The 136177-nt window shown below is 36.5% G+C and overlaps 2 protein-coding genes across 5 annotated transcripts in view; one reads left to right on the top strand and one right to left on the bottom strand.

Moving 5' to 3' along the window:
* The first annotated feature begins 17266 nt into the window (after positions 1-17266).
* LOC121387807 (epidermal growth factor receptor-like) lies at positions 17267-94997 on the top strand. Its single transcript, XM_041519019.1, is given in 27 exon segments — positions 17267-17619; positions 19009-19146; positions 30493-30576; positions 33544-33665; positions 34775-34916; positions 37301-37405; positions 38063-38174; positions 39134-39295; positions 40224-40423; positions 41814-42022; positions 42978-43120; positions 43255-43429; positions 45365-45616; positions 47628-47764; positions 48908-49073; positions 49494-49607; positions 51892-52173; positions 53784-53847; positions 54700-54791; positions 66293-66401; positions 68307-68435; positions 70553-70650; positions 78300-78386; positions 85439-85603; positions 87509-87710; positions 90388-90582; positions 93981-94997. Coding segments are annotated over 27 exon segments (4290 nt in total). The 5' UTR covers positions 17267-17330; the 3' UTR covers positions 94298-94997.
* A 16525-nt stretch (positions 94998-111522) lies between these two features.
* LOC121387770 (probable serine/threonine-protein kinase kinX) overlaps positions 111523-136177 on the bottom strand; it is a 33586-nt gene continuing 8931 nt past the window's right edge. The window contains exons 5-18 of one of the 4 annotated variants that reach the window (XR_005959876.1): positions 134863-134909; positions 133528-133624; positions 131198-131296; positions 130498-130544; positions 129485-129581; positions 127198-127296; positions 125924-125970; positions 125495-125591; positions 122851-122897; positions 121175-121265; positions 118517-118638; positions 117242-117346; positions 113429-113500; positions 111523-113344 (exon numbers count right to left, since the gene is read on the bottom strand). Coding sequence is in view for 3 of the 4 variants with exons in the window: in XM_041518973.1 (XP_041374907.1) it covers positions 113497-113500; positions 117242-117346; positions 118517-118638; positions 121175-121265; positions 122851-122897; positions 125495-125591; positions 125924-125970; positions 127198-127296; positions 129485-129581; positions 130498-130544; positions 131198-131296; positions 133528-133624; positions 134863-134909 (999 nt within the window). In the remaining variant the exon portion in view is untranslated. Of the gene's footprint in view, positions 113501-117241; positions 117347-118516; positions 118639-121174; positions 121266-122850; positions 122898-125494; positions 125592-125923; positions 125971-127197; positions 127297-129484; positions 129582-130497; positions 130545-131197; positions 131297-133527; positions 133625-134862; positions 134910-136177 lie in introns of all 4 variants that reach the window. The other 3 variants (XM_041518973.1, XM_041518975.1, XM_041518974.1) reach the window with 3 other exon arrangements.

Here is a 136177-nt window from a genome sequence, read left to right as displayed (position 1 = left end):
CATCCCAGTACTATAATTTTATATTGGAGGAACGTTTTCAAAACAAACTAGAATCCCCAACTAACTACCAACCCCATCCCATCCTATCACTGATATATAGTGACCTTGACCTTCAACTGGTACTTGTTTACCCGACTGGTTCTTCTTTCTTTTTTCTTTTTTCCACTGTCGAACTCTCCGCGGTGATCTTCAAACGTGCGTATCGTAGCGGGGTTTGGTTCCGATGTATTCCCAACATCCTACGAGAGCACCGTAGGTAAACATGGAGTCGACAAAAACGTCTGTCTGTAATTCGCAGCATTTGTATCATTTGAATATTAATAAAAGATCATAACGCACGTTGGTGTCACTTGCAAAGGTCAGCGGAATTCCGATCACTGCAAATCGACGAGAGGTCGCACCCGAGGTCACCACGTGGCATTTCAAGTAGCAGAGCACTCCACGTCTTCAGTGTGCCAAGGTGCGTCGTATACTGAATAGGAAAAGTTAAGCAACCGCTATGTCTGTCTGAATGTGTCAAGGTGCATCGTATACTGAATAGGAAAAGTTAAGCAACTGCTATGTCTGTCTGAATGTGTCAAGGTGCATCGTATACTGAATAGGAAAAGTTAAGCAACCGCTATGTTTGTCTGAATGTGTCATGGTGCATCGTATACTGAATAGGAAAAGTTAAGCAACTGCTATGTCTGAATGTGCTGAGGTGCATTGTATACTGAATGCCAAAAGTTAATCAACAGCTATGTCTTGTCTGAATGTGCCATGGTGCATCGTATACTGAATGCCATAAGTTAAGCAACCGTTATGTCTGTCTGAATGTGCCAAGGTGCGTCGTATACTGAACACCAAAAGTTAAGTAACATTTATGTCTGAATGTGTCTAGGTGTGTTGTATACTGAATAGGAAAAGTTAATAAACTGCTATGTCTGTTTCAATGTGCCAAGGTGTGTTGTATACTGAACACCAAAAGTTAACCAACAGCTATGTCTGTCTGAATGTGACGCTATAAATTAATTAACCGTTATGTCTGTTTCAATGTGCCAAAGTGCGTTGTATACTGAATGCCAAAAGTTAAGCAACATCTAAGTCTGAATGTGCCAAGATGTGTCATATACTGAATGCCAAAAGTTAAGCAACAGCTAAGTCTGAATGTGCCAAGGTGCGTCTTATACTGAATGCGCCAAAGTATATCATTAACCAAAAGTTAAGCAACTGTGTGTTTGAATCTTCTAAAAAATTTGGTATACTCAATGGCAAAAGTCAAGCAACAACTGTATCTATTTGAAGTTACTAAGCATACATGTAGTATACTGAGTGGTAAAAGTTAAACAACCGCCATATCCATGTCCATAGGTATTTCTTAACCATATATTATATCTGACAGGACAGCACATACCATGGCCTGTGAGTTGTGGGGATAAAACAACCTGAGGGGAATCAATCATGATCAAAACACTTGAGGTTAAAATTTAAAGTTTGTTTTGTTTAACAACACCACTAGAGCACATTGATTTATTAATCATTGGCTATTGGATGTCGGACATTTGTTGATTTTTTTTTTTTTACACAGTCTTAGAGAGGAAACCCGCTACATTTTCCCATTAAGTGCACGCCTGTTGTGGACGCAGGTGTCTGTCTAAGCCGGCTCCTCTATGCAGGACAGGAAAAGGATTGGGATGGGTGGGATGAGGGACAACTAGCAGCAAAAGATCTTTTATATGCACTTTACCGCAGACCGGACAGCACATACCACAGCCTTTGATATACCAGTTGTGGTGCACTGGTTGGGACAGAAAATAAAACTTTTTCTTTTTAAGTGTATTGAAAGATTTGAGGCAGGACGTAGCCCAGTGGTAAAATGTTCACCTGATGCACGGTCAGTATAGGATCGATCCCCGTCAGTAGCCCCATTGGGTATTTCTCGTTCCAGCCAGTGCACCACAACTGGTATTAAAGGCTGCCATATGTGCTATTCTGTCTGTGGGATGGTGCATTTAAAAGATCCCTTCCTACTAATTGAAAAATGTAGTGGGTTTCCTCTCTAAGACTATATGTCTGAATTACCAAATGTTTAACATTCAATAGCCGATGATTAATTAATAATGTGCTGTAATGGTGTCGATAAAAAGAAAAAAAAAATATATTAAAGTGTATTAAAAGATGTTTTAGTGTTTTTGTCAATAAGAATATGAAAAACCTATTTTCACATTAGAATTTAAAAAGCTTTGTAAATATGATTTTATTCTAAGAATATCATTTTATCATTTTAAAACAAGTTTTATCATCAAAACACTTTTACACAAACACAAGCCTGAATGATTTCCTTCTGAGCATCAATCAAAGAACTCGTTAAAAAAAACCTTTACACTCAAACTAGTCACAGTTTTATCATTAAAACACTTTTATAAATGTACGTGAGCCTCAGTGATTACCTTTGAGAACCAGTCAACAAACCCATCAAAAAACTTTCCACGAAACCTCGTCTGACAGGTGGGTATTTCCGGGATAACTTTTGATGTCTGTTTTGCAAGCAGAAGCAGTTTTTTAGAAGCTAGTACTAAGTTATTATCGGAGTTTATTTGGACCGACATCAGTAGCTGTAAAAAGAAAGCAGGAATTCCTGACAGCTCAGTCAGTGCATGTCTGTCAGCACCTTCAGGTCATTATAATAATTTATGCAGCACTTCCAGGTCATTATAATAATTTATGCGGCACTTCCAGGTCATTATTATAATTTATTCAGGCTGAGTTATTGGAAATACATGTAGCCGTAGTGTACATGTGTGTGTGTCTTAAGAGTATATGAGAATGCCAGACAAGTAAAATGAATGTTATTTGTGTCTGGACAACCCATCCATATTCATCCTTCCATTCATCTTCTAATATTTCCATCTATTCTACCCATTCACCCATCCATCCATCCATCCATCCATTTACATCTCCATCATCCAGCCTATCCATCTGTCTAATTATCCATCTGTCCATCCGTCCGTCCGACCATCCATCCATCCATCCATCCATCCATCCATCTCATCTATTCATCCATCCATCCATCCATCTCATCTATTCATTCATCCATCCATCCTGTTTCATTCATCCAAATTGTTTTTTGTGGTAGCGTTAAAGAAAAGAAACTTTTTTCTTCTTTTTTTTCTACCCATCCATCCATCTCTCTCTCTCTCTCTCTCTCTCTCTCTCTCTCTCTCTCTCTCTCTCTCTCTCTCTCTCTCTCTCTCTCTCTCTCTCTCTCTCTCTCTCTCTCTCTCTCTCACTCCTCTTCTGTCTCACTCACTTTCTCCAACACATGAAACACATTCTTCTGTACAGTTTTTATCTACTGAGGCCATGAGTGAAATTATCTCAAGACTGGCACAGTTTAATTCTTTACAACAGTCTTTTTTTTTCTCTCTCTCTTTTTTTTTTCTTTACTGTTCTTACTTTAACTTTGACATAATTACCTCAATTTCTCAGGTTTGCCTTGATAGCGGTTCTGAGTTACACTTTCGAATTGACTTCTAAATTGGTTCTATTTTTTTTTTGTTGTTATCACCTGTTGTGTTTAGTTTGTGTTTGTGCACAGTTTCTCTCAGTGTTCTGTTTTAACAAGGGTCTTCATGCTACATTTATCAGTTTTAACACTAGATAGTGTGGCATGCCACGGTTGACATTGTAGGTTAATGGGTTGATTCAAGGCAATTACCGTATATCTTCGCCTGTAAGTCGATCTCGGCTATAAGTCGAGTCCCTAATTTCAAGCCCTGAAAACGTATTTTTTTATTGACCCGTTTATAAGTCGACCCATGAAAAACAAGTTATAAATATTGAAGTATTTCTTACTTTCAGCACATGAGAACAATAATGTACAATAACTGAACAAAAGAAAATTATTTTACAAACTTCGTTTTTCACGTTTTAGACGTTTTGTACGTCGCAACATGCCAATCAAACTACATAGCACCAAAACGAAATATTCCCTTAGTAGAGAGTGAAAGCTGTTTGACCGTCACTGTATGGCACTGTACAGCATGGTTTTGTGCACAGACAACAACTTTATTTATCAACACTGACAACAGATCACTACGATAAAACTGAAAGTACATGTTTTGCCGCCATATTAATACATTTAAGGAGGATAACTCTGGAAAGTACACTGGTTTTTGTACCAAATGATGTGTGTCCCTATTGCTCTAGTGAACTGCAGTCTATTTTAAGGGAAAGCTCGGCAATGTTCATGAAGTTAATCACCGACAAAACATTGTTTGAACAACCATTAATGCCAGTGACCAGATTTCAAAATAAACTCAGGCAACTGGTAGTTAGTATTGTTTACATTTTTGCTATTAGTGATGACTGTTATTTTAACTAAGTGGACTGTTGTCTTGGTATGTGAGTGAGATCACATGCCTTTTCGCATAACCAAAACCGTTATAATGCCAAAAAAAAAAGGTTATAAAAAATAAATGTGCCAAATTAAGATATTTGAGTATAAATACAGGGCATACTTCAACAATAAAACTTGTAAAATAATCCCCAAAACGGTAATATTTTTGGGTGAATTTTTTTTACCCTCTTATAAGTCGACCCCCCAAGTTATAAAATAATGTTTGGGTGAAAAAAATTCGACTTATAGGCGAAGATATACGGTAGTTTGATCAAGGCTCACACTGAAAACCGGTTTATTTCAGCCAAATCTTCAGAAAGAAAGAAATGTCTTATTAACGACGCACTCAACACATTTTATTTACGGTTATATGGTGTCAGACATATGGTTAAGGACAACACAGATATTGAGAGGAAATAACCTGATGTTGCCACTTCATGCGCTACTCTTTTCGATTAGCAGCAAGGGATCTTTTATATGCACCATACCACAGACAGGATAGTACATACCACAGCCTTTGTTACACCAGTTATGGAACACTGGCTGGAATGAGAAATAGCCCAATGGCACCACCGACGAGGATCGATCCCACGGCGACCACGCATCGAGCGAGCGTCTTGCCACTTCAAATCTTTAGATACTTTAATAATTTCCTTAAACATTTACTAAGAAGCAAGTAATATAAAGAAAATGTTTGTATTAAATACTGGATGTTGTAGCCTCTTTATATAAACATTGGGGGCAGGATGTATAGCTCCGTGTAAAGAAAGAAAGAAATGTTTTTATTTAACGATGCACTCAACACATTTTATTTATTGTTATATGGCATCAGACATATGATTAAGGACCACACAGATATTGAGAGAGGAAAGCTGCTGTCTCCACTTCATGGGCTATTCTTTCCGATTAGCAGCAAGGGATCTTTTATTTGCGCTTCCCACAGGCAGGATAGCACAAACCATCGCCTTTGTTGATCCAGTTATGGATAACTGGTCGGTGCAAGTGGTTTACACCTATCCATCGAGCCTTGCGGAGCACTCACTCCGGGTTTGGAGTCGGTATCTGGATTAAAAATCCCATGCCTTAACTGGGATCTGAAACCAGTACCTACCAGCCTGTAGACCGATGGCCTAACCACTACGCCACTGAGGCCGGTTAGCTCAGTGTAAAGTGCTCGCTTGAGGCACGGTCAGCCTGAGATCGATCTTTGTTGGGCTACTTCTCCTTCCAGCCAGTGCATCACGACTGGTATATCAAAGACCATGGTATGTGCTATCCTGTCTGGAATGGTGCATATAAAAGATCCCTTGCTACTAATAGAAAAATGTTGGGGGGGTTCTCTCTAAGACATTATGTGAAAATAACCAAATTTTTGACATAGCTGATGATTAATAAATCAATATGCTCTAGTGGTGTTGTTAAACAAAACAAACTTTTACTTTCTAATATACACAAGATGGGGACGTAGCCCAGTGGTAAAGCGTTTGCTTGGTGCACAGTCGGTTTAGGATCTATCCCCATCGGTGGACCCATTGGACTGTTTCTTATTCTAGCCAGTGCACCACGACTGGTATATTAAAGGATGTGGCATGTGCTATCCTGTCTGTGGAATGGTGCACTTACAAAATCCCTTGCTACTAATGGAAAAATGTAGCAGTTTTTCTCTAAGACTATATGTCACAATTACCAAATGTTTGATTAATAAATTAATCTGCTCTAGTGGTGTCATTAAACAAAACAAACGTTAACTTTCGTATATACGCATGTCACAAACATGTACCGGCATGGTCGTAGGAAGGTGCCAGAAAGTGGGGAGGGCACACACATATATATATAAATACATGTATAAATATATAAAGAACATCGCTGCTCTCACAAAGTGGGGGAGGGCACATGACCCCCTTGCACACCCTCCCACTTCCTACACCAGTGACTGGTAGGTTTCTATTGCCGGTCACCAAGTACTTGGTTACACAAATATTTGAGTAGCTGACTGTTCCAGGAACAGAGTGGCTTCGGTTTTCCCAGTTTGAGGAGCTAATTTTGAACATGACCGTCTGGATTTGTTTACAAAATCTCCAAACTACTGGGGTCGGTGTAACCAGCTTCTGTCATGATGTGGAGTTAATATTACCTTAATTCAGGGGTCACACTGATTTTTAGTTCCAAGTGTTGTTTTTGTTGGTGTTTTTTCCTTTCTTTATGAAGTTTATGAAGTACATATGTACCGTATGTAGAGAAAATTCCCACCATTTTGACCTTCGCTCCCCATCCCCATCACCGCAACACAGAAGATTAAATAATCAAATTAAAATTCCATATTTGTTTCATGTTCATGAAAAACACTTTGTTTTGTTTAACGACACCACTAGAGCACATTCATTTATTAATCATTGGCTATTGGAAGTCAGACATTTGGTAATTTTGACATATAGTCTTAGAGAGGAAACCCGCTACATTTTTCCATTAGTAGCAAGGGATGTTTTATATGCATCATCCCACAGGCATGATAGCACATACATGTACCACGGCCTTTGTTTTTTCGGTCATGGTGCACTGGATGGAACGAGAAATAGCCCAATGGGTCACCTAATGGGGATTGTCTTCATGTAGTCTGATATGTATTGAATGAAAATGTTCACTTTTAACCAACTGCCTCATCTCCTATGCAGATCACTCCAATAAAAAAAAAATTAAATTTAAAAAATAAAAATTCAACATTGTTTTGTTTTGTTTAAGAAATCATATATCTATATTCAGTGAACATTTTCACTTTTGTAACCAAACACTCCTCCTCCCCCCCCCCATATGCACATGAACCCAACCTGAAAAATTAAAAATTAAATTAAAATTAAAAAACCTATTTTGTTCATGATGTCGGATACCTATATGAGTGAACTTTTTCAACATTTTTACACAAGAAACAAAAAAAACAACACAGAAAGCCATACCCCTCCCCGAAATCCAAAAACACATCAAACACAAATAAATAAAAAGAAAATGATAGTGAATAATATAATTAATAGTAGATTTGATCACAGGTAATCAACATTTAATCCGATCCGATAATACTTTAACATGCTTATGTACCTCGAAGATTTCGAGCATATCCGCCCCAGGGTTCGGGTTCTGGAGGTCAGGGGCACTCGACATTTAAAAGCCATTTAACAGTTACCAGTAAGTACTACAAAATCGTGCCAACTTTGAACTAATAACGTTCTGAGTTGTTGCCTGCGACGTAGTAACGTAAATTAAGCCTCCATATTAAAAAAGAATGAAACATGATAATTAGATTCCATCAAACTGAACCTTTGTTTCGGGGAGAGCCCTAAAATTGTAACTTTTTGTATTTTTTTCTAAAGAAGAGCTTTAAATTTATCATAATTTGTCTCCCTTTAATGATTATTTTTTGCACTACGCAGATATCTCTGCTTGGACGTCTGGTGTCGATTTAATTACTAGTCGTATAATACAATGCAGTATTGTGCATGCATTGTGCAGACGTTACCAGGTCTGGACGAACAATTTCAATTAAACTCGAAGTTTCTGGCAGATTAATTTTATTCGGCTCCATGAAAATTCCTCGCAAAAGTGTTGCTGGCATGTTGCGTTCCCCGACAATTTAAGCCATTGAGTATTTTTATCGCGTTCATTTTCTCGTGTTATTTACGTCAGGATTGGTTTTTTGGTAACATTTTTATTTTTTTTATTTTTTTTTATTCCACATATGTGTATGTAAAGGTTATTGCTATAGTGTAAGACACAGAGGATGGGTGCATGTACGCTATAGTGTAAGACACAAAGGATGGGTACATATACGCTATAGTGTAAGACACAAAAGGTGGGTACATGTACGCTATAGTGTAAGACACAAAGGGTGGGTACATGTACGCTATAGTGTAAGACACAAAGGATGGGTGCATGTATGCTATAGTGTAAGACACAAAGAATGGGTACATGTATGCTACAGTGTAAGACACAAAGGATGGGTGAATGTACGCTATAGTGTAAGACACAAAGGATAGGTACATGTATGCTACAGTGTAAGACATGAAGAGTGGGTACATGTACGCTATAGCGTAAGACACAAAGGATAGGTACATGTATGTTACAGTGTAAGACATGAAGAGTGGGTACATGTTTACCAGAAGTTTGTGTTTTTTAACTGAAATTTATATTGTAAGACAAAGAATTTGTAATCCAAAATCTGATGGATTTCAAACTGAATATTACATTGTAAGACACTTAAAATGGGTATGTTAAAATGCCATGGTTTTTAAACTGAATGTTATATGTTGTAAGACACTATGGTTGGGTATGTCAAAACTTAATTTTATATAGCAAGACTGTAAGAATGGGTATTCCAAAATGTCATAGTTTTCAAACTGAATGTTAAATTGTTGTTACACTTTTGTTTGTTTTTATATTGTAAGACACTACAATGGGTATGCCAAAATATCATAGTTTTTGAACTGAATGTTAAATTGTTGTTACACTTTGTTTGTTTTTATATTGTAAGACACTACAATGGGTATGCCAAAATGTCAGTTTTTGAACTGAATGTTAAATTGTTGTTACACTTTTGTTTGTTTTTATATTGTAAGACACTACAATGGGTATTCCAAAATGTCATAGTTTTTTAACTGAATGTTAATTGGTAACTAGTAATGAGTTTATTGGTAACTAGTATTTAGTTAATACATGCACCTGGTCAGTTCATTGATAAGTCTATGTCACTCTGACCTCCCATATTAATGGTGTATAGACATGTACACATGACAGCCATCATCCTTGATTCCAGCTCTCTAGTGCTGGAGGGCCAATAATTAATGCTTGAGTTTGTGAAAATACTTTGGTGAGTGCTGTAACTGAACTGTCCATGGTGGCACAGTGCTTTGTTGGTGAGCCCGGAGTGATGTAGCATCACTTATATTATTATTATTCCTCACTTGTAATTACTGGCCTGTTTTCACTGTAAATACACAGCTTTCATCAATATGTTTCTACAAACACAAGACATGACCTCTGACCTCTGGCAGTCAGAGGTCCTGCTATCATTGAAAATAAATACTGTGCTTATAAAACAAGGGTTGTTCCAAAATTGATTTGGGGAGGTGGGGGTGTTTGGCAGGTTTTTTGTGTGTGTTTGTGTGCACCAACCACTCACATACAGTAAGTCTGTTCCTTTTTACTAATGGGAAAATGTTTATAAAATAATGGTTTTAAAATTGAATTGGGGGGGGGGGGGGGGGGGGGGGGGTGGAGTTTGTTTTTTTTTTTTTTGTACACAAAGTTTAAAATTTGTTTTGTTTAACAACACCACTAGATCACATTCATTTATTAATCATCGGCTATTTGGATGTCAAACAATTGTTAATTTTGGCGTACATGTATAGTATTAGAGAGGAAACCTGCTACATTTTTCCATTAGAAGCAAGCATCTTTTATACAGGATAGCACATACATGTACCACAGCCTTTGATATACCAGTAATGTTTACATAGTTATGGCCCTTGAACGTGAGAGATATGAAAAATTTTTGGGCCCAGTAGGGAAGAATTCTCAGTTGTTTAATTAGAGCATGGTTGAACATGGACACAAACTGTCAGACAAATTATTTCAAAACTGCTTATAATTGTTCTTCTTGTTTCTAATTTAGTAGTAACTAATCATAGTTTTTCAGCGCCCTCAATAGTTTAAGAAGTAGCAGGCTACAACAGTGATGATAGCAGGGGGCAAAGCGGGGGGTCTGGGGGCCCTCCCCGAGAAACATTTGAAAAATCAAATTTCGATGTGAACTAATCGCGTTTCAAGACAAATAAACAACTATTTTGGCACCTTGTTTGGATCCCTTTTGTAGGAGACTTTATTAAAGAAGAGAAAGCACTTCTTTTTTTTACCATCAACGAAAAGTAAGTGGCGGCAAAAGCTGTTTCAGGCGGCGATTTGCCGCCGGAGACCGGGTACTTTTGAGGGCTCTGGTTTTTAATCTGTGTCTGTTTCCCATATGGGTCAGTGATATAAAAACTATTACCCTTGTTTTTATGCAGTTAATTTATTGAACTATAATATGAAAATAAACAAGAATATAAATCTGCACTAAGGAGCTGAATTAGATAAACCTGTAAAGGTCGGTGGCTGATACGACATGAAGTGTGGGACTATTACGTATTGTCACCTAATCCTGCTGTGTATTACACAACAACTGTTCTTTTCTAGTCTCATGACTCGAAAACATCTCAGATATTTAACTGACTTTCTGTATACTCACAAGGAAAGAAGGAAATGTTTTATTTAACGACACACTCAACATATTTTAATTATGGAAAGAAAGAAAGGTTTTATTTAACGACACACTCAACACATTTTATTTACGGTTATATGGCGTCAGACATATGGTTAAGGACCACACAGATAAAGAGAGAGGAAACCCGCTGTCGCCACTTCATGGGCTACTCTTTTCGATTAGCAGCAAGGTGGCTTTTATATGCACCATCCCACAGACAGGATAACACATACCATGGCCTTTGATATACCAGTCGTGGTGCACTGGCTGGATCAACAAATAGCCCAATGGGCCCACTGACGGGGATCAATCCTAGACCGACCGCGCATCAAGCGAGTGCTTTACCACTAGGCTACGTCCCACCCCGAAGCTAGTCGGGAGTAGTGGCTTTATACTGGCCTCGGTGGTGTCGTGGTTAAGCCATCGGATATAAGGCTGGAGTGAGAAATAGCCCAATGGGTCCACCGACGGGGATCGATCCTAGACCGACCGTGCATCAAGCGAACGCTTTACCACTGGGTTACATCCTGTCCCAACAAGGAGAGAAGAAGAATGTTTGTTTACTGACAGCCCAGGACACTGGCTGCATGTATCTGTAATTAGCAGTTATTACCTGCAGATGTGTTGAAAGAAAGTTTGTTTTATTTAACGACGCCGCTAGAGCACATTGATTTTTTATCTTATCATCGGCTATTGGACGTCAAACATATGGTCATTCTGACACTGTTTTTAGAGGAAACCCGCTGTCGCCACATAGGCTACTCTTTTTACGACAGGCAGCAAGGGATCTTTTATTTGCGCTTCCCACAGGCAGGATAGCACAAACCAAGGCCTTTGTTGAACCAGTTATGGATCACTGGTCGGTGCAAGTGGTTTACACCTACCCATTGAGCCTTGCGGAGCACTCACTCAGGGTTTGGAGTCGGTATCTCGATTAAAAATCCCATGCCTCGACTGGGATCCGAACCCAGTACCTACCAGCCTGTAGACCGATGGCCTGCCACGACGCCACCGAGGCCGGTTTGCAGATGTGTTGAGTGCATCGTTAAATAAAACATTTCCTTCCTTATTACATGCAGACATTGGAGGTTGCCCTATGACCTGACCTGACCTGACAGTTAGTTTTGGATCGATAACCTGTCGGTGGGCCCATTAATTGGGCTATTTCTCGTTCCAGCCAGTGCACTACGAATCTGGTATATCAGCGGTTGTGGTATGTGTTATCCTGTCTGTGAGATGGTGCATAATAAAGATCTCGTGTTACTAATGGAACAAAAATGTGGCGGGTTTCATCTCTAAGACTATAGACCGGCCTCGGTGGCGTCGCGGTTAGGCCATCGGTCTACAGGCTGGTAGGTACTGGGTTCGGTTCCCAGTCGAGGCATGGGATTTTTAATCCAGATACAGACTCCAAACCTTGAGTGAGTGCTCCGCAAGGCTCAATTGGTAGGTGTAAACCACTTGCACTGACCAGTGATCCATAACTGGTTCAACAAAGGCCATGGTTTGTGCTATCCTGCCTGTGGGAAGCGCAAATAAAAGATCCCTTTCTGCCTGTCGTAAAAGAGTAGCCTGTGTGGTGACAGCGGGTTTCCTCTAAAAAAAATCTGTGTGGTCCTTAACCATATGTCTGATGCCATATAACCGTAAATAAAATGTGTTGAGTGCATCATTAAATAAAACACTTCTTTCTTTCTCTAAGACTATATGTCAGAATTACCAAGTATTTAACATCCAATAATTGACAGAACAGCATATACCACAGTCGTTGATATACCAGTTGTACTGGTTGGGGTAAAAGGGGACAAAAAAAAAATCCTATCGAAGGTCCACCAAGGGGATTTGATCCTTTAACCCAACCAACTCAGTTGAGCAGTCTGTTCACTAAGTTAAATCTCACTTTCCGTCTAAGCTACATTCTGCTTCTTAATACATGAGTAACTGTCAGACAATTTAGGTACCCCTTCACCCCTTCACCCCTTCACCCCTCCCGGCACTTCTTATCTGGCTTTTGTCACATGTGGAAATTAGTTCCAGCACACTATAGAATTAAGTGGGATGAAAGGCTATTGCAACCTCTTGATACAATGCAGAAAAGATTTCTCAAAGGCAAAATGTCTGTTCATCCATTTGTTAAATTCAAAATGGCTCATAAGTGAATTTTTATTAAAATGTGTCCTGTCTGCAATAACATCACTGGATATAAAGGAGAAAAAAAAGTCTTTGAAAGCAACACTTCTGTTTTAATACTATTAATGTTAATAATGTGAAAAGAAAAAACAAAAAGCTAAAAGAAATTATCGTATAATTCGAGAGAAAAAAACGACCCACTTCATGTTTTTGCTAATCTTGTTGTATTCAAATCAATGATCATTGAGGATTTTGTTATAATTAATTAAAATTAATTTCGCTTCTTGGCTGTATTTTAATTAATTAATATAGTAAGTAGTTAATTAATTAATACATGTAGTCATGCAATATAATGGTATGCATTTCTTATCCCTTTTTTTTTGTGTGCCCTGTATTCATAAGATGAAATGATGGACAACTTTAGGCCAGGCATAATAATATATGATAATTAAAAGACAACTTTCAGACTTAAAAGACAAGTTTCAGACTTAAAAGACAAGTTTCAGTCTTAAAAGACAAGTTTCAGACTTAAAAGACAAGTTTCAGACTTAAAAGACAAGTTTCAGACTTAAAGGGACATTCCCGAGTTTGCTGCAATTTTTCAGATGTTATCGACTAACAGAGACTTTTTAACGATTGTAATTACATATCAAATATAGTTTTCTGCATAATATATTAGTGCCTGTATATTAAACGTGTTTCTGATCGTTCTAATATTTGTACTAGGTTAAATTTCATTTTATTTCATAAAATATTATTTTTTCGTGTGTACGGAATTATTTGAAGACAAAATCCAGTTTGGGCTTCTTACAAATATTAAGATGACCAGGAACATATTGAATATACAGACACTGATATTCTAAACAAGCAAAATATATGTAATATGTAAATTTAATCGTAGAAATATTTTATTAGTCGGGAACATCTTACAATGCAGCAAACTCAGGAATGTCCCTTTAAAGGTTGACAAGGTAAGATGTGAAACACTTAATAATTCTTTCATACATGGCAAACCCACTACATTTTCCAATTAGCAGTACAGCACATACCACAATCTTTGATATATCAGTTGTGGTGGGACATAGCCCAGTGGTAAAGCATTCGCTTGATGCACAGTCAGTCTAGGATCAATCCCCATCAGTGGACCCATTGAGCTGTTTATCGTTCCAGCCAGTGCACCACAACTGGTATATCAAAGGTCGTGGTATGTGCTATCCTGTCTGTGGGAAGGTGCATATAAAAGATACCTTGCTAATAATGGAAACTAGCGGGTTTCCTCTCTAAGACTATATGTAAAAATTACCATATGTTTGACATCCAATAGCTAATAATTAATAAATCATTGTGCTCTAGTGGTGTTGTTAAACAAAACAAACTAACTTTTATTGAGATAGGAAAAAACGCAGTACTGTCCACCAAGTAGTTTTATCCTACAACCTAAGCAAACCAGGCAAGTGTTCTACCGATCAATGTCCCACAAAGGCTGTGGTATGTGTTGTCCTGTCTGTGATGAAGTATACATAAAACATCCCTTGCTGCCATTGGAAAAAAAATGTAGCAGTAGTTTTACACTACAAGATTATGTGTCAAAAATTACCAAATGTTTGATATCCAACAGCCAATGATTAATAAATCAATATGCTCTAGTGGTGTCATTAAACAAAACAGAACTTTAACTTTTAATTTTTATGTACATACACATTCTTTTCATTTTCAGCAGCTCATGTAGTGATGGCAGCGGGTTTCCTCTCTAATTTATTATTATCTCATATAGTCCTAAACCATATGTCCGGCACCCTATAACCGTAATTACAATGTGTTTGAGTACATTGTTAAATAAAACATTCCTTCCTTTCACTTTAATTTTTAGGTGCTAGTTTCCTTTCCACTTTATTAAAAATGAATTGCATCACCTGAATCCGTAAATGAGTTTCCTTCTAATTCTCTAGACATTTCTCTTAATTCTCTAGACATTTGTCTAATTCTCTAGACATTTCTCTATCCAAAACAATAATTAATTTCATTTGGCGTCATCCTAGCTTGATGCCAACTCTCGGACCCACTGGTAGCAGTGGTGCTCCTTTAAGAGGAGGAAAATCAATAGGAATATATCTCTAGTTTCCTCCATGTCTGGCCAGTTTATAACCATTTTCCTGTTTGTCTTCCAACACTTGCCACTGCCTGGCAAGCTGTGAGGCTCCAGTATTTATTGATAGAGTTTATGGGGAGGGCAAAACACCCAACTAATAATGGACTGTTACTAGGTCTGGACTTTTTTTTTTTTTTGAGGGGTTTTACACCACCATTATGGGGCCTTGTTTAGGTGTCTGTGTTAATTCTTGCTGGGGTGTGTTACCTGTAACCTTCATTATTGAGAGGACCCTATTTAAGTGTCTGTGTTAATTCTTGCTTTGGGGGGGGGGGGGGGGGGGGGACAGGGACCTGTTTGGGAATATGCCTATTTTTTTGTGTTACAACTATCATTATGCGGGGCCCTGTTTATAACTGAAATAATTTAAATGTTCTAAATTAGTATTATTGGAGGTGGGGTGTACCACCATCATTATGAGGCCTTGTTTAGGTTATTAATATTTTGTATGTTACCTTCATAATTATGGGGCCTTGTTTGGGTATCCTGAAATTAGTTTGCTGATTGCTGATAAAGGTCATTGCTAATCTAAAAAAAAAAGCCTCTGGTCAAACAAAAAATAATATGAAGTGTAAACGACGACCACGGACATATGGTTAAGGACCACACAGATATAGAGAGAGGAAACCCGCTGTCGCCACTTCATAGGCTATTCTTTTCGATTAGCAGCAAGGGATGTTTTATATGCACCATCCCACAGACAGGATAACACATACCACGGCCTTTGATATACCAGTCATGGTGCACTGGCTGGAATGGGAAATATAAACTAATCAAGAGTACAGTATATGTAGGGGTCAGGATGTAGCCCAGTGATAAAAGACTCGTCTGATGCGTGGTCAGTCTAGGATCAACCCCTGTCGGTGGGCCCATTGGTCTAAATCTCGTTCCAGCCAGTGCACCACAACTGGTGTACCAAAGACCGTGATATGTGCTATCCTGTTTGTGGGATGGTGCATATAAGAGATCCCTTGCTACTGATGAAAAAATGTAGCGGGTTTTTGTGTTTGGCTTTATCATGTACTGTTACTGATCAAGTTTTAATTTCATGGCGATTTACCCATTTTTGACAGAGTTATAATTAGGAGCATCTTCATAAATCAAGGCTTATATTCATTCCTCGTATTCAGCCTTGATACATGTTGTCAAGAAATCATGCCACAAAATGCTTAAATTTCATTGGATGCAATGAGATCTGATTGCAACGAATCGCAACGCTCCTTATAGATTCCCTTATTATTGTAAACAAAGATGGCAGCATCAGCGTCCGTGGAAACGTGTCGTGTTTGTCACGATATGTTAAAAAAAAGGTTTCGGTGGTTAATTTTTGATATTGCTTTCAAGATTGTCACATGTTACTGATGCTGTGATTGGTCAGCGATGTCATCGTGTAAGGGACATAATCGGTGTTACAAATTGTCTTCCAATAGAGGGCGCTAGTAGTGGATATCAGTAATCTTGACGACATGTATCAAGGCTGAATACGAGGAACGAATATTAGCCTTGATTTATGAAGATGAGTTAGGAGATAACCATTTCAAGTTTTTAGATTTGTGAGTGTTATTGTCTAGTTGATCCCGCAAATGTCATTTTCGACCGAAGGCATTAGCCTGAGGTCAAAAATGAAAACTTTTCTGGCATCAAATAGACAATAACACTCACAAATCTAAAAACTCAATATGGTTATGTCCATTGTAAACTGGATCGTTTTTCAACGGAACTAACTGTATATTTGGTATTTCTTGAAAAAAATACCTGGCTATAATCTAACTGTAGACCCTTGAATCGTCAACTTTGCCTGTTCCAGTTGCTAATGACGTCACTTTCTAATGACGTCATTAGCTTTCCGGGTGTTATTGTCTATTTGATCCTGGAAAAAGAATGTAATTAACCAATCACAATACAGAACACACTCGCCATCAGTTTACAATGGCCCTTAAACTTAGGAGATACAAAAAATTACTTTACGGATGTTTTTTTTAACAATGCCTTGAGATATTGAACTGCCATTTTGTGTATAGCTTTATCATGTACTGTTGCAGATTAAGTGATTTACTAATTTTTCACAGAATTATAGCCCTTGATTTTAGGTTTTAGAGATATGAAAATTTGTTGGGCCCGTCAGGGGACATGTATTGCTTTAGCAGTACTCTCAGAATGCTTGTTATAACACATTAATAATAATTTTTAATACTGTTTTATTTTTATCGTCATGTTGATTATTGTTACAATTATTATTATAATGTTGTTATTGTTATTGTTGTTGTTGGTTATTTGTTGTTGTCATTGTTATGATTATTATTATTATTATTATTTCAGTTTGTACGGGGACATCACAAGGGCTGGTTGCCAGGGGAAACCCACGTTTTCGCTACAACACGTACAGGATGACGTATACGAACTGCACCTACGTGGCAGGAAATCTGGAAATTGTTTTCCTCGACATGGAAAAGGACCACGACTTTCGGTTTTTGGAAAATATCCAGGAAGTGACAGGATACGTGCTGATTGTGGGAGTTTACGCGCAGTATATTCCTTTAACGAACTTGAGAATAATTCGCGGAAAGACTCTGTACGACCACCAGGGAGTCGGGTACAGCCTGTTTGTAGCGTTAAATCATTTAATCAACTCGACGGATGTCGGATTACGCGAACTCAGATTTAAAAATCTACAAGGTAAGTTTTGAAAAGGAAAAAGATACACCCCCAACCCCCCCCCCCCCCCCTCCACTGGCCTTTTAATAATATGTTATTGAACTATGAACTCCTGCTGGTTTAAAAATCTACATGGTAAGTTTTGAATTATATATGCACACCCCATAAACCCACTCCCCACCCTCCACTCCCCACTATCCACTGCTCTTTTAGCAATATGTTACTGAATTGTTAACATTACTGTGGATTTCTATGAACTCTGGTTTAAAAATCTACATGCTAAGTTTTGAATTATATATGCACACCCCCATACACCCACTCCCCACCCTCCACTCCCCACTATCCACTGCTCTTTTAGCAATATGTTACTGAATTGTTAACATTACTGTGGATTTCTATGAACTCTGGTTTAAAAATCTACATGGTAAGTTTTGAATTATATATGCACACCCCCATACACCCACTCCCCACCCTCCACTCCCCACCCTCCACTCCCCACTATCCACTGCTCTTTTAGCAATATGTTACTGAATTGTTAACATTACTGTGGATTTCTATGAACTCTGGTTTAAAAATCTACATGCTAAGTTTTGAAAAAAGATACACCCACAACCCCCCCCCCCCCCCCCACACACACACACACACTGCCCTTTTAACAATATGTTATTGAATTGTTAATATTACAATATTAGGTTTAAAAATCAACATGGTAAGTTTTGAAAAAAGATACACACACACACACTCCCTCCCTTTAAAAATATATCAATATTTATTATCCACATAGTTCAAGATATACAGGGAAATATAACCAATATGACAGACGTGTAGCATAATGATTCTGCATGCACAACGAATGACATAATTTTGTGAAGCGACGTCATAATTTTAAGGCGTCTTCCCCAGTGTATATAAACGCTTATAAAAATGACGTCATTTTGTCTTTACATTGTCTCTTGTTAGTTACATTTCAAACATTTTGACATGGTCCTAGCTTGTTATTCGTAAAAATAATATTTTGGATAATGTGGATAATAAAGAAATTATTACAGTCGCGTGTGAATCATACTGATTTTACGAAACTTGCTCGTGTAATACAATAATCGTGACACTCGTTTTGTAAAATCAGTATGACACACAAGCTTGTGTAATACTCTCTATGTGCATCCATTTATTGAATTGTAAACATTTAAATGATGAGGGATTTGTTAAATAAAACATTTCTTTCCTTCATTTTTCTTTCTTTCTCTCTTTCTTTCTTTCTTTTTTATTTTCTTTCTTTCGTTTTGACTTTCTTTCTTTCTTGATGAAATGCTCTTAGTAACTCCTACTATTTAAGATTGCAAAATTTTCCAATTTTTGTTTTTAATTCTATGTATAATTTTCACCTTGTAAATTTGTTTTGCTTTCTAGAAATCCTTCGTGGAAAAGTTTATTTTCACAATAACAACCTTCTGTGTTATGAAAACACCATAGACTGGACGGACATCAATCCTGGACTGGTTCCGCCCGTTATCTTCAAACATGACAACAACGACCACAAGCGACAATGTGAGTACCAGTCTACTGTACGGGGTGGGACGTAGCCCTGTGGTAAAATGCACACCTGATGCGTGGTCGGTCTAGGATCAATCCTCGTTGGTGGACTCATTGGACTATGTCTCGTTCCAGCCAGTGCACCACAACTGGTATATCAAAGACTGTGGGATGTGCTATCCTGTCTGTGGGATGGTGCATATAAAAGACCCCTTGCTACTAATGGGAAAATGTAGCAGGTTTCCTCTCTAAGACTGTATGTAAAAATTACTAAATGTTAGCTCACTAGAGATGGGAAGTAGCCCATTGGTAAAGTGTTCACTTGATGCACGGTCAGTCTGGGATCGATACCCATCAGGTCTGACTGTATTTCCATTACTTTCTAGCTGACCTGAAGTAGCCACACTATACAGATGGATTTTTTTATAAATTAGAGAGCAGACATTTGAATTTCTTGAATTTCATTTGGGTGTCCAATTTACAGACGTTTCACTGTATTTTCCATTACCATTTGGCTGTACCCAGTCACTAGGTCACTGCGACCTAAAGCAGCCACACTGTATAGATAAATCTTTTGTAAATCAGGAAGTGTTTGTTGAATTTTACTTGGTGCTGTGGGTGTCCTGTTTAGAGCAGTTTCACTGTATTTTCATTACTATTTGTCTGTACCCAGTCACTAGGTCACCGCAACCTCAAGTAACAGCGCTGTATAGATGGATTTTTTTGTAAATCGGGGAGCGGAAATTTGCATTTCCTGAATTGTCCTCGTCTGCTCCTGACGTTTGTGTTTTGTCTTTATGAAACGCTCGCGTGGATCTACCGACACGAAAACGCTTTTGTCTACTTAGCAACGCACGCTGCCGGCTTCCGACAGTTTACGTCAGGGAGTTTGCAAAAAATCATTGGGGGTGGGCAGTGGTGGTGGGGATCGAGGCAACATCCGTGTTCCCTGTGGCATTTCATGTTAGGGCTTATAGATACAATTGTTTGAGGGTGGGGTGGAAAGTAAAATTAAATTTAATCTTTATATAAGACATGTAAATGCTCCATACTTTATGGGTTCCCGGTCTGTGGCCCCATTGGGCTATTTCTCGTTCCAACCAGTGCTCCACAACTGGTGTAACAAAGGCTGCAGTATGTACTATCCTGTCTGTGGGATGATGCATATAAAAGATCCCTTGCGTTGGTGTGATGACATTTTTCATGGGTATATTTGATATCTTGTCATAGCAGGTGTTTACATAGAATGGGATGGACGGTTACCGGGCTAGATGTACATGTCAACTTAACTCGGCCTTTTATCTAGGGGCAGTTCTAGAATTTACTACATTGTGGAGAGGGGGGGGGGGGATATAGCCCAGTCATAAAGCACTTAGCTAATGTGTGGTCGGTCTAGGATCAATCCCTGTCAGTGGACCCATTGGGCTATTTCTTATTCCAGCCAGTGCACCATGCTTATATCAAAGGCTGTGGTATGTGCTATCCTGTCTGTGGGATGGTGCATATAAAAGATCCCTTGCTGCTGATTGAAAAATGTTGCGGGTTTCCTCTCTTAAGACTAAATATAGAAAATACCAAATGTTTGACATCCAGTGGCTCCAATAGTGAAATTATTTGTAGCATTTAAACACTATGGTCATTCACTGGTTAATAATAATAATCTTTATTTAAAGAAGTGGACACTTTCAGTACAATTAAAGACTCACAAATGGCCTTCTCTAAGCTAATTATCAAACAATTAAAGGGACATTTGCTACGATTAAACTTACATATTAAATATATTTTCTTTTTTAGAATATCAGTGTCTGTATATTCAGTGTGTTTCTGGTCATCTTAATATTTGTAAAAAGTCCAAACTGGATTTTGTCTCAAATAATTTCGTACGTACGAAAAAACTATATTTTAAGAAATAAAATGAAATTGAACCTAGTACAAATATTAGAACGATCAGAAACACGTTTAATATACAGCCAGTAATATTTTATGTAGAAAAATATATTTGATATGTAATTACAATTGTTAAAAAGTCTCTGTTGGTCGATAACATCTTAAAAATTGCAGCAAACTGAGGAATATCCCTTTAATACACATTCATAAACAAAAGGGGCGGGGCGTAGCCCAGTGGTAAAGCGCTTACTTGATGTGCAATCCCCATTTTAATTTTTTAATTTTTTTTTTAATTTCTTGGATCAAATCAAAGGAAGAAAGACACATAGACACGTAGATTGATGTGCAGCTAAAGGTGGTTTTAAACACAATTATTTTTTTCCCCCGTTACTTCGCATGCAGTCGACACAAATATTCCCAACAGACTAAGCCAGCTATTTCCGATAGATAATACAATATTGTTATCTAATTATTGCGTCCCTTTGTTTTCCTACTCTGTTGCTAAGAGACATTAACTCAAGTGTAAACTGGTGATTTAAAGGAGCGGTGTTGTCAGGTTCAGCTTAGCTTCTTTTATTGATGTATAACATGGAAAAAGGGTGTATACCACCAAATCAAATCTCATAGATGACAATAGTAACATATGTGACTAAAGCTCGATTGAGTGCTTGCGTTGCAGGATCGAACCACCTCAGTGGATCCATTCAACTGATTGAGTTTTTTCTCGTTCCAACCAGTGCACCACAACTGGTCAGAGGCCATGGTATGTGCTTGCCTGTCTGTGTGAAAGTGCATATAAAAGATATCTTGCTGCATTTGGAAAAATGTAGCGTTTTTCCTCTGTTGACTACGAGTCAAGAGTTACCAAATGTTTGATATCTAATAACCAATGGTTAATTAATCAATGTGCTCTAGTGGTATTGTTAAACAAAACAAGCACGGATATAAATACTACCACCCTTCACCCTTAAAGTGAATCAGAAAAAGTCGGGTGTGAAGCTGCTTATTTCAGAGATAACGGAAAGTGTCTATGACTACCCTTGTACCACACCACACCACACCACACTTTGCTAAAAGGGGGTTCACACACAGGTATCTATGCACACATGCATATACACAAACACAGCACACCACACCACACACCACACCACACCACACCAACAACACCACACCACACCACACCACACCTCACCACACCAACAACACCACACCACACCACACCACACCACACCACATACACACCAAATATCCTGAATCGATTACGCATGCACACATATAGTTATTTTCCTTTAAGTTAAAATGTAGCGGGTTTCCTCTAAAACTATATGTCAGAATTACCAAATGTTTGACATACATTAGACAATTGTGAAGAAATCATTGTGCTCTAGTAGTGTTGTTAAAAAAACAACCCCTCTTAATTTAGTCCTTTAAGCCATTAACTTGAAATAGTTTTGATAGAGTTGTTTCTCTTTAGGCAATTCACTTGATAAAAGTGTTTTGAAACAGGTGTTATTTATCAGTTGCAGCATATGTTGTTGTTGTTGTGAGAGTGTAGATCTTTTCTCATACTACACAAAACTGAATTATTAATTGCCCTTTAATGCATTAAATTCTTCATAAATATCCATAATTCTGTAAACATCTGGTGTCTTGTTTATTAAAGCACCTGTTGACGTTGTTGTAGGTGTGTATTTCCACGATAAATCATGTTTTATTTGTCAGGTGTTCGTATCTTTAAGAAATGATTCAAAAGAATACACAGTGAAAGGCTAAGCTGCTGTTAAATTGGACCACCAATATTTGTGCCCTTCCTACATCTGACCCATAAAACATTCTGTCATGGTTTTCTGTCCAGTACATGTACTTATAATAATTACTGTGTTCAGTTGAATGTGCAGTAATGAATAAATAATTAAAGGAAAAAAGGAAGGAAGTAACAGTTAAATGATATCAAAGAACAAATAAATAACATTGGTGACAAATAATATCATCATAAAATACATGGGAGAATTGTAATCGGGTTTGAATAAATCATGAAGAGGTCTTAATTGGGTATATCGTATGTCAAAATCGTAACTTCGGTTTTTTGTAATCGGTATTGCATAAATGATGAAGAGATCGTAATTGGGTATATCGTATGTCAAAATCGTAACTTCGGTTTATTGTAATCGGTATTAAGTAAATGATGAAGAGGTCCTAATTGGGTATATCGTATGTCAAAATCGTAACCGGTTTATTGTAATTCGGTTTGCATGAATCATGAAGAGGTCCTAATTGGGTATATCGTATGTTGAAATTGTAACTTCGGTTTATTGTAATCCGGATTGCATGAATCATGAAGAGGTCCTAATTGGGTATATCGTATGTTGAAATTGTAACTTCGGTTTATTGTATATGTCGCTATATATTTGACTGTATATACACTTTAAAAAATGGATGAATTAATGCATAAATGAAACAATCAATTGTTAAATTATATCCAAAGTCAAATGAAAATTATTCTGGCAAAACGATGGTATAAAGCCAAACCAACGTGACAATCCCTTTTTTTAAGTGCATATATACATTATTCCTCCATATAAATGTAAATTTACAAACACTGCATTTGTTATACATGGGTTTTCTAAACGGCTATTACAATGCTGTTACTGATGTCTCAAAATATACCTAACCTGAATCTGCATCTCATTAATGTACCTAATGAATATTCATCAGGTAATATGTGCATGACATCACATTTCTCATGCACTAATAGTGACTGTTATCTATCTGTGTATAAATGCGTGGATGTCAAGTTCCGGAATTGAATATTCATGTGAAAAAAAGGGAGTGGGGAGCACCCTCCACCAAAATAAAAAAATAAAATAATAAAAAATATAAATAATAATAATAAATAAAATAATAATAATAACCAATAATAAGTAAGTAATAAGTAAGCAAGTAAGTAAGTAAGTAATTATTTAAATAATAAAAATAATAATAATAAAAAAATTATATAAATAATAATAATAAATAAAATAATAATAATAACCAATAATAAGTAAGTAAGTAAGCAAGTAAGTAAGTAATTATTTAAATAAAAAATAAAATAAAAATAAAAAATAATAATAAATAAAATAATAATAACCAATAATAAGTAAGTAAGTAAGTAAATAAATAAAATAAAATAAAATAAAAGGCTGTGGTATGTACTACCCTGTCTGTGGGATGGTACATATAAAAGAACCCTTGCTGCTAATCGAAAAGAGTAGCCCATGAAGTGGCGACAGCGTTTTCTTCTCTCTATATCTGTGTGGTCTTTAACCATATGTCTGACGCAGGGGTGGGGAAAAGCCCTTTTTTCCCGGTCTGGGACCGATTCTCGATCTCTGAGACCGAAATTATTTTTTTAAAACGCGCGTTTGCCGGTCCCACTTTTGCCTTCTTGTCGGTCCAAAGCACCTGTCCATTTCTATTATGGAACAAATTCCTATCGGTCAAACGGACCGGCCAGCCCAGACATCGGTATCTCGTGCATGATTTAAAATAATAAATAAATAGTGGTCTGGTGTTTCAGACGTTTGTGATTTTAAAGTCTGCCTAAGTATATCGCCAGTCACTGAAGTCGGACCTACAGTAGTGTCAATCGACTGCCACTAGGCTAGACATTTGTCAAAGTCGCTGAGTCGGTCAAGAGATTACACAGACATTAACGATAGCACCATTCTTGGTTTAGAGAGCCATCAATGTATTACACTCCAATTAAAACAAAGGACCCAGAATTTGCAACTGGTTACAATCAACATCTGTCAACACCTGTGTACGGAGCTCTGTCAGGTCGAGTGTCCTAGTCCGAAGCAAGAGGCTTTTGTGCAATACAAACTGATTAAAATAGCATAAAATAAAATGAAATAATCTATAAATGTATTTATTGTTGACTGTTCAATGTAGTGTATCCAATAATTATAAAAGATTTTAAAATTAACAAAAGGTTTCCACCTTTTTTTTAACAAGTGGGAGTAAGCAGAACAGTCACATGTACTGTTATTTCAAGAGCCAGTAGAGGTCAAATTTCATCCAATCAGTGATGACGTTATTACTCTCTTTGTCTAAACATGTGCTAGCTCAGGCTGTCAAACGCTTCAACGGTGCCATCTTTTATTAATTTTCAAGATACAGTACTGAATACTCGTACTTTTTATACATACTTTTATTCCTTTTTTATATTATTTATTCTATTATATAAAATAAATACAATTTGTGGGGGGTTTTCACTGATCATGTGATTAATTTTTTTTTTTTTTTTTTTTTTTCATGTTAATTGTTTTGCGTTCATGATTCAAGATAAAAGTAAACAAATATCACTATGATTTTTAAAAAAAACTATTTGGCAAATATCTTTCTTTTTTTTTTCTTTTTTTTTGATGATATGCTTTGTTTATTTTATACAAGTTTTAGAATTAAAAAAACCCCAACATTTTGTTGAAATGAAACAGACTCGGTGATTCATTACAGGGGATTATTCCTTTAACACTTCCAGTACCTGTAAATGTCATACTACAGAGCTAGACATCCTTTTCTTTTGGTAAAAACATTAAAAATATTAAACTTGGCACAGTGCCAATCTTGTGACCAGTGTTCATTCACTTATCTACCTCCAGCATTTAAGAGTTCAAAAAAAATCCAAGACAGTTCTGATGAGGCAAGAAATTCATATCACCTGTTAGTATAAAAAAACCCAGCATCCGTTTTATTAACCATCTGTTTGCACTAGAAGCTTGGAAGAACATGATAATATATTCATGTGTTAACTGTCATAAGTACGCAGTAATTATTTTCATGCATTAAAGGTCATCAGTACACAGTAATTATATTCATGTGTTAAAGGTTGTCAGTACACCAATTATAGGGTTCAAATTTCACCACTGTACTGACGGCAATTGCTGTCGGTGCCCTCCCTATTTGCCATTATGCCCGTAAAATCTTAGTGTCAACGGCAAGAAAACTGCCGGGCTGCCTTACCTGGTTTGCCACTGTGCCCTTCAGAATATTTTTCTTTCTTAAAACCCAGCATTTTATTATTTAGAAATGACACAAAATGTAACATGAAAAATCACAAAATGTAACATGAAAAATCACATCTAGCGAGGTCAGACATGAAGTGACAAGTCAGTTATGCCAGGATGTAAAACAAAATATGCTAAAATGCCCATAACAATAACGTTATTTACAGCAGTTTAAGTTGATGACATTTATAAATATATTCTTTGTGACATACATATTAGTGATTTTAAATATCATATTAACCAATATATCTTTTCGACTGGGAAAGGTGATTGGGACTTGGCGGTCATGAACAAACTTCATTCTGTCTAGCCAGTCCTGGAAATGGCAGTCCTACAGGTGGTGCAGGAAGGATGAAGTAGTCTTGTGCTGTGCCCAGATATTTGACGCATTCATTTATTTTAACCCTCTGGTGCCCAAGGAGAACGAAACGACCGAGGGCAAATCTGGATAAGGGCGAAACGACATAATACCAGTGTACAGTTGACACTCCTGTGTTAATTTTTGAATTTTCATAAATTTGTATATACTTTTAATAATGTAGCACATTGAGCATTTAAGGAAAATGTAACATATATGCTATATGTTATTACTATTGTAAAATACATTATTATGACAATTATATCTGTATCAGAAATAAACATTAGAGTCCAAGACCATAAGGTGAAATAACATTTGTCTCAGAAACTTGATAGAAAATAAGTTGCCTTTGTGCCTCTCTTTTGAAGGAAAAGTTTGCCTACATGCCCCACCAACTTGCCTTGGTGCCCTAATTTTTGTTATTAAACCAAAGGCAACACTTGCCATGACCCCCCAAAATTGAAATTCGACCCCTGCAATTATATTCATGAGTTAAACAGTCCTTGGCTTTTGAAAAACCACGTTGAGTGAAAAACCATGGCGAGTGAAAAACCATGGCGAGTGAAAAATGGCACACCTCAAAAGGCTTAGTTGAGTAAAAAATTATACTCACCAAAATGCTACGGCAAGTGAAAACCGAGCATTATTAATTTATGGAGTAATTGGTACATGTAAATGTAGAGAGACATGTTGCAAAAAATAACCAACTAATTTTGGTTCATTAGTGTAATCTTGACCTTTTTTCCCCTTTCAGGAATGGAGTTATTAAAAAATGTTACGAGCCGTGCTATAGAAATATAATTATAACGTACACTGATGCAGACATAATTTGATACACACAATTATAGATACTTTTTGAGAGTCAGATGGTTTGATGAATGTGCAGCTAAACATGTAGGAATCGACTTATCTTGAATTTCATTATTGTGTACATCGAACATGATTAAGACAGCTGGGATGGAAAAAACCCACTGGTTCTGAGGAGGCGTTCAATTAGAACTATACGACCCAAGCATCTCAGGTGTGCACTACTGACTGAATTAGATCCCTCATATTATTAAAAAAAAAAAGTTTAATACCTCATTAAACATAGGGCTACAATTAGTTCAATTTTTAGTGTTGGTTGGGGCATTGACATTCACGTGGCATTTTTAATTCAACAATTACGCAACCAGTCTCCCTACTTCATCATTTTGTAACACGTCATTTGACCTACCAGTACCAGTTACGAACGGCTACGGCATATATGTCGTCACCGTTACGTTATTGATCTAGGACGGTCCCAATGTTATTGATAAAAAAAAATACACAAACTCTGAAAAAATCTGTCTTTACAAAGGATTTATTCTAAAGATGGGATGCTATAATAAAAATAATCTAAAAACAATAATAATTTTAGACACCATCAAAAATGCATAACAAGTTGTCAAGTAGACTAGTGGCGTGTTTGTGCAGCCAGAGTTCCAAGAGTAAAAATAATCTGACCCCGATCGCTCTGATTGGTCAATATGCCATAGAGTATACTACTCATCAAATCATGTTCTAGTCACATGGCTGTGACTTTCTAACAAATGTATGGAAATTTTACAAACAAAAATTAAATAGTCAGCTATGATCATTGATTACTGTTACTATATTTTGTACATTTATAAATATATAAATAACAGATGTACATTCATTAACCTCTGGTTGAAATAGAAATTTTTAAATGAAGTTTGATTTGATTTTTTTTTTTAAAGATATAAAAAGAAAAATAATAGACGTAAAAGCAATAAAAACTATTTGTAAATGAGACCTAGGTCTATTCCTACGTACCTGTTATCATTTATTTTCCTTCTTTTTATTATTCTGTCTACTTTTAAATTGTCTTTGTCAATATTTCATTTCTTTTTTAAAGAAACTAGAATGTTACATGCTTGCCATTTTTGGGACCTCAAGAAAGCTTTGTATGCTAACAGTTATAAACTAATCAAGACAAATTTACCCAGTTCGCTGATTTCTGTAACAAGTTCATTTGTGTAGGCTACAGAAGCCACTATTTAATTCAATTCCTTTTTTTTTCATAACTATATGAACAGTATAAATGAGTTAGCCTTATCAGACGTTGTGATCTATTACCTTACAAAAGTGGACTGTTTTGAATTAATAATAAATTAAATAGGCAAAGGAGTTTTGATCGGATTGGTACGTCTTCAAAGATGTCTATTAAACTAGTGTTTTCCAATTTTGCATAGCAAAGATAAGTACCAGTCATATATTAAAAGCTTGCATGGACGCTACTGTTCACGTCACACTTTTTTTCTGGTATTGTTAAACAAGTCTTTCATAAAGTAAATAGTAGCAGTCACTAGGCATACACAATTATTTTACTTGTGCTGTACGAGTGCGATCACACTCACGCACCTTAAAAGACAACATCTGGTTAAAGGTCACCAGTACACTAATTATATTCATGTTTTAAAAGGTCGACAATACACAGTAATTATATTCATGTGTTAAAAGGTCATCAGTACACAGTAATTATATTAATGTGTTAAAAGGTCACCAGTACACAGTAATTATATTCGTGTGTTAAAGGTCAGTATACACAGTAATTATATTCATGTGTTAAAAGGTTGTCAGTACACTAATTATATTCATGAGTTAAAGGTCACCAATACACAATAATTATATTAATATAATAAACATAATAAAACATTCATGAGTTAAATCTCATCAGGTCACTATAATAAATGAATATTTTAAAGGTCATCAGGTACGTAACTGTATTCATGTAATAAAGATCACCTGGTATGTATTCTAGCTGTTTTTCAATACTGTATAAGTTACATTGTGAAACCTGTCAAAATTGGACCTCCAGTAAACTGGAATTCTCTCAAAACCAGACGTTTCAATGGCCTTTTAAGAAAATTAATATATCAGTACAGAACACAGACTGTATAAAAAAGATTCCCTTAAAACCAAAGCTTTTACCATGGTTATCCAATTTAGAAGAGTTTCACTGTATATCCGTGATGCTAATTTTTATTGATCAGGATACACACCATCAAATCAGTTCCCATAGACGACAAAGCTAACATATTTCAATGTTTTCTTGACTTCACTTGATTTCCATTCGCGCTCGCTTGATGCACGGTCGGTCTAGGATTGATCCCCATCGGTGGGCCCAATGGGCTATTTCTCATTTCAGCCAGTGCACCATGGCTGGTATAGCAAATTCCGTGGTATGTGCTGTCCAATTTGTGGGATGGTGCATATAAACAGGTGCCTTGTTACTTATGGAAAAGACTATATGTCGGAATTACCAAATGTTTGACATCCAATATCCGATAATTAATATATCAGTATGCTCTAGTGGTGTTAACCAAAACAAAGGTTTTTTTAATTTCCATTGTTATATCCAGTTAGGGTTCAAGCACGCTGTCCTTGGCACACACCTCAGCTATCTGGACTGTGGGTTTCTTGACTCATATGTATGTGTGTGTGTGTGTTTTTGTCACAACCAGGGGTCGGGATGTAGCCCAGTGGTACATGGTCAGTCTGGGATCAATCCCTGTCCATGGGCCCATTGGGCTATTTCTCGTTCCAGCCAGTGCACCACGACTGGTATATCAAAGGCCGTGGTATGTACTACCCTGTCTGTGGGATGGTGCATATAAAAGATCCCTTGCTGCTAATCGAAAAGAGTAGCCCATGAAGTGGCGACAGCGGGTTTCCTCTCTCAATCTGTGTGGTCCTTAATCATATGTCTGATGCCACATAACTGTAAATAAAATGTGTTGAGTCCGTCATTAAATAAAACATTTCTTTCTTTGTTACTAATGGAAAAGACTACCCGGTATATGTTGGAATTACCAAATGTTTGACATCCTACAGTGTGCTCCAGTGGTGTTGTTAACCAAAACAAAGCTTTTTTTAATTTCCATTCTTATATCCAGTTAGGGTTCAACCACGTTGTCCTTGGCACACACCTCAGCTATCTGGACTGTGTGGGGTTTTTTTACTCGTGTGTGTGGGGTTTTTTTTGTCACTACCAGTATTCATTTTTTAATTATTATTTTCGTTTTACAGGTGGTGAGTGTGACCCAGCCTGCTATCAGCCGACGACCAACTCTCGACATTGTTGGGGGGCCGGGCCAGACATGTGTCAGAAACGTAAGTTACCGTATCATGCCTCGAAATTATAGCCTGCAAAATTAAAGCAGGACATACATTGTAGTGTTCGAGATTAAAAATTTTGGGCAGTATCCCAGCAGGATACTAACATTTCAAAATCTGGTGTCCCACCTGAGAATTTAGTATCCTACTTAAATAAAATTCATAAATAACATTGTAACAAACTTAAACGACACTGTTACAAACTTAAATTGTAACACACTGTGTTACTTAACTTCATCAGTCATTGTAACAAACTTAAACGTTACTTACTTCATCAGCCATTGTAACAAAAATAAACGACTGTAACTTCATCAGCCATTGTAACAAACTTAAACGACACTGTTACTTAACTTCATCAGCCATTGTAACAAACTTAAACGACACTGTTACTTAACTTCATCAGCCATTGTAACAAACTTAAACGACACTGTTACTTAACTTCATCAGCCATTGTAACAAACTTAAACGACACTGTTACTTAACTTCATCAGTCATTGTAACAAACTTAAACGACACTGTTACTTAACTTCATCAGTCATTGTAACAAACTTAAACGACACTGTTACTTAACTTCATCGGTAAATGATGACTTTCCTTGTTTCAGCAAAAAATAAAAACGCAGGATTAAAAAAATCAACAACATTATATAGTATCCCGGTGGGATACTCTGTTATTGAAGTCTGGTATCCAAAATTAAATTCTGGTATTCCTGGGTATATTAGGATACCATTAATCTCGAACACTGCATTGTATGTCAGAAATGTAAGTTACTGTAAATATTGAGTGGTGCCCCTTAAAACAGTAGTCCTATTGAATATGGAATTGTATAAACAGTATGCATGGGGATTAGTTTTTAAAATATGGTATGTGCTGTCCTGTCTGTGCAAAGAGCATATAGATATCCCTAGCTGCTAATGATAAAATGTGGCTGGTTTAATTCCTCTGAAGACTATGTGTCTGACATCCAACTGCCAGTGGTAAAAGGATCGAACCCCGTCGGTGGACCCATTGGGCTGTTTTTCGTTCCAGCCAGTGCACCACGACTGGTATATCAAAGACCGTCGTATGTACTACCCTGTCTGTGGGATGGTGCATATAAAAGATCCCTTGCTGCTAATTGAAAAGAGTAGCCCATGAAGTGGTGACAGCGGATTTCCTCTCTCAATATCAGTGTGGTCCTTAACCATATGTCTGACGCCATATAACCGTAAATAAAATGTGTTGAGTGTGTCATTAAATCAAACATTTCTTTCTTTCCAAATGCTAATGATTGATAAATCAATGTCCAGAAAATGTTAAAAAGTTCTGAAGTTTGGAACATGGATTTTCTGGAGTAGTCTACATAAATTAATATCGAGAGATCTATATTGTCTTTTAAATGCTGAGTTGTTATATTAAGTTTAGTTTCATCTCGTATGCATTAAACAAAAGAAGTAGTTCTAGAAATCCAGCAAGGGATCTTTTATATGCCCTATCCCACAGACAGGAAAGCACAGACCACAGCCTTTGTCCAGTTGTGGTACACTGGTTGGAACGCGGAAAAACCCAATCAACTGAATGGATCCACCGAGGTGGTTCAATCCTATGATGCAAGCACCCCAAGCGAGCTCTCAACCGACTGAGCTAAATCCTGCATATAAAAGATTCCTTGCTACTAATAGAAAAATATAGCGGGTTTCCTTTAAGACTATATGTCAAAATTACCAAATGTTTGACATCCACTACCTACTGATTAATAAATCAATGTGCTCTAGTGGTGTCATTAAACAAAATAAACTTTTAACTCTTTCTATTATGTAGAGTAAATTGTTTTAATATCTGCAAAAGGTGTCTTTAAATTGTTCTAACATGCCAATGATCTAAGGGGAATAACTCCATTTTCACTACGAGCACTATTCTGGGAGAGTTATAGCTCATTGCTCCACTTTTGACGGGTCTTACAATGTACATACATTAAAACAAATGGAAAATACATGCATGGCATTTATAAAACATTTATACAAGCGATATCATCTTAATAAATTCTGATGATTGATGAATCAATGTGCTCAAGTGGTGTCATTAAACAAAACATACACTTTCTTTCTTTCTTTGAAATTATTTTTCGTGCTTATATTCAATTCAGGTTCAAGCACACTGTCCTGAGCACACAACTTGGCTATCTAGGCTGTGTGTCCAGGACAGTGGGTTAGTTGTTAGTGGTTAGTGTGAGAGAAGAGGGTGTAATGGCCTTATACACCTACCCATTGAGTCGTTAAAACTCGCTCTGGGTGGGAGCCGGTACTGGGTTGAGAACCCTGTACCTACCAGCCTGTAGTCCGATGGTTTAACGTTCACGTTCAGATCAGTTTATCACAAACTTCATGTATAGGTAGTACTAAACCAAATAACTTCTGGCTGGGTCAAAGTTCGAGGTGCACCCAACTTTTGATAGAGAAGTGAACACCACAAGTCCTGTGATTGGTTATAAATGTGAGTTTGTTGGTTGTAAAAAATAATAGTTTCATCTGAGTAAAAATAAATTTGCAATTTTATTTCATCTAGTACCAATGTGTCAAGTAGCCATGTGCTTGAAACATGTATGGGGTACCTGCAAAAAAAAAGTACTCAAATTTTGTGTGGAACTAGGGTACTCACAGACGCTACCCATTATCTCAGAAACGAGCAGCTTGACCCCCAATTTTTTCTGATTCACTTTAAGTGTGAGGGGTGGTAGTATTTATATCCGTGGCGTGTATGTCGATTGATACGCTGCAGGTAGGAGTTTTAGCCACATATGTTACTATTGTCATCTATGGGATTTGATTTGGTAGTATACACCCTATAAGCCCTAGGTCATTGAAACTTGGTTCGTAGTTGCACCTGTGGACGTTCATCACAGTGCTCTGAAAATGCTTTATGGTAGGCAGGACATTTAATTCTACAGAATTCTTCTTTTTAATATTATCTCTTTTATTTTGGCAGTAAGCCAAGGCGAAGAGTGTGCAGGGTCATGTGACGGCCGTTGCTATGGGAAACTGCCAAATCAGTGCTGCCATGCTGAATGTGCGGGTGGTTGCAGTGGACCAAAGAAAACCGACTGTTTAGTAAGTTCACATAGGTCCCACCTCATACCACTGGAAGAAAACCGACAGTTTGGTGAGTTCACATAGCTCCACCTCATACCACCAAAGAAAACCAACTGTTTGGTCAGTTCACATAGTTGAGGCTCAAAGACTGGTGGTTATGGGATTCATGCCATACCACTATGATGTAATTTGATAAATATTATTGGGTTCCCTGTTTCTAAGTTTTATTTGTTTCTTGGCAGATGTTGACGTTTAAGGTGAGTTATCACTCTCGCTCACCATCACTCACCTCAGACTAGATCAAGGAGAGTGATTTTTAGCTCGCCTTAGCATGTGAATTTATATGGTATTTATATGTAAATCTTTTTAATGGCTCACTATTATCTAAATTATTATTGTTGTTGTTGTTATTGTTATTATTGTTATAATTAGTAAGAAGGCCTCATGGGAAAATAGTCTAGAACAAATTGAGATATCTTCTATAAATAAAGATTTTATTATTATTATTATTATTATTATTATTATTATTATTATTATTATTATTATTATTATTATTATTATTATTATTATTACTACTACTAATAGTAGTAGTATTATTATTACTATTATTATTATTAATATATATATTTTTTTAGTATTACAATTACTATTATTATTTATTATTATTATTATTATTATTACTACTACTACTATTACAATACTATTACTATTACTTTTTTATTATTATTATTTTTTTTTTAATTTATTATCATACCACTCCAGTCAATGTTTTTCATGGAGAGATCAGTCTATTGTATTAATAAATAAATACTTGATTTAAAAAACCAGAAAAAACATGTACTAGAAAAGTTGGTCATGGCTGCATGCTTGTATTTAATATTAAATTAAAATGACAGATAGTTTTGAAAACATTGCATACAGATAATTCTTGAGGAACACTCCCCTTTCCCTTTCCTCCTCCCCCTCTCCTTCCCCCTCCCGGGTATTTAAGTTTGTAGAGCATTAGGCCTACATATTTGTTGACTGATCATTTGTGGTTAATCTCAAAGTTGGCAAAATCAACATCATTAAATCATTTACCTGTTCATTTATAATTTATATATATATATATATTTTTTTTTTTTCAGGCATGCCGAAATTTCATGAATGACAGAGCATGTGTGCCGTACTGCCCCCAACAGTACAAATATGACCTTGACCTCGACAAGATGGTGCCCAATCCAGACGCCAAGTATACTATTGGTTCTCTCTGTGTGAAAAAATGTCCAGGTAAAAACAATTTTTGTTGTTGTTGTTGTTGTTGTTTGTGTAGGGTCTTTTAATAGGTAGACAGAGGTTTGTTTACAAGGTGTGATGTGGTTGATTTTGTAGATCTTTATTTGGGAAAGACGCGAGATGTAGCCCAGTGGTAAAGCACTCGCTTGATGTGCGTTCAGTTTGGGATCGATCCCCTTCAGTGGGCCCATTGGGTTAATTTTCGCTCCAGCCAGTGCACCACGACTAGTACATCAAAGGCCGTGGTATGTGCTATCCTGTCTATGGGATGGTGCATATAAAAGATCCCTTGCTGCTAATCAAAAAGAGTAGCCCATGAAGTGGCGACAGCGGGTTTCCTCTCTCAATATCTCTGTGGTCCTTAACCATATGTCTGACGCCATATAACCATAAATAAAATGTGTTGAGTGCGTCGTTAAATAAAACATTTCCTTCCTTCCTTCTTATTTGAGAAATAATATAAAGACTAGAATTCTCAAAAGCGATTTCTCTTATTTTTAACTGTTTATGAATCAATGCAGTTTTTCAGTGTTTGACAGATGTTTCAGAAAGTCACTAGTCACACACACTGACATTTTCAACAAGAACATGTATTTACTGTGCAATGTTAAGGTCAATGACAGTCACTTTTCGCACCCTTGTTTTGGTTTCGTACACAATACATATAGCATATCTTGCTGTAATTTCATGTGAAATCCATATTTCGTAAAAGGTACACTTTTTTAATCACAACCGGCCTAGGTGGCGTCGTGGCAGGCCATCGGTCTACAGGCTGGTAGGTACTGGGTTCGGATTCCAGTCGAGGCATGGGATTTTTAATCGAGATACCGACTCCAAACCCTGAGTGAGTGCTCCGCAAGGCTCAATGGGTAGGTGTAAACCTCTTGCACCGACCAGTGATCCATAACTGGTTCAACAAAGGCCATGGTTTGTGCTATCCTGCCTGTGGGAAACGCAAATAAAAGATCCTTTGCTGCCTGTCGTAAAAAAGAGTAGCCTATGTGGCGACAGCGGGTTTCCTCTAAAAACAGTGTCAGAATGACCATATGTTTGACGTCCAATAGCCGGTGATAAGATTAAAAAAATCAATGTGCTCTAGCGGCGTCGTTAAATAAAACAAACTTTACTTTACTGTTTTTTTTAATCACAAGATTTTTTTCAAACACATTCAGGTGCATTAGTAATGGTCAAACAAAAAAAATTCAATAGGAATTTTGCATTAGAATGTTTTCATAATTCCTAAAACGGAAACGTCATGTACTCAATTTATGGTTATTGTAAGGAGATGCAAAGTGATGTCATTGATATACTGGCGTCATTCAAATTCAGAAGTAGCTATATTATTACAATGCCTTCGCCACATTAAAATAAAAACTGGTCGAATAACCTATAACAAGCAGACAACGCTGTTTACAGGTCGGTATTATTATTTTTTCATAATTCTAGACAAAATATTAAGTTTAAATTTTAAAAGATGAAAGAAATAAAAAGTACCTGTTGTCAAATATATCGTATCAAAAAATTACTATTGGATATGCTATATTTATTGTGTACGAAGCCAAAACAAGGGTGTGAAAAGTGACTGCCCAGGGCCCCCGTTCCACGAAGTGATCTTAGCCCTACTATTGTCGTAAATACATACCATCGAGACCTTAAATGTTTTCTACGATCGTCAGCCCATTCAACGACGCAGCGTAGCTTACTATCGTAAATTACTGTGAAAATTTACAATTGGTACGAAACAGTTGTAAGCCACTAACGTAGCTGTCAAATGGCAGTTAGATGATTATTTGATAATTTTATAAGAAGGATACTAACTCTTTGTGTAAAAATGGATCTAATATATACCAAATACCTTTTATGAAACTCTGTGATCGATGAAAAACAGTCTAGGCCTAACTACCTTCACACAAAAATAAGGGAGATAACTCTCATGTCTTATGCATTCGGCAATTATCGCTTACCGAATAAATTGACAAAGTTACTTCATGGTTGTCCCATACCAATGAATACATCCAACATGTCCCGAAAAGTCGGTAAACAATTTATTATTTAACTAATTCGCACTTCTTTGCAAAGAATCTATTAATAATTAAAGGGGCACTTACGACTACCGTAAGGTTGCTTTGTGGAACAGCTGTAAAGTTTACGGTGCCAGTTGTAAAACTCACATTAAATCACTACAAATTCGTTCATGGAATGGGGCCCTGGGACCTTAGATGAAAACTGTTAAAATGTTGCACCGAGTTTGCTGCCACTGTAAAACTAAATGTAACACTGTTACCATGGTAGCAATCTGAGGATTTCCTTTCATCAGTTTAGGGTAGCCAAGACATTGATTAATTCAAATGTCGAATATTCCTGTTTGGTGTTTTTAGATCATCTGCTGTTGGACCGTGGCGCCTGTGTCAGGTCATGTCCGGAAGGAAAGACACAGTCGGCCAATAACACGTGTGAGCCGTGTGTAGGAGCCTGCCCGCGAGGTAAGCCTTGTTTGCAAAGACCACCTGTCTTAAGCAAACACTTGTGTTAGAAGACCACCTGTCCTAATTATTGTAATATAATATGAATGAAGAAAATACACAATTGGCTAACAACAAATATCAGCTCTCCCTCCCTTCTTCAATCTCTCTTGTCTTCCCTCCTTCCCTCCAACCTTCTGTCTTCCTCTTACCTCTGCTTCTCTCTCTCCCTCTCACTTGCTCTCTCTCTCTCTCTCTATCTCTCTCTCTCTCTCTCTCTCTCTCTCTCTCTCTCTCTCTCTCTCTCTCTCTCTCTCTCTCTCTCTCTCTCTCTCTCTCTCTCTCTCTCTGTCTGTCTGTCTGTCTGTCTCTGTCTGTCTCTCTCTGTCTCCTCTTTCTCTGTTTCTTTGTCTCTCTCTCTCTCTCTCTCTCTCTCTCTCTCTGTCTGTCTGTCTGTCTGTCTGTCTGTCTGTCTCTCTCTCTCTCTCTCTCTCTCTCTCTCTCTCTCTCTCTCTCTCTCTCTCTCTCTCTCTCTCTCTCTCTCTCTCTCTCTCTCGCTCTCTTTTTCCATCATTTCACATGTAATACTATACAAGTAGCCATAATCTACAATGGGCTGGGCTATCTTTAAACAAACATTCCTTTCTTTGACTGTGTTGTTGTTGTTGTTTATTTCAGCATGTCGGGGTTTGAGCGATGACGACTTCATCAATGCTCACAACATCAACAACTTCTCTGAGTGCACGTCTGTCGATGGCAACATCAGAATTCTCAGAACTACGTTTCGCGGGTAAACAAAACATATTGACAGACTGATGGTTAAAGCGGTTAAAGTTTTTAAACACTTAAGGCATATTTTTCACTGTTAGATTATCCATTACCGTACAACCGAAGTGTTTCTGATCATCCTAGTGTTTTTTAATACCACAAAATGCATTTTCATATTTTAAAAAATGCACATGTGTCTGAGAAGTAACAGTTATTCCTTTCTCTTCTTTTCCTTTGTTATTAAAATATCACCAAATATAACTATATTTCAAAACACTCAGGTGTCATTAAACCAACATTCCTGTCTCTTCTTTTCCTTTGTTATTAAAATATCACCAAATATAACTATATTTCAAAACACTCAGGTGTCATTAAACCAACATTCCTGTCCTTTCTTTTCCTTTGTTATTAAAATATCACCAAATATAACTATATTTCAAAACACTCGGGTGTCATTAAACCAACATTCCTGTCCTTTCTTTTCCTTTGTTATTAAAATATCACCAAATATAACTATATTTCAAAACACTCGGGTGTCATTAAACCAACATTCCTGTCCTTTCTTTTCCTTTGTTATTAAAATATCACCAAATATAACTATATTTCAAAACACTCGGGTGTCATTAAACCAACATTCCTGTCCTTTCTTTTCCTTTGTTATTAAAATATCACCAAATATAACTATATTTCAAAACACTGAGGTGTCATTAAACCAACATTCCTGTCCTTTCTTTTCCTTTGTTATTAAAATATCACCAAATATAACTATATTTCAAAACACTCGGGTGTCGTTAAACCAACATTCCTGTCCTTTCTTTTCCTTTGTTATTAAAATATCACCAAATATAACTATATTTCAAATCACTCGGGTGTCATTAAACCAACATTCCTGTCCTTTTTTTTCCTTTGTTATTAAAATATCACCAAATATAACATGCTGAGGTGTTCTTTAAACACACATTTCATTGTTTTGTTTTCCAGAGATGAGCACCGCAACATCCCTCCGCTTCACCCGAGTAACCTTACTGCACTGAAGGATATCCGCGAGATATCGGAGTATCTTGTCATCCAATCAGAAACCGATGATTTCACCGACTTGTCCTTTCTGTCCAATCTGGAAATCATCCACGGTCGAGCTTTATCGTAAGTATATTTCAGTCTCAGGATATCAGTGGGTTTCCATCAAACAATAATATAAATAGTTCAGTCTCAGGATATCGATGGGTTTCCATCAAACAATAATATAAATAGTTCAGTCTCAGGATATCGATGGGTTTCCATCGGAGAATAATATAAATAGTTCAGTCTCAGGATATCGATGGCTTTCCATCGGACCAGCCTCGGTGGCGTCGTGACAGGCCATCGGTCTACAAGCTGGTAGGTACTGGGTTCGGATCCCAGTCGAGGCATGGGATTTTTAATCCAGATACCGACTCCAAACCCTGAGTGAGTGCTCCGCAAGGCTCAATGGGTAGGTGTAAACCACTTGCACCGACCAGTTTTCCATAACTGGTTCAACAAAGGCCATGGTTTGTGCTATCCTGCCTGTGGTAAGCGCAAATAAAAGATCCCTTGCTGCTAATCGGAAGAGTAGCCCATGTAGTGGTGACAGCGGGTTTCCTCTCAAAATCTGTGTGGTCCTTAACCATATGTCTGACGCCATATAACCATAAATAAAATGTGTTGAGTGCGTCGTTAAATAAAACATTTCTTTCTTTCTTTGCTTTCCATCGGAGAATAATATAAATAGTTCAGTCTCAGGATATCGACGGGTTTCCATCAGAGAATAATATAGTTTAGTCTCAGGATATCGACGGGTTTCCATCAGAGAATAATATAAATAGTTTAGTCTCAGGATATCGATGGGTTTCCATTGGAGAATAAAATAAATAGTTCAGTCTCAGGATATCGACAGGTTTCTATCAGCAAATAGGGGCGGGACGTAGCCCAGTGGTAAAGTGCTCGCCTGATGTGCGGTTGGTAGGAGATTTGTGGGGCCAGGTAAGGGACATGTATTGCTTTAGCAGTACCCTCAGAATGCTTGTTTAACTTTTAGACCTTTTATTTCCAGTTATGGAAACGCACTGAGTATTATGATGACGTCACTGGAGCGACTAGAGTTGACCACGCTGCGAATCGTTAAGTATGGCGACATCACGATCGCAGCCAATCGCAAGCTGTGTCTGGTAGACAGAGTGAACTGGAGTAAAATCCTCTACAGTCCGAAACAGAAAGTGAACATCAAAGGCAACAGAAACCAGACGGAGTGTGGTCAGTGAAATAAATAAATTAATTAATTAAATAAATAATTACAATTAATTAATTAGTTAATAAACTGAAAGTGAACATCCGAGACAACAGAAACCAAACTAAAGTGTGGTGAGTCATTATATAAATAAATAAATTATAAATTAAATAAGCAAGCAAGCAAATAAAATATTTAGAACAAGCAAGCAAGCTAATAAAATATTTAACATCCAAGACAACAGAATGCAAACTGAATGTGGTGAGTGAACATAAAAGAAATGTAAATAGACAAAATTGATTTTGATAAATGAATTAACCTGTAGTTGTGTTTGCATTTTGCATTAGTATTTTAAAACTGATCTAATAATATGGAGAAATGAGATTGTGAATTTATTCCAACTACATGTATAGTAACTGTTGTGTTTCTATTTTACACTAGTAACTAATGAGGTCAGATTGTATCTTTAATGACGGCCGAGACTATAGTAACTGTATTTTGCACTAGTAACTAATGCAGTCAGATTGTATCTTTAATGACGGCCGTGACTATAGTAACTGTATTTTGCACTAGTAGCTAATGAGGTCATATTGTATCGTTAATGACGGCCGTGACTATAGTAACTGTATTTTGCACTAGTAGCTAATGCAGTCAGATTGTATCGTTAATGACGGCCGTGACTATAGTAACTGTATTTTGCACTAGTAGCTAATGCAGTCAGATTGTATCGTTAATGACGGCCGTGACTATAGTAACTGTATTTTGCACTAGTAGCTAATGCGGTCAGATTGTAACTTTAATGATGGCCATGACTATAGTAACTGTATTTTGCACTAGTAGCTAATGCGGTCAGATTGTATCTTTAATGACGGCCGTGACTATAGTAACTGTATTTTGCACTAGTAGCTAATGCGGTCAAATTGTATCTTTAATGACGGCCGTGACTATAGTAACTGTATTTTGCACTAGTAACTAATCAGTGTTTGAGATTAAAAATTTTGGGCAGTATCCCAGTTGGATACTAACATTTCAAAATCTGGTATCCCACTTGAAAATTTAGTATCCCACTTAAATGAAATTCATAAATAACATAACAAACTTGGACGACATTGTTCTCGTTCCCAGTCTATTGCTATGTTGCTATTGCTCCAGTGTAGCATTAGACTGGGTGCGAGCATGAAAATATTGCTACTCAACTTTACCAGTAAATGATGATTTTCACTGTTTCAGCGAAAAATAAAAACGCAGGATTAAAAAAACCCAACATTATATGGTATCCCAGTGGGATACTGGGTTATTGAAGTCTGGTATCCAAAATTACATTCTGGTATCCCCAGGATATCGGGATACTGTTAATCTCGAACACTGCTAATGCGGTCAGATAGTATCTTTAATGACGACCGTGTCTGTTTTTAGTGAAGGAGAACATTGTGTGCGATGCGGAGTGCAAGGACGGATGCTGGGGGCTAGGGCCCGACATGTGCGTTAACTGTAAACACCTGCAGCTAGCCGGAGAGAGGAAATACTGTGTGGCGTCGTGTTCGGACGTCTCCGGATATTACCAGGACAACTTCAGCATGTGTCAGATGTGTAACGTGCAGTGCAATGGAAGCTGTCGCGGTCCAGTGAGTTTATTGTTAAAGGGGCAGTATCAGAGTTGTATAATGACAAAAATACGGTTTCACAATTTTGGGGTCTCCTGTTTACGAAGTAAAAAGGCAATGTGCATGTATTACTTTTCTGACTTGGGGCAGGGACATATCCCAGTGGTAAAGCGCTCACCTGATATGCGTTTAGTCTTGGTTTGATCTCCATCAGTGACTTATAGTGCCCTACGCCTGGTATATCAAAGGTTGTGGTATATGTTATCCTACCTTATTACCCCAGCGGTCACTCATAACAGGGAAAATATTTTTCATATTTTCTCAGTGAGAAATATTCTGCATTGGTCTAACGAACAATACTATTGGACAATTTGACACTCACAAACCAATGACCGTGTCGGTACTAAATATGACGTCATCACGATTTGGCAAACACAAAATGACGTCATGTAGTTTAAAGAGTTTGCGTTTACGGCTCTCTATTTTTGGTGTTAAATTTATAACAAAATGTCATTTTAATGCAATTCCTTATAAATTTTGTAGCAGAATAAAGAACACTTGGTTTTTTAGAATATTTTTATGAACGTGATTAAATTACAAAGTTATAGCAATTCTCAGAAAAGTGCACAAAGTGGTTTACATCGTTTCTATACAGGTTGGCCTTTTGTGCATGTGCATCGAAAATAAAGGGTTCTGGAGAAAAAGTAGCTGAGGTAATAAATAGAATAACAAACTCGGTACCAGTCAGTATCAAATTTATGTCCCTTGTGAAATAATTTTCATTTGTCACTCACTAAAGCTCGTGACAACTGAAAATTATTTCACTCGGGACATAAATTTGATAATAACTGGTAACTCGTTTACTATCCTCTATATATGTCTGACGTCATATAACCGTAAATAAAATGTGTTGAGTGCGTCGTTAAATAAAACATTTCCTTGTATTCTCAGTTATGTTTTTTGTTTTGTTTTCTAGGACAGTTCCGATTGCTTTTCATGTCGTAATGTGACGATGATTCGACCGGGCAAGAGTAACGCATGTCTTGCCGTTTGTCCGGACATGTTCTTCCCCGACGACGATAAAATCTGTCGGTCATGTTACAACGGGTGTGCAGAAGGGTAAGTTGTTTATTATTTAATACGTATTTTAGGAAGGAAGGATAAATTATTTAACGTGCACATTCAGAGCAAGCTGTTGTAGCGAAGGCCTACAAGTACTTGTATATTACTCTCTATTTCTCCGTTATTTTCAGATGTACGGGCCCCGACACGGAGGTGGCGAAGGGTGGCTGTAACTCGTGTTCTATCGGGATCCGTAAACCAGACAACCACATCTACTGTCTACAGCACGACACGGACTCGTGTGAGGACGGATACTACCTACAGTCCATGTCATTCACAGACATCGGACCAATGGCCGGCAAAAAGGTTGGTGGGAGTTTACGAAGACGTATCCAGATCAAGGGCATGCTGTCATCAAGGGCATGGTGGGTGGGGGGTGGAGGGAAGTGTCACGTGAATGCCACCTCCAGTTGAAGCTAAAACATTTTTTTTTACAGTGCAGTATTATGTTATTCGTATTGGTGTCCAGGCAAAATGTAGCCAAAAAGGTCTACTATAGTCCATCCCATCCTCTTACAAAAATGATTTTTGTAAATATTTTCATTTTCGATTGACAAGAAGAAAAGTAAAATTGTTTTGGAAATAGCACAACAATACTATTTTTGTGTTCAATTTAGAAAACAGTCTGCTCATAAATAAATAAATTGTAGTAAATTTCATAGTATGAAAAGAGGCATTCCCCGTGGGAGGACTATAGGTTCACTTTCGAACTCCCCCTCCAGTCCAGACCACACTAAGCCCCTGTAGGACTGTGAAGGAATTTTATAGCAATAATAATTAGAATTGTAAAAGTCTGTTTTTAGTGCTGACTTTCAAATGGGTTACCACACACGGTGCATATTTTGATGCCTGTAAATTGTTTAATTTTTAAATCGATCAAACATCGGAACTATGTGAACATAAGGTGCACTTATAATTAACCTGATTTTAAGGTTAATGTAATCCAAATAGTTTTATTTTGTGATCGGTGAACCTTATCATAAGATCAGTCTAATTTTTAAATCCATGTTAATTTCATGAAACATTCAAATTGGGTAGTTTTGGTTTTTTATCTTTGAACAATAGGTGTTGCATATGTAACGGTCCAGAGTTCACTACTGCATATTGTTCTATTTTCAGATCTGTGAACGATGTCACAAGTTGTGAAATAACAGCCCCAGTGTTCACTACTGCATATTATTCTATTTTTAGATCTGTGAACTGTGGCCCCGGTATTCACTACTGCATATTGTTCTATTTTTAGATATGTGAACTGTGGCCCTGGTATTCACTACTGCATATTGTTCTATTTTTAGATCTGTGAACAGTGACACAAGTTATGTCATAACAGCCCCAGTGTTCACTACTACATATTGTTCTATTTTTAGATCTGTGAACTATGGCCGCGGTGTTCACTACTGCATATTGTTCTATTTTTAGATCTGTGAACTATGGCCCCGGTGTTCACTACTGCATATTGTTCTATTTTTAGATCTGTGAACTATGCCCCCCGCCCCCCCCCCCCCCGGTGTTCACTACTGCATATTGTTCTATTTTTAGATATGTGAACTGTGGCCCTGGTATTCACTACTGCATATTGTTCTATTTTTAGATCTGTGAACTATGACCTCGGTGTTCACTACTGCATATTGTTCTATTTTTAGATCTGTGAACTATGGCCCCGGTGTTCACTACTGCATATTGTTCTATTTTTAGATCTGTAAACCATGTCACAAGTTAAGTCGCACCTGTAACGGCCCCAGTGTTCACTACTGCATATTGTTCTATTTTTAGATCTGTAAACCGTGTCACAAGTTAAGTCGCACCTGTAACGGCCCCAGTGTTCACTACTGCATATTGTTCTATTTCTAGATCTGTGAACCGTGTCACAAGTTAAGTCGCACCTGTAACGGCCCCGGTGTTCACTACTGCATATTGTTCTATTTCTAGATCTGTGAACCGTGTCACAAGTTAAGTCGCACCTGTAATGGCCCCAGTGTTCACTACTGCATATTGTTCTATTTCTAGATCTGTGAACCGTGTCACAAGTTAAGTCGCACCTGTAACGGCCCCAGTGTTCACTACTGCATATTGTTCTAGTTCTAGATCTGTGAACCGTGTCACAAGTTATGTCGCACCTGTAACGGCCCCAGTGTTCACTACTACATATTGTTCTATCTTTAGATCTGTGAACCGTGTCACAAGTTATGTCGCACCTGTAACGGCCCCAGTGTTCACTACTGCATATTGTTCTATCTTTAGATCTGTGAACCGTGTCACAAGTTGTGTCACACCTGTAATGGCCCCAGTGTTCACTACTGCAACGAGTGCGTGAAATTCAGTGACGGTGGAATCTGCGTGGCGGAGTGCCAGGGTTTCAAGTACCCGAACAACGAGACCAAGCAGTGCATGCAGTGTCACCAGGAGTGTCGTAGTAGTTGTGATGGGCCCGGCAGTACTCACTGCTTCGCGTGCACCAACATGAAGGTTTACCTTAACCCAGACGGAATCAGGGTAAGTAGAGAATCAAGGAAAGTGATAAGGGCAGACCTAGTATTAATCAATGGGGTAGGGTGGGTGTGTTTGTTACAGATATATAACTTAGTGTGATGGGCCCGGCAGTACTCACTGCTTCGCGTGCACCAACATGAAGGTTTACCTTAACCTAGACGGAATCAGGGTAAGTAGAGAATCAAGGAAAGTGATAAGGGCAGACCTAGTATCAGTTGGGGTGGGGGGGGGGGGGGTATTTGTTACAGATATATAACTTAGTGTGATGGGCCCGGCAGTACTCACTGCTTCACGTGCACCAACATGAAGGTTTACCTTAACCCAGACGGAATCAGGGTAAGTAGAGAATCAAGGAAAGTGATAAGGGCAGACCTAGTATTAATCAATGGGGTAGGGTGGGTGTGTTTGTTACAGATATATAACTTAGTGTGATGGGCCTCGCAGTACTCACTGCTTCGCGTGCACCAACATGAAGGTTTACCTTAACCCAGACGGAATCAGGGTAAGTAGAGAATCAAGGAAAGTGATAAGGGCAGACCTAGTATTAATCAATGGGGTGTGTGTTTGTTACAGATATGTAACTTAGTGTGATGGGCCTCGCAGTACTCACTGCTTCGCGTGCACCAACATGAAGGTTTACCGTAACCCAGACGGAATCAGGGTAAGTAGAGAATCAAGGAAAGTGATAAGGGCAGACCTAGTATTAATCAATGGGGTAGGATGGGTGTGTTTGTTACAGATATATAACTTAGTGTGATGGGCCCGGCAGTACTCACTGCTTCGCGTGCACCAACATGAAGGTTTACCGTGACCTAGACGGAATCAGGGTAAGTAGAGAATCAAGGAAAGTGATAAGGGCAGACCTAGTATTAATCAATGGGGGGTGTGTTTGTTACAGATATGTAACTTAGTGTGATTGGCCTCGCAGTACTCACTGCTTCGCGTGCACCAACATGAAGGTTTACCTTAACCCAGACGGAATCAGGGTAAGTAGAGAATCAAGGAAAGTGATAAGGACAGACCTAGTATTAATCAATGGGGTAGGGTGGGTGTGTTTGTTACAGATATATAACTTAGTGTGATGGGCCCGGCAGTACTCACTGCTTCGCATGCACCAACATGAAGGTTTACCTTAACCCAGACGGAATCAGGGTAAGTAGAGAATCAAGGAAAGTGATAAGGGCAGACCTAGTATTAATCAATGGGGTAGGGTGGGTGTGTTTGTTACAGATATATAACTTAGTGTGATGGGCCCGGCAGTACTCACTGCTTCGCGTGCACCAACATGAAGGTTTACCTTGACCTAGACGGAATCAGAGTAAGTAGAGAATCAAGGAAAGTGATAAGGGCAGACCTAGAATTAATCAACGGGGTGGGGTGTTACAGATATATAGCTTAGTGTGGTGGTGGGTGCGATGGACCTCGCAGTACTCACTGTTTCTCATGCACTAACATAAAGGTTTACCTCAACCCTGACGGAATTGGGGTAAGTAGATAAACGTAGCAGGGGTGGGTTTAGGGGTGGCTGAGTTTGTATAGGGATTGTGAGATGGGCTTGTTTCACACAGGTGTATCTTGATCCAGATGCAAACAGGGCAAGTAAAGAAATCGAGCATGACCAGGAAACAGATCTGCCATTGACCAATGTGGGAAACTTCTAGAGGCTGATTAGGGCCAGATCCAGAATTTATCAATGGGGGTGGGGGGGGGGGGTAATCAAGAGAGTTACTGGGATCAGATGGGGGTGGGAGGGGAGGTGGGATGGATGAGAAAGGACATGCCATATTTATTTAGATGCAGAAACAAACATGGTTAGTCAAGATGATGTTGAGGGGCAGATCTAACATTGACTACCGGTGGGGGAGCTGAGGCCATGGGGACATGCTGGGTTTACTAAGATGCACACAGACACAGCTACGGTAAATAGAGAATGGTAGCAGGCATGAATTAACAAATAAATCAGTGTGCTCTAGTGGTGTTGTTAAACAAAACAAATTCTCTTTTTTTTCTTCAGTTTAACTGCACTCCGGAATGCCCTGAATCTCTGCCCTACCAGGTGAGTGACTCCAACATCGACGGCACAACAACACACACTGTCTGCGCCGACGCCAAACATCCTGAGGTTGTCGCCAAACTGAGGAAGAATGCAGAGTAAGTGTTTTCCCATTCCAACCAGTTGTCTGGGATTGGTATTTGTGCTGTATTAACAGTCATCTGTTTTAGATTAGACTAATCTGTGGTATTCCTAGTAGTGGTCCAAGACGGGTATATAAAAGTGCGTGGTATGTGCTGTATTAACAGTCATCTGTCTTAGAGTAGACTAATCTGTGGTATTCCTAGTAGTGGTCCAAGACGGGTATATAAAAGTGTGTGGTATGTGCTGTATTAACAGTCATCTGTCTTAGAGTAGACTAATCTGTGGTATTCCTAGTAGTGGTCCAAGACGGGTATATAAAAGTGTGTGGTATGTGCTGTATTGATAATCATCCTTTCTAGATTAGACTAATTTGAGGTATTCCATTTCAAGTAGTGGTTCTAGATGGGTGTATAAAAGTGTGTGGTATGTACTGACATGTAACTCATCTATCTATAATGGCCCTATATCCAGTTAATGTGTCAGATTTTGTGGATTTTGTTGATTTCAGAAGATTTGTTACAGTGTAATATGACTGTAATCTAGCTGTACAGAACAAGACTTAATGGCTTATAAGCCAGTGCACCACAACTGGTATATGAAAGGCTGTGGTATGTGCTATCCTGTTTGTGGGATGGTGCATATTAAAGATCCCTTTCTACTAATGGACAAATTTGACGAGTTTTCTCTCTAAGACAGTATGTCAGAATTCCCAAATGTTTGACATCCAAATCAATGTGCTCTAGTGGTGTCGTTAAACAAAACAAACTCTAACATGGCTTATAAGCACATTGCAATTTTGATATTCCTGAGTTATTTATGCAAAGATTATGCATAGGATCAATTAATGTATAGTCATTTATAACAAATAAATATAAAAAATAGTGAAATATCGAACATGTATGATATACATGTAAGTATCTTTAATTTTGTTACCTTTTGTATAGCTAACTGAAACTTGAATTTCAGTTTTGTTCAGTATTGTGTCGCGATTCGCTATGCATGTTACAGAGGTAGCTACACAATTTTCAAACATTAAACAGTAGTTGCTAATCAATTTTTAATTGTCTAGAAATATCACAGATCAATATTTTTATAACAAAATGTTCCCGTCATTTTGGGGCCCAGCTTATTCACTGCTCCATAATTCTTTTTACTAGGGAAGAAAAGAAGAAAATAGGAATAATCTCTGGTGCTGTTATTGGTGGTCTCTTCCTGGTTGGTATTGTCGTTGTCGCGTTCGCGTACCACTGGCACAAGAGAGCTAAGGCCCAGGAGAAGACGGTCGCTCTAACTGCCAAACTGTCTGGTTACGAGGAAACCGAGGTATTTTCATGTCCGTGAATGCTAAGTAACAGAGTAGTTAATATTAATATTATTTAGACACTGGCACCTACATGTGTGTGTGTATTCCATGTCAATTATTTATATTTTAGCCACTGACACCTACCTGATGAATATTTATAATTACATTTACACCTACCTGATGAATATTTATAATATAATTATACATACATGTACCTCATGAATATCAGTAATATATATTTCCTTCTACCTTATGAATATTTATAATATATTTTATATCTACCTCATGAATATTTATATATTTCTTCCTATCTCATGAATATGTATGATGTATTTTTTGCACCTACCTCATGAATATTTATAATAAAATTACACCTACCTCATGAATATTCAAAATATATTTGCACCTACCTCATGAATATTTGTAATTGTTTTTTTTAGCCACTTACTCCGACGACGGCCAAACCTGATCTTGCACGGCTTCGACTGATTAAGGAGTCCGAATTACGTCGCGGTGGAATCATCGGGTCCGGAGCGTTTGGGACTGTGTACAAGGTTAGTTGACAACCAAGCAAATAGCATCTTACTGGGTGAAAGTTCAAAGTGCACCCAACGTTGAATGTTGCATTAAATAGGAGCCTGCCTGCCAGTTGTGAAACATGATGTACAGGACTAGTTTCAATGTATCAGCTACTATTGTGGTTGAAACATTCACGGAAAAATTAGTTTTGTGTGGAATTTTGAATAGTGAAAGATGCTTCCTGTTGTGTCTGTTTCTACCTGTCTGTCTGTCTGTCTGTGTCTGTCCTCAGTGGTAAAACGCTCACTTGATGCGTGGTCTGTCTAGGATCGACCTCCATCGGTGGGCCCATTGGTCTATTTCTCGTTCCAGCCAGTGCACCACAACTGGTATATCAAAGGACATGGTATGTGCTATCCTGTCTATGGGATGGTGCATATAAAACATCCCTTGCTGCAAATAGAAAATAGGAGCCCATGAAGTGGCGATAGTGGGTTTCCTCTCTCAATATCTGTGTGGTCTTTAACCATATGTCTCATGCCGTAAATAAAATGTGTTGAGTGCGTTGTTAAATAAAGCATTTCCTCCCTCCCTCCCTCCCTCCCTCTCTCTCTCTCTCTCTCTCTCTCTCTCTCTCTCTCTCTCTCTCTCTCTCTCTCTCTCTCCAACCTCTCCCTCCCTCCCTCTCCTCTCCCTCTCAATCAAATTACACATTAGATGCCAAATAACCATAGTTTTAAAATACCGATATTCAGAGTTTTTTAAACAAATATCCTTTCCTTCCCTTTCACGAAACTAGTATGAAAGTAATTCCACTTTAAACACCAAATAGCCATTATTTAAACTATACTGACGAGTTGTTCATTACTATTTATTTTTATCCCCTACCAGTCCAATCAAAGAGGACTATACATGTAGGTTTCGTATCCTTTCTGCAGTCTGTCCGACTTTGTCCGTCGGTCCATCTGTCTGTCCCACACATAGATTTCGGGACTTTTTTTTGCTTGCAATATATGCCTCAAGATATTGAGCTAAAATTTGGTTTATACCTTTATCATATGTTCCATTACATATCGAGTGACTTTCATGGCAATTTACCCATTTTTCACACAGAATTATGGCCCTTGGAACTTAGGAGATAAGAAAATTTGTTGGGCCTGATGTGAGACACATACAGTATTGCATCAGGTTTTCCTGCAGGAAATACACGAGTGGAATACAGAAATCAGAAAACCACATATATGTAGTTTTGTCTATGTATTACACACCACATCGGTGTTAGATATTGCTCATGTGATAACAATCACTGAATATCTAACTACAGTAGTGTAATATTGGCGTGATGTAGAAAAATAACATGTAGTAGGGTCTTGACATCTGCTTAATTCTTACGTTGCAGCTTGTTTGCAGTTGGTTTGTAGTAAATAAAATACTAAACTGATAAACTTGTGAACAGTGTTGGTACTAAAACTGTTGGCTCATTTCATAAAAATGGTTTGACAGACAAGCCTCAGTGGCGTAGGAAGGTGCCAAAAAGTGTGGTGGGGGGGGGGCACACTTTTATATTTACACACTTTTACACTAATATAAAGCAAAATATCTGAAAAGTGGGGGGGGGGGCACACTTATATTTATACACTTTTACACTGTTATAAAGCAAATACAAAGCAAAATATCTGAAGTGGGGGGGGGGGCACACTTATATTTACACACTTTTACACTATTATAAAGCAAATACAAAGCAAAATATCTGAAAAGGGGGGGGGGGCACACTTTTATATTTACACACTTACACTAATATAAAGCAAAATATCTGAAGTGGGGGGGGGGGCACACTTATATTTACACACTTTTACACTATTATAAAGCAAATACAAAGCAAAATATATGAAAAGTGTGGGGGGGGGCACACTTATATTTACACACTTACACTAATATAAAGCAAAATATCTGAAAAGTGGGGGGGGGCACACTTATATTTACACACTTTTACACTATTATAAAGCAAATACAAAGCAAAATATCTGAAAAGTGGGGGGGGGGCACACTTTTATATTTACACACTTTTACACTATTATAAAGCAAATATAAAGCAAAATATCTAAAAAGTATGGGGGGGGGGAACCACACTTTTATATTTACACACTTTTACACTATTATAAAGCAAAATATCTGAAAAGTGTGGGGCACATGCGCGCCCCCCCCCCCCCCCCCCCCCCCCCCCCCCCCCCCCCCCCCCCCCCTTCCCACGCCAGTGCTCCTTTAGTATTCTATTTAGCAGTACTCTCAAAATGCTTTATAAATTTATTTTTTTGTCAGGGTTATTGGATACCGGAAGGTGAAAACGTCAAAATTCCGGTGGCCATAAAGGTATTGCAGGAGGGGACTCCGAACCAGAACAAAGAGTTGTTGGAGGAGGCGCGCGTGATGACGTCAGTCGAGTTTCCGTGCTGCGTCCGAATTCTCGCCGTCTGCATGACGGCGCAGATGATGCTGATCACCCAGCTGATGCCGCTTGGCTGTCTCCTTGACTACGTACGGAAAAACAAAGACCACATCGGATCAAAAGTCTTGTTGAATTGGTGTACCCAGATTGCACGAGTGAGTTAAAATTGACATTGTTTCTTTTAATTCTATAAACTGACCTTTCTCCGTATGTAATTTCTCCACCCCCAAAATGGCAGCAGATTTCCTCTCTGATTATCTCCGAGGTTCTTAACCATATGTCCAATGTCACATAACTGTAAATTCAGAATGTATGGAAAAACAATGACCGCATCGGATCAAAAGTCTTGTTGAATTGGTGTACCCAGATTGCACGAGTGAGTTGTAGTTACCATGGTTTCTTTTCATTCTGTGATCTGACATCATTCTACTCGGGGCGGGATTTAGTTCAGTCGGTTGAGTGCTCGCTTAAGTTATAGTTAAGATTATTTTTTCTAATAATAGTAATTGGAATTAAGATGGTGGTCTCTAAGACTAACTATGGAAAAACAAAGACCACATCGGATCAAAAGTCTTGTTAAATTGGTGTACCCAGATTGCACGAGTGAGTTAAAGTTACTATGGTTTCTTTTCATTCTATAAACTGACCTTTCTCCGTATGCAATTCCCCCCATATTAAGTTACAGTTACGATTGCTTTCTCTAATGATATTAATTGGAAATAATGAATGTTTATTGACATTGTTTCTTTTTGTTTCATTCTGTAATCTGACCTCACTCCATATGCAATTCCTCCAACCCTAAATTAAGTTATAGGTAAGATTTCTTTTCTCTAATGATGATGGAAATTAAAATGGCGGTCTCATAGACCAAGTATGGAAAAACAAAGACCACGTTGAATCAAAAGTCTTGTGAAACTGGTGTACCCAGATTGTATGAGTGAGTTATAATTCTTTCTTTTTTTAACTTATTTACGTCCTTATATCCAATTAAGGTTCAAGCACGCTGTCCTGGGTACACACCTCAGCTATATAGTCTGTCTGTCCAGGACAGTGGGTTAGTTGTTAGTTGGTTATTGAGAGAGAAGAGGGTGTAGTGGCTTTACACCTACCCATAGAGTCGTTAAGAACTCTCTCTGGTTTGGAACCGGTACCGTGCTGCGAACCCAGTACCTACCAGCCTGTAAGCTGATGGCTTAACCACTGTGCCACCGAGGCCAGTAGTTATGGTTAACAGTGTTTCTTTTCATTCTATAAACTGACCTTTTTTCCATATGCAATTTCTCCACCCGCCAAATAGCAGCAGGTTTCTTCTCTAATTGTCTCTGTAGTCCTTAACCATATGTCTAAGGTCACATAACTGTAAATTCAAAATGTGCTGAATGTCGTAAAATTTAAACTTTTCTTTCTTTTCTTTCAAAAACATTTTTACCCTTTAATTCATTACAACTTATTTTCGTGCTTATATCCAATTAAGATTCAAGCACGCTCTCCTGGGCACACACCGTAGCTATCTGGGTTGTCTGTCCAGGACAGTGGGTTAATTGTTAATTGTTAGTGGTTAGTGAGAGAGAAGAGGGTGTAGTGGCCTTACACCTACCCATCGAGTCGTTAAAACTTGCTCTGGGTGGGAGCTGGTACCGGGCTGCGAACCCTGTACCTACCAGCCTTATGTCCAATGGCTTAACCACGATGTCACTGAGGCCATAATGCACAACCCCAAGAATACATGCACTATTTGATGAATATTTAAACTGTTTGTTTTCAGGGAATGATTTACCTGGAAGAAAGGGGTATTGTTCATCGTGACCTCGCCGCAAGAAATGTGCTGGGTAAGATTAATTGTTTCAGTGAATTCTATTCTTTAGCTGTGGTCGGCCTAAGATCAATCCCTGTCGGTGGGCCCATTGGGCTATTTCTTGTTCCAGCCAGTGCATCATGACTGGTGTATCAAAGGCCATGGTATGTGCTATCTTGTCTGTGGGATGGTGCATATAAAAGATCCCTTGTTACTAATTGAAAAATGTAGCAGGTTTCCTCTCTAAGACTGTCGAAATGACCATATGTTTGACATCCAGTCGCCGATGATTAATAAATCAGTGTGCTCTAGTGGTGTCGTTAAACAAAACAACCTTCTTCTTTTTCTGTTATTTAGCCTCACTGGGTCATTAAAAAAAGTTTTTTTTTTTTTTTCTTTTTTCTCTGCAACTGGTGTAACAATGGTCGTGGTATGTACTATCCTGTCTGTGGGATGGTGCATATAAGAAATCCCTTGCTGCTAATTGAAAAGAGTAACTATATCTGTGTGGTCATTAACCATGTCCGACGCCATATACCGTAACCATAAATATAATGTGTTGAGTGCATCATTAAATAAAACATTTCCTTCCTCCCATACAAATGTATATCGGATGCCATATAACCGTAATTAAAATGTGTTGAGTGCGTCATTAAATAAAACCCTTCCTTCCTTCTAGAATGTATGATGCAGCACATTGTCCTACATGGAATAACCATGGTGGTCACTTTCATTCTTTCTCTGGTACATCAAAATCCTATTTCAAGCCACTTTTTTTTTTTTTGGATTCTGCCCTCCAGACAATAACAGCTGTAAATGAATGTCATCATATATATAAAAAAATGTGTGTTATCTACTGAGTAATTGTTTTTTATTGTTCAAACAGTCCAGACTCCCAAGCAGGTGAAGATAACAGATTTTGGACTGGCCAAACTTCTCGATTACAATGAAGACGAATACAGAGCAGCTGGTGGAAAGGTTAAAAACAAATTTTAAATAATAATACTTTGTTTTTCTTTCTTTCTTTTTTCTTTTTTTTTTCTTTTTTTAAATTTATTATTATTTTTTTTTTATTTTTATTTTTTTTTTTTTTTTTTTTTTTTTTTATTTTTTTCAATTTTTTTCAATTATTTATTTTTTTTCAATAAATTTTTTTTTTTTTTTTTTTTTTTAAATTAAAAAGCTTTTTTTTTTATTTATTTTTTTTATTATTATTATTATTTTTAATTATTATTATTATTATTATTTTAATTTTATTTTTTTTAAACCAGTATTCTCACAATTCATTATATAAAGATTACCACATGGGCGTGTCGTACTGATTTTATGAAACGAGTATCAGGATTTGTGTATTGTCCGACCGAGAGAGAGAGAGGGTAATACAAGAATCCTGACATGAGCTTCGTAAAATTAGTCTCACACATGAGTTTAATAGTTGTTTTTATTGTTCATGTTAGTGTTGTTATTTTTTATTGAATAACAAGGATGTCTCAAAATGTTTCAGCCATAACTAGAAGACAATGAAATGATATTGTAAATTTTCACATGCACAGTCTGAGCTAGGACTGGGGAAACTATGTCATGTGATGACAACGCTTCCCAAAATTATGTCATTACACTTGTTATTATACATGCCCATTGGGCTATTTCTCATTCCAGCCAGTGCACCATGACTGGTATATCAAAGGCTGTGGTATGTACTACCCTGTTTGTGGGATGGTACATATAAAAGATCCCTTGCTGCTAATCGAAAAGAGTAGCCCATGAGGTGGCAACAGTGGGTTTCCTCTGTCAATATCTATGTGGTCCTTAACCATATGTCTGACGCCATTTAACCATAAATAAAATGAGTTGAGTGCGTTGTTAAATAAAACATGTCTAGATTATGACTTTTGACGTCACATGCATTTACTAGCTACATGACAAAATCGCTCATTTGATCTCCAGGTTGATAAAGCTGATATCTACGTTATTAACAAGTTATTCTCAATGTACCTCGAACATGTTGCTGTTTCAGATGATATTATGACCAATTAAAGCAAAGTCATACAGGTATACCAGCAGATTATGACTTTTGACATCACACACACACATCTAGGTCGATAAAGCCGATATTTACGTTATTAACAAGTTATTCTCAATGTACCTCGAACATGTTGCTGTTTCAGATGATATTATGACCAATTAAAGCAAAGTCATACAGGTATACCAGCAGATTATGACTTTTGACATCACACACACACATCTAGGTCGATAAAGCCGATATTTACGTTATTAACAAGTTATTCTCAATGTACCTCGAACATGTTGCTGTTTCAGATGATATTATGACCAATTAAAGCAAAGTCATACAGGTATACCAGCAGATTATGACTTTTGACATCACACACACACATCTAGGTCGATAAAGCCGATATTTACGTTATTAACAAGTTATTCTCAATGTACCTCGAACATGTTGCTGTTTCAGATGATATTATGACCAATTAAAGCAAAGTCATACAGGTATATACCAGCAGATTATGACTTTTGACATCACACACACACATCTAGGTCGATAAAGCCGATATTTACGTTATTAACAAGTTATTCTCAATGTACCTCGAACATGTTGCTGTTTCAGATGATATTATGACCAATTAAAGCAAAGTCATACAGGTATACCAGCAGATTATGACTTTTGACATCACACACACACATCTAGGTCGATAAAGCCGATATTTACGTTATTAACAAGTTATTCTCAATGTACCTCGAACATGTTGCTGTTTCAGATGATATTATGACCAATTAAAGCAAAGTCATACAGGTATACCAGCAGATTATGACTTTTGACATCACACACACACATCTAGGTCGATAAAGCCGATATTTACGTTATTAACAAGTTATTCTCAATGTACCTCGAACATGTTGCTGTTTCAGATGATATTATGACCAATTAAAGCAAAGTCATACAGGTATACCAGCAGATTATGACTTTTGACATCACACACACACATCTAGGTCGATAAAGCCGATATTTACGTTATTAACAAGTTATTCTCAATGTACCTCGAACATGTTGCTGTTTCAGATGATATTATGACCAATTAAAGCAAAGTCATACAGGTATACCAGCAGATTATGACTTTTGACATCACACACACACATCTAGGTCGATAAAGCCGATATTTACGTTATTAACAAGTTATTCTCAATGTACCTCGAACATGTTGCTGTTTCAGATGATATTATGACCAATTAAAGCAAAGTCATACAGGTACATGTATACCAGCAGATTATGACTTTTGACATCACACACACACATCTAGGTCGATAAAGCCGATATTTACGTTATTAACAAGTTATTCTCAGTGTACCTCGAACATGTTGCTGTTTCAGATGATATTATGACCAATTAAAGCAAAGTCATACAGGTATACCAGCAGATTATGACTTTTGACATCACACACACACATCTAGGTCGATAAAGCCGATATTTACGTTATTAACAAGTTATTCTCAATGTACCTCGAACATGTTGCTGTTTCAGATGATATTATGACCAATTAAAGCAAAGTCATCATACAGGCATACCAGCAGATTATGACTTTTGACATCACACACACACATCTAGGTCGATAAAGCCGATATTTACGTTATTAACTAGTTATTCTCAATGTACCTCGAACATGTTGCTGTTTCAGATGATATTATGACCAATTAAAGCAAAGTCATACAGGTACATGTATACCAGCAGATTATGACTTTTGACATCACACACACACATCTAGGTCAATAAAGCCAATATTTACGTTATTAACAAGTTATTCTCAATGTACCTCGAACATGTTGCTGTTTCAGATGATATTATGACCAATTAAAGCAAAGTCATACAGGTATACCAGCAGATTATGACTTTTGACATCACACACACACATCTAGGTCGATAAAGCCGATATTTACGTTATTAACAAGTTATTCTCAATGTACCTCGAACATGTTGCTGTTTCAGATGATATTATGACCAATTAAAGCAAAGTCATACAGGCATACCAGCAGATTATGACTTTTGACATCACACACACACATCTAGGTCGATAAAGCCGATATTTACGTTATTAACTAGTTATTCTCAATGTACCTCGAACATGTTGCTGTTTCAGATGATATTATGACCAATTAAAGCAAAGTCATACAGGTATACCAGCAGATTATGACTTTTGACATCACACACACACATCTACATGTAGGTCGATAAAGCCGATATCTACGTTATTAACAAGTTATTCTCAATGTACCTCGAACATGTTGCTGTTTCAGATGATATTATGACCAATTAAAGCAAAGTCATACAGGTATACCAGCAGATTATGACTTTTGACATCACACACACACATCTAGGTCGATAAAGCCGATATCTACGTTATTAACAAGTTATTCTCAATGTACCTCGAACATGTTGCTGTTTCAGATGATATTATGACCAATTAAAGCAAAGTCATACAGGTATACCAGCAGATTATGACTTTTGACATCACACACACACATCTAGGTCGATAAAGCCGATATTTACGTTATTAACAAGTTATTCTCAATGTACCTCGAACATGTTGCTGTTTCAGATGATATTATGACCAATTAAAGCAAAGTCATACAGGTACATGTATACCAGCAGATTATGACTTTTGACATCACACACACACATCTAGGTCGATAAAGCCGATATTTACGTTATTAACAAGTTATTCTCAGTGTACCTCGAACATGTTGCTGTTTCAGATGATATTATGACCAATTAAAGCAGTGATACAGGTACATGTATACCAGCAGATTATGACTTTTGACATCACACACACACACATCTAGGTCGATAAAGCCGATATCTACGTTATTAACAAGTTATTCTCAATGTACCTCGAACATGTTGCTGTTTCAGATGATATTATGACCAATTAAAGCAAAGTCATACAGGCATACCAGCAGATTATGACTTTTGACATCACACACACACATCTAGGTCGATAAAGCCGATATTTACGTTATTAACAAGTTATTCTCAATGTACCTCGAACATGTTGCTGTTTCAGATGATATTATGACCAATTAAAGCAAAGTCATACAGGCATACCAGCAGATTATGACTTTTGACATCACACACACACATCTAGGTCGATAAAGCCGATATTTACGTTATTAACTAGTTATTCTCAATGTACCTCGAACATGTTGCTGTTTCAGATGATATTATGACCAATTAAAGCAAAGTCATACAGGTATACCAGCAGATTATGACTTTTGACATCACACACACACATCTACATGTAGGTCGATAAAGCCGATATCTACGTTATTAACTAGTTATTCTCAATGTACCTCGAACATGTTGCTGTTTCAGATGATATTATGACCAATTAAAGCAAAGTCATACAGGTATACCAGCAGATTATGACTTTTGACATCACACACACACATCTAGGTCGATAAAGCCGATATCTACGTTATTAACAAGTTATTCTCAGTGTACCTCGAACATGTTGCTGTTTCAGATGATATTATGACCAATTAAAGCAAAGTCATACAGGTATACCAGCAGATTATGACTTTTGACATCACACACACACATCTAGGTCGATAAAGCCGATATCTACGTTATTAACAAGTTATTCTCAATGTACCTCGAACATGTTGCTGTTTCAGATGATATTATGACCAATTAAAGCAAAGTCATACAGGTATACCAGCAGATTATGACTTTTGACATCACACACACACATCTAGGTCGATAAAGCCGATATCTACGTTATTAACAAGTTATTCTCAGTGTACCTCGAACATGTTGCTGTTTCAGATGATATTATGACCAATTAAAGCAAAGTCATACAGGTATACCAGCAGATTATGACTTTTGACATCACACACACACATCTAGGTCGATAAAGCCGATATTTACGTTATTAACAAGTTATTCTCAGTGTACCTCGAACATGTTGCTGTTTCAGATGATATTATGACCAATTAAAGCAAAGTCATACAGGTATACCAGCAGATTATGACTTTTGACATCACACACACACATCTAGGTCGATAAAGCCGATATTTACGTTATTAACAAGTTATTCTCAATGTACCTCGAACATGTTGCTGTTTCAGATGATATTATGACCAATTAAAGCAAAGTCATACAGGTATACCAGCAGATTATGACTTTTGACATCACACACACACATCCAGGTTGATAAAGCCGATATCTACGTTATTAACAAGTTATTCTCAATGTACCTCGAACATGTTGCTGTTTCAGATGATATTATGACCAATTAAAGCAAAGTCATACAGGTATACCAGCAGATTATGACTTTTGACATCACACACACACATCTAGGTCGATAAAGCCGATATTTACGTTATTAACAAGTTATTCTCAATGTACCTCGAACATGTTGCTGTTTCAGATGATATTATGACCAATTAAAGCAAAGTCATACAGGTATACCAGCAGATTATGACTTTTGACATCACACACACACATCTAGGTCGATAAAGCCGATATCTACGTTATTAACAAGTTATTCTCAATGTACCTCGAACATGTTGCTGTTTCAGATGATATTATGACCAATTAAAGCAAAGTCATACAGGTATACCAGCAGATTATGACTTTTGACATCACACACACACATCTAGGTCGATAAAGCCGATATTTACGTTATTAACAAGTTATTCTCAATGTACCTCGAACATGTTGCTGTTTCAGATGATATTATGACCAATTAAAGCAAAGTCATACAGGTATACCAGCAGATTATGACTTTTGACATCACACACACACATCTAGGTCGATAAAGCCGATATTTACGTTATTAACAAGTTATTCTCAATGTACCTCGAACATGTTGCTGTTTCAGATGATATTATGACCAATTAAAGCAAAGTCATACAGGTATACCAGCAGATTATGACTTTTGACATCACACACACACATCTAGGTCGATAAAGCCGATATTTACGTTATTAACTAGTTATTCTCAATGTACCTCGAACATGTTGCTGTTTCAGATGATATTATGACCAATTAAAGCAAAGTCATACAGGTATACCAGCAGATTATGACTTTTGACATCACACACACACATCTAGGTCGATAAAGCCGATATTTACGTTATTAACTAGTTATTCTCAATGTACCTCGAACATGTTGCTGTTTCAGATGATATTATGACCAATTAAAGCAAAGTCATACAGGTATACCAGCAGATTATGACTTTTGACATCACACACACACATCTAGGTCAATAAAGCCAATATTTACGTTATTAACAAGTTATTCTCAATGTACCTCGAACATGTTGCTGTTTCAGATGATATTATGACCAATTAAAGCAAAGTCATACAGGTATACCAGCAGATTATGACTTTTGACATCACACACACACATCTAGGTCGATAAAGCCGATATTTACGTTATTAACAAGTTATTCTCAATGTACCTCGAACATGTTGCTGTTTCAGATGATATTATGACCAATTAAAGCAAAGTCATACAGGTATACCAGCAGATTATGACTTTTGACATCACACACACATCTAGGTCGATAAAGCCGATATTTACGTTATTAACAAGTTATTCTCAATGTACCTCGAACATGTTGCTGTTTCAGATGATATTATGACCAATTAAAGCAAAGTCATACAGGTATACCAGCAGATTATGACTTTTGACATCACACACACACATCCAGGTTGATAAAGCCGATATCTACGTTATTAACAAGTTATTCTCAATGTACCTCGAACATGTTGCTGTTTCAGATGATATTATGACCAATTAAAGCAAAGTCATACAGGTATACCAGCAGATTATGACTTTTGACATCACACACACACATCTAGGTCGATAAAGCCGATATTTACGTTATTAACAAGTTATTCTCAATGTACCTCGAACATGTTGCTGTTTCAGATGATATTATGACCAATTAAAGCAAAGTCATACAGGTATACCAGCAGATTATGACTTTTGACATCACACACACACATCTAGGTCGATAAAGCCGATATTTACGTTATTAACAAGTTATTCTCAATGTACCTCGAACATGTTGCTGTTTCAGATGATATTATGACCAATTAAAGCAAAGTCATACAGGTATATACCAGCAGATTATGACTTTTGACATCACACACACACATCTAGGTCGATAAAGCCGATATTTACGTTATTAACAAGTTATTCTCAATGTACCTCGAACATGTTGCTGTTTCAGATGATATTATGACCAATTAAAGCAAAGTCATACAGGTATACCAGCAGATTATGACTTTTGACATCACACACACACATCTAGGTCGATAAAGCCGATATCTACGTTATTAACAAGTTATTCTCAATGTACCTCGAACATGTTGCTGTTTCAGATGATATTATGACCAATTAAAGCAAAGTCATACAGGTATACCAGCAGATTATGACTTTTGACATCACACACACACATCTAGGTCGATAAAGCCGATATTTACGTTATTAACAAGTTATTCTCAATGTACCTCGAACATGTTGCTGTTTCAGATGATATTATGACCAATTAAAGCAAAGTCATACAGGTATACCAGCAGATTATGACTTTTGACATCACACACACACATCTAGGTCGATAAAGCCGATATTTACGTTATTAACAAGTTATTCTCAATGTACCTCGAACATGTTGCTGTTTCAGATGATATTATGACCAATTAAAGCAAAGTCATACAGGTATACCAGCAGATTATGACTTTTGACATCACACACACACACATCTAGGTCGATAAAGCCGATATCTACGTTATTAACTAGTTATTCTCAATGTACCTCGAACATGTTGCTGTTTCAGATGATATTATGACCAATTAAAGCAAAGTCATACAGGTATACCAGCAGATTATGACTTTTGACATCACACACACACATCTAGGTTGATAAAGCCGATATCTACGTTATTAACAAGTTATTCTCAATGTACCTCGAACATGTTGCTGTTTCAGATGATATTATGACCAATTAAAGCAAAGTCATACAGGTATACCAGCAGATTATGACTTTTGACATCACACACACACATCTAGGTCGATAAAGCCGATATTTACGTTATTAACAAGTTATTCTCAATGTACCTCGAACATGTTGCTGTTTCAGATGATATTATGACCAATTAAAGCAAAGTCATACAGGTATACCAGCAGATTATGACTTTTGACATCACACACACACATCTAGGTCGATAAAGCCGATATTTACGTTATTAACAAGTTATTCTCAATGTACCTCGAACATGTTGCTGTTTCAGATGATATTATGACCAATTAAAGCAAAGTCATACAGGTATACCAGCAGATTATGACTTTTGACATCACACACACACATCTAGGTCGATAAAGCCGATATTTACGTTATTAACAAGTTATTCTCAATGTACCTCGAACATGTTGCTGTTTCAGATGATATTATGACCAATTAAAGCAAAGTCATACAGGTATACCAGCAGATTATGACTTTTGACATCACACACACACATCTAGGTCGATAAAGCCGATATTTACGTTATTAACAAGTTATTCTCAATGTACCTCGAACATGTTGCTGTTTCAGATGATATTATGACCAATTAAAGCAAAGTCATACAGGTATACCAGCAGATTATGACTTTTGACATCACACACACACATCTAGGTCGATAAAGCCGATATCTACGTTATTAACAAGTTATTCTCAATGTACCTCGAACATGTTGCTGTTTCAGATGATATTATGACCAATTAAAGCAAAGTCATACAGGTATACCAGCAGATTATGACTTTTGACATCACACACACACATCTAGGTCGATAAAGCCGATATTTACGTTATTAACAAGTTATTCTCAATGTACCTCGAACATGTTGCTGTTTCAGATGATATTATGACCAATTAAAGCAAAGTCATACAGGTATACCAGCAGATTATGACTTTTGACATCACACACACACATCTAGGTCGATAAAGCCGATATCTACGTTATTAACAAGTTATTCTCAATGTACCTCGAACATGTTGCTGTTTCAGATGATATTATGACCAATTAAAGCAAAGTCATACAGGTATACCAGCAGATTATGACTTTTGACATCACACACACACATCTAGGTCGATAAAGCCGATATTTACGTTATTAACAAGTTATTCTCAATGTACCTCGAACATGTTGCTGTTTCAGATGATATTATGACCAATTAAAGCAAAGTCATACAGGTATACCAGCAGATTATGACTTTTGACATCACACACACACATCTAGGTCGATAAAGCCGATATTTACGTTATTAACAAGTTATTCTCAATGTACCTCGAACATGTTGCTGTTTCAGATGATATTATGACCAATTAAAGCAAAGTCATACAGGTATACCAGCAGATTATGACTTTTGACATCACACACACACATCTAGGTCGATAAAGCCGATATCTACGTTATTAACAAGTTATTCTCAATGTACCTCGAACATGTTGCTGTTTCAGATGATATTATGACCAATTAAAGCAAAGTCATACAGGTATACCAGCAGATTATGACTTTTGACATCACACACACACATCTAGGTCGATAAAGCCGATATTTACGTTATTAACAAGTTATTCTCAATGTACCTCGAACATGTTGCTGTTTCAGATGATATTATGACCAATTAAAGCAAAGTCATACAGGTATACCAGCAGATTATGACTTTTGACATCACACACACACATCTAGGTCGATAAAGCCGATATTTACGTTATTAACTAGTTATTCTCAATGTACCTCGAACATGTTGCTGTTTCAGATGATATTATGACCAATTAAAGCAAAGTCATACAGGTATACCAGCAGATTATGACTTTTGACATCACACACACACATCTAGGTCGATAAAGCCGATATCTACGTTATTAACAAGTTATTCTCAGTGTACCTCGAACATGTTGCTGTTTCAGATGATATTATGACCAATTAAAGCAAAGTCATACAGGTATACCAGCAGATTATGACTTTTGACATCACACACACACATCTAGGTCGATAAAGCCGATATCTACGTTATTAACAAGTTATTCTCAATGTACCTCGAACATGTTGCTGTTTCAGATGATATTATGACCAATTAAAGCAAAGTCATACAGGTATACCAGCAGATTATGACTTTTGACATCACACACACACATCTAGGTCGATAAAGCCGATATCTACGTTATTAACAAGTTATTCTCAGTGTACCTCGAACATGTTGCTGTTTCAGATGATATTATGACCAATTAAAGCAAAGTCATACAGGTATACCAGCAGATTATGACTTTTGACATCACACACACACATCTAGGTCGATAAAGCCGATATTTACGTTATTAACAAGTTATTCTCAATGTACCTCGAACATGTTGCTGTTTCAGATGATATTATGACCAATTAAAGCAAAGTCATACAGGTATACCAGCAGATTATGACTTTTGACATCACACACACACATCTAGGTCGATAAAGCCGATATCTACGTTATTAACAAGTTATTCTCAATGTACCTCGAACATGTTGCTGTTTCAGATGATATTATGACCAATTAAAGCAAAGTCATACAGGTATACCAGCAGATTATGACTTTTGACATCACACACACACATCTAGGTCGATAAAGCCGATATCTACGTTATTAACAAGTTATTCTCAATGTACCTCGAACATGTTGCTGTTTCAGATGATATTATGACCAATTAAAGCAAAGTCATACAGGTATACCAGCAGATTATGACTTTTGACATCACACACACACATCTAGGTCGATAAAGCCGATATTTACGTTATTAACAAGTTATTCTCAATGTACCTCGAACATGTTGCTGTTTCAGATGATATTATGACCAATTAAAGCAAAGTCATACAGGTATACCAGCAGATTATGACTTTTGACATCACACACACACATCTAGGTCGATAAAGCCGATATCTACGTTATTAACAAGTTATTCTCAATGTACCTCGAACATGTTGCTGTTTCAGATGATATTATGACCAATTAAAGCAAAGTCATACAGGTATACCAGCAGATTATGACTTTTGACATCACACACACACATCTAGGTCGATAAAGCCGATATCTACGTTATTAACAAGTTATTCTCAATGTACCTCGAACATGTTGCTGTTTCAGATGATATTATGACCAATTAAAGCAAAGTCATACAGGTATACCAGCAGATTATGACTTTTGACATCACACACACACATCTAGGTCGATAAAGCCGATATCTACGTTATTAACTAGTTATTCTCAATGTACCTCGAACATGTTGCTGTTTCAGATGATATTATGACCAATTAAAGCAAAGTCATACAGGTATACCAGCAGATTATGACTTTTGACATCACACACACACATCTAGGTCGATAAAGCCGATATCTACGTTATTAACTAGTTATTCTCAATGTACCTCGAACATGTTTCTGTTTCAGATGCCTATCAAGTGGTTGGCTCTCGAGTGTATACAGCACAGGATATTCACGCACAAGAGTGATGTTTGGAGTTTTGGTGAGATTTTTAATCGTCTGTTTTAATACCTTCGCGTTGTATTTTTGTTTATTACCTCTCTTTATATACACACTGACATACTATACATGTTGTACCTGTACCAGTCTTCTACACAATTATTTTAAAGAGATATCTCTCTTTTGTTAGATTATTTTATCATTTTAAATATTTGCCCATATATCTATAAAAACAATTATGAAATTTGAGTGCAAAATGGCTCGCATTTAGTTAAGCTATATTATGGCATTAGATTACATCCTTTCAGATGAAAATCTCTGTTTGCTTTATTTATTTATTTATATACTACTCAAAAGAATTTAAGGGTCAGACGATATTTTCGACATTATTTTCTGAATGTCAGTTATATTAGCTAGACCATAATGTCACGCATGGTATTGTTCCATTTTGACGAAAGTGGGTCTAAGCAACCCATAAATGAATTAAAATCCACTTCATTGACACTGTCGACTAGTTCTAATGGCGAAAACATGCTTACATTTGCACGTAAATTAGAGCGAAAGCGAAAGGTCTGCTAAGTGCCCATAACTTGCTTTTTCACAAAGCGCTTCATTTGCACGCTTTGCATGTGTATTCCATGTTCCCAATGCTGAATTTCCGTCTAATTGGAGCTTGCGTTCGTGTACGGTGCACACTCCAAATTCGACAATGGTACGACGTCAACTGACTATCGAAAATCGAGGAAGGGCTATTGCTTGGCTTCAGGATGGCAATACGCAAAGAAATGTTGCTCTGAGACTTGGTGTCAGTCAGAGTGTCGTTGGCCGACTGTGGCAACGGTACCAAGCAACGAATTCTGTTCGAAATCGTCCACGTTCGGGAAGACCCCGAAGCACTACAAATATAGAGGACCGCTACATCACCAATATGGCTCTACGTCAACGCACAACCACTGCACGCCGATTACGTGACAATCTGCGGACTGTGTGGGGTGGCATCTCTATCCACCACAGGACCCCCCTATATGTGGTGGATGGCAATCTGAATGGAATCCGCTATCTGAATGAGATTATCCGGCCGTTGGTTCTACCAGGCCTTCAGCAGATTGGCAGCGGGGCAGTTCTGCAGGATGACAATGCCAGACCCCACCGCGCCAGGGTGGTAACGGACTTTCTCAGACAACAAGGTATCGCCAGGATGGATTGGCCAGTATATTCGCCTGACTTGGCCCCAATAGAGCACGCCTGGGGCGAATTAGGCAGGAGAGTTCGGGATAACCATGCCCCTCCGGCCAACCTTCATGATCTGGGTCAACTTCTTATGGCAGAGTGGCAGGCCATTCCCCAAGAGTTCTTCAGACGTCTGATCAACAGCATGAGGCAACGATGTGTCGAGTGTATTCGCGCCAGGGGTGGATTCACACACTATTAAACGAATGTTCTAATGTGTAAAATCCATGTTTGACAACCTTCAACTTTGACAGCATGTCATGTGACTTTCTTGTATACAGTGACGTTTATTTGTGGTTTTTTGTAAATATGGAACAATAAATTAAATTTTTGGTGTAGTTTACATCATCAATCTAATACACTCTAAACTATTTGGTACCTACTTTTGACCTACCTATTTTGATTATACTTTTAATTTATTATTATTTTATTTTTTTTAATATTTATTTGCATTTTTTACTATTTTTTCATTTAATCACTTTTAAATTTATTGTTAAATTTTCTCATTTTTCCAGGTTATTATTATTATTATCACCTACCTTTTCCGTGCCTGTCTGCCTGCCTGATACCTACCGTACCTACCACACATACCTACCTACGTACCTACTTACATATACCTACCTACCTACTATCTACCTACCAACCTACCTACCTACTGATATACCAACCTCCGATCTGTACGACCTACATATACCTACATGATCATGACCAACCTAAATGTAAGTACAAACAAGTTTCTACATTTGTTCAGCCTCCGGTCTGTACGATTATGACAATATCCGTGCATGTGTACATGATCATGATTAAATGTAAGTACAAACAAGTTCATTTGTTCAGCCTCCGATCTGTACGATTGATGTGTACATGATCATGATTAAATGTAAGTACAAACAAGTTCATTTGTTCAGCCTCCGGTATGTACGATTGATGTGTACATGATCATGATTAAATGTAAGTACAAACAAGTTCATTTGTTCAGCCTCCGGTCTGTACGATTGATGTGTACATGATCATGATTAAATGTAAGTACAAACAAGTTCATTTGTTCAGCCTCCGGTCTGTACGATTGATGTGTACATGATCATGATTAAATGTAAGTACAAACAAGTTCATTTGTTCAGCCTCCGGTATGTACGATTGATGTGTACATGATCATGATTAAATGTAAGTACAAACAAGTTCATTTGTTCAGCCTCCGGTATGTACTACTGACGTCTACATGATCATGATTAAATGTAAGTACAAACAAGTTCATTTGTTCAGCCTCCGGTCTGTACGATTGATGTGTACATGATCATGATTAAATGTAAGTACAAACAAGTTCATTTGTTCAGCCTCCGGTATGTACGATTGATGTGTACATGATCATGATTAAATGTAAGTACAAACAAGTTCATTTGTTCAGCCTCCGGTATGTACAACTGACGTCTACATGATCATGATTAAATGTAAGTACAAACAAGTTCATTTGTTCAGCCTCCGGTCTGTACGATTGATGTGTACATGATCATGATTAAATGTAAGTACAAACAAGTTCATTTGTTCAGCCTCCGGTATGTACGATTGACGTCTACATGATCATGATTAAATGTAAGTACAAACAAGTTCATTTGTTCAGCCTCCGGTCTGTACGATTGATGTGTACATGATCATGATTAAATGTAAGTACAAACAAGTTCATTTGTTCAGCCTCCGGTATGTACGATTGACGTCTACATGATCATGATTAAATGTAAGTACAAACAAGTTCATTTGTTCAGCCTCCGGTATGTACGATTGATGTCTACATGATCATGATTCAATGTAAGTACAAACAAGTTCATTTGTTCAGCCTCCGGTATGTACGATTGATGTCTACATGATCATGATTAAATGTAAGTACAAACAAGTTCATTTGTTCAGCCTCCGGTCTGTACGATTGATGTCTACATGATCATGATTCAATGTAAGTACAAACAAGTTCATTTGTTCAGCCTCCGGTCTGTACGATTGATGTGTACATGATCATGATTAAATGTAAGTACAAACAAGTTCATTTGTTCAGCCTCCGGTATGTACAACTGACGTCTACATGATCATGATTAAATGTAAGTACAAACAAGTTCATTTGTTCAGCCTCCGGTATGTACGATTGATGTGTACATGATCATGATTAAATGTAAGTACAAACAAGTTCATTTGTTCAGCCTCCGGTATGTACGATTGATGTCTACATGATCATGATTAAATGTAAGTACAAACAAGTTCATTTGTTCAGCCTCCGGTATGTACGATTGATGTCTACATGATCATGATTAAATGTAAGTACAAACAAGTTAATTTGTTCAGCCTCCGGTGTGTACGATTGACGTCTGCATGATCATGATAAAATGTAAGTACAAACAAGTTCATTTGTTCAGTTTAACAACACTGATGCACGAGATTTGACAACTATGTAGTTGGTTAAATAAAGAACTCATTTGGGGCAGAAGAAAGGTATTTATCCTGCAACCACTGTTAGTTTTGCCCGTTTGTTGATTGTTTAAAAGGAAAATCATAAACTGCTACTAGCAGGATTTCATGACACGACCCTTCGTTTTGACTTACCGGCCTCGGTGGCATCATGGTTAGGCCATTGGTCTACAGGCTGGTAGGTACTGGGTTCGGATCCCAGTCAAGGCATGGGATTTTTAATCCACTGCCTGTGGGAAGTGCAAATAAAAGATCCCTTGCTGCTAATCAGAAAGAGTAGCCCATGTAGTGGCGACAGCGGGTTTCCTATCTCAATATCTGTGTGGTCCTTAACCATATGTCTGACTCCATATACATGTAAAATAAAATGTGTTGAGTGCGTCATTAAATAAAACATTTCTTTCTTTCTTTCTTCGTTTTGACTTGTTTGCTTTTCTTTTTAAATTAGAATAATCCATAATCCTGAATATTACACTTTATTTCATTATTAACTGAATTCATTCTATGGTAAGCGAAACATTTAAGTTGGCAAAATTCTCATTCCAGGTTGGATGTTGGATGCAGAAAGCCGACCGTCTTTCAAAGAGCTGGCAGAAGAATTTGCCAAGATGTCACGTGACCCTGGGCGGTATCTAGTAATCCAGGTAAGTTACCCCGGACCGCAGGTTCAAATCACTGCCGGGAGAATAGCATTTCGTTTAGTTCATAGTAAGACAGTTTTAAATATTCATTCATTTGTTCTAGTAAATAATTCATTATAGAGCAGCTTTTAATATTCATTCAGTCATTTTAGTAACTATAGTTCATAGTAGGGCAACTTTAAATATCCATTCTAATAACTAGTTCATAGTAGGGCAACTTTAAATATTCATTCATTCATTCTAGTAACTATAGTTCATAGTTGGGCAACTTTAAATATCCATTCTAGTAAATAGTTCATAGTAGGGCAACTTTAAATATCCATTCTAGTAACTAGTTCATAGTAGGGCAACTTTAAATATTCATTCTAGTAACTAGTTCATAGTAGGGCAACTTTAAATATTCATTCATTCATTCATTCTAGTAACTATAGTTTTAAATATTCATAGTATAGTAGGGCAACTTTAAATATCCATTCTAGTAACTAGTTCATAGTAGGGCAACTTTAAATATTCATTCTAGTAACTAGTTCATAGTAGGGCAACTTTAAATATTCATTCATTCATTCTAGTAACTATAGTTCATAGTAGGGCAACTTTAAATATCCATTCTAATGACTAGTTCATAGTGGAGCAGTTTTAAATATGCATTCTAGTAACTAGTTCACAGTAGGGCAGTTTTATAGATCCATTTATCCATTCTAGTAACTAGTTCATAGTAGGGCAGTTTTAAATATCCATTCATTCATTCTAGTAACTAGTTCATAGTAGGACAGTTTTAAATATCCATTCATTCTAGTAACTAGTTCGTAGTAGGGCAGTTTTAAATATCCATTCATTCTAGTAACTAGTTCATAGTAGGTTAGTTTTAAATATCCATTCATTCTAGTAACTAGTTCATAGTAGGGCATTTTAAATATTCATTCATTCTAGTAACTAGTTCATAGTAGGTCAGTTTTAAATATCCATTCATTCTAGTAACTAGTTCATAGTAGGTCAGTTTTAAATATCCATTCATTCTAGTAACTAGTTCATAGTAGAGCAGTTTTAAATATCTGTTGTCTTGGGTCTTCTGTTTATTTTTCATTCATTCATTCATTCATTGATTCAGTTATTGATTGATTTATTGATTTATTTTGTGTTTTTTTTTTTGGTTTTTTTGGTTTTTCTTTTCTTCCAATACTATAAACCTGACCTCTCCCCTTTTGCATTTCTCCATTTTACAATGCGGACCTTCAGATTTCATGGTAACAGTCATTTCCAATACTGTGCCGGTAAAATCATGGACCTGAAATTTCAGTTCCCATGATTATTATATCTAGTACGACTATTCAACGAAAATAATATACATGTATATATAAATATATTTTTAAAATCATATATCTGATATCACACTACTAAAGAGTGTGTTTGACCCGAATCGGATTGTTGTGTTAACCGAATATTCTGTGTTCTGGTTTAGGTAACCCAAATCAGAATTCTAACATGCGCTTAAATGAAACGTGTTACACATTTGAACCAAAATCACTGGCACTAATTATTTGTAGTATATCTCTTAAATATAGGGGTCAAGAAATAGTATTTAAATTCAAATATAATTTTATAGAAAATATTTAATCTCCTGACTACTGTCACTGAAGTCAACAAATTAAAGTCTACTTCACACATGTGCTTGAGTACTGAAGGTGGCAATCGAATAGGCCCCACTATTTCCTGTGGTTTCATTATGGGAGAAAATGACGTAGGCCTAAACTATCATTTTTATTCAGCTGTCAAACTCACAACAGCATGTGTGTAATGAGAATGCATGTCAAAAATCAACTTTATACAGAGTTTGAAAATGTATCTCTTTGCACGGATGTTTGCGATAATTTAAATCGATGGCATTAAAAATGGGTTCCCATGACTTGTTTTCATGGAACCTAAATACAGTTTCAAATGGGTTCCCATGATCACAAGGCACAGAAGTGAAGAAGTGTTTCCCATGAAGTTTGAAATCCTATGGCCTGTAATGGACTGATTACAACAAATTTCACTTATTAAGTCAATAAAGAAATAAAGTAAGCTAAAAAAATAAAAAAAAATAAAAAAACAACTAAAAAAAGACACCCAGACTGTAAATGGGATACTTATTTATAACATTGTTAGACATTCTGACAAATATTTGTTGGGATGATTGGATCAGTCCATTGTAAAAATAAGTGGGAAATGCTCTTAAATCAGAGAGGTAAGGAGGTTAAAGGGACATTCCTGGTTTTGCTGCATTATAAGGTGTTTCCGACTAATAAAATATTTCTACCATTAAACTTACATATTAAATATAGTTTCTTGTTTAGAATATCAGTGTCTGTATATTCAATGTGTTTCTAGTCATCTTAATATTTGTAAGAAGCCCAAACTGGATTTTGTCTTCAAATAATTTCGTACGTATGAAAAAATAAAATGAAATTTAACCTACATGTAGTACAAATATTAGAACGATCAGAAACACGTTTAATATATAGCCACTAATATTTTATGCAAATTTTTTTATTTGATATGTAATTACAATCGTTAAAAAATCTCTGTTAGCCGATAACATCTTAAGAATTGTAGCAAATTCAGGAATATGTCTCTTTAAGCATTCATCAAAGTTGTCTTCCTTTGAAACAATGCAAACATGTAACACAAAGAATGAAAGAAAGAAGTGTCATGTCATGAGATAATAAGAGGTGATAATAAAATGATGATGAAATCTTAGCGGTGATATCAGACGATAATAAGATTTTAATGTGGTAGCAATAAAACGATAATGAGATTTTAATGTGGTAACAATAAAAACGATAATGAGATTTTAATGTGGTAACAATAAAACGATAATGAGATTTTAATGTGGTAACAATAAAACGATAATGAGATTTTAAGGAGATGATTATAATGAAATTTTAATGAATTTTTAATGAGGTGATCAGATGTTAATGAGGTGATAATAAGATGGTAATGATATTATAATGAGGTGATAGATGATAATAAGATTTTAATATAATAATGAGGTTAAGTGTTGTATGTGGCCGTCCATAATAATATGAGCAACCGTACGCGGTGGGGAGGGGGGTTAAGGGGCCAGCGTACACTTTTTTTGAAAATAAAAAAATGTCGATCAACATTTTTCATTTGGAGATGTACACTTTTATGGGGGGGAGTGGGGTGGTCAAAAGTATACGGTTTGTACACTCGTGAAAATTATGGACGGCCCCTTAATAAGATGATAATGAGGTTGTGTACGTGCATGAACTTCTTTTGTATATAGCCACATCAATAGAGTAACAGTGATGAGATTATACTAAGATTATAATGAGATGATAATAAGATTATAGTGAGATGATAATAAGATGATAATGAGAATGTAATGAAGCAATAAGATGATAATCAGATGTTAATGAGATGATAATCAGAGTTAATGAGATGATAATGAGATGTTAATGAGATGATATGATGTTAATGAGATGATAATGAGATGTTAATGAGCTGATAATGAGCTGATAATGAGATGTTAATGAGCTGATAATGAGATGTTAATGAGATGATAATTAGATGATAATAACAAATTTAATGAGGTAATAATAAAATGAAAATAAGATCATCAATGAGATGATTATATTTTAATGAGAGGTAATGAGATAATTAGGTTCTATGTGATAATTGGATGATAATAAGATGATAATGGGATAATAATGATTTTAGTTAGATGAATAGTGAAGCTGCTGTATTTTCATTGAGTATCTGACTACCTGACCTGACTATGAGACTTGACTATGTTATTTTTTTCTGGAAAATTAATCTTTCCTTTATTAATGTTATAGATAGATGTTACTTTTATTTATGCTCATGCTTTTATATTTAGTCAGAGTTCAGTTTATACCTTTTATTATTATTATTACTATTAGTATTAGTATTAGTATTACTATTACTATTACTATTACTATTACTATTACTATTACTATTACTATTATTATTATTATTAATGTACGACTGTTTTGGTGATCTTATTTTTTACTTATACATTGCAACTTATGTGTGAGAAAATCTATTTGTAGCCCCCAAAATAAAAAGAAAATATTAAAAAAAAAATAATAATAATAATAAATAAACTAAATACATTTTAGAATAGAATTTAATTGATTTTGAAACTGTCTGCATGATAGAATAACCAAGGTGTGCTTAAAATTTTAATTTTTATTATTTTGTTTTTAATATGTACATTTGGTGGAGATTATGTAATATTTTTTACAACCGAAACATAATTGTGAAATTTGGTCTTAAAGGGACATGGACTACTTTTTGCCTCCAGCTTTTTATTTGCAATATTAATATTTATACGTAGAAACGTAGATTTAAAATCGCTAGAATTAAAACTGTTTACAATGCAAAAATATTTCAATGGAGGATGAACACATGACCTTTAAGTGCTTTACAGTTGTTACATGTAAGTCAGAAAGATTATAACAATGGTGGAAAACTCAGAACATTCTGTTGAAAGTCTTTGAAACACTTGTTTAAGTTTTAAAGTGATGACCAACCCTAATTTTTAAACAATAAAGAATATGTTTCACTGTTAAAAGAGTCATTTTTGATAACTGAAATCATGCTTTACTTAAATTGTATTGTCTAGATTATCCATTTCCGTACATCCTAAGTGTTTCTGGTCATCCCGGTGTTTTTAATAAGACAAAACATTTTCATATTTTTAAAAACGCATGTGTGTCTGAAAAGTAATGGTTATGGAGTCGAGTTTTAGTCTGTTTTAAAATGTATTTAACTGTTTCAAAGTCACAGACTCTTGTTTCACTCAGTTGTAACTTTTTTCAAATGTGTTACAGGTTTGTATATTAACTAAACTTAGTATCTTTTTTCATGGGTTGAAACTAGGGTCTGCCCCTTTAATGAAATTCATGTATGAAATATGCAAGTATCAATGCATAACTCAATTTTTTAAAGTTAAATTGTACTGCATCTGAAGTGAACTAACCAGCCTCGGTGGGACATATCCCAGTGGTAAAGCATTCACTTGATGCGCTGTCAGACCGGCCTCGGTGGCGTCGTGGTTAGGCCATTGGTCTACAGGTTGGTAGGTACTGGGTTCGGATCCCAGTTGAGGCATGGGATTTTTAATCCAGATACCAACTCCAAACCCTGAGTGAGTGCTCTGCAAGGCTCAATGGGTAGGTGTAAACCACTTGCACCGACCAGTGCTCCATAACTGGTTCAACAAAGGCCATGGTGTGTGCTATCCTGCCTGTGAGAAGTGCAAATAAAAGATTCCTTGCTGCTAATCGGAAAGAGTAGCCCATGTAGTGGCGACAGTGGGTTTCCTCTCAAACTGTGTGGTCCTTAACCATATGTCTGACGCCATATAACCGTAAATAAAAATGTGTTGAGTGCACCGTTAAATAAAACATTTCCTTCTGAAGTGAACTATTTCTCATTTCTCAATTTCACTCAACCCAATCTCACCTCCATGTTGTTAAATCATTGTCTACTAATGCAAAATATATTTTTTATTTTATTGATTTATAAAGTTTTCTCATCTTCTCAGTTATAAAATTCCAAAATAGAACATTTGTGGGTTGGTTTTGTCTCGAACACCCACTGCTGAAATTGTTTTTTAAAAAATATTATAGGAATTGTGTTTAAACATCCGTAGTTTTGACATTCCTGGAAAGTTCATTTATGTATCAGAAATATCTTGATGTCTCTTGCTTTTTAGTGTTTATGGGTTGGTTTTTAAGTCTTAAGACATTTTGCATTTGTGAAATTCCAGAAAAGTGCATTTAATGGACTAATATTGTCTTTTGAAATCAGCCATTCCAATTAGAAATTTTAAAAGTACATTTGTGGACTAATATTGACTTTAAAGGGGTGAGATGTAGCCCAATGGTAAAGCACTCGCTTGATGTACAGTCGGTTTGGGATCGATCCCCATCAGTGGAGCCATTGGGCTATTTCTCGCTCCAGCTAGTGCACCACAACTGATACTTCAAAGGCTGTGGTATGTGCTATCCTGTGTAGAATGGTACATATAAAAGATCCCTTGCTGCTAATCGAAAAGAGTAGCCCATGAAGTGGCGACAGTGGGTTTCCTACCTCAATATCTGCGTGGTCTTTGAACATATGTCTGACACCATATAACCATAAATAAAATGTGTTGAGTGCGTCGTTAAATAAAACATTTCATTCCTAATATTGACTTAAAACAGAGTTTAGAAATCTGTGGAGAGTAAATTTAAATTACATTTGTGGATTTGTATTGTCTTGTAGGTTGGTATTTTCAAATTAATATTTAGAAATTAAATTTACAAACTAGTACTGTTTTTAAACATGGCCAATTTAGAAAATTCCTGGAAGGTAAATTTATTGATTGGTATTGTCTTTTGACGATTTATAAATTGGTGGATTGTCTGTTGACATCGTCACATCAAATTAATATTTAAAAAAAATAATGTTCCACCCACCATTCATATTATTATTTTGAAAAGTATGAAAATGGACTGACTTGTCTTTTCAAAATCACAATATAGAATTGGACATCCACCATTCAAATTTAATATAAAAAACTTCTGCTTGTGGATTGACAATTTAGGAATTGGTTTAATTCAGTTTTATTGATTCATATTATCTTCTGAGAGAAATTAATATAAATTCTGTGTAAGGATTAGTATTGTCTTTTAACATTGAAATGTTATAAATTGGTCCAAATTTTATCTATGGATTAGTATTGTCCTTTGATGTCCATCATTCAAACTGATATTTACAAATTGTTGGAAAGTAAATTTAAATTATATTTATCAATTGGTATTGTCTTCTGACATCTGACATTCAAATTGATATTTTTTTAAATGTTGTAAATAAATTTATTATATTATGTTTTGATTGGTATTGTCTTCTGACATCTGCCTTTCAAATTGATATAGTTGAAAAGTAAATTTAAATCAGACTTATCAATTGGTATTGTCTTCTGACATCTGTCATTCAAATTTAGATTTAGAAATTGTTGGAAAATAAATTTAATTTAGATTTATCAATTGGTATTGTCTTCTGATTTCTGCCATTCAAAATGATATTATTGGAAAGTAAATTTAAATTAGGTTTATCAGTTGGTATTGTCTTCTGATATCTGCCATTCAACTTGATATTATTGGAAAGGAAATTTAAATTAGGTTTATCAATTGGTATTGTCTTCTGATGTCTGTCATTCAAATTAATATTTACAAATTGTTGGATAGTAAATTGAAATTAGATTTATCAATTGGTATTGTCTTCTGACATCTGACATTCAAACTGATATTATTAGAAAGTAATTTAAATTAGGTTTATCAATTGGTATTTTCTTCTGACGTCTGTCATTCAAATTGATATTTACAAATTGTTGGAAAGTAAATTTAAATAAGATTTATCGATTGGTATTGTCTTCTGACATCTGTCATTCAAATTGATATTTACAAATTGTTGGAAAGTAAGTTTAAATTAGATTTATCAATTGGTATTGTCTTCTGACATCTGACATTCAAACTGATATTATTGGAAAGTAAATTTAAATTAGGTTTATCGATTGGTATTGTCTTGTAAGTGGGTTGTTCCTGTGTTGACGTGGCTGCTTCATGTTTGATTGCACACAGGGGGATGTGCTGAAGAAAATACCCGACCAGACAGAGGTGATATCGGAAATAGATTTGATCCCTGGCGATAGTTCCGATCTGCACCAGGTGAACAAAACAAACGTGCATGATTTTTATGCATGACCTAGTTGTGTTGCCATAGTGATGTCAACCCATAACCCATTTTGTAACCCATGTCCCAAAATAATGGGAAGGATTAAAGGATAAGAATTTTTCATGTGTAAAATTGTTGAATAACGAGATATATTTAAAGTGGACACTATTTTTTTAATTGTAAAATTGTTGAATAATGAGAGATATTTAAAAGTGGAAACCAGTTTTTTAATTGTAAAATAGTTAAATAACAAGAGATATTTAAAGTGGAAACCTTTTTTTTATTGTAAAATTGTTGAATAAGGAGAGATATTTAAAGTCAAAACCATTTTTTGTTGTCAAATTGTTGAATAACATCACTAAGTTTTGCCTTTACCATAGTTTGACACCCAATAGCCGATGTATTTTTTTCGTGCTGGGGTTTCGTTAAACATTCATTCATTCATTCTTTTTGTTGAATAACGAGATATTTAAAGTGGAAACAATTTTTTTATTATAACATTGTTAAATAATGTAAGATATTTAAAGTGGAAAAAAAAAAAATTAATTGTAAAATTGTTGAATAACGAGATATATTTAAAGTGGAAATCATGTTTTTTTATATTGTAAAATTGTTGAATAACGAGAGATATTTAAAGTAGAAACTAGTCTCCATATATTTTTAATTAAAAGAAACATCAATAAACATCCCAAAACCAACAACAACCCACTGAGGAATTTATAAACAATAGATTTTCATGTATTGGTAATTGTTATCAGTATTTTAATAATTTTAATTTTAAATAATAAATATAATAAATGTAATATAATAATAATAGTTTTATAATAATAATAACAACGTAACAATTGAAACTGTTTCTAAAAATATCCTGGAAGTAGGTTTTTTTTTTGTTCATCTGCAGCTAAAAGTAATTGAAAATTTCATGGCATTTTCTTAAATAAAATGCTTGGAAATGTATTCTAATTAGTTTACCTGAACTTGAATATGTACCAAGATGTAATACATGCTATATGCGTGCTGCACCACCCCCACCCCAATCCTCCAATCCCCCAATCCTCAGCCCCACCCACAACTCTTTAACCAACCAGCAATTTCATAAACAAAACCATTTTTAATTTCTTTTTCTTTTTTTTTAGCATACAAATTGTACTTTTTTTCCTTCTTTTTTTTATTTCTGCAAAATACATTCTGATAATGTTAGATTAAGTGTTATCTACTTCATTACCTTATAAAATAAAAACTTATAAATTATACAAATTGAACATTTAATAAACAAAAACATGTTGCAGCATATATATATATATATATATATATATATATATAGCTTTTTATGGGATTATTATATATTCTAACTATTTAGTTTGTGAGCATTACTTTTAACTAAAAGTTACATATTCTTTTTGTCTCTTGTTTTTTAAAAACAATAATAGCAGATATTGTAATTACTAGTATTATAATATATAAAAAACACATAGTGTCAATTGGCGGGATTCGAACATTCGAACCTACTGCACCGATTCGCATGACATCTTACAGCCTGTGACCTCAACCGCTTGGCCAACAGGGTCATCCACACAAAAAATGGAAGCCCAATTCACCGTTGTTAAGGCAGTGTGCTGTCAAACACTAAAGTAACAGTTCGGTATTTTTAAATTGCAATGAGGCTAATGACGCCAATAGTAAATCAGCAGGAACATTGACCCAGTAATTATAATATTTCAAAACAAAGTGTCAGTTGTCAGAATTCAAACTTACTACACTGATTTGCGAGGCATTTGACAGCTCACGATCTTAATACACTCGGTCAATGGGGACATTCACAAAAATGCACTTCTGCATACTTTTTTATTATTTTAAATTCACATTTTGCATGATAACTTTGAAAACAAATTAACTCCTTTTTTTATTAAGAAGAGCACTGTATTAATGTATGCTAATTTATTTTAGTCTTCTTCTTTTTAATTTCATTTTTAGTTTATGCACATGTTAGTAGCAGTCTTGTCTTCACTAACTTTTTTGTTTTGTTTCTTTTGTTTTCTATTAGTTTATAACTGACCTAATACGGTAAATGTCTTAAGAAATAGTGAGACTCAAACTTGACTACTACCTGTATGACAACCCTCTTAAATATGACTAAATAATGAATGTACACATTATATATATTGTCCCAGTTCTTATCTTAACTGAGAAAACCAATGTTAAAAAAAATGTGTCTATTAAAATACTAATTAAAAAAAGTGATGTTCCAATTAATTATTATAATCGAAAATTGATTGGTTGGGCGCTACTGATATGATTATTTTTTATAAAGAAGGAATGAAATGTTTTATTTAACGACACACTCAACACATTTTATTTACGGTTACATGGCGTTAGACATATGGTTATGGACCACACAGATATTGAGGGAGGAAACCTGCTGTCGCCACTTCATGGGCTACTCTTTTCAATTAGCAGCAAGGGATCTTTTATATGCACCCTCCCACAGACAGGATAGTACATACCACAGCCTTTGTTACACCAGTTGTGGAGCACTGGCTGGAAAGAGAAATAACCCAATGGGTCCACCGACAGGGATCGATCCTGGACCGACCGCACATCAAGCGAACGCTTTACCACTGGGCTATGTCCCGCCCTTTATCTGTTATAAAAAAATCCATAACGTATTGTCACAGGAAATGTTGACAGTAATTGTTCATTCAGTTTATATAATGGAATTGATGTAAATATCATAGTTTGACACCCAATAGCTGATATATTTTTTTATGCTGAGGTGTTGATAAACATTTATTCATTCATTCATGTTAATATGGGGGTGGGAGAGTGGGTGGGAGGGTGTTTTCATGTGTACTAAAAAAAAACCAAAGGCATTAAATAGTTATTAAAAGTAAAATTAATGATTTGTAAGGTCTTATCACAGTGGCCAAAACATTAGATGTATGGTTCTTATGATCCAGACCGGTCTCGGTGGCGTCGTGGTTAGGCCATCGGTCTACAGGCTGGTAGGTACAGGGTTCGGATCCCAGTCGAGGCATGGGATTTTTAATCCAGATACCGACTCCAAACCCTGAGTGAGTGCTCCACAAGGCTCAATGGGTAGGTGTAAACCACTTGCACCGACCAGTGATCCATAACTGGTTCAACAAAGTCCATGGTTTGTGCTATCCTGCCTGTAGGAAGTGCAAATAAAAGATCCCTTGCTGCTAATCGGAAAGAGTAGCCCATGTAATGGCGACAGCGGGTTTCCTATCAAAATCTGTGTGGTCCTTAACCATATGTCTGACGCCATATAACCGTAAATAAAATGTGTTGATCCAGAGCCATCATGTGTTATGGGATGGGATGTAGCCCAGTGGTAAAGCACTCACTCTATGCACAGTCAGTCCAAGATCGATCCCCGTCGGTGGGCCTGTTATTTTTCGTTCCAGCCAGTGCACCACAACTGGTATATCAAAGGCCATGGTATGTACTACCCTGTCCATGGGATGGTGCATATAAAAGATCCCTTGCTGCTAATCGAAAAGAGTAGCCCACGAAGTGGCAACAGCGGGTTTCCTCTCTCAGTATATGTGTGGTCCATAACCATATGTCTGACGCCATATAACTGTAAACAAAATGCATCGTTAAATCAAACATTTCTTTCTTTTTTCTTTCATATGTTCATATAATTCAAACCTATGGTGTAATCATATATTTCGTTTCAACTTATTTTTTGTGCTCAAATCCAAATAAGGTTCAAGCATGCTGTCCTGGGCACACACACCTTAGTTATCTGGGCTGTCTTTCTAGGACAGTCAGTTGTTAGTGGTTATTGAGAAAGAAGAGGGTGTAGTGGTCTTACACCTACCCACCGAGTCGTTAAAACTCACTCTGGGTGGGAGCCGGTACCGGGTTGTGAACCCTGTGCGTATCAGCCTTATGTCCGATGGCTTAACCATGACACCACCGAGGCCGGTATTGTGTAATCAAACGTCGGTGCAAACCAATTATCTATGATGATTTTTCATCTGATTTCCCTGGCTAATATAAGGTTGCCATAGACCAAATCAAGTGTTTAGCGTTTTCTAATATTACTGATTAGTTGAAACATATTCTATTGCTTTTGAAAAAACTAATTTATTAGGCACAAGTTTTCCAACTTTCTATGCCTTTTTATAATACGTACATAATCATGACAGTGTTATATTTATGCAATATAAATGTTAACAAATATTAATGTTATTGAAAGAAAGAAAGAAAGAAAGAGAAGAAGAAATTAAAACTTCTCCAGGTTTGTTAAAAGCAAAACAAAAATGACCGGCATCACAATCTGTAAATTACTGATTAAAGGGAACTTTTTTGTTTTATTTATATACATGTAAAAGGCTTGAGCTATATGTATAAAAGACCTATTAAGCCTGAGCTGTATGAAAAACTACCTATTCAGGTTGAGCTGCATGTATAAAAGCCCTACTCAGCTTGAGCTTATGAAAATTACCTATTCAGGTTGAGCTGTATCTATAAAAGACCTACTCAGCTTGAGCTTATGAAAATTACCTATTCAGGTTGAGCTGTATATATATAAAAGACCTATTAAGCTTGAGCTTATGAAAATTATCTATTCAGGTTGAGCTGTATATATAAAAGACCTATATGGCCTAAACTGTATATACAAATAAGCTAGGTAGCCTGATCTGTTTATGTTCTATTCAGCCTTAGTTGTATGTACAACTATTCTGTTCAGCCTGAGTTGTTTGTACACAAATTCTATTCAGCCTGAGTTGTATAACATCTATTTAAACTGAGCTGTATATTTGGTGGACTTTTCTGTTCGTACACATATTGGGGGGGGGGAGGGGAATCGTACCAAATTTAAGCATGGATTAAAAAATAATTATAAAAAAAATAAAAATAAAAACAAACTTGTATACATGGTTTTTTTTAGAGGTAGTTGTCAATAGCCAGTATAACACACGTTTATTAAAACTGTAAGTGTGTTTTTATTTTGCATTAGTAAATGATGTTGTAATATGGTGAGGTGAGATTGTGTATGTGTGTGTGTGTGTGTGTGTGTATATAAAGGTTATGAGCTAATCACCTAAGACACAGTTGTGTTTAGGGGTGTAGTTCCTTCCCACATTTCCCCACTTCAGACCGTTTTTTCTCTAAAATTGTCACATTTTCTGTATTTTTCAAATAAAGAGCTTTTTTTTTCACAAGAAAAAGAAAGAAAGAAAAAAGATTTTAAAAAAGGAATAAAACCCAACCTAGTATTAATTGTTCTTGTGATGGTTTTGTTAACACAGTCATATTCATATGGGTAATGGGACATGTACCCACTAAATATTTTTAAGTGCCTTTTTTTCCCCCTTTTTTCATTTTTTTCATTTGGGTTGCCCTTTTGATGAGTTGGTTCATGTGCCATTAGTCTCTCTCCCCTCCCAATTTTTTTTTCCCCTGGATCTGCCCCCCCCCCCCCCCCTTCCCAAATTTGGTTAAAAAAAAAAATTAATAATTTTTTTTTTTAAATTCCTGGATCTGCCCTGTATTAACATTGTACTTAGCAATCACCTGTTTATGTGGTCGGCTACACAAAGAACAGTTTTTACAATTGAATAAGGGCGGGAGTTAGCTCAGTTGGGTGAGTGCTCGTGTGAGGTGCTTGTGCCACAGGATCAAACCACCTCTTGTGGATCCATTCAACTGATTAGGTTTTTTCTCGTTCCAACCAGTGCACCACAACTGGTATATCAAAGGCTGTGGTATGTGTTGTCCTGTCTGTGGGAAAGTGCTTATATAAAAGATCCCTTGCTGCATTAGGAACAATGTAGCTCATTTCCACCCTAAGACTACGAGTCAAAATTAGCAAAATTGTTTAGACTTCCAGTAGCCAATGATTAAGGCAGGAAGGAAATGGTTTATTTAATGACGCACTCAACACATTTTATTTATGGTTATATGGCGTCGGACATATGGTTAAGGACCACACAGATATTGAGGGAGAAAAAGAAAGAAAGAATTGTTTTATTTAACGACGCGCTCAACACATTTTATTTACGGTTATATGGCGTTGGACATATGGTTATGGACCACACAGATATTGAGAGAGGAAACCCACTGTCGCCACTTCATGGGCTACTCTTTTCGATTAGCAGCAAGGAATCTTTTATATGCACTATCCCACAGACAGGATAGCACATACCACGGCCTTTGATGTACCAGTCGTGGTGCACCGTCTAGAGCGAGAAATAGCCCAATTGGCCCACTGACGCGGATTGATCTCAAACTGACCGCGCATCAAGCGAGCGCTCTACCACTGGGCTACGTCTCGCCCCCTAGCCAATGATTAATTAATCAATGTGCTCTAATGGTGTTGATAAGCAACAACAAAAAAACATAACTCTTTCCCTTAGTCCCTTCCCAAAAATATTTCCTGGATCCGCCCTGTATTAACATTATACTTTGCAATCACCTGTTTATTTGGTCAGCCACACAAAGAACAATTTTCACTACTGACTAAGGAAGGGGGCGGGACCTAGTCCAGTGGTAGAGCGCTCGCTTGATGCGCAGTCGGTCTAGCATCGTTCCCCGTCGGTGGACCCATTGGGCTATTTCTCGTCCCAGCCAGTGCTCCACAACTGGTGTAACAAAAGCTGTGGTATGTACTATCCTGTCTGTGGGATGGTGCATATAAAAGATCCCTTGCTGCTAATCGAAAAGAGTAGCCCATAAAGTGGCGACAGCGGGTTTCCTGTCTCAGTATCTGTGTGGTCCTTAACCATATGTCCGACACCATATAACTGTAAATAAAATGTGTTGAGTGCGTCATTAAATAAAACATTTCCTTCCTTCCTTCCAATAGCCAATGATTAATTAATCAATGTGCTCTAGTTTTGTCGATAAACAACAAAACAAAAAACTTAACTCTTTCTCTTAGTCCCGTCCCCAAAATATTTCCTGGATCTGCCCTATATTAACATTATACTTTACAACCACCTGTGTATATGGTCAGCCACACAAAGAACGATTTTCACTATTGACTAAGGAGTTATTGTTTGTGTTTCAGGGCGACGAACTGTTGCGTCTGCCGAGTCACTCATATGACAAGAACGACCTTGTTCGCAGTTTGAGTATTCCAGCAGACGGGCCAGAGGAAGTCATAGAAGCAGACGACTACCTACAGCCTCAGTCTGAAGCAGAGGCGGAGAATGATTCCCTGCCGCATATAAAGGTTAGAGGATAAAGAGAATAATTTATATATGGCCTACCTAGGGAGACACCTCATCATCTGCAGGTCTTAACTAACGAGCTACTCTCGGCCTACTAAAATCCAAACCTATACGTAGCTCCCTACCTTTTATTCAAAATTGCGCCAAACTTCCGTCAACAAAATGCGCACCCATTTCCCTTTGGCTTAATCCTACAGGACATTCCAAATATATGGCACCATACCACCCCACCACCTGTTACCGGCTACGGTTGGACTGCTGGTGCTCCCTTGCACCTGCCAGTGCAGGTGGTCCCTCCTCCACCCACCCCTACCCTTTCCTGTCCTGGACAGAAGAACCAGCTGAGGCCGGTACTTGTGCCCAGGACAGGCGTGCGCTACAACAGCTTGCTCTGAATGTGCACGTTAAACAATTTCCCATTCCCATTCTCCCAAGGCTTATAACAAGTTAAGTTTATATATAAAAAGGTAATTTAATTTTTTGATATTACACTAAATTAAAGGCATATTGTCACAGACCACTGACCTATTTAATGGTCTAACAAAATATTACCTGAACAAAAATAATTTGATTTGTCCCTAAATGTACTTTATTCAACCATCTTCATGGCCATCATACTCCATTTATTAATGACATTTTGTAAAAATAATTGAATTATGGCAATGGTCCATAATTCAAAAACTAAAATTGCCGAGGGGGATGGCATGGATTTCACTCCATTATGTTTCAGTTAAAGTGATGCGATAGCTAGATTTGGTTTCCAACAATTAATGTAATTTTTAGTTATTATCCTTAAATTCGTGACAGTATGCCTTTAAGACCAGTCCGACTGAAAATTGTGCCAAATAACTAACTGTAAAGTTAATATCTTGGCTTATCTGACTTATGACACTTCTAAAAATTTAAAAATCTCCCCTCCTCCCCCCCCCCCCCCCCCCCCTTTTATTGGGTTGTAATTTCAAAATTGTCCCATTTAATTTCGACTCTTCCCCTCCCCCCTCCCGCTCCGGAGTTGGTCACTGGCAATGATGGCGACTCTCCTCTGGGGTGGGGGGTGCCTGAACCGTCGGGATATGGGCATATTAAACGAGTTCCCTTCCCTTCAGGTAGCATTACTCATAGAGAAAGTGGTTGTAGGATACAAATGTTTTTCCTGTGGTTACATGGTGCCGACATTCAATAACCGAAGATTGATAAATCAGTGTGCTCTAGTGGTGTCGTTAAACAAAACAAATAATTCTGTTGTTACAGGGTGCTGCTGGGATGGCATTGCTCAGTTCTGATCTTGTCAAATTCTTCAAATACAGACTCATTCATTCATTCATTCATTCATTCTTTCTTTCTTTCTTTCTTTCGTTCGTTCGTTCGTTCGTTCGTTCGTTCGTTCGTTCGTTCGTTCGTTCGTTCGTTCGTTCGTTCTTCATTCATTCTTTCAATCATTCAATCATTCATTCTTTCAATCATTCATTCATTCATTCTTTATTGACTTAGATCTAAACAGCTCATAAGTTACATGAAGAAAAAAAAAAAAAAAAAAAAAAAATATATATATATATATATATATACAGATAAACAAATACACAGGTGAACAATGGTGTCACATAATGAAATAATGTACAATGGAAAGTAAATAAACAATAAATAAATAATTTTTATAATAAAATAAATAAATAAATGAGATAACTACATAGTGTTGTTTCTTAACTGGGTAGCTTGATACAGATAATTTCCACACTCTCAGAAAAAGTGGTTGTAGGATGAAACCATTTTTCCTGTTGTTACAGTGTGCTACTGGGATGACATCGCTCAGTTCTGATCCTGTAAAATTCTTCAAACACAGAGGTACTGTAGTATTACTCATAGAGAAAGTGATTGCAGGATAAAAACATTCTTTCCTCTTGTTACAGGGTGCTACCGGGATGTCTCACTTCGACCCAAAGCTGATGGCAAAGGAGGATCACATGCGTCCTCCGTGGCGAGAGAAGCGTTACGCCCACCTCGAGTCAGCGGCCGAGGCGAGAAACCAACGACTATCGCCGACCCGCGGACGCGGGGATTCCGTCAACTCACGATACAGTTCGGACCCCGTCAAGTTCTTCAAAGACAGAGGTAGTATTTAGAGGATGAACTAACGAGTCGCTCGTTAGATACAATTTGATTTCGAAAAAAACTTTCTTTTTTTTGTTTTTTTTCTTCTTTTTTTTTAGAGATATATTAAATTTCACTTTATTTCATTACAATGGTCATAGGCATATGCTTCTTTAAGGCATATAGACGTAAGGTCGTCTTAAGCCTATCAATATTTTTTTCTTTTTTTTTTTCTTTTATTCACAGATTCCCTTTTACACTGTGCCTACCCCCATCCAGGGGGAAACAAAAGAAAGAAATGTTTTATTTAACAACGCACTCAACACATTTTATTTTCGGTTATATGGCGTCAGACATATGGTTAAGGACCACACAGATTTTGAGAGGAAACCCGCTGTCACCACTACATTCGCTACTCTTCCGATTAGCAGCAAGTGTTTTTTAACTCAACTTTCACTCACACATTCACACAACATCCAAGGCTATATCTAGTGTTTTCCCTAGCATGTTTTAGCATGGTGCAGCACTATGCCTCAATAGTCTAGCACCATCTTGCCTTAACCAACACCATGCTGCCCTGAGATTAAACAAGCCTTTTTCACTAATTAATTCTAAAATTGCCTTTATAAAACACCAAAAAAGGTATTATTAATGAATAAAATATGCCTTTTATATCTTTTGCCATTCATTTATTAAAGCAAGCACATAAATTACATTAATGTTTATTTCAATTAATTTTTGTGTATTTTTACTGAAAAACAAGTGCCCCGAAAATGGTGAAAATGGTAAAAAGTTGAATTTCGAAAAAACCCAACTGGTTTTAAGGAAGGAAGGAAGGAAGGAAGGAAATGGTTTATTTAACGTCGCACTCAACACATTTTATTTATGGTTATGTGGCATCGGAAATATGGTTAAGAACCATTCAGATATTGAGGGAGGAAACCCGCTGTTGCAGCCTCATGGGCTATTCTTTTCAGTCAACAGCAAAGGATCTTTTATATGCACCATCCCATAGACAGGATAACACATACCACAGCCTTTGATGTACCAGTCGTTGTGCACTGGCTGGATCGAGAAATAGCCCAATGGGCCCACTGATGGGGATCGATCCCAAACTGACCAAGCGAGTGCTTTGTTGTAAGATAAAATGGTATCTAACAGCCACTTGTGTAGTATTCTCTTTATAAATTAGTTCTCCGAACAGAGGTAATCATTCGAGCATTTTCCCTAAGTCTTTGTCACCATATAACCGTAAATAAAATGTGTTGAGTGCGTCGTTAAATAAACCATTTCCTTCCTTCCTTTCTCAATCAAGTTGGTCATCAACGTTACATCTACTACCAAATTAAACATCTTCAAAACTTGAGGCCTTCAAATCTTGATATTGATTAGACCCATTCTCTAATTGGGCTTTTTCATATCCTCACCAGTGCCCCACGACTGGTATATCAAAGACCACGGTATGTGCTGTCCTGTCTGTGGGAAAGTGCATATAAAATACACTCTGCTGTTAATGGGGGAAAGTGTCGCGGGTTTCCACTAAGACAGTAATATCAGAATTAGCAAATGTTTGGTCGTCCAGATTAATAAATCATTGTGCTGTAGTGGTGGTGTTAAACACAGAAAGAAAGAAAGGAATGTTTTATTTAACGACGCACTCAACACATTTTATTTACGGTTATATGGCATCAGACATATGGTTAAGGATCACACAGATTTTGAGAGGAAAGCCCGCTGTCGCCACTTCATGGGCTACTCTTTCCGATTAGCAGCAAGGGATTTTTTTTTTTGCGCTTCTCACAGGCAGGATAGCACAAACCATGGACTTTGTTGAACCAGTTATGGATCACTGGTCGGTGCAAGTGGTTTACACCTACCCATTGAGCCTTGCGGAGCACTCACTCAGGGTTTGGAGTCGGTATCTGGATTAAAAATCCCATGCCTCGACTGGGATCCGAACACAGTACCTACCAGCCTGTTGACCGATGGCCTAACCACGACGCCACCAAGGCCGGTCCTGGTGTTAAACAAAATTTTGACATTTTGACATTTGACAAATGTAACGTTTTAATTTGACATAATTTGTCTGAAACGTATTTCAGAGGTCCGAATTTTTGGCACCCTATTTCAAACCGTCCGTTCTTCCCATAGTACCTTATTTACAGCCCGCTATAATTTTTTTAGCAGAAAATATTTCTTTTGGCCTGTTATTTCTAAAACAAAATTAACAGCAAGTCGTATTTTACTTCCTGTTTCGAAGATCCGGGACGTGGTAAAGCGCTCACTTGATGTGCAGTCGGTTTGAGGTCGATTCCCATTGGTGGACCCATTGTGGTATTTCTTGTTCCAGGCAGTGCACCACGGCTGGTATATCAAAAGCCTTGGTATGTGTTATCCTGTCTGTGGGATGGTGCATATAAAAGATCACTTGCTACTAATGGAAAAATGTAGCAGGTTTCGTCTCTAAGACTATTTGTCAAAATTATCAAATGTTTGACATCCATTAGTCGATGATTGATAAATCCGTGTGCTCTAGTGGTGGTGTTAAACAAAACAAACTTCTTCTTCCAGGTTTGAGTACTGCGATATAGTAGTCCCCAAATACTTCAAAATGTGCCAAGTTGTCATTAAACATACATTCCTTTCATTTATTTTTAGGCTTTTAATTTAATAACGTATCTCTCTTCTTTTTTTTCAGATGAAGTAGATTTGATGCAGCGTGGTTTTGATGACCGCCCCTTCTATAATGGCATCCCTGACACAGCCCCAAGCAGTCCCTCCCCTCCCCCACCACTGAAATCGGAAATGCCCCTGCATATACCGGTGGATGAAGATGACTATCTACAACCGAAATCCTCGCGTCCAGCAGCGTACATGGACCTCAGTGATAGAGGTACGTTTGTTTCGGTGCCATCAGTGTGTCTCTTGACAAACAAATACATGTACATGTTATAGATAACATATCATAACATGTATCATAAATAGAGGTTATTACCAGAGCGTGCTTCGGTATATATAGTCAGTATCATTGTCATATATTAGGAATAAAAATTGTATTATGCGAGCTTCTGACAAACCGTAATGTATTATTTTTATTCCTAATATGGCTATCCAGATATGGAACCCGGGATAGACATACTCGAAACTTTCGTGGTATATGAGCATGGCAAAATTCACATACACACACATACACACATTCCTAATATATGATATTGACGATGCCGAAACACACGAGGGTAATAATCTCTTAATCATACAATCCCCAGCTCAGTACAACATGTTTTTGTAAACTGTACATTCCTAATATATGATATTGACGATACCGAAATACACGAGGGTAATAATCTCTTTATCATATAAGCTCAAGCTTGATACAACATGTTTTTGTAAACTGTACATTCCTAATATATGATATTGATGATACCGAAATACACGAGGGTAATAATCTCTTTATCATATAAGCTCAAGCTTGATACAGCGTGTTTTTGTAAACTGTACACGCAACTTTAATTCCAGTCCGCCATTACTAGATGTTCAAATGACGTAAGAATATGTGGCGCGGTTTCTTTTTGAATGGAAATTACGTCAAATGCAAATGACGTCATTTTGGATGTCCTTACATCAAAATAAACTAGTGCTTAATGTTTTTTGTTTTCTGAACACTGGACAGCTTTCAGTGTAAAATTGCTATTGAAATGTTTTTATTTGATGACTGAATGCATACGTCAATTATGGAGTGTCACCTTAGAATGTTTTCTTAAATGTCAATAAACCTAGTGCCGTGACCTCGATTAATTTACATCTTATTTGCAAAGTTATCAAATTCTTAAAGTATGTGATCTGAAAAATATCACATACTTTGATTGCACTGAAAATGTAAGATATTATATGATAAATGTATTTATCCTATAACTTACCCATAATATCCATGTCATAAACCCATATGATAATTTATTTTATTAACCCGATTAATAATGGTATGCAAATCTGCAAGGTCTCTAGGTAATTTGTTACTGTGGATGGGTCATTTGCTTACAAGCCAACAAGACCCGTGTACCTGAGCGTAACATTTTCAAAGATTTGTTTAAGATGCGTGACGTCAAACTAATCTGTGCTAATCGTGATGACGTCATATTATCGATGGCGGCGACTTTAGTACTGTGATTTACTAAAAAAAAGTAATTAGAATGTTATTTTAGAAGTGTTATAGGATAAATAGATTTCGCTACTCATGTTTTTTAATATGCAAAATATCAACCTCGTCTAGTTAATTGGTATTAGTCTCGGCAGAGCCTCAACAAATACTGATTAACATAGACTCGGTTGATATTTTCCATATTAAAAAATACTTGTGACGAGTCCTCTGTTTGTTATATACCTATTCAATCTTACTATAGTGATAAAGACATTTTGAAACCGTGTGATAAATGTATTTTGTATCGCACATATGTGCGATCTGGACACGGGCTTTTAAATGGGGAATTCCCTTTTTGTTTGTACTGCAGTTAGTACCTTTTATTTACTGACGTCATATATGATTTACAAATGACATCACATTGTATTTGAAACATTATACAAGGCTGCTGCAGAGTATGATTCTTCATGTTAAATAAATCCATGAAAGGAGTTTTGATTATAGATTTAAGGAAGTGTTGTTATGACATTAAATTAAAAACCATTTTTGTAAAACATAAACGAAGGTATGTAATAAATACAGAACTTCACATACGTTGTTTTCATTTCCTATTTATTGCACTTGTTTATTTTGCGAAAGAACATACCACTTGAACGCTATGCGGTCTCGTGATATATATTCTTATGCATAATAAACTTGTGCAATAAATAGGAAGTGAAAATGACGTATTTGAAGTTCTGTATATATGTCCTATAACTTACCCATGATATGCATGTCATAAGCCCATGTGATAATTTAATGTATTAACCCAGTTAATAATGGTATGCAATTTAAAAGGTATATGCAAATTTTCAAGGTCTCTAGGTAATAATGTGTTACTGTCAATGAGTTATTTGTTTACAAGCCAACAAGACCTGTATACATGAGCGTAACGTTTTCATAAGATTTAGTTAAAGTGTGTGACATGAAAATAATTTGTGCTAATCATGATGATGTCATGTTACCGGTGGAGGCAACTTTAATACTGTAATTTACTAAATATTGAATGAAAATATTATTTTAGAAGTGTTGTCGGAACACATAGAATTCACTATTTATGTTTTTTAAAATGTAAAATATCAACCTCGTCTATTTAGCCTCGATGAATCCTGATTAATGTAGACTCAGTTGATATTTTTAATATTAAAAAACACTCATAACAAATCCTCTATATAGCATATATCATAAAATAACATAAAATCACTACATATCCATATCAATAAGTTGTGACGTCCCTGTAAGTTCATAAATTCTATCCATATAGTTGCATAAATAAAAGTTACAGATCAGTTGGTGCGATTAACCAGTTTTCTGTTGGCCAATTAGGATGACCGACTCAAGCAGAATTATAAACTGTATTGTATAAAATTGTACAATGTAGCTGAAATAAACAGCAATACTAGTTTTTCTCCTTAATGTTTTATGGATTACGGGATAAAACTAATAACTAGTTGATGAGTTAGTATCATATTTAAACCGGATAGATATTAGGTCCCTGTCATCTGGTTCAAATAGCTTTCAGTGTGTATTGAAATTATGGCTCAGTAACAAATGTTCTAGGGACTATGTGTATTGAAACTATGGCTCAGTAACAAATGTTCTAGGGACTGTGTATTTAAACTATGGCTCAGTAACAAATGTTCTAGGGACTATGTGTATTGTAACTATGGCTCAGTAACAAATGTTCTAGGGACTATGGTTGGTTTAAATATTTATAATTTAATTTACCTATTTTTTTTCTCTCTTTCTGTTTGAGAAAGAACCCTGATTTAAATATTTATAATTTCTACCCCCCCCCCCCTCTCTCTCTCTCTCTCACTCTCACTCTCACTGTCACTGTCACTGTCACTGTCACTCTCACACTCACACTCACACTCACACTCACACTCACACTCACACTCACACTCACACTCACCCTCTCCCTCTCCCTCTCTCTCTCTCTCTCTCTCTCTCTCTCTCTCTCTCTCTCTCTCTCTCTCTCTCTCTCTCTCTCTCTCTCTCTCTCTCTTAGCTTATTGCAAGAATGAGCAGTAATTTTAACTCTTTTTTTTTTTTAATAGGGGCTATGGTTGATTTAAATATTTTATAATGTTATCTCTGGGGGTTTTCTCTTTCAGCTTATTACGAGAATGAGCAGGTGTTTGAAGAAGAACCGGAGGAGATGGAAACCGACAAGATGTTGCCGCAGTCGAATGGTGCTGCGGTAGAAAACCCCGAGTACTTCGACAAAGTGGAGGAAAATCCATGGACAGATTCGCGACCAAAACAAAATGGACTCCATCCCACTGTGATGGTGAAACCCTCCCCCACTGTACCCAACTCTAGTATACCCTCCTCTAAACCCCGTGAGAGAAACTATTATAATGACGTAGGGAGGTTAGAGGTTAAACCTCTTGTGATGACAGGAGAAGTCAATTCTGAATCAACTGTGTAACAGGAAGTGTGTGAGACTCTGTGAAGAGCCGCAAACTTGACAAAGAAATGACAAAAGAGATAGTGAAGTCATTTGAAGAGGCTCAGATGTGACAAATAAAGAATGAAGTCACTTGTGCAAGGTTTTCTCAGAAACGGAAATGGACTTTCTGTTAAGAGCTGCCAAATTGACAGAAAAATAAAGTCACCCTGTAAAGGGCCACAAACTTGACAAGTAAAATGGATGAAGTCACTTAACTGTGGGTGCTAATCTATTACAAGATTGTTGTCATAAAGTGAGGTGCAAAATGAACTTATGAAGTCACTTAAGCGTTTGATCTCCATACATGTATATTAAAACTTAACCGATAGGTAATAACCAAATACTTTATTACTTACAAAACATGTCATTAGCAACATGTAGGCTAATAAAATTTAATTGGGCATTGTTTGACCTTGCTCTGACCTTAATGACAGAATATGAATGTTGGACCACACCCACAAAATCTTATTCAAACATTGGATCAACATGGACTCAGTCACTGAAGCAGAATGGAGGAAATTGTGGTATCGTCCAGAAATATGGTTTCTGTGTGTGTGATATAAGGAAAATGAATTCAGAATTGTGCCTGTTATATTTTGAAATAGACGAGCAATTCTTTATATATATATATATATATATATATATATATTAATTATATATATTAATTATATATATATAATAATTAATTATATATATATATATATATATATCTGGGCATAATATGCCTTTGTTTGCAACAATAATCATAACTGTGATGAGATATATATATATATATATATATATATATATATATATATATATATATATATTATATATATGTACATACACACACATACTTTTATACACATAATGAGGGCTTAAGTTGTGTATGTGGATTTCATTTTCAAATGGAGAGATCAACCTGTCTATAAGAGGCCACGGCTGTACAAATTGTAGGGTAGGGGTTTAATGTCAGTGTATGCTTTTAACACAAAAGTATTGATAACAATATTTCTTACAAAATTACTAATAAAACCTGCAGTTGATACACATTTTGAGCATTATTGTTAATGGGCCCGTAAAGAACAATTTGTTGGCCTGTTTGAGTAGGTGTCCTCTATGTATAGGTTAGAATACAGGCATGTATGATGAAGGAATTTTAACATCATTAACTAAAGTGCACTTGATGGACAGGTGGTCTTTATGCAGATGGTTGTTTTATGAAGGGGTCTGTATTTGTTAATTGTAGAAAGGACTGTACACTGTGCTCTGTGTCGGAGAGGTACTATATGTGATATGCATGCATGTACATTCAATTTATAATGTATGTTCTTTTATTACGTTGTATGTTTCTGTCTTAACCCTTTTGAAACAGTTATTTTAAGATTAATGGTCCTCTTTAAAAAGTATGCTATTTCTGTCAACCCTTTTGAAATTGAGTTATTTTAAGATTAATGGTCCTCTTTAAAAAGTATGCTATTTCTGTCAACCCTTTTGAGTCTTAGTTATGTTGAGATCAATGGTCCTCTTTAAAAAGTATGCTATTTCTGTCAACCCTTTTGAGTCTGAGTTATTTTAAGATCAATGGTCCTCTTTAAAAAGTATGCTATTTCTGTCAACCCTTTTGAAATTGAGTTATTTTAAGATTAATGGTCCTCTTTAAAAAGTATGCTATTTCTGTCAACCCTTTTGAGTCTTAGTTATGTTGAGATTAATGGTCCTCTTTAAAAAAGTATGCTATTTCTGTCAACCCTTTTGAGTCTTAGTTATTTTAAGATTAATGGTCCTTTTTAAAAAAGTATGCTATTTCTGTCAACCCTTTTGAGTCTGAGTTATTTTAAGATCAATGGTGCTCTTTAAAAAGTATGCTATTTCTGTCAACCCTTTTGAGTCTGAGTTATTTTAAGATCAATGATCCTCTTTAAAAAAGTATGCTATTTCTGTCAACCCTTTTGAGTCTGAGTTATTTTAAGATTAAATGATCCTAACACAATTTACATTCAGTTTTATTACAGATATAGAGACACAAACTGCAGTTTTAGTATTATAGCACTCACATGTATGGACTGAATTGGAACAGAGTTCCTCATTGTAAAGGTCACAATTGTTATGCAATAGTGGACTTCTGCTTTTGTAGGGCAAAATAATAACTGAATCAAAACATATTTCCACATTGTATGTCATTGTTGAATTATAGTACATACACACATACACACATTATAATATATCTTAGCTCGTATAAATGTCATGATTCATTGTTTTATTGGCATTTTGTTCATAGTTTTAACTCGTGTATAGTATTCAGTTTCTTAACTTTCATTGTGTGCATGTCATCGTTTAAAATTTAATTATTTATTTTATGATTTAGGACTCTAGTGTTTGTGTGTATAGTAAAATATTTTCATCTGTTTAACTTAAATTAATCATTGTAAACTGATGGCAAGTGTGTTCTGTATTGTGATCACTTAATTACAGTCTTTTTCCGAGATCAAATGAAAATAACACCTGGAAAGCTAATGACATCATTAGCAGTTTGAACAGGCCAAGTTGACAGTTCACGGGTCTACAATTAGATTGTAGCCAGGTATTTTTTCAAGAAATACCAAATATACAGTTAATTCCATAGAAAAACGATTCAGTTTACAAAATTGAGGAAATAACCATATTTTGAGTTTTTTAGATTTACGCAAATTTTTCATTTTTAAAATGACATTCGTCGGATCAAATGGACAATGACATCGGCAAATGTAAAACCTCCATATGGTTATCTCTGAGTAAATTCAATGTCATTCTGAATGTTCTGGCGTTTGTCATAGCCCCGTATACATTTTATGCCAAACAGTAAAGTTGTGGACTACAGAATCATAGGTTATATATATAGTGATAATGTAAATACACTCAAGAGATTTTACAAGATGAACCCTCCATCCCCTTCCTAGAACAGTACATACCGTATTTGACCGGAAATTAGCCCATGTCTTTGAATAAGCCCCCCTCCATTTTGATAGCATTTAAGAAATTAGGCCCTCATTCGTAAATAAGCCCACCCCCACCTTATAAATAACACAAAACTGCAAGTTTGCTCAAAGTTCATTTAAAAGGTCATACCTCCTGCAAATAATTAAACACACAAATGTAACACAATATTTTACCACCAGTGAGATTTAGTAGTCTAACAGTAACAGTGTGTAACATTGTTTTCAATTTCATGCCTGCAGTATTTCTTTGAAGTACCCAAACCCAAGTCTGAACTAAAACCAATGTCTATTTTTACCACCACACTGTGTCCGCAGTTAATGCTAATTAGGCAAATACCTTATTCTGATTGGCTAAGAACAATGGCCTAGATTGACAATTCTTTGTAGTGTAAGCTGGCTGCCTGTCAGAAACGTGTGTATACACTATTGAGTTTGTTGTTTTAAGTCTTCTCAGCATTAAATTTTGAATGTAAATAAACAGCACTGGTAAGTAATTGTAACATAGAAGGTGCGTTTCTGATAATTAGATACTAGTAAAAAAAAAATTGTAATTAATAAACTATTATTTATTAATAACAAATGGAACACTAATTAATAGATGTGCTACTGGACGTTTTTCATTTTCTTCCTAGTTCATTTAATTATTATTTATTTTAATTATTAGTTTTATTGTGTTTTTTTCAACAAAACTGGCCCCTTGTCTGGGAATAAGCCCACCCCATGCTAAGCTTACAATGAGTTGTCTTGGCCCCCTGGGCTAATTTCCGGTCAAATACGGTAATTATGTTGAATAGCCCAAAGCTGTTTTGAGGTTTCTAAAATATAGGGTTTAAGCTGGACGCCAAAACTTAATAGCAATTTGGTGAATTTGAATGTATGTCCTCATTGTTTTAACTGTTACAGCTAAGGGATGATTGTATACGGATGGGTGGGTTATGTTTCGATGTCTCGTCTCAAAAGTACGTCATTTATTGGTCAAGTGAGATCATTATGACTCACCTGTGTCATACTGGTTATATTTCTCTGTATATGTAGAAATATGTGGATGATAAATAAATAATAATATCACAGAGAAACCAAGTTTTGATTTTCTATGTTTGAGAGAATCAAAATATGCACCAGCATGTCATAATATGTACAGTCGATTCCACTTAATAGCATATCAACTTAAAAGAATAATCTGGTTATTTGCATATTATGTCTTGGTTTGTTTTTAAAGTAATTGAAGAATGTAACAGATGAGTTTAATGTACACCAGGTGTCTCTGGCTCAAAGGTTTTGTTTTGATCAACTGAAACATGAAGACCACACAGCTTTATTTACAGTACTGACATAATTCTACCAACAGCTTACTGTAACAGAAGATTCAGTGAAACAGACATTTGTTTTTGAAAAATTGTATTCTTTGAAATATCAGAAAGGGGAAACAACAACTACTACTCTTAAATTATTGACAAAATAATCTGTGTTAGAAGTGAATATTAAGCACAGTTTGTTGATATGAGGGGTGTGGTTGTTCTCCCATCCCTCAAAAACGAGTCATGTGTGTGGTAAGAGAGTGAAGAATCTGTCATCTTTTTTTAATGGTGTATTTAATTTACCTATACAGCATTTGTGAACAGAACTGGGTGTATTGTTTGTAAATAATCACAAATTTGCTAATGTATACTGAATAACATAGGAAATGCAAATAAATAAACAAATAAATAAATATACAAACACACACACACACGTGTATATATGTATGTGTATGTGTATGTGTATCTATATATATATCTATATATATATATACACACACTAATAAAATGTATTTAGTATATAGACTATCAAAATGGGTATAAAATATTCACAAAGTATTGGTACTATATTTTATTTTAATAAACACAAGAAGTAATAGGATTCAAACTAAATAATGAATGTTTGCTTTTCTTTTGTTGCTCAGTGTACATGTATGTAAAATTTAATATTTTATCTGTGCCGATTCAGCACGAACACTGCCAAACACACACACGTAGTATTAGCTCATTATGCAAATGAGATTCTCATGTTAAAGTTCATTATCGTCGACTTCCCTTTAGGCCTAAAAAAACATTGTGTGTTTCCGGGAACCCACCCTATATGTCCCTAGAAAAAAGGGCTCACTATAGTGTTTATTTTTTCAAAGTAGTGTTATATTTTTTGTTTGATTTTTAAAAATTAATATGTACATGTAGGTGAAAAAAGTTAAAATGTATTAAAACCAACCCACCAAACACAATTTGTAAGGCATGTTCTAGGAAAGACACAATTTTTTTTTAAGACCATGGTTCAACTTGCATAAGATTTACATTTTTAATTTCATTACATTGAATTTCGGTTTAGTGTACCATTAAAAAAACACCACATACGATATTCAAATATTTTATTTTTATCTCACCGATATAAACACAAGTCATATTGTCAAATAATTACATTTGGTTCTGGATTGTTTTAACCCAGTTTCATACAAACGTTCAATATAACTGGTTATAGGTTTATGAAAATAACAAAGACAGTTAGATAATAAATTTCCTTAAAATATTGGCTCGTTTGTATCATTTTAATGTAAAGTTTGCTCAATTAATTTTTTTTTAAAATGGCCAGTTTAGTTGTCAGGTAGGCCTGTCAATGCTCATGAACATTCAAAAATTACCTTGAGACAGGGCTTAGCTTTTCTTTCTGTTTCTGGCACGGTGGAGTGGGGGGAGGGGGGGGGTGGCTGGGGGGGAGAGCTCTAGCCCACTCAATGATTCTGAATAAAAAATATTATTGGTAGTAAATCTTATTATTGATAATAAACGTTTGATCTCAGTCAGCCCCCAGTGACTACTTGCTTCCGCAGGACTCGAAATTAATGACGGCAATTGCTGCCATTGAGATAGGAATTGCCATACATGTAGGTAGAGAGAGCATCACCGACGGCACTTTTGTGCCATTGGGTAAAGCTCTTCAACAGTGGCAAAATATATACACCTGGTGTACATTATCTGCCAATATTTAACATTTTCATGTTTGAAATATGTCCACATACATCAAAATAACCTTTCAATCATGTTTATTTGCTGCAAATGTCACTTTTAACAATTGAAATAGGTGGGGGCTAAACATTGTTGTGGGAGACCAATTCTTAAATTCGAGCCCTGTTCTGCTGTGCTGGTCTCTCTTTATTTCCTGCGTGCCCATGCATGCTCTTGCGTTTTTCAGTTCATTATCATAATACATAAGTGTCTGTTTTTGCATGTTGTTGGGGTTTTTTTTAGTTCATTAATACAGAACTAAATACATACTTAATCCCCCCTCCTCCTTCACTTGATAACGAACAGTCTTTTTATAAGTTTTTTTTAACTACATGTACCTTATGGCATGGCTCGGAATATGAAGTACAATATAGCCAGCTGTTATGATAGTAAAGTAAAGTTTGTTTTGTTTAACGACACCACTGGAGCATATTGATTCATTAATCATTGGCTGTTGAATGTCAAACAAATGCTAATTATGATTAAAAGTCTTAAGAAAGGAAACCCGCTACATTTTTCCATAGTAACAAGGGATCTTTTATATGTACTATCCCACAGACAGGACAGCACATACCACGGCCTTTGATATACCAGTCATGGTGCAGTGACTGGAGCGAGAAATAGCCCACTGGGCCTCACTGACGGAGATCGATCCTAAAAATAGACTAAAACTCGACCCCATAACTGTTACTTCTCAGACACGCGTGCATTTTTAAAAATATGAGAAATGCATTTTGTGATATTAAAAATACTAGGATGACCAAAAACACTTCAAATGTGTGGAAATGGATAATCTAAACAATAAAATCTAAATAAAGTATGATTTCAGTTATCAAAAATGGCTCTAATAGTAAAAAAATATGCCTTAGTGTTTAAAAACTAGGGTACGTGTATGTTCCTTTAAACCAACATTTTTTTCTCTTCTTTGCATTCAGACATTGTTATAAAGGGAAACCTTGTATTCCGACCACCTGTACACAGAGAACAACATATATCCCTTCTACTCGTGAATGCATTTATTTTAGCTTTATAAAGGCTACTTGTTCATATAGCTGTTTTCTAGATAGGTAGCCTGTATAGACAGGTTCCATTAATTGTAGGTTACGTATGCAGCAAGAGGTTATGTCTGGTTAAAATCTAGAGCTAGATTCTGTTATTGTTTGGTTTTTTCCAAAGTCCCTACCTATATATATATCATCCATTATCCAGTTAATATATGAGTTTATGTACATTTAGTATCATACCTGTATGTGTGTGTTATTGTGTTTTATCACAGTCACATTATATGTTATTTGCATATCACATTGTGTTTGTATTTTTAGTTCATTATATTTGTACAATTACTTTGATGACATTTAGTGTTTGCTTCGTAAGTTTTGAAATGTGATTGATTCTAAAACTCCACCATTTGAAATATGTTTTATATGAAAAACAATATTGAAGTTTGTGATAGTGCATACATGTAGCTAAAAATATTGTGAATTATGACATTTTTTAAATGAGTTTATTTTAAGAGCTCCCACAAGAAATGCATTCATAAACACTTATTTTAGGGGCCATTTAAAATTATTGTATCATTATTTTCTTTTGTGTACAATGGGTGGAGAAAGGCAGAATTAAATGTCAGTATGTATGCTTTTAAAACAACAACAAAAAGAGAAACATTTTTATGTACACCTTTTTAATACTTTTGGGGGGGGCGGGTGGTTAGCAAGTAAAAATGTTGCTATGTTGATACAGTCCCTTAATTGAGGCTCCTAATATACTGACCAACAAAAGAAACACACATATTTTAATTTATTTTTCTTTAATTGATTTAAAATTATTCAGTTTAAATCTCTTTTGTTTTTGCATGTGTCTGTTAAAATGGTCAATGTCTTGTGAACATTTTAGGTCCAGCAGTCTGTCTACTGAATTAATCTTAAAGGGACAGACCCTAGTTTTTAGACACTACAGCATATTTTTCACTATTTAGAGCCATTTATGATCACTGAATTCAAACATTACTTATGACTGTATTCTTTAGATTATCCATTTCCATAGAACCGAAGTGTTTCTGGTCATCCTGGTGTTTCTAATACCAAACAATGCATATTTCATATTTTTAAAAACGCACATGCATCTGAGAAGTAGCGGTTTATTGATTCGAGTTCTGCTCTATTTTTAAGGATATTTCCCGTTTTTAACATCACAGACTCTTCTTTCACTCTGTTGTAACTTTATCCATATGTTTTACAGGTTTGTAAATTAACTAAACTTAGTGTCCATTTTCTACAGGTTAAAACTAGGGTCTTCACCTTTAATACATCCACATTTCTTTTGCTATTCAGTATACGATTGCAGTAAAACTGTTCACTTTCCTTAGTTTTTAGTTCACTAACAACAGCTGCTCACTAAAATAAATTTATTACAGAACAGATATTTTAGTGCAACTTGTTGAACACACATACTTTTTTTAAGGTTAAGCTAATTGCCATATCCACCATATTGGATTAAACAGTTTAAATATTCTTTGTGATAATAGTCAGGTGCCTCTGAAAATGAAAATATTTCTGCAATATTCACCAACCTGCATTCAATTTATCTTTTTCCAAAGAATGCTTAAATAACATTTTTACCATTCATTAACGCTAGAAGAGATTTTTTTGAAAGAATAAAACTGACTGAAGTCGTTATTTTCGTCCCACTTTAGTGGCGTCGTCATCATTTTTCACCCCACTCTAGTGATGCCATTTACTTTTTGTTTTGTGTGGTCACACTTTGGCGATGTCATCATCATTTTTGTCTTGCTATTAGTAATGCCATCAATTCGTCCCACTTTAGTGGCGTCGTCATCATTTTTCACCCCACTCTAGTGATGCCATTTACTTTTTGTTTTGTGTGGTCTCACTTTGGCGATGTCGTCATCATTTTTGTCTTGCTATTAGTAATGCCATCAATTCGTCCCACTTTAGTGATCTTATCATTTTAGCCGAATATTTTTAGTGAAATCATCATCATTTGTGAATAACATTTTTATTGTGAATTTTGTTGCATGCATAATCTATTAAAACAAAATACTGATGTTAATATCATGCTAATATCTATGCAAAATATTTACTTGTGAATGTCTATATAAGCATGCCGAATTGAGAGCATTTGTTTGCAATATGACGTTTTGCCCAAGGTGCTTTGCTTAAAAGGTTAATCGGGGCTAGATTTTGATCAGATTTTTAAGTCATCATTCGTGCTGAATCGATGGCAAATCAAGTCAATTCCAGGGGTTGTCTATATTGTGCATGTGTATATCATACAACAATTTTTTATTAATTTGTTCTTTACAATAATGGTCTTTGAAAGGCTAGGTAAAAATTAGTTCCTTTAATAAAATAATTTTTAAAAACCACTGTTAAGAATTAAAAAAAAATTAAATCAAGGTCTTTTAAATTAAAGGCTATAGGTAAAAATCAGGGGCCTAATTCACAAAGGTCTCTTAAGCTCTGCTAGAAAACAAAGCATCCTCTTTTAGTCTTTTAACATTGCACTGCGATATCACAAAGTTGCGAGAGTTTAGTGAATTAGGTCCCAGTGCCCCGTTCCACAAAGTGATCACCTTAAGTGCATAATTACCTAATGCACTTAAGGTGAACTTAGGGCTAAGATCGCTTCATGGAATGGGGCCCTGGTCTTTAAATTCTTAACAGTGTTTAAACAAGATCATTTTTAAAAATTATTTTATTAATCTTTTTTTTCTTTTTTTTTAAATCATGGTCTTTGAAAGGCTAGGTAAAAATCAGTTCTTTAAATTCTTAACAGTGTTTAACAAGATATTTTTCTTCTACATATTATATTTATATATTTTTATCTTCAGGCAGGGTCCTTGTTTATTTACTTTCAACAACTAAGAAGAGTATATACCGTATTATAAATATATGAAGAGTTCGGATGCAAAAACCGATAAATCAATTTTAGTAATTTTTGCAAATTTTTTTTTTTTTTTGTTATGCTTTCTATGCAAAAACATATCATGCCCACAGTGGGCGATCTTAATTTGAAATATGTAAACTAAATAAAGGATAGAATTTCAAAAAAACAAGTATGAAAATCGGAACATAACGCCTTGAACTGAGAAATGATAGCAGAAGTCGGTTTTTGGATAAAATGGCATTTATCGTTTTTTGCAGCTGAACTCTTCATATATATGTAGTGATGTTCATTTTGCCAGTTCATAAACATGTCTATAAGTTTTATTCTCAAGCGAGATGCTTTTGGGTTATCATGTTTACAATCAAGTCTATTCTGATAAAGGCATGGCCACACTGCAGTTCACTTCCCATAGGCACATTGGCGTGGGTTACCTGACTTGGAACATACACATCATGTATATTCCCATCCAGCTAACCCGTTTTGCTGACATCGATCATAAAGAGCTAAAATGAATGAAGAAATTTAAAATACAGTTTTAGGTGGTGGTAAATATTACAATAATAACTTGAGTACATTAAGAGTTATTTTCTATATTATTTGATTGTTTTTATATTATTTGCAAGCCATATTTTGATGGCTAATAATTTAGTAGATGAGCTGATGTGTGACCATACCTTTATCTAAAACTTGGGCAGAGCCTTTCAGTGTGAATGCAATAATTATAGTGATTGTCATGGCAACCACAGTGCTCAACTTGGTACCATTATGGTGATACGAATGGTACAACACATTGTTAGCAATTGATATGGATTATCGAAAATTAATGTCATTAATTGTCCAAAACAAATATATATAAGCAATCAATCTGTTTCATTATCGAAAAAAAAAATTAAAATTCAAGAAGCTGTTTACATACATGTAGGGCCAAATTTTACGTAGCCTGTTTTTTCTTAAGCGCAGGTGTTTAAGCATTGTAAATGTATATAGTTACACGCGTGTAAGACATAAACAGGATTTGTAAATTCGACCTGTGATGATTAATATTGCTGAAAAGTAGTTTACAAACATATATATATATGAGATAATTTTTAAGATGTTGTCATTATCAGTTGCTTTAAATTTAAGACACCATTCCCCCCCCCCCCCTGAGTTGTCTGCCCTAGTAGCGTGTTTCCGACTAACAAAGCCCTTTTAAGAAGTCAAATTACATATCATGTACCCTCGATCCCCCCCACCCCCCACCCCACCACCCCACCCCCACCCCACCCCCACCCCACCCGCTACCGACTGTTTGGGCTGCTGGTGCTCTCTTGCACCTGCCAGTGTGGGCAGTCCCTTCTCCCACCCACCCCCAACCCTTTTCCTGTCCTGGACAGAGGAGCCAGCTAAGGCCGGCACCTGTGCCCAGGACAGGCGTGCACTACAACAGCTTGCTCTGAATGTGCACGTAAAGCCCTATGACCTGACCTGATCTGATATCATGTACATGCATTTTCTTGTTTAGATTAATATCAGTGTCTGTACTGGTATGTTATACGATGTGTTTATTGTCGTCTTAATGTTGGAAGTAACCGAAACTGGAATTTGTCTCCAAATTATTTTGTACTTAATTAAGAAAAAAACTAATTTCTTACACACCCATTGAAACATTCTTTTTTATAACACATACTAATAACACACATATGTGTGATACAATTCAAAGAGATACTACTGGCTACTCCTAGATGATGACCAAGGCACCACTGTCACATCATCCATAGAAAAACAAGAAGAAGCACAATCGAAATTTATTGCCTGAAACTGATTACTCTGTGACACATAAGTTTTGACTGCAAGCCCTAAAATGGGTTTTATTTGGAAAAGATGTTTAAATTTGATAAAACCCGGATTTTTTTTAGGACATGTAAGAAATAGAATACTACATTCGTATGTAGTATACTCTTTTGCTCGTTACATACGTTTGAAAACAACTCGTAAGATAAACGGGGCCTAATTCACAAAGGTCTCTTAGGCTCTGCTAGACAACAAAGCATCCTCTTTGCAAGTCTTTTAGCACTGCACTGCGAGATCACAAAGTTGTGGGAGTTTAGTGAATTAGGCCCCTGGTATCTAACGGCCACTCATGTATTATATTCTTTACGTATTTAATATGTATCTTAAAAAGGATTTATTAGTCGGAAACAATCACAGAAGGCTTAGCTTATCGTTAGTCCCCTTAAACAAACATTGTGTGCCTTTTGAATATTTGTCAGATTTTCATTGAAGTGAATCAACGTACACTTCTTACACCATTTAAAACAAGCACCAGTTTTAAAATGTGTTGGCATATTTAGTTGTGTTATTATTTTTATTTCATTTTTTTTTTTTAAATTGTTGTTGCAAGTTTGAGACTTGATTCATTTTTGAACGTCAGCTGGTAGCTGAGAACCAATCAATTTTTGTTACCTCTGTCAAGATCCTGAAGGGAGATAATTTACAGGGGAGATAATTGTGTTTATTTGCTCAGGAAAACTGATGTTTATTAATATATAAAATTGTGTGTGCAGATTTTTGCAGTGCAGACACGGAGTACATCGGATGTATGTAGTACACCGGATGTAGTTGTGGTACAGGAGAGTATACATATTGGAAATATTTTTTTGTTGGGGTTGTCTCCCCTGAGACTTTATATGACATGTACATGTATATTATCATTGTTTCATGATTAGGGACGAATATGTCCACCACAACCATACATTCAGTTATTGTTTGTTTTTATAGCTCTCACAGATGTAATAAAGTTGTTTTAATAATTAAAATATGTTCAAATATACAAACTTGGTTTCATGTTTTAGTTTTCATCATTCTTAACTCAATTCCTATGCGTATGGAGGGTATACGTATTTCATAAATAAAAAAAATAAAAAAAGAAGTAAAATGGCAGCCAGCAAAAAATTACATGACGATACAGCAAAGTTGATATAGTTGGCATGGTTTTCTAGTTTAATCTACCAGTAGAAACGGGCAGTAAGCTGTGCTAGAAAAACTGCCTAGCTCATGTCCCCTAGACGGCTATGCAGGCTTTTCATTGGTTAATTAGTCTTGTCATAGACAGCCATTGCTACATGTGCATTGCATCATTCCATGATAAAAGATGGTATGTGACGTCACGTAATATGTAACACTGCATGCATTCCTTCAAATGTACCGGCGTTGTGGTTAGGCCATCGGTCTACAGGCTGGTAAGTAATGGGTTTGGATCCCAGTCGAGGCATGGGATTTTTAATCCAGATACCGACTCCAAACCTTGAGTGAGTGTTCCGCAAGGCTCAGTGGGTAGGTGTAAACCACTTGCACCGACCAGTGATCCATAACTGGTTCAACAAAGGCCATGGTTTGTGCTATCCTGCCTGTGGGAAGTGCAAATGAAAGATCCCTTGCAGCTAATCGGAAAGAGTAGCCCATGTAGTGGCAAGAGGGTTTCCTCTCAAAATCTGTGTGGTCCTTAACCATATGTCTGACGCTATATAACCGTCAATAAAATGTGTCGAGTGTGTCGTTAAATAAAACATTTCTTTCTTTCTTTCCTTCAAATGTTTGACATCCAATAGCCAATGAGTAATAAATCGATGTGCTCCAGTGGTGTCATTAAACAAAATAACTTTAACTTTCCTAATTTTTGACAATACCTTTCTCTTTTATTTAATATCTTTCTCTAACCCTATCAAAAAACACATAACGCCATGATATATTTGTTCCGTTGACACTTTTAAAGAAAATTTACTTGACCATGGACTTTAAAAAAAAAAAAAAAAACTACTTTATTTAGCCTAATTGTTAAAATTATTTAATAATACTATAATTGTGAATTGAATTGAATTGAATGGATGTTTAAAGACACCCCAGCACAAATAATACATCGGCTATTGGGTGTCATACAATGGTAAAAATAAAAGGTTAGGTTAAAAACAGTGTATAGAGCTGTGTAGTGGTACATGAAATTTGAAATGTTAAGTCAAAGACAGTGTAAAGAGCTGTACAAAATAATACATATCACATTTGTTATAAAGGTAAAATTCATGTTACAAATCAAATATTACAGAAAAGTAAATATAAATTTGGAATAAAATCCAGTTTCTTTTTAAAACTTTAGTACAAATTCAGGGTGGAATCTAAAGGATTCCACCACATCCCTTGCTTCGAATATATCGTTTCTAGTCTGGATCAGATGATTACACTCCACCAAAATACACTGACAATGCTCACACTGAGGTGGAGGATCCTTCTTGAGAATAAATGAATGGGTAATGTAAGTATGTCCGATGCGAGCACGACACAAAACTATTTCATCCCTTCTGCACCGCCTATAGGAGGACTGCCACTCTCAGGACTGGCTTATAATTGTGAAGACATACCTAATAAATGAATGGGTAATGTAAGTATGTCCGATGCGAACACGACACAAAACTATTTCATCCCTTCTGCACCGCCTATAGGAGGACTGCCACTCTCAGGACTGGCTTATAATTGAAAACATACCTAATAAATGAATGGGTCATGTAAGTATGTCCGATGCGAGCACGACACAAAACTATTTCATCCCTTCTGCACCGCCTATAGGAGGACTGCCACTCTCAGGACTGGCTTATAATTGTGAAAACATACGTAATAAATGAATGGGTTATGTAAGTATGTCCGATGCGAGCACGACACAAAACTATTTCATCCCTTCTGCACCGCCTATAGGAGGACTGCCATTCTCAGGACTGGCTTATAATTGTGAAAACATACCTAATAAATGAATGGGTCATGTAAGTATGTCCGATGCCAGCACGACACAAAACTATTTCATCCCTTCTGCACCGCCTATAGGAGGACTGCCACTCTCAGGACTGGCTTATAATTGTGAAAACATACCTAATAAATGAATGGGTCATGTAAGTATGTCCGATGCCAGCACGACACAAAACTATTTCATCCCTTCTGCACCGCCTATAGGAGGACTGCCACTCTCAGGACTGGCTTATAATTGTGAAAACATACCTAATAAATGAATGGGTCATGTAAGTATGTCCGATGCCAGCACGACAAAACTATTTCATCCCTTCTGCACCGCCTATAGGAGCACGACACTGCATCCCTTCTGCACCGCCTATACTCCACTCTCAGGACTGGCTTATAATTGTGAAAACATACCTAATAAATGAATGGGTAATGTAAGTATGTCCGATGCCAGCACGACACAAAACTATTTCATCCCTTCTGCACCGCCTATAGGAGGACTGCCACTCTCAGGACTGGCTTATAATTGTGAAAACATACCTAATAAATGAATGGGTAATGTAAGTATGTCCGATGCGAGCACGACACAAAACTATTTCATCCCTTCTGCACCGCCTATAGGAGGACTGCCACTCTCTCAGGACTGGCTTATAATTGTGAAAACATACCTAATAAATGAATGGGTAATGTAAGTATGTCCGATGCGAGCACAACACAAAACTATTTCATCCCTTCTGCACCGCCTATAGGAGGACTGCCACTCTCAGGACTGGCTTATAATTGTGAAAACATACCTAATAAATGAATGGGTAATGTAAGTATGTCCGATGCCAGCACGACACAAAACTATTTCATCCCTTCTGCACCGCCTATAGGAGGACTGCCACTCTCTCAGGACTGGCTTATAATTGTGAAAACATACCTAATAAATGAATGGGTAATGTAAGTATGTCTGATGCCAGCACGACAAAACTATTTCATCCCTTCTGCACCGCCTATAGGAGGACTGCCACTCTCAGGACTGGCTTATAATTGTGAAGACATACCTAATAAATGAATGGGTAATGTAAGTATGTCCGATGCGAACACGACACAAAACTATTTCATCCCTTCTGCACCGCCTATAGGAGGACTGCCACTCTCAGGACTGGCTTATAATTGTGAAAACATACCTAATAAATGAATGGGTAATGTAAGTATGTCCGATGCCAGCACGACAAAGCTATTTCATCCCTTCTGCACCGCCTATAGGAGGACTGCCACTCTCAGGACTGGCTTATAATTGTGAAAACATACCTAATAAATGAATGGGTAATGTAAGTATGTCCGATGCGAGCTCGACACAAAACTATTTCATCCCTTCTGCACCGCCTATAGGAGGACTGCCACTCTCAGGACTGGCTTATAATTGTGAAAACATACCTAATAAATGAATGGGTTATGTAAGTATGTCCGATGCCAGCACGACACAAAACTGTTTCATCCCTTCTGCACCGCCTATAGGAGGACTGCCACTCTCAGGACTGGCTTATAATTGTGAAAACATACCTAATAAATGCATGGGTAATGTAAGTATGTCCGATGCCAGCACGACACAAAACTATTTCATCCCTTCTGCACCGCCTATAGGAGGACTGCCACTCTCAGGACTGGCTTATAATTGTGAAAACATACCTAATAAATGAATGGGTAATGTAAGTATTGCCGATGCCAGCACGACACAAAACTATTTCATCCCTTCTGCACCGCCTATAGGAGGACTGCCACTCTCAGGACTGGCTTATAATTGTGAAAACATACCTAATGAATGAATGGGTAATGTAAGTATGTCCGATGCCAGACAAAACTATTTCATCCCTTCTGCACCGCCTATAGGAGGACTGCCACTCTCTTAGGACTGGCTTATAATTGTGAAAACATACCTAATAAAGAGATCGTCCATAAAAGCCAACTTAAACGACATGATATTGTGTCGCCATTATTTGACTTCATCTCTTTATCAGGGGGCAGGACCTAACCCAGTGGTAAAGGATTCACTTCATGCTCGGTCAGTCTAGGATCGATTCCCATTGGGCTATTTCTCATTCCAGCCAATGCTCCACAACTGGTGTAACAAATGCCTTGGTATGTACTACCCTGTCTGTGGGATGATGCATATAAAAGATCCCTTGCTACTAATGGGGAAAATGTAGCAGGTTTCCTCTCCAAGACTATATGTCAAATTACCTTGTGTTTGACATCCAATATAGCCAGGACTTTTGGTTTGCAGTTGCTCTTTAGTTTGGATCGAGACAAAGCCACCATCCCACAGACAGGAGAGCAAATACCATGGCTTTTGATATACTAGCTGTGATGCACTGGCTGGAATGAGAAATAGCCCAATGGGCCCACTGACGGGGATTGATCCGAAACCAATCACATATCAAGCGAACGCTTTACTACTGGGCTTTTAATATTTTATCACTTATGAATGAGTATATATTTATATTTACTTATGAATGGGAACTCCTCCTACCCCCCAAAAAAAACACAACAAACCAGAAAAGAAACAAGAACCTTTTATTAGCATAAAGTGTATATGCATTACAGTTTATGGCTTACACACACACACACACAATTTAGTAATTTTTCAATGTATGGTAGGTACTTTGTTAAATTTATTATCTATTTTATGATATTGTGTACTTAATTATTTTTTGCAATTTTATAACTTAAATTAATAATTTACACATTTAAAGTTATGCAAACTAAAACTAATAAAAGACTGGTTACCATTTTGCATATTATGTTTGCACTGTATTACTATTAGTATTGGAGCAACAAAACTGGGTTCCAGTGTAAAAAAGATAATGGCAGCAAACAATAAACTTTTGTATTTTCAACGATTACACTTCATAACTTGAATAAAGTTATATCGGTATGTCAAAGATTACTGGTGGCAAACTATTTGTTAGTGAAATATTGCATGTGACAGCAGATCGAAAGAAATGACTTGTAGATGTTTCTTTTGTTTTCGTAGGATCGTACTGGCGTAGATATATATATATTTTGACCACTTGCTATTGGGATCACACAGAGTAACTTTTACTGGCCCAGTTCCAAAAACCACTGACCTCGGGTATCAGTCCACCATATTCTAGAACCTCTGAGTAAAGATAAACCACATAGATAATGATACACTACATAGGTATGATACACTACATAGGTAATGATACACTACATAGATAATGATGCACCATATAAGTAATGATACACTACATAGGTAATGATACACTACATAGGTAATGATACACCACACAAGTAACAATACACAATTTAGGTAACAATACACTACATAGGTAATGATACACTAAATAGATAACGATACACTACATAAGTAATGATACACAACTTAGGTAACAATACACTACATAGGTAATGATACACTACATAGATAACGATACACTACATAAGTAATGATACACAACTTAGGTAACAATACACTACATGGGTAATGATACACTACATAGATAACGATACACTACATAAGTAATGATACACAACATAGGTAACGATACACAACATAGGTAATGATACACCGCATAGGTTATGATACACTACATAGGTAATGATACATCATATAGGGAATGATACACAACATAGGTAATGATACACAACATAGGTAATGATACACTACACAAGTAACGATACACTACATAGGTATTGGTTCAATACACAGGTAATGATACCTACATAGGTAACGATACACTACATAGGTAACGATACACTACATAGGTATTGGTTCAATACACAGGTAATGATACCCTACATATGTAACAATACACTACATAGGTAACGATACACAAATAGATAACGATACACTACATAGGTAATTGTACACTACATAGATAACGATACACTACATAGGTAATTGTACACTGCATAGGTAATTGTACCCTACATAGGTAATGATACACAGCATAGGTAATGATACACTGTATATGTAAAAATACACTGCATAGGTAAATGATACACTATACATATAATAGGTAATGATACACTAAATAGGTAAATGATACACCAAATAGGTAATGATACACTATATATAAGTAATGATATACTACATAGATTATGATAACAATACACAGGTAATGATACACTACATAGGTAATGATACAATATACACAGGTAATGATACACTACACAGATTATGACAATGATACACAACATAGGTAATGATACAATATACACAGGTAATGATACACAACATAGGTAATGATACAATATACACAGGTAATGATACACAACATAGGTAATGATACAATATACACAGGTAATGATACACAACATAGGTAATGATACAATATACACAGGTAATGATACACTACATAGGTAATGATACACTACACAGATTATGACAATGATACACTACAAAGGTAATGATACAATATACACAGGTAATGATACACAACATAGGTAATGAGTGTTCCTTGAACAGCTTGCTGGAAACAATATAGGATTTATCTTCACACCACACTGTTCACCTGAAATTTAACATAAAAACTATAATTATTATAAACCAGTGATGTCATCAGAAATAACAAGGAAATGAAAATACAGATAGCTAATCATGTTATGTGATACAGTGAAACCTCTGAAGACCGGACCATCTGTAAACCGGAAATTCCATCAAAACTGGACATTTTACAAAGTCCCTTTTTAAAAGCCGGGGCCTTAATTCACTAAACTCTCGCAACTTTGCGATATCGCAGTGCAATGCTAAAAGACTTGCAAAGAGGATGCTTTGTTGTCTAGCAGAGCCTAAGAGAGTTTTTTGAATTAGGCCCCAGGACAGAACACAACCTCTCTAAACTGGATACCTCTTATAACTGGACATCTGTCTTGGTTTCAAGGGTGTCCAGGTTAGAGGGGTTTCACTGTATAATAATGTTGATACAAAAGTCAGTGGTTTTATCTTAAATTTACTAACATTATACATTGATAAGGTAAGATAATATCACGAACAAGCTTACAAATGCTCATTTTAGGGGGGGGGGGGGGGAGTGGGATTTAGCTTAATTGGTTGAGTGCTCTTCAGAAATAACGTGGAAATAAAATTACAGATTGCTAAAGTCAGATCATGTGATACAATCATGTGCATACAAAAGTCATTGGTTTTTATCTTAAAGGGGCGTGCGCTACAACAGCTTGTTCTGAATGTGCATGTAAAGCTCTATGACCTGACCTGTCTTAAAGGGACATTCCTGAGTTTGCTGCATTGTAAGATGATTCCGACTAATAAAATATTTCTACTATTAAACTTACATATTAAATATATTTCCTTGTTTAGAATATCAGTTTCTGTATATTCAATGTGTTTCTGGTTGTCTTAATATTAGTAAGAAGCCCAAACTGGATTTTGTCTTCAAATAATTTCGTACATACAAAATTTTTTTTTTTAGGAAATGAAATGAAATTTAACCTAGTACAAATATTAGAACAACCAGAAACATGTTTAATATACAGCCACTAATAATTTATGCAGAAAAATATATTTGATATGTAATTAAAGTCGTCAAAAAGTCTGTTAGTTGATAACATCTGAAACATTGCAGCAAACTCAGGAATGTCCCTTTAAATACACATGTACTAACATTATACATTGATAAGATAATTACACGTATTAACCAATCAGGAACCAGCTTACAAATGCACATCTATAACAGGGTTGCAATATGTGAAAATTAGATTGTAAAATACATACATTGAATGTATATGAACATTCAGTCGGGAAGCATTTTAATTCTTTTTGATTCCATACCCAGTCCTTCTAAAATGCTCCAAATTATATAAATATTCAACCGAGCAGTCAATTCTTTTTTCTTTTTTTTAAAAATTCTATTAACTTTTTTTTACTAATTGCTATTCTCAAAATTCTGCCCATCTTCAACTCTACCCCCCCCCCCCCCCCCCCCTCCATCCCGAGTCAGGCCACTGATCTTATCTAATTTCTTTTTCACCACCCGATCTAATCTAGCGACCAAATTTAATGAGTAGAATTTTCTTTATTAATTATATTAATTAGAGATGCGCATAAAAATTTTAAAGGCCTACTATTTAATTTTTGGATGTAAATTTCAAAATTGTCTGCTTAATTATTTTTCTGTCCCGGGACAAGCCCCTGGCTACCCAGAGACAGGCTCGGGACGGACATGCTCGAAACTCTAGTGGTATATGAGCATGTAAAAATTATTCGCACTCGCACTCCATACCCAGTGACAATTTATTAAAATGGCAGTGAAAAATCATGGACTGACCCCTATTAATGACAACCCTGTAACCATTGGCCACAGTGGCATAGTGATGGTGGTGAAAAATCAGCCCCGACTGCTATCTGTAAACATAGGCCTCAAGTGGTTAAACACTCAAAGCTGCTGACTCCTAGTGTATTAATTTGTGTAACATATTATACTGAGCAAAAAACAGAAAAGCCAGTAAATACAAATACCCTGTATGTAATCCCGAGAGTGGGTATTAAAACAGAAATGATGATTTGATATGTATTGAAACAGAAATGATGATTTGATATGTATTAAAACAGAAATGATGATTTGATATGTATTAAAACAGAAATGATGATTTGATATGTATTAAAACAGAAATGATGATTTGATATGTATTAAAACAGAAATGATGATTTGATATGTGTTAAAACAGAAATGATGATTTGATATGTATTAAAACAGAAATGATAATTTGATATGTATTAAATCAGAAATGATGATTGGATATGTATTAAATCAGAAATGATGATTGGATATGTATTAAATCAGAAATGATGATTGGATATGTATTAAATCAGAAATGATGATTGGATATGTATTAAATCAGAAATGATGATTGGATATGTATTAAATCAGAAATGATGATTGGATATGTATTAAATCAGAAATGATGATTGGATATGTATTAAAACAGAAATGATGATTGGATATGTATTAAATCAGAAATGATGATTGGATATGTATTAGATCAGAAATGATGATTGGATATGTATTAAAACAGAAATGATGATTGGATATGTATTAAAACAGAAATGATGATTGGATATGTATTAAAACAGAAATGATGATTGGATATGTATTAAATCAGAAATGATGATTGGATATGTATTAAATCAGAAATGATGATTGGATATGTATTAAATCAGAAATGATGATTGGATATGTATTAAAAGAGAAATGATGATTGGATATGTATTAAAAGAGAAATGATGATTGGATATGTATTAAAACAGAAATGATGATTGGATATGTATTAAAACAGAAATGATGATTGGATATGTATTAAAACAGAAATGATGATTGGATATGTATTCGCGAGTGGACATTATGATTTGATATGTATTGAAACAGAAATTGTGGTCAGTGTTTTGCCACTCATCTTACCTTGTGGTTGCTGTTTTGCCACTCATCTTACCTTGTGGTTGGTGTTTTGCCACTCACCTTACCTTGTGGTCGGTCTTTGCCACCCACCTTACCTTGATGTTTGGTGTTTTACCACTCATCTTACCTTGTGGTCAGTGTTTTGCCACTCATTGTACCTTGTGGTTGGCAGTTTGCCACTCATCTTACCTTGTTGTCAGTGTTTTGCCACTCACCTTACCTTGTGGTTGGCAGTTTGCCACTCATCGTACCTTGTGGTCAGTGTTTTGCCACTCATCTTACCTTGTGGTTGGCAGTTTGCCACTCATCTTACCTTGTGGTCAGTGTTTTGCCACTCATTTTACCTTGTGGTTGGTGTTTTGCCACTCATCTTACCTTGTGGTCAGTGTTTTGCCACTCATCTTACCTTGTGGTTGGTGTTTTGCCACTTATCTTACCTTGTGACCGGTATTTTGCCACTCATCTTACCTTGTTGTCAGTGTTTTGCCACTCATATTACCTTGTTGTCAGTGTTTTGCCACTCATCTTACCTTGTGGTCAGTGTTTTGCCACTCATCTTACCTTGTGGTCAGTGTTTTGCCACTCATCTTACCTTGTGGGTGGTGTTTTGCTACTCATCTTACAGTGTGGTTGGTGTTTTGTCACTCATCTTACCTTGTGGTTTGTGTTTTGCCACTCATCTTACCTTATGGGTGGTGTTTTGCCACTCATCTTACCTTATGGGTGGTGTTTTGCCACTCAACTTACCTTGTGGGTGGTGTTTTGCCACTCATATTACCTTGTGGTTGATGTTTTGCCACTCATCTTACCTTGTGGTTGGTGTTTTGCCACTCATCTTACCTTGTGGCCGGTGTTTTGTGAAGAAGTCTCTCGTTCAGCCAGTCTTCTATCTCAAGTCTTCTCTGTGTTTCAAATGTCAGCTTTTCTGACAGCAGAGAGGCGGAACTGAAAAATGTTTAACGAAACCACTTGAGAACATTGATTTATTTATCATCTGCTATTGGATGTCAAACATATGGTGATTTTGACACAGTCATAGAGAGGAAACCAGCTACATTAGTAGCAACAGATCTTTTATACAAATGTATGTACCATCCCACACAGGATAGCATATACCACGACCTTTAGTATACCAGAAATAGCCCAACGGTCCCATCAATGGGGATCGATTTCAGACTGACCACAAATCAGTCGAGCATCAGATACCAGTAAACACGTAGACAAAATAGTAGAATTAAAAAACTAAAGGAAAAAAACAAACAAAAAACCCCAGAACCTGAATAGTGGACTACAAAAGGTAGGGGATAGGGGGAGCAACTGCCCCCCTAGAGCTAGGGTCTCACTACACAGATCACTTCTGGTTGAGAGTTCATTGATGACGGTCCACTATAGTTCCTAATTATGACACATGTTATGGTTCACATATTCACTTCTAGGAAATGGTGAAGAATTAAAACAATATGTATGTTTAATGGTAAGCCTTCTGGCTGTATTTTACCCATGTTATTTTGTAATATTGTGCATCGACCTTTTGGGACATGGGTATATAGCGCAAGTGACAGCCGGAGTGAATCGGTTAATGAACCACCTGTTTGGACCGGTACTACAGCCAGATGCGGTTATATAGCAAAAAACTGAGACGGAAATGTTCTCAATTTTGGATTGAAAATAAATGCTTATATAATGTATGTTCGCAATGGTGTATGTTGTTAGTGCCAACGAGAACCCATTCTACTGGCAATCTTCGTTTGAAGTTGGGCAATTTAACATGGGTTTCAATGGCAGATGACATCTGTGTAGTGAGACCTAGAGCAAAACCTCAAATTCTGGCAAAAATTATATAGATATTCGGGAAACATTTTCTAACCTGAGACCTTTTTACCATATATTGACATCATTCTACCCTCAAAATTAGTTGTAATCCATGTAAAAATGTGTAGTGATTCGTCTGCAATCCTATATGTAGCTGTTTGGCAGTATTTGAATCATGCATTGGGCAGACTCACCAGGCATACAATATAATCACGGACCACCCCACCCTCCCCACCCACCCACCCCACTCACCCCGAGTCATCAATCGTGGAACAACCCTGGTGTGCTGACTTGGATACTTACGGAACTAGAGTGTGGCAGAATTTCTCCAGAGCAATGCGTTCTTGAATGACGCTATCAAGCCACTTTTTTTTTTTATCATTCAAATCGTCGTAATTTTCTCTGAATGATATTGTTCTGTGATCCTGTAAATACAAAATAATAATAAGTCATGATCATGTAATTATAAAAAATACAAAATAATCATAAGTCATGATCCTGTAATTATAACAAATACAAAATAATAATAAGTCATGATCATGTAATTATAAAAAATACAAAATAATAATAACTCATGATCATGTAATTATAACAAATACAAAATAATAATAAGTCATGATCATGTAATTATAAAAAATACCAAATAATCATAAGTCATGATCCTGTAATTATAACAAATACATAATAATAATAAGTCATGATCCTGTAATTATAACAAATACAAAATAATAATAAGTCATGATCATGTAATTATAAAAAATACAAAATAATAATAAGTCATGATCATGTAATTATAACAAATACAAAATAATCATAAGTCATGATCATGTAATTATAAAAAATACAAAATAATAATAAGTCATGATCCTGTAATTATAAAAAATACAAAATAATAATAACTCATGATCCTGTAATTATAAAAAATACAAAATAATCATAAATCATGATCCTGTAATTATAAAAAATAAAAAATAATAATAAGTCATGATCCTGTAATTATAAAAAATACAAAATAATAATAAGTCATGATCCTGTAATTATAAAAAAATACAAAATAATCATAAGTCATGATCCTGTAATTATAACAAATACATAATAATAATAAGTCATGATCCTGTAATTATAACAAATACAAAATAATAATAAGTCATGATCATGTAATTATAAAAAATACAAAATAATAATAAGTCATGATCATGTAATTATAACAAATACAAAATAATCATAAGTCATGATCATGTAATTATAAAAAATACAAAATAATAATAAGTCATGATCATGTAATTATAACAAATACAAAATAATCATAAGTCATGATCCTGTAATTATAAAAAATAAAAAATAATAATAACTCATGATCCTGTAATTATAAAAAATAAAAAATAATCATAAATCATGATCCTGTAATTATAAAAAATAAAAAATAATAATAAGTCATGATCCTGTAATTATAAAAAATACAAAATAATAATAAGTCATGATCCTGTAATTATAAAAAAATACAAAATAATCATAAGTCATGATCCTGTAATTATAATAATGATAAAACAATAATAATCACGATCCTGTAATTATAATAAATACAAAATAATAATAACCAGAATCATGTAATTATGTTTACCAATTTATAATAAGTCATGATGCTGTAATTATAATAATTACACAATAATAATAAACATGATCCTGTAAGCATAATATTTACAAATGATCCTGTAATTATAATTATACAATAACGAGCATTCTGAAAGTACTACTAAACCAATACATATGTCCCCTGCCAGGCCAAACACATCTCAAAGATCTGGACAGTTTCAGCTATAAAAAAAAAGAAGTTTGAAGTTTGTTTTGCTTAACGACACCACTAGAGCACATTGATTTATTAATCATCGGCTATTGGATGGCAAACATTTGTTTATTTTGACATATAGTCTTAGAGAGAAAACCCGCTACATTTTCCATTAGTAGCAAGAGACCTTTTATATGCACCATCACATGGACAGGATATCACGTACCACGGCAGTTGATATACCAGTCGGTGTGCCACTTCATGGGCTACTACTCTTTTCGATTAGCAGCAAGGTATCTTTTATATGCACCATCCCACAGACAGGATAGCACATACCACAGCCTTTGATATACCAGTTGAGGTGCACTGGTTGGAACAAGAAATAGCCCAATGGGCATAAAAAAAAAAGAGTATAGTTAACCAATGATACACAGCTTTTAGTTCATAGACCTGTTAAAAGTTACATATATATGTATTCTTAAATGGCCTGACAAATATTTTACAATGCTTTTAATATAGTCACCCTTTAGCAATTCTGTACAAATATAACTGTTGAGGAAATGGGGGTAGGGTCATAAAACAGGTCGATACACACAGAAAGCTGCGAGTCCTGCAATGCTATCATACTTTTTCCATCTCTAGGGTGACAAAAATCACTATGAGCATTCGTCCCTCCAGGTACTGGTATATCAAAGGCCGTGGTATGTACTACCCTGTCTGTGGGATGGTGCATATAAAAGATTCCTTGCTGCTAATAAAAAAGAGTAGGTAATGAAGTGGCAACAGCGGGTTTTCTCTCTCAGTGTCTGTGTGGTCCATAACCATATGTCTGACGCCATATAACTGTAAATAAAATGTGTTGGGTGCATTGTTAAATAAAACATTTCCTTTTTCCCGCCAGGTGCTACCAATTGGTCAAATTTTGGGTCCTTGCTCATAGACTAATGTTGGTTGTCTCACACAAGATCAATTCCCATCTTTGACAATGTTAACATTTATCAATAAAATTAATAATTACATGTATTATTCAAGATCATGATGGCCTTTAAATTACACATTCGAGGGTGGGTCCACATTCCCCGTCATGGACAGAACTCTCTGGCGAAGTCAGAGGCTGTGCCCATGACAGGTGTGCTTGAACAGTTCTCTGATGGAAGCATGCCAATGGTACCCACCTTGTTGTAGATGGTTTTGAAAAATGCATTAAATGCCTCATTGAGTTGGTTCGCCTGCTTGATCAAACTCTTCAAACATTCTACAGGTGGTCTGTGTCAACATATAAAACATACACATGTACAGTCAGTTTGTGTCAAAAGGAAACCGATGAATTGGCATATAACTCTATAATAAATAATGTTAAAATGTATATTGAATATAAAATGTATATTAAATAACTCTATAATAAATAATGTTAAAATGTATGTTAAATATAAAATGTATATTAAATAACTCTATAATAAATAATGTTAAAATGTATATTGACTATAAAATGTATATTAAATAACTCTATAATAAATAATGTTAAAATGTATATTGAATATAAAATGTATATTAAATAACTCTATAATAAATAATGTTAAAATGTATATTGACTATAAAATGTATATTAAATAACTATAATAAATGTTAAAATGTATATTGAATATACAATGTATATTAAATAACTCTATAATAAATAATGTTAAAATGTATATTGAATAACTCTATAAAAAATTTAAAATGTATATTAAATAACTATAATAAATAATGTTAAAATGTATATTAATTAACTATAATAAATAATGTTAAAATGTATATTAAATAACTCTATAATAAATAATGTTAAAATGTATTTTAAATAACTCTAATAAATAATGTTAAAATATATATTAAATAACTCTATAATAAATAATGTTAAAAATGTATATTAAATAACTCTATAATAAATAATGTTAAAATATATATTAAAAAACATATTGTCGAGTTTTAAACCCATACCAAATCAAGTAACGTACATTACTTAATAAAAAAAATTATAATCTCAGTCTCCCCCCCTCAATCTCGGTCAGCTCCCTTCTCAATCTCAGTCAGCTCCCCCCCTCAATCTCGGTCAGCTCCCCCCAGATCTGTCAGCTCCCCCAACCTTGGTCACCTCCCCCATCTCGGTCAGCTCCCCCAATCTTGGTCAGCTCCCCCCATCTTGGTCAGCTCCCCCCCCAATCTCGGTCAGCTCCCCTCTCAATCTCAGTCAGCTCCCCCTCAATCTCAGTCAGCTCCCCCTCAATCTCAGTCAGCTCCCCCCTCAATCTCAGTCAACTCCCCCCAATTTCAGTAAATTCCCCCCAATCTCAGTCAGCTCCCCCTCAATGTCAGTCAGCTCCCACCTCAATATCAGTCAGCTCCCCCAATCTCAGTCAGAATCTCAGAATGTCTACTTGCTTTCGCCATAACAATTCATTGGTTCTCTTTCAACACAAACAACATCTAATCAGTTAAAAGCGAATAATCTAGCTATACAAGTACATATAGATACACGTAGTAATAACTTTGTGAAGGGGAAAGGGGAAAAAGAAAAAAAAGAAACAAACACAAAGATAAGAAAATGAAGGAAAAACCCACATACCAGACACCCCTTGGCATTCTTTTGAAAATGTTGTCACGTTTTGTTCACAAGATATTACAAACGGTGGGTTTTCAATTTATTAAAGATTTCTATGAAACACACAACTCACTAACATTATCAATATATAGTAATTTAATGGTCTATTAATTTTCACCCATGATGCCAAGATGGTTAAGCATTTTTAAAAACAAGGGTGCAGTATTTTTTTATGACATCGTGAAATTTACCTTTTTTTTAAAATGGACTCACCTTTCTTGTTCCAGCGGCTTCTCTGGCTCTGTCTCATTGTTGATCACCTGAATAGCAAAGTTAAAAGTTTTTTTGTTTAACTACACCACTAGAGAACAATGATTTAAAAATCATCGGCTATTGGATGTCAAACATTTCATATCTGAATATTAAGTAATGGCTAAAACGGAATAATAGTTAAATATAAAGTTTACAAACAATGATGTATTAAGCTCCAGGGCCCTGTTCCACGAAGCAGTCTTAGTGCTAAGTCTACCTTTAGTGCTTAACTACCTTATGTACTTAAAGCGATCTTAGCACTAAGATCGCTTCGTGGAACGAGGCCCTGATATATAGATTACTGCACTATGTTTTCAGGTATTGTCAATATTGTATAGTAAGAACAAAAACAATTTATTATCCTCATATATATACATATATATACATACTCGCAGAAAAAGTCCCTGTACACCAAATGAATGAATACAGAATTGTATTTACTAGAATTCTGGTGATGAAAACTTAAGAAAATGATTGTGTAACCAGTCCTTTCCATATTCCAGAGGTGTTCTGTCAAATGCACATATATACTATTCACGCTTTATGCGCACAGCCATTTTGAGTCATGTGCTCCTGTTTGACATAATTTTTCTTATCATTGGACTGCAAAAATTATCGTATGTCTCACTCAGAAAAACACTTTTGGCGGTATCTCCTTGTCAATGTCATCAATGTGATGTTATGGCTCTCAGAAAATGGACATCTTTGAGCGACTGGTATCCTTGAAGTTGGAATGGCATAAAACCTTGTTGATAAGATGTTGTGGTGTTCATTGGTAGCAGTATACAGTTAGCTCCCTTGTGTACCCGGGCACGCAAAGAGTTCTCGTTGGTTTTGCACAGATCCATGTTCGAAGGCTAATTATTTGGAATAGGAAGTAAATTCTTAAGCTTAGTGATAGCCAATGAGTTATTTTGAAAAAGGAGAATTGGTTTGTCACCAGCAGTGCAAATGGTTTAGCTGTAATGAGGCTTGGTATTCATACACCAGGTTTTCCTTGTGATAAAAGTGGGGCACGATCATTTTGGGTAATTTTCAAACAAGCTGATTTTGTCAAAAAATTAATAGCAAAAGCTTTATTCAAATGAGGTTTTTTGTTACAAGGTTTGATGAGCAAAGTTTTCATAAATATATGTGTGATAACCGCCAACACCCGCTTGGGTGTGGTTTGTATTGGTGAGAACATTGTCAAAAATGCACCCAAAATCATGCAGTCAGGACACATTATGATGAAAGTAACACAAATATTTAACTAAAAATATTTAAAATAAGTCCTCTTTATGATTATGACACTTTTTGTAACTTCCTTGAGACTAAAAATACCCGTATGTTTCTTTATTTTTAAACCATAGGTGGGCATTTAGGATGCCATGGGCTGGTATGCATAAATCTCAGCTGAAGATTCACAAATAACTGTGGTCTGCTACCCACTAGTGCTCATGAGAACACCATACAGTGTCTGCAGATTATGTCAATGATTAGCACTACTATTGATCTTCTGTATTTAGGGAGCCTATGTGTAACGTCACGTTTGAAAAATGCCCATACCAGAGGCCTAATTCACTAAACAGAGAGAGACACAGAGAGAGAGAGAGAGAGAGAGAGAGAGAGAGAGAGAGAGAGAGAGAGACGAGAGAGAGAGAGAGAGAGAGAGAGAGAGAGAGAGAGAGAGAGAGAGAGAGAGAGAGAGGGAGAGAGGGAGGGGAGAGAGGAGGGGAGAGAGAGAGAGAGAGGGGAGAGAGAGGAGAGAGAGAGAGAGAGAGAGAGAGAGAGAGAGAGAGAGAGAGAGAGAGAGAGACAGAGAGACAGCGACAGAGACAGAGACAGAGAAAGGTGGTGTGGGGAGATTAAATCTAGGGAGTGGGTTTATCATTAATGATGACTAAATCTGATAGACTAAATATTTATTACAAATATTCTCTTAGACTAATATTTATTACAAATATTCTCTTCTAAGGAAAGAAGGAAATGTTTTTACTTAATAACGCACACAACACATTTCATTTATGGTTATATGGCGTCGGACATATGGTTAAGGACCACACAGATATTGAGGGAAGAAACCTGCTGTAGCCATTTCATTGTCTACTCTTTTCAATTAACAGCAAGGGATCTTTTATATGCACCATCCCATAGACAGGATTGTATATACCACAGCCTTTGATGTACCAGTCGTTGTGCACTGGCTGGAGCGAGAAATAGCCCAATGGGCCCACTGACGGGGATCGATCCCAAACCGACAGTGCACCAAGAGAGGATTTTACCACTGGGTTATGTCCTGCCTCCCTCTTATAAGAATTCGGACATTAAGAAAGATCTCGATGGTTTTCAGCTGTATAACAGGATCTGGTAAACCAGCAATACAGTTTTTATTTCACAGATCTGTCGGTTGTCTCACACAAAATCAGTTCCCATCAGTAACAATGTTAACATTCTTCAATAAAACTGGAGCCTAATTCACAAAGGTCTCTTAATTAGGCTTTGTTAGACAACAAAACATTCTCTTAGCAAGTCTTTTAGGATTGCACTGTGAGATCACAAAGTTGTGAGAGTTTAGTGAATTAGGCTCATCATCATTTTTTGTTACACATTTGATATAACCCACCTCGTCTTTGCCACTCAAGAATGCATCATAAGTGTTATGGAGATCTTGAAGGCCATTCATCTGTTTGATGAAACCTCGCTCGCATTCTGGAGGTGGTCTATAAAATGTAATAACCATCAGTTTACACAGAGTAATCTAGCTACACAAGTAGATATAGTAATAACTTACAGGGTAGATCTGGTAATTTTTGAAGGGGCAAGGGGGGTAGGGGGGAAGAACAAAGAGAAAGACAGAAAGAAAGAATAAAGAAAGAATGATGAAAATACATGGTGAAAAGTGTCAAGGCCAGTTCATTTAGCCCAAATTTCTCTATTGTTTTTGTCCGAATTATAGGATTTTTTCCAGGACTGGGAGTGCATTGCCCCCACTGTCCCCTCCCCATCTCGTATGCTTATGGTGAAAGTTAACATATTTTTTAAATGGACTCACCTTTCTTGTGTTGGTTCATTCTTCACTGTGATAGGGCTGTGTAATAGCTGTAAACAAACCAGTGGAAAGTAAGTCATATATATATTATTTATATATATTTATCATGTAACAGGTAGCATACCTGTTTAGTTGACATATACTTTTAAAAATATACAACTGTGCAAATTTAAAGAAAGGATGGAAGTAACCAGGAAAGAAGAAAGAAAATGTTTTATTTAGCGACGCACTCAACACATTTTATTTACAGTTATATGGCATTAGACATATGGTTAACAACCACACAGATGTTGAGAGAGGAAACCCACTGTCACCAATTCATGGGCTACTCTTTTCGATCACAAGCAAGGGATCTTTTATATGCACCATCCCATAAACAGGATAGCACATACGGTACCACGGCCTTTGATGTACCAGTTGTGGTGCACTGGCTGGAGCAAGAAATAGCCCAATGGGCCCACTGACAGGGATTGATCTCAAACCGACTGTACATCAAGCGAGCACTTTACCACTGGGCTATGTCTTGCACTGTGCAAATTAGATGTAAATTAAGCAGGTCATAGAAGTATGTTCAATGACATGTAAGTAAGCGTACTAGTAACAAAACAAACATGGCTGCATAATTTTCTATCGGCAATGTTCCACAATTGATGGATGCATTCAATCCAGTCATGAAACAAAAACATTTCATTAGCAATTTTAAACAGAAAGTTGTCCTACGTTCTGAAAACAGAAAGGTTATGTGCTAGCTTATTATGTAATAGGGTCATGCACAATTTTCATTCATAAAGACCTTATGTCATATATTTAGACGTCATTTGAATATCAAGAAATAGCCAACTGGAATTATAATTAAGAATAAAGTTTACAAAAAACAAGAAAGTCATCACATTAAGCTTGGAATACATAGATTACAACACTGTCATGAATTTTGATATTGTCAAAATCATATAGTAGGAATAAAAATAATATATTGTGCTCACATATACAAACCTACAAACACATACTTATATATGAGAGAGAGAGAGAGAGAGAGAGAGAGAGAGAGAGAGAGAGAGAGAGAGAGAGAGAGAGAGAGAGAGAGAGAGAGAGAGAGAGAGAGAGAGAGAGAGAGAGAGAGAGACAGACAGAGAGAGACAGAGAGAGAGAGAGAGACAGAGAGACAGAGGGTGGGGTGGGTGGGCAGATGGTGGAGACAGTCGAAGGGGAGGGGAAACTAAATCTAGGGAGTGGGTTATCATCACGACTAAATCTGATAGACTGTAAATATGTCTTACAAATATTCTCTTATAAGGATTCTTGGGTGTTGTTTTCACTTCCTCAGGTTGTTCAGGTAATGGAGGCTTAACTTCCTCCACAGACTCTGTGACCTTCACCTGAAAACCATGGCAACAGAGACTGTAAATAAAACATTTGAGACAAGAAACTATGTTTTAGTTAGAAATATCAAGCACCCCCCCCCCCCAACTGACCCTACATCTCTCCTCATGAAACATCCAGCAAGCACTCCCCACTGACCTACATTCCTCCTCATGAGACCTCCAGCAAGCACTCCCCCACTGACCTACATCCCTCCCCCATCAGACCTCCAGCAAGCACTCCCCAACTGACCTACATCCCTCCCCTATCAGACCTCTAGTAAGCACCTATCTATCTGGCCTACATCCCTCATGGGACCTCCAGCAAACACTCCCCCTCTGTCCTACATCCCTACCCCATCAGACCTCCAGCAAGCACTCCCCTACTGACCTACATCCCTCCCCTATCAGACCTCCAGCAAACACTCCTCCCACTGACCTACATTCCTCCCCTACCAGACCTCCAGCAAGCTCTCTCCTATCGACCCTATATCCTATCACACATACTACAAGCACTCCACCACTAACCCTATATCCTATCACACATACTGCAAGCACTCCACCACTAACCCTATATCCTATCAGACATACTGCAAGCACTCCACCACTAACCCTATATCCTATCAGACATCCTGCAAGCACTTCACCACTAACCCTATATCCTATCAGACATCCTGCAAGCACTTCACCACTAACCCTATATCCTATCAGACATCCTGCAAGCACTTCACCACTAACCCTATATCCTATCAGACATCCAGCAAGCACTCCCCCACTGACCTACATCCCTAACCCATCAGACCTCCAGCAAGCACTCCCCCACTGACCTACATTCCTCCCCTACCAGACCTCCAGCAAGCTCTCTCCTATCGACCCTATATCCTATCACACATACTGCAAGCACTCCACCACTAACCCTATATCCTATCAGACATACTGCAAGCACTCCACCACTAACCCTATATCCTATCAGACATCCTGCAAGCACTTCACCACTAACCCTATATCCTATCAGACATCCTGCAAGCACTTCACCACTAACCCTATATCCTATCAGACATCCTGCAAGCACTTCACCACTAACCCTATATCCTATCAGACATCCTGCAAGCACTCCACCACTAATCCTATATCCTATCAGACATCCTGCAAGCACTTCACCACTAACCCTATATCCTATCAGACATCCAGCAAGCACTCCCCCACTGACCTATATCCCTAACCCATTAGACCTCCAGCAAGCACTCCCCCACTGACCTACATTCCTCCCCTACCAGACCTCCAGCAAGCTCTCTCTTATCGACCCTATATCCTATCAGACATCCTGCAAGCACTTCACCACTAACCCTATATCCTATCAGACCTCCAGCAAGCACTTCACCACTAACCCTATATCCTATCAGACATCCTGCAAGCACTCCACCACTAACCCTATATCCTATCAGACATCCAGCAAGCACTCCCCCACTGACCTACATCCCTACCCCATCAGACCTCCAGCAAGCACTCCCCCACTGACCTACATTCCTCCCCTACCAGACCTCCAGCAAGCTCTCTCCTATTGACCCTATATCCTATCAGACATCCTGCAAGCACTTCACCACTAACCCTATATCCTATCAGACCTCCAGCAAGCACTCCACCACTAACCCTATATCCTATCAGACCTCCAGCAAGCACTCCCCCACTGACCCTACATCCCTCCCCCATCAGACCTCTGGCTAGCTCCCCCCAACAAATTCAGAGCTTTATCCTGCATTCACTATTTACAGTGATTGATTATATGCATGTGGGACTGACAGACAAACAGACAGACAGACAGACAAATGGATAGACAGAGATAGAACCTATCGTCCCTTGAGGCTGGTCTGGGAGGGGACTAAAAATGACACATATAAATTAAAAAATGCAGAATTTGTTTTTTTAAAGTAGATTTCTGTGACAAGGAATAGTTTTCAGGTAGTATACTAGAAAACTGGACATGCAGAAAGATCAGGATGGTTTCCAGCTATAACAAAGAAAGTTGTTAACCAGTAATATACAGTTTTTATTTCACAGATCTGTCAAAGCTTCCAGCTATTACATGTCGGTTGTCTCACACAAACTCAATTCCCATCGATGACAATGTTAACATTCTTCAATAATAAAACTGATAATTATTAGTCAAGACCATGACAACATTTGTTACCCATTTGAGATAACCCACCTCATCTTTGCCACTCAAAAACCCACTGTAAACGTCATGGAGATCTTGAAGGCTGTCCGTCGGTTTGATGAAACCTCGCTCGCTTTCTGGAGGTGGTCTGTAAATGTAATCATAATCAGTTAATCAGTTAATCTAACAATACAAGTAGATCTGGTAATTTTGGAAGCAGCAAGGGGGTGGGGAGGGGGAAGAAAAAGAAAGAAAGAAAGAAAGAAAGAAAGAAAAAACGAAAGAAAGAAAGAAAGAAAGAAAGAAAAAGAAGAAAAAACGAAAGAAAGAAAGAAAAAAAAAGAAAAAAAGAAAGAAAGAAAGAAAGAAAAACGAAAGAAAGAAAGAAAGAAAGAAAGAAAGAAAAGAAAAAAAAAGGTCATTGTTTGTAAATTTTATATGTTTTGTTGATAAAATGCTCTGTGTTTGGTTTGGTTTGTTTTTATTAAGGATTTCTACAATACACACAATTCACAAATATTATATATAGTAAGATGCTCTACTATTTCAACCCAACATGCCAAGATGTGTAATATTTAAAAACACAAAGTGTCCATTAACAGAATTCGAACCTACTGCACCAACTTGCATGGCATTTGACAACCTGTGGAGGTAGGACGTAGCCCAGTGGCAAAGCACTCGCTTGATGCACGGTCGGTCTGGGATCGATCCTCATCAGTGGGCCCATTGGGCTATATTTCTCACTCCAGCCGGTGCACAATGACTGGTTTTTCAAAAACTGGGGTATGTGCTATCCTGTCTATAGACTGTGAATATAAAAGATCCCTTGCTACTAATGGAAAAATGTAGCGGGTTTCCTCTCGAAGACCATATGTCAAAATTACCAAATGTTTGACATCCAATAGACGATGGTTAATAAATCAACGTGCTCTAGTGGTGTCATTAAACAAACAAATAAACTGACAGCCTATGACTGTTTTAAAAACAAGGGTGTACTACACACAATAATTATAGCATTTTCTGATGACTTAGTAACAGTTATTGTATTTTTAAAATGGACTCACCTCTCTTGTACTGGTTTATTCTCCGCTGTGATAGGGCTGTGTAATAGCTGTAAACAAACCAGTGAACAGTAAGTCATTCATCACGGTCCACTATAGTTCCTGACTGTAACGCAAGTTACGGTTCATATATTCACTTCTAGGAAATGGTGAAGAATTAAAACAATATGTATGTTTAATGGTAAGCCTACTAGCTGTATACTGCCCATGTTATTTTGTATTGGTAATCTTCATTTGAAGTTGGGCAATTTAAATGGGATTCAGTGGCACATGACATCTGTGTAGTGAGACCTAAGGTGATATTTTTCAGATGACATACTTTAAAAAATTAACAACTGTGCAAATTACATGTAAATTAATCAGGTCATTTGAGTCCATAGTAGGAATAAAAATAATTTATTATGCTCGTATATACAGACCTACAAACACATACTCATGAGAGACAGAGAGAGAGAGAGAGAGAGAGAGAGAGAGAGAGAGAGAGAGAGAGAGAGAGAGAGAGAGAGAGAGAGAGAGAGAGAGAGAGACAGATACAGAGAGACAGAGAGAGATTGAGAGATTGAGAGAGAGAGAGCGAGAGAGACAAAGAGAGAGAGACAGAGAGCGAGGTACAGGGGGGAGGGGGAGACAGACGAGGGGGAACTAAATCTAGGGAGTGGGTTATCATCACGACTAAATCTGATAGACTGTAAATATGTCTTACAAATATTCTCTTATAAGGATTCTTGGGTGTTGTTTTCACTTCCTCAGGTTGTTCAGGTAATGGAGGCATAACTTCCTCCACAGACTCTGTGACCTTCACCTGAAAACCATGGTAACAGAGACAAGAAACTAAGTTTTAGCTAGAAACACCTCACCACATTGCAAGAGGACCAAGCACTCCCCCACTGACCTACATCCCTTCCCTATCAGTCCTCTAGCAATCACTCCCCCACTGAGGTCTCACTACACAGATCACTTCCGGGTGAGAGGTCATTCATCATGGTCCACTTAGTTCCTAATTGTGACACAAGTTATGGTTCACATATTCACTGTATTTTGCCCATGTTATTTTGTAATATTGTGCATTGACCTTTTGGGACATGGGTGTATAGCGCAAGAGACAGCCGGAGTAAATCGGTTAATGTTCGGAATGGTACTACAGCCAGATGCGGTCATATAGCAAAAAACTGAGATGGAAATGTTCCCAATTTTGGAGTGAAAATAAATGCTTATATAATGTATGTTCGCAATGGTGTATGTTGTTAGTGCCAACGAGAACCCGTTCTTTTGGCAACCTTCATTTGAAGTTGGCCAATTTAACATGGATTTCAATGGCAGATGACATCTGTGTTGTGAGACCTGACCCTAAATCCTTCCCCTATCAGTCCTCTAGCAAATACTCCCCCACTGACCAACATCCCTCCTCTATCAGACCTCCAGCAAGCACTCCCCTACTGACCTACATCCTTCCCTTATCAGATCTCCAGCAAGCACTCCCCTACTGACCTACATCCTTCCCTTATCAGATCTCCAGCAAGCACTCCCTAGTGACCTACATCCTTCCCTTATCAGATCTCCAGCAAGCACTCCCTACTGACCTACATCCTTCCCTTATCAGATCTCCAGCAAGCACTCCCCTACTGACCTACATCCTTCCCTTATCAGATCTCCAGCAAGCACTCCCCTACTGACCTACATCCTTCCCTTAACAGATCTCCAGCAAGCACTCCCCTACTGACCTACATCCTTCCCTTATCAGATCTCCAGCAAGCACTCCCCTACTGACCTACATCCTTCCCTTATCAGATCTCCAGCAAGCACTCCCCTACTGACCTACATCCTTCCCTTATCAGATCTCCAGCAAGCACTCCCTACTGACCTACATCCCTCCCTATCAGATCTCCAGCAAGCACTCCCTACTGACCTACATCCCTCCCTATCAGATCTCCAGCAAGCACTCCCCTACTGACCTACATCCTTCCCTTATCAGACCTCCAGCAAGCACTCCCCTACTGACCTACATCCTTCCCTTATCAGATCTCCAGCAAGCACTCCCTACTGACCTACATCCCTCCCTATCAGATCTCCAGCAAGCACTCCCCTACTGACCTACATCATTCCCTTATCAGACCTCCAGCAAGCACTCCCCTACTGACCTACATCCTTCCCTTATCAGATCTCCAGCAAGCACTCCCCTACTGACCTACATCCTTCCCTTATCAGATCTCCAGCAAGCACTCCCCTACTGACCTACATCCCTCCTCTATCAGACCTCCAGCAAGCACTCCCCTACATCCTCCCCATCAGACCTCCAGCAAGCACTCCCCTACATCCTCCCCATCAGACCTCCAGCAAGCACTCCCCTACTGACCTACATCCCTCCCTATCAGACATCCAGCAAGCACTCCCCTACTGACCTACATCCTCCCCATCAGACCTCCAGCAAGCACTCCCCTACTGACCTACATCCCTCCCTATCAGACCTCCAGCAAGCACTCCCCTACTGACCTACATCCTCCCCATCAGACCTCCAGCAAGCACTCCCCTACTGACCTACATCCCTCCCTATCAGACCTCCAGCAAGCACTCCCCTACTGACCTACATCCTCCCCATCAGACCTCCGGCAAGCACTCCTCTACTGACCTACATCCCTCCCTATCAGACCTCCAGCAAGCACTCCCCTACATCCTCCCCATCAGACCTCCAGCAAGCACTCCCCTACTGACCTACATCCCTCCCTATCAGACCTCCGGCAAGCACTCCCCTACTGACCTACATCCCTCCCTATCAGACCTCCAGCAAGCACTCCCCTACATACTCCCCATCAGACCTCCAGCAAGCACCCCTCTACTGACCTACATCCCTCCCCCATCAGTTTTCCAGCAAGCAATACACATAATAGCTTTTATATCAGAGATCTGTCAAAGTTACAGATCGCGGTTGTTTCACACAAGATCAATTCCCATTGGTGACAATGTTAACATTCTTCACTGAAACTGATAATTATTATTTAACATCATGGCGTTTGTTACACATTCGAGATGACCCACCTCGTCTTTGCCACTCAAGAATGCATCGTAAGCGTCATGGAGATCTTGAAGGCTGTCCATCTGTTTGATGAAACCTCGCTCACATTCTGGAGGTGGTCTATAAATGCAATAATAATCAATTAACAGAGTAATGTAGCAGAGTAATAAAAGCTCTATTTTTATTAAAGATTTCTACAATACACACAAATGACAAATATTATCAAAATATATAGAGGATAATAAATAAGTTACCAGTTATTATCAAATTTATGTACCAAGTGAAATAATTTTCACTTATCACGAGCTTTATAAATTTCATAATAACTGGTACCGAGATTGTTATTCTATTTATTACCCCAGCTATTTGTTTTTTTTTAAAGCCTTTATTTTTGGCTACACGTCCATGTATATAGAAACAATGTAAACCACTTTACACTGTTCTGGGTATTGCTTTAACTTTCTATTTTAATCACGGTTCACAGATAACTTTCAAAAACCAAACTTCTATATATTCTGTAAACAAATAAAAAATTATAATGAATTGCATTAAACTCCCATTTTATTACAAGCTTAACACTGAAAACAGGAAGGCACAAACGCTTTAAACTACATGAAGTCATTTTGTGTGCTTTGCCAAATCGTGATGAAGTCATATTTAGTACCAACAAGGTGATTGGTTTGTTGGTGTTAAATCGCCCAATAGTAGCATACATTAAACCAATGCAGAATATTTCCCCAGAGAAGATACATTAAACTAATGCAGAATATTTCCCCAGAGAAAATATGAAAAATATTTTCCCTGTTATAAGCGACTGCTGAGGTAATAAATTGAGATTATTATACAAACTTGTGTGTCATACTGAATTTATGAAACAAGTGTCAGAATTCCTGTATTGCCCGAATGAGAGTGAGGGTAATACATGAATCCTGACACGAGTTTCATAAAATTAGTACGATTTCTTTATTATCCATATTATCGATAATATTATTTTTATGAATAACAAGGACCATGTCAAAACATTTCAAATGTAACTAGAAGGAGACCACAAAATGACATCATGTGTAAACATTTTGGTAAGTGATTACACAGAGCTAAGACTGGGGAGGCTGCATTAAGTTATGACGTTGTTTCCCAAAATTACGTCATTCGTTGTGTACGTGAAATCATTATGACACACGTGTATCATACTGGTTATATTCCCCGTATATCTTCAACTATATGAATAATATGAATAGTAATATGCTGTATTCGACGAAAGAAGCTAAGTGTGTAAGAACAAGGGTGTAGTACACACAATAATTATTGTATTTCTTGACGACTTAGTAACAGTTATTGTATTTTTAAAATGGACTCACCTCTCTTGTACTGGTTCATTCTCTGCTGTGATAGGGCTGTGTAAAAGCTGTAAACAAACAAGTGGAAAGTAAGTCATATATATATATTATATTATATATATATATACAGTTGAATCCCGTTGGCTTGAACCCCGTACATGTTTGAAAACGTGTTCGACCCATCGGGTAGTTCGACCTAACCGTTCGGTCAATATCGTGTAAGTGTAACTCGTGACTTCGTTTTTGGTTCAAGCGTTGCGATGTATTTGACCCTTCCGAGTTCGACCCAACGAGATTCCACTGTATATTTATCATGTAACAGCTAGCGTACCTGCGATATTTTTAGATGATGTATACTTTAAAATATTTACAAATCTGCAAATTCAGAGCTCAAACTTAACGACAGCATGGCAATTGCTGTCATCGAGATATAAATTGCCATAGGTCAGTAGCATTATTTTTGTGTCGTCGGTAAAGCTCCCCAACGATTGCAAAATGTTTACACCTGATGTACATTATCTGCCAGTATATAACATTAATGCATGTAAAACATGTCTACAAACAGCAAAATAACCTTTCAGCAGCCCTCTACATTAACATTTCCATCTAGGAGCCAGATGGTGCCTACATCTATTTTTATATAGATAGCATGAAATGTTTTAATCGCAAATCAATCGCAATGCAGAGGGCTTCAAAAGTATTTTTTTTATTTTAAACTGCCATGGGCAGGCTTTAAATTGCCATCAGTGGGCCATTTCACTCATAATAATTTTGTTTTTAAGGTCCCACTACATAGATCACTTCTGGGTGAGAGTTCATTCATCACGGTCCACTGTAGTTCCTAATTGTGACACAATTTATGGTTCACATATTCACTTCTAGGAAATGGTGAAGAATTAAAACAATGTGTATGTTTAATGGTAAGCCTTCTGGCTGTATTTTGCCCATGCTATTTTGTAATTTTGTTCATTGACCTTTTGGGACATGGGTGTATAGCACAAGAGACAGCCGGAGTGAATTGGTTAATGAGCCACCTGTTCGGACTGGTATTATAGCCAGATGCGGTCATATAGCAAAAAACTGAGATGGAAATGTTCTCAAGTTTGGAGTGAAAATAAATGCTTATATAATGTATGTTCACAATGGTGTATGTTGTTAGTGCCAACAAGAACCCGTTATATTGGCAATCTTCATTGAAGTTGAGCAATTTAACATGGGTTTCAATGGCAGATGGTATCTGTGTAGTGAGGCCCGTTATATTGGCAATCTTCATTTGAAGTTGAGCAATTTAACATGGGTTTCAATGGCAGATGACATATGTGGGAGACAAATTCTT

Source organism: Gigantopelta aegis, chromosome 13, assembly GCF_016097555.1.
Source record: "Gigantopelta aegis isolate Gae_Host chromosome 13, Gae_host_genome, whole genome shotgun sequence".
NCBI classification, from domain to species: Eukaryota; Metazoa; Mollusca; class Gastropoda; order Neomphalida; family Peltospiridae; genus Gigantopelta; species Gigantopelta aegis.
The sequence above is the reverse complement of the archived record's forward strand: the minus strand, read 5'-3'. Positions and strand labels throughout refer to the sequence as shown.